This window comes from Eretmochelys imbricata, chromosome 16 (genome assembly GCF_965152235.1).
Source record: "Eretmochelys imbricata isolate rEreImb1 chromosome 16, rEreImb1.hap1, whole genome shotgun sequence".
NCBI lineage: Eukaryota > Metazoa > Chordata > Testudines > Cheloniidae > Eretmochelys > Eretmochelys imbricata.
The window spans coordinates 4,638,677-4,768,345 of NC_135587.1; the positions used below are offsets into that span (position 1 = coordinate 4,638,677).

At 51.9% G+C, this 129,669-nt stretch overlaps 4 protein-coding genes across 9 annotated transcripts; 1 reads left to right on the plus strand and 3 right to left on the minus strand.

The window, feature by feature from the left end:
• The first annotated feature begins 26,268 nt into the window (after nucleotides 1–26,268).
• On the plus strand, nucleotides 26,269–58,957 carry BSPRY (B-box and SPRY domain containing). The gene is made up of 6 exons (XM_077835962.1): nucleotides 26,269–26,499; nucleotides 28,354–28,452; nucleotides 29,920–30,150; nucleotides 47,617–47,642; nucleotides 49,757–49,881; nucleotides 57,850–58,957. Exons 1-6 carry the CDS (start codon nucleotides 26,299–26,301, stop codon nucleotides 58,374–58,376), a joined length of 1,209 nt encoding a protein of 402 aa, XP_077692088.1. The 5' UTR covers nucleotides 26,269–26,298; the 3' UTR covers nucleotides 58,377–58,957.
• On the minus strand, nucleotides 58,884–63,969 carry HDHD3 (haloacid dehalogenase like hydrolase domain containing 3). The gene has a single exon (XM_077835963.1). It carries the CDS (start codon nucleotides 63,904–63,906, stop codon nucleotides 63,184–63,186), a length of 723 nt encoding a protein of 240 aa, XP_077692089.1. The 5' UTR covers nucleotides 63,907–63,969; the 3' UTR covers nucleotides 58,884–63,183.
• A 6,694-nt stretch (nucleotides 63,970–70,663) lies between these two features.
• Nucleotides 70,664–98,544, minus strand: ALAD (aminolevulinate dehydratase). Of its 3 annotated transcripts, none has more exons than XM_077835857.1 (12): nucleotides 98,454–98,544; nucleotides 87,787–87,934; nucleotides 85,675–85,725; nucleotides 83,772–83,868; nucleotides 82,496–82,631; nucleotides 81,730–81,813; nucleotides 81,320–81,408; nucleotides 80,892–80,947; nucleotides 77,064–77,151; nucleotides 75,740–75,826; nucleotides 74,914–75,043; nucleotides 70,664–73,665 (listed from the first exon to the last, which is right to left on the minus strand). In XM_077835857.1, the coding sequence occupies exons 2-12, from the start codon at nucleotides 87,897–87,899 to the stop codon at nucleotides 73,598–73,600; spliced, it is 999 nt and encodes a 332-aa protein (XP_077691983.1). In that variant the 5' UTR covers nucleotides 87,900–87,934; nucleotides 98,454–98,544; the 3' UTR covers nucleotides 70,664–73,597. The 3 variants fall into 3 exon arrangements, with proteins under 3 accessions (XP_077691983.1, XP_077691984.1, XP_077691985.1); XM_077835858.1 differs by lacking the exon at nucleotides 98,454–98,544 and adding an exon at nucleotides 88,659–88,744; XM_077835859.1 differs by lacking the exons at nucleotides 85,675–85,725; nucleotides 87,787–87,934; nucleotides 98,454–98,544 and adding an exon at nucleotides 84,554–84,645.
• Nucleotides 98,545–105,746: 7,202 nt separating this feature from the next.
• Nucleotides 105,747–113,913, minus strand: POLE3 (DNA polymerase epsilon 3, accessory subunit). 4 transcript variants are annotated; one of them, XR_013348181.1, is made up of 6 exons: nucleotides 113,817–113,887; nucleotides 112,872–112,953; nucleotides 109,215–109,300; nucleotides 107,932–108,050; nucleotides 106,581–107,416; nucleotides 105,747–106,042 (listed from the first exon to the last, which is right to left on the minus strand). XR_013348181.1 is itself a non-coding variant. In XM_077835862.1 (5 exons), exons 2-5 carry the CDS (start codon nucleotides 112,935–112,937, stop codon nucleotides 107,256–107,258), a joined length of 432 nt encoding a protein of 143 aa, XP_077691988.1. In that variant the 5' UTR covers nucleotides 112,938–112,953; nucleotides 113,895–113,913; the 3' UTR covers nucleotides 105,747–107,255. The 4 variants fall into 4 exon arrangements, 3 of the variants coding, with proteins under 3 accessions (XP_077691988.1, XP_077691986.1, XP_077691987.1); XM_077835862.1 differs by lacking the exon at nucleotides 113,817–113,887 and adding an exon at nucleotides 113,895–113,913 and having other exon boundaries at nucleotides 105,747–107,416; XM_077835860.1 differs by having other exon boundaries at nucleotides 105,747–107,416.
• Nucleotides 113,914–129,669: the final 15,756 nt, after the last annotated feature.

Here is a 129,669-nt window from a genome sequence, read left to right on the forward strand (position 1 = left end):
TCCCTTGATATCTGCCCAAAGGTATCGTAATTCCTACAGCTGGAGTGCAGCTGGGACTGGACAGCTTCCTCCCCCAAACACTGATGAGGTCCAGCACCTCGCCATTGCTACACATTGGGGCTCGCCTGGCGTGTGGAGGCATGGTCACCTGGAAAGATTCGCTGAGAACACTCCACGCCCGGCTGAGCAAACAGGAATGGGATTTTCAAAATTCCCAGAGAATTTAAAGGGCGGGTCTGAGGTTGGTAACCTGAGGCCAGGGCAGTAGAGTTCAAAGTGATGACCAGAGTGGCTAGCACAGGCATTGTGGGACACTTCTGGAGGCTGATCAAAGCGCACTAACGGACCAGGGCGTCCACACTGGCATCGTGGCGCTCCAGCAGGGGTGCACCAAACGTTATTTCACTTGCCGAGGTGGAGTACCAGGAGCGGACCAGCCGCGGAGTCAGAGCACTCTACGTGCCTTGCCAGTGTGGACGGGTTGTGAGCTAGTGCGCCCGTGGCCCCTTTAATGCATTGTAACTCGAACCGTAGCCAAGCCCTGAGTTTGCAAACTATTTCAGTGTCCTAGGAATAGATGTGATTTTTTAAAAAAAAATTTTTTGGCGACAGGAAGAAGCTGGAAACTCAGTCTGTATTTTATTTAATAGAATTTAACTTTGATTATTTCCTTGGCTTTTAATTAAACTGATATTGCATATATTAAAATTAACTGCATGAAACAGTAAACTGGCAGAGAGAAAGCAAAATGACAAAAGTGCCTTTTCCTGGGGGTTTGCTTGCATCTGCAAAATGCTTTGAAGATGTGAAGAGACTGTCATTTACTATGTGTCTGTATAGTGCTTATTACAATGTGAGCCCCTGAGCTGGTGTAAAAAAGTAATAATGGTAACAGTGCTAAGTGTTATCAATAAAGAGTCTGGGAAGTCCAGCATATTTATAAGATTTGCTGTAACAAACCCTCTAGCAATCTACTAGTAACAGGTTTCAGAGTAACAGCCGTGTTAGTCTGTATTCGCAAAAAGAAAAGGAGGACTTGTGGCATCTTAGAGACTAACCCATTTATTAGAGCAGAAGCTTTCGTGAGCTACAGCTCACTTCATCAGATGCTGTAGTTCACGAAAACTTATGCTCTAATAAATTGGTTAGTGTCTAAGGTGCCACAAGTCCTCCTTTTCTTTCTACTAGTAACAGACATTCTTAGCCATTTTGCAGACAATGTTTCCAGACAATCAATGGTTAATTTTTCTTCGTGGCTAATTATTCCTCATTACATACAAGCAGCACAAGTTTTCCATTCATAAACACCTTCTGATTTTAGTTGCACTATAGAATCAAGGCAGATAGTTAGCACTGTGAGAAAAGAAGGATTCAAGGAATATAAATACAAATTGCATTTTGTATCTCGAGAATGCTTCCCTGCAACTGCTTAACTATAGCACAAATCTGCAAATCCCTCTGCAACTTTGAATGCTTAACAAGAATGCAAGCTTCCAGAGTCTTGTTGCATTTTGGGCAAGTCCTCTGGTACCCCAACATGTCATTACTTGGCAGACTTTCCAATGCAAATTTACCATCCTCCTGTATGTATGCCAGTCACGGTGGGTATGTCTACACTACGAAATTAGGTCGAATTTATAGAAGTCGATTTTTAGAAAGCAATTTTATACAGACGATTGTGTGTGTCCCCACTAAGCACATTAAGTCGGCGGAGTGCGTCCACAGTACCGAGGCTAGTGTTGACTTTCGGAGCGTTGCACTGCAAGTAGTTATCCCACAGTTCCTGCAGTCTCCGCCGCCCATTGGAATTCTGGGTTAAGCTCCCAATGCCTGATGGGGCAAAAACATTGTCACGGGTGGTTTTGGGTACATGTTGTCAGTCGCCCCTCCCTCCATGAGAGCAGACAATCATTTTGTGCCTTTTTTCCGTGTGGGCGCCATCCTGCTTTCAGCAGATGGTGCAGTAGGACTGCCAACCATCGTCATCGAACACCCGCTTCCGCTGCAACTCTGCTCTCCTGCTCTTGTCTCGATAGCGAATTTCTCCATGTTGGCTCTCATGGGCTCCCGCTTCCGCTGCAACTCTGCTCTCCTGTTCTCATGAATCCACTTTGCAGGTCGTCAGCCACAGCTTCCGCTGCCACTCTGCTCTCCTGCTCTCCCAGTGGTCTCGCAGGGCCGCTTCCGCTGCAACTCTGCTTGGCTGCTCTTGTCTTGCCATAACATGGCAAGCGTGCAGCCCACTCAGCTGTTGTGTCCTGGCAGCAGACGGTGCAGTAGGTCTGCAAACCATCATCATTAAACGACCACTTCCACTTCAGCTGCCACTCTGCTCTCCTGCAGACGCCATACCACGGCAAGCATGGAGCCCACTCAGATCACCGCAGCAATTATGAGCAGTGTAAACACCACACGCATTATCATGCAGTATGTGCAGAACCAGAACCTGCAAAAGCAGGTGAGGAGCTGATGGCAGCGCAGTGACAAGAGTGATGAGGACATGGACACAGACTTCTCTCAAAGTACGGGCCCCAGCAATTTGGACATCCTGGTGGTAATGGGGCAGGCTCATGCCATGGAATGCAGATTCTGGGCCCATGAAACAATCACAGACTGGTGGGACCGCATAGTGTTGCAGGTCTGGGATGATTCCCAGTGGCGCCGAAACTTTCGCATGAGTAAGTGCACTTTCATGGAACTTTGTGACTTGCTTTCTCCTTCCCTGAAGCGCAAGAATACCAAGATGAGAGCAGCCCTCACAGTTCACAAGCGAGTGGTGATAGCCCTCTGGAAGCTTGCAATGCCAGACAGCTACCGGTCAGTCGGGAATCAATTTGGAGTGAGCAAATCTACTGTGGGGGCTGCTGTGATCCAAGTAGCCCACGCAATCACTGAGCTACTGCTATCATAGAATCATAGACTATCAGGGTTGGAAGGGACCTCAGGAGGTCATCTAGTCCAACCCCCTGCTCAAAGCAGGACCAATTCCCAACTAAATCATCCCAAGATAAATCAAGAGAAGTGACTCTGGGAAATGTGCAGGTCATAGTGTATGGCTTTGCTCCAATGGGATTCCCTAACTGTGGTGGGGCTATAGATGGAACCCATATCCCTATCTTGGCACCAGACCACCAAGGCAGAGAGTACATAAACCGAAAGGGGTACTTTTCAATGGTGCTGCAAGCACTGGTGGATCACAAGGGACGTTTCACCAACATCAACGTGGGATGGCTGGGAAAAGCTCGCATCTTCAGGAACTCTGGTCTGTTTCAACAGCTGCGGCAAAGGACTTTCTTCCCAGACCAGAAAATAACCGTTGGAGATGTTGAAATGCCTACAGTTATCCTTGGGGACCCAGCCTACCCCTTGCTCCCATGGCTCATGAAGCCATATACAGGCAGCCTGGACAGTAGTCAGGAGCTGTTGAACTATAGGCTGAGCAAGTTCAGAATGGTGGTAGAATGTGCATTTGGAAGTTTAAAAGCACGCTGGCGCAGTTTACTGACTCAGTTAGACCTCAGTGAAACCAATATTCCTAGTGTTATTACTGCTTGCTGTGTGCTCCACAATATCTGTGAGAGTAAGGGGAAGATGTTTATGGTGGGGTGGGAAATTGAGGCAAATCACCTGGCCACTGATTATGCACAGCCAGACACCAGGGCGGTTAGAAGAGTACAGGAGGGCGTGGTGCGCATCAGAGAAGCTTTGAAAATCAGTTTCATGCCTGACCAGGCTACGGTGTGACAGTTCTGTTTGTTTCTCCTTAATGAAAACCTGCCCCCTTGGTTCACTGTACTTCCCTGTAAGCGAACCGCCCTCCCCTCCCCCCATCGATCACCACTTGCAGAGGCAATAAAGTGATTGTTGTTTCAAATTCATGCATTCTTTATTAATTCGTCACACAAATAGGGGGATAACTGCCAAGGTAGCCTGGGTGGGGTGAGGGAAGAGGGAAGGACAAGGCCACACTGCACTTCAAAACTTATTGAATGCCAACTTTCTGTTGCTTGGGAAGTCCTTGGGGTGGAGTGGTTGGGTGCCAGGGGGCTGCCCCCTGCATTCATGGGCGTCTGGGTGAAGAAGCTATGGAACTTGGAGAGGAGGGTGGGTGGTTACACAGGGGCTGCAGTGGCTGTCTGTGCCTTTCAAGCACCTCAACCATACGCCAGAGCATATCAGTTTGATCCTCCAGTAGCCTCAGCATTGCATCCTGCATCCTTTCATCATGCTACTGCCACCTCTCCTATTGCTCCAGCCATCTGTTCGCGCATTCATTTTGTGCTTTCCTGGAGTCTGCCATTGTCTGCCTCCATGCATTCTGCTGGGCTCTTTCAGTTTGGGTGGACTGCATGAGCTCAGAGAACATGTAATCGTGAGTGCGTTTTTTTCGCCTTCTTATCTGCACTAGCCTCTGGGACGGAGATGCTAGTCACAACGTTGAAACATTTGCAGCTGTGGGAGGAAAAAAAGCGAGATTAAAATTGAAAAAAACATATTGGCCATTTAAAAGGAGGGGCTGATGTTTTTGGGTTAACGTGCAGCACAAATCCAGCTAACCCCTTTCCCCCACACACACACCCAATTCTCTGGGATGATGGCTTCACCCCTCCCCCCACCACATGGCTAACAGCAGGGATGTTTTCTTTTCAGCCACAGGCAAACAGCCCAGCAGGAACGGCCACCTCTGAATGTCCCCTGAACAAAATTCCCCTATTTCAACCAGGTGACCATGAATTATATCACTCTCCTGAGGATAACACAGAGAGATAAAGAATGGATGTTGCTTGAATGCCAACAAACACCGGGACCACATGCTGCCATGCTTTCTTATGCAATGATTCCAGACTATGTGCTACTGGCCTGCCGTGGTAAAGTGTCCTACCATGGAGGACGCAATAAGGCTGCCCTCCCCAGAAACCTTTTGCAAAGGATTTGGGAGTACCTCCAGGACAACTTCACTGAGATGTCCCTGGAGGATTTCCGCCCCATCCCCAGACACATTAACAGACTTTTCCGGTAGCTGTACTGGCCGCGAATGCATCCCAAGTCTTCAGGGCAAATTAATCATTAAACACGCTTGCTTTTAAACTGTGTATTATGTTTACAAAGGTACACTCACTAGAAGTGCCTTCTCCACCTTCAGGGTCCAGGAGCCAGGGTTGGGAGGGTATTGGATCCAGGGTGATAAACAGTTCCTGGCTGTCGGGGAGAATGGTTTCTCTGCTTGCCTGGTGTGCGCTATCTTCAACCTCCCCCTCCTCATCATCTTCCTCGTCCCCAAAATCCTCATCCCTGTTGTGTGAGACTTCCCCCTTGCAGGAGTCCATGGACAGGGGTGGGGCAGTGGTAGGGGCACCCCGTAGAATTGCATGCAGTTCATCATAGAAGCAGCATGTCTGGGGCTCTGACTCCGAGCAGGCATTTGCCTCTTGGGTCTTTTGGTAGGCTCCTTAAATTTCACTCTGCACTGCTGCGGGTCCCTGTGATAGCCTCTGTCCTTCATGCCCTTGGGGATTTTTTCAAATATTTTGGCATTTCGTCTTTTGGAACGGAGTTCTGATAGCATGGATTCATCTCCCCATACAGGGATCAGATCCACTACCTCCTGTTCGGTCCATGCTGGAGCTCTTTTGTGATTCTGGGACTCCATGGTCACCACTGCTGATGGGCTCACCACACTGGCCAAACAGAAAATGAAATTCAAAAGTTCATGGGGATTTTCCTGTCTACCTGGCCAGTGCATCCGAGTTCAGAGTGCTGTCCAGAGCGGTCACAATGGAGAACTGTGGGATAGCTCCCGGAGGCCAATACCATTGAATTTCGTCCACACTAACCCAAATTCAACCCAGCGATGTCGATTTCAGCGCTAATCCCCTTGTCGGGGAGGAGTACAGAAATCGATTTTAAGAGCCCATTAAGTTGACAAAAATGGCTTCGTTGTGTGGACAGGTGCAGGGTTAAATACATCTAACGTTGCTAAATTCGACCTAAACTCGTCGTGTAGACCAGGGCTATTGTGACAGTCTACTAGAATGAAGTTCTACTGTCAGGGCTCCCATGGTAATTGAATGACACCTAGGTATGCTTCAAAAAGAGTGCATTTCATCATAGGGATTTATTTTTTTTATGTGCATTGCTCTTTAGCAACCCGTTCCTGGCAGCAGAAAGTATTTGCATTTAAACAAGTTTTTATCTCCTCAGTCTATTGTGACACAGCAGTGAAATCTGCATGCTGGCTTTGGGAAGCAACAACAATATCCCAAATAGCAAACAGTCATCGTATAACACACAGATATGAAACTAAATAACAAGATCAGACCCCGACATTTGATTAGCCAGGTTCTTATCCTGCCATCATCATGGCAGCATTACAGCATCCTCCAGTCATGCACTGAGCAATGTGGCTAATATTTGTCACCTGTGGCTTGTTCTCGCTCTCATCCTCTCCCCAAGGAGAGCTGTACACACAGTGGAATGTTTTGATGGGTTTTTCTGGGGTTTTTTTTTTATATGTACACACTGATTGGAGCAGGCCACGAAAGAGAAGGTGATTGGCCAGGCAGATCTCTTTGGGGTTTATTTCCAAACACCGTTAATGGGACTTACATATGATTATGAAGGGGAGAATAAAGACAAAGTGAGAGTATACTGTACGTGATTGAAAGAAAACTACTCTATTAAAGCTAATCAGTACTATTTTGCTTTCCTCCCTCTATGCAGATGCAAAACACCCATTGCAGACCCAGCCTAACTCAGGACCGATAACTGTGCTGACTCAGGGCTGTGTCTCTCACTATCGCTGGCCAATATCTGTGTGGGAGGATGCATCAGGATAACATGACCAGTGCCCTAGGCTGCTCCTGACCTATACTGAACAACGGATACCAACCCAGGGCACCTTCTTCCCCACAGCCCAGCCTCATGGGTCTTCAGGAAGAGCACTGGTGAGCCCTGTTATTGCCCCGCAGGGCCGGCTCACCCAGGGACAGGAGGAGCCGGGTTCTATGCCCACCATTGCCCCATGGGGCTAGCCAACTAGGGTGTGGGGGGAGCAGGGCTCCATGCCCATCATCGCCCTGTAGGGCAGGCCTGGGGGAGTGGGGAAGAGCCGGGCTCCATGCCCACCATCACCCTGTGGGGCTAGCCCGGTCTCTCGCCAGCTCTGAGCTGCAGCCTGGGGGGTCGGAGCGCACCGTGCGGGGTACCAGGGGTGACAGGCAGCTGCCCTGAGCTCCGCGGGGCCTGGCCTGCCAGCACATTCCCAGCCCCACCCCGCACTCACCTGCCTGAGCCAGACCCAGCCCACCCTGCTCCTTAGTGACCAGTGCCAGAGTCAGGGGTGGGACCGTGCCAGGAGACAGCTCTGTTTCTGGACCCCATAGGACAGCACCGGCCTTGCCCCTCCCTCGAGTCCCTGCCTCCAATGCAGCTCCCCAGTGCCGCCCCCTGTGCACCCCCCACTGCCCCACCTCCGGGCACCCCTACTGCTCCTACCTCTGCCAGCCAGTACTGCCTCTGGGCACCCCCACTGTCCCTGCCCCCAGGACTGCTCCCCAGTATAGCCTCCCAGGCACCCTGTATTGCCTCCACCCCGACCCCCAGTACAGCCCCCAGTATTGCCAGCCAGGCACTCCCTGGTGCCCCCACAACTTCCCCCCCAACACAGCCCCTAGGCACTGCCCCCGGGCACCACGTGACCTCAGGACCATGCTGGCATTGCCCCACAACCCTATCGAGCAGCATGTTCCCAGCCTCCACTGCCTGCCACCATCACCCCATGCTGACTGCCCCGTCCACTGGCACTTTTCCCTGGGCACCCTCCCACGCTGACCATGCACTCCCAATAGATACTCAGTACTGCCCCCTGGGCATTTCGCCCTGCTTCTGGCCCCCAGTACAGCCTGCCCAGACTGCCCGTCAACATCCTTGCTGCTTTTAATCAGAGATGTGTTTTGAATCATGTGGTAACTCCACCAAGAGCTATGCTGATCCTGGCAGGTAACGATGCCATCCTGTAGGGCAGGTGGGCCACTGCCAGGGCTGAAGCTGGACAAGGCTGTTGGCCTGGTAGGTGTGCTGTGCTGCGTTCGCTTCCTTCCCCCTCCTGCAATAATGAACATGTGTTTCTGTTCCCTGCAGGCTGCACTCCAGGGAGCACTCGGAAATAAGAACCAGCCCCCTTATCTACATGCTATCCTGGCCTGGGGCCTACCAGGAACCATCCTCAAATCAATACAGACACGAAAGGGCACAAATGTTGCCTACTGCCCAGAGATTCATGGTGTGATGGGTTCGGTCACAAAGACCCCCTTGGGACTGTCACCTGACATGATGAAATTACCTCTAAGACCATTTTCCTTGTCAGCTTTGGACTCCAGAACCCTGGCTTGTTGAGCCAGACATGCTAGCCTGCTGCAACACAGACCAAGACTCCGGTCCATGCCCCCAAAGCCATAGACTTAACTGAAAACAGTTCAGCAGGTTACCTGCCTCCAGCACCCAGACACCCAGATTCCAATGGGATCCAAACCTCAAATAAATCCGTTTTACTCTGTATAAAGCTTATACAGGGTAAATTCATAAATTGTTCGCCCTCTATATGATAGAGAGATATGCACAGCTGTTTGCTCCCCCGGGTATTAATCACTTACTCTGGGTTAATTAATAAACAAAAGTGATTTTATGAAGTATAAAAAGTAGAATTTAAGTGGTTTAAAGTAATACCAGACAGAACAAAGTAAGGCCGTTTGCAACTGATTGTTTCTGGAGCACCCTTAATGGCCTTCACTTAATATGTTTACATCAGTGATACAAGTTTATATCTTATTCTCCTAACTCCAGACACAGAAATAACACATGCAAACAAATAGGATGAACACACTTAGTAGATTACAAGCTTTCTAATGACACCATACAAGGGGTATTTCACGAAAAGCATATTCCAGTTATGTCATATTCATAAGCGTATTTCCATAAAGCATATGGAGTACAACGTCACACACGGCCTCAGCTCCTTGTTATTCAGCAATGAAGGCTGTTGCCAGGAAGGATAAAAACACAGCCAGAGGGTTCTGAGCTCTGGCCACACGCAGTTCCCGGCAGAGACAGCATCATAAGGAAGCCAGACAAGGGTGAACGGAGCTAAGCCAAGGGCAACGTCCCGCAGAGTCTGCCTAATGCAGCAGTTCCCAAAGAAGGGCCATGCGCATGGGGGCCTGCCAGGCCTACATGGATAGGGACCTGGAGATGTGTGTTGTTGTACTTTCCGGAAAGGGGGCACAGCAGCTGTTTGGAAAAGGCAGGCTGACCTCATGGCAGAGTGCCAAAGGTATGTGGGCACATTGTGATGCAGATAGACGCACAGTGGAATTTTCAAAAGGCACCTATCTGCATCTTTAGGAGCCTAAATACCTTTGGAAATCTGTCCCTTAGGCACTTAGGAGCCTAAGTCTTGTTGAAAGTGCATAGGAATTAGGTTCCCAAGTGCCTAAATCACTTTTGAAAATGGGAATTGGACTCTGTTGTATTCATTTAGATGGAATATAGGGGCCCAAAGCTGTTCAACAACCCAGTCACTGTCCAGCATCCTGCACCTAGGGGCCACAGAGACGTGTCTCACTTCTGGGAGCTGCGTGGAGCCAGGGCAGTGTTAAACAAGGTTCGGGGTTTGGCATACAGAAACCTCAGCCTACTCACTATTGTGGTGAACGCACCATAACAACCCTTCAGAGCTTTTTATTAGAGATACAGGAAAGACGTTTGAAATGTATTACGTGTGGCTTTTATTTGAACAGCGTCCTTTGTTTCCCTTCCCTTTAGCTGCGGAGAGTTTTCGAAGGAGAAAACCCCCGGTTTGAGAGCCTGTTAAACGGGATCAAAGGCAGTCATAGCTGTCCCTTTTGGGAAAAAAAAGGGAAAGTTTGCTGAGCTGGCAGGCGCTGTTGTTGCTGTTGTTAAAGCCCAACCATAGGCGCCGACTTCCTCTCTACCTGGGGGGTGCTCAACGCCCCCTCTGCCCCAGGCCTGCCCCCACTCCACCCCTTGTCCCAAGGCCCCACCCCTGCCCTGCCTTTTCCCGCCCTCTCCTCCAAGTGCGCCCCGTCCTGCTCCTCCCCCTCCCTCCCAGTGTCTGCTGCGGAACAGCTGTTCCACGGCGTGCAGAAGGTGCTGGGAGGGAGGGGGAGGAGTTGCTCAGCAGAACTTGGCTGGGGGTGGGTGCTAAGCACCTGCTAATTTTTTTCCATGGGTACTTCAGCCCTGAAGCACCCACGGAGTCGGCGCTTATGAATCCAACCCTCTTTCATCTCAGGTAGTGGTTTGGATTTAGTGGGAACTGGGTGGCACCATTATCTGGGTCCCTCTCTCTTGAGCTTGGTCTGGTTAGGACATCTCAGAGTCAGGATGACAAAGGCCTGGGGTCCCAGGAAATGGGGAGTGCGGGGGGAATGACAGCCTGGATGCTAACGCTCGCTCCAGTAGCCTTCATCTGTTCTTCCAGATGTCCTTCTATCTTTCCCCCCATAGCTCTCTTTCTTTAAGGACACAAAAAAGGAGTGGCTGGTGGAAAAGCCCATCCTCTCATTATTTTGTCCACCAATTAGGCATAATATCTGACACACCAATTTTGGTTCATTAACTTCCCGTTCCATGTTTTCTGTTTTTACATGGTTTTAGTCATTGAATCAAATCAGCGGGGCCTTATTTGTTTGGACTAAATTAGTCTCTGTCTGGTTCTCTTGCATCTGTTCATAAAATTTATTACTGAAACCAACTTGGCCTACTTTTCATTAACATTTGTTATTATAGATTATTGTAACATTTTATGAGCTTTCATATACTTTTTATAATTGTGCTCACAATTACAGTAAATTTGTACTAATTACTTATGCGTTTTTTAAAATGTTACCCCTAGTCTATCTTCCAAGTTGCACTAGTTTAAATAAAGGTTGATTTTGATGTGAAATCTCTGAAATATTAAACTGATATAGCTAATCCCATGCAACCCCCCCAGTATGGACACTTAATTTGGTTGAAACTAGGCTTATATTGATCCTTTTCTGAATGAAGGTAAATTGCTATAAACCAGGTTTAAACCTAATTAATATTGTCCACAGTCTTTTGCACTAGTTTAACTGAACTGGTTTAAAATCACCCCTTTAGTTAACTGACACAGCTTTGAATATAGGCAAGGCCTAAATTCATGGTGTGATAAATAAAAGTCCAAAGAAAACCTGGATTTCTGAGGGAGGGGAAGATGTCATCTGCTCCAGCTCCACCAGCAGCCAAGAGGCTACACAGTGAAAGAGGACAAGAAGAATCACAATGGAAAGTCAAGAAGATCTGGCTAGGGAGCAGCAGAGGAGAGTTCATTAAGGGCATAACCCACAAGGAGAGGAATACATTAGAAAGGATAAAAATTAAGAGTTATTGGCTCAGGATAAGATTAAGTGCAGTAGCCACAGTTAGGGTTGCCAACTTTCTAATTGCACAAAACCGAATACCCCTGCCCCGCCCCACCCCTTCTCTGAGGCCCAGCCCCCACTCACACCAGCCCCCCTCCCTCCATTGTTCGCTATCCCCCATTGGGTGGGGCCGGGGATGAGGAATTTGGGGTGCAGGAGTGGGGTCCTGGCAGGTGCCAAGGGGTTTGCAGTGCAGGAGGGGGCTCCAGGCTGGGGCAGGGGGTTGGAGTGTGAGAGGGGGTGATGGCTCCAGCTGGGGGTGCAGGCTCTGGGGTGGGGCCAGATATGAGGGGTTCAGGGTGCAGGAGGGGGGTCCGGGCTGGGTCAGGGATTGGGGTGAAGGAGGGGGTGAGGGCTATGGCTGGGGATGCGGGCTCTAGGGTGGGGCCAGGGATGAGGGCTTTGGGGTGCTGGAGTTGGCTCCGGGCAGGGGCCGAGGAGTTTGGAGTGCAGGAGGGGGCTCAGGGCTGGGGCATGGGGTTGGGGTGCAGGACAGGGTTTGGGATGTGGGCTCCAGGAGGGAGTTTGGGTGCGGGAGGGGGTTCCATCTGGCCAGTGCTTATCTCAGGCGACTCCCTGCCTGCCCTGGCGCCGCATTGCTCCCGGAAGCAGCCAGCATGTCTGGCCCCTAGGCTCTGCGTGGTGCGTGCTGCCCGCCCCCACAGGCACCACCCCCCCAGCTCCTATTGGCTGTGGTTCCCAGCCAATGGGAGCTGTGGAGCCGGCGCTCAGGGCGGGGGCAGCACTTGGAGCCTCCCTGCACCTAAGGGCCACAGAGACGTGTCTCACTTCTGGGAGCTGCGTGGAGCCAGGGCAGGCAGGGAGTCTGCCTTAGCCCTGCTGCGCCGCCGACTGGACTTTTAAAGACCTGGTCAGCGGAGCGGACTGGAGCCACCAGGGGCCCTTTTTAACCGGGTGTCGGGTCAAAAACCGAACACCTGGCATCCCTTGCCATGGTGTTGGTCTGAGGCCTTTTTCTGTAGCCACATTAGGACAGCAGCAGTCATGAGCTAAAAGCAGAAAGTCACATCCTCACATTCCCTCCACTTTACATCAAAACACTGAACTATCAGGCTGTTAACGGCACCCACCACCACCAGATAAAGAAACAAATCTTAAGATGTTTAAAGAAAACTTTGTTTGATAAGTGGTTCCTTGCGAGACAGAATACTAACAACAGTTGTGATTGTGAAATCTCTACTTCTCTGTTGTTTTGCCTTTCTGGTCCCTACTTCTCTGTTGTTTATCTGTATGGTTTCTGTCTGGTTCTTTGATTGTCTATGTCTGTTGCATAACTGATTGTGCAAGATTTAAATCAACTAAGATGGTGTGGTATGACTGGATAAAGAATTGTTTTGCAACGTGTTAGGATTGGTTAGAGAATTTGTAATATTTTAATAAATGATTGGTTAAGGTAAGCAGGACTCAAGTTTCACTGTATAAACTGGGTCCAAGGAGGAGACCAGCTGGGAAAGAAAGGAAAAAGAAAAACAAAGAATAGGAAGGAAAGAAGAAGAAGAAGAACTCACCTCCAAGACACAGCCCAAGATCAGAGCTGCTAGAATCCTCCACATGACTGTGAGGTGCATCAACCAGAACCCAGATGAGACTGACCTTGCCTGGCCAACAGGGAAAGTCCTCCTGTGTGATCAGGATTGGTGAGCATAGCACTGTATGCTTAGGTGTGTAATCTTCTTGGTGATTGTTAATAAATAGAGGTTAAGGATATTACTGTGTAAGGCACTTTCACCAGGAACGGGCCCTGCAATCCACAGAAGGCTACACCCTGAGTCCTAGGAACTGGGTAAGGGTGGGGGTGCTTAAATTAACCAGGTTACAGTTTAAACCCATGAAGGGGTAAAGGTGGGGTGCCCTAGAGTGTGCAGGTAACAACAGAAGGTAACAGGAAAAAGGGATTAGCTAGTTAACTTGAGGAAGCAAAGGAGAAAGTTAGACAAGCCTTGTTGTAGGGGAATTTGTTCTTCTAGCGCTTGTTGACACACAGAAGTTGCATCGGTTTAAATGCAATCAGTTTAGTTAAACTGGTGCAAACCCATGTGAAGATACTTATATCCATTTAAAACTGCTTATCTTGGTTTAGCTTGCACCTCTATATTTACAGAGGTGAGCTAAACCGATGTAAACCAGGTTTCAAATGATGTAAGAATGTCCACACCCAAGGCTGCACGGCTTTCACTAACTCAGATTCAAATCACACCGTAGGTAACCTGCTGCAACTGTGTGTGCAGGGCAGGCCTGAGACCGCAAAGTCACCGCACAGAGTGAAAGGCAGCACAGCACAGGAAGGTGAAACCCCTCCTGCCCTTGCCTGTGCCTCGGCTTGCGACTCCATCGCTTGTGTCTACACTTAGACCTGCACTGAGGTCTGCCGCGGTCCCAGCCATGGCTGAGAGCTCAACACCGGCCAGGGCTGAGCTCTCAGTCCTCTCCTCCCGCCAGCCAGGGCTCCGACTGAGCTCTCAGCCCTCCCAGCCCGGGCCATGGGGGGGGGGGGGGGGGGCGTGGCTGAGAGCGGCAAGCAGGGACGTGGCCTCGGACAGAAGAGGCGGGGCATGGGGCTAGCCTCTCCAAGGGGAAGCTTCACCTGCCACCCATGATCAATGGTATTATCTACATCAGCTAAACTTCTAATCTCATTGCAAAGAAAAAGATATGAAGTTAGTTTGACAGGACCTATTTTCCGTGAATCCATGTTAATTTACATTAATTACCCTCCTTTACCAACTGAGTCCCATATCAGCCACTCTATTATCCCACCTAGGATTGATGTCAGACTGATAGGCCTATAACTACCCGCATCATCCTATTTACCCTTTTTAACGTGGTTAGAAAGGACTGAAAATTGTTTTCATCAGACGGTGGCTTGTAGGAACCAGATCTGGTGGGTCTCAGTCCAGATCCCAGTAGACAGGTGTCCCCATCACAAAGCCACCCACTGGCACGAGTTGGCAGCCTCAGCAGAGAGACTAATGGCTGAATGAGCCCAGGAGAGTGAGCCCCACGCTCTGCCCTAGAGCAGAGTTTGGTACATGCTGGCAGCACAGCGTGTGGAAGCTAATTTGGCTGCTCTCTGGGCTGTGTATCTCTGCCAAGGACTCCAGCCTCTGGAGAGAGAGATTCATTATGAAATCTAGAGAAATAATCTCAATCCCTAGTTGTTTATATTAAACTCCTAAAGGATCCATACATGTTGGGGCCGGGTTATCTCACTTGGCAAGCAGAACGGAGAAGAGAGCTTTGTGGCTGAATGCTCCGTGCAGATGTATTTACACGCCAGTCTACAGAGTCCATCCTGGGGGGATGCTTTCAGAAACAGGGCCAACGTCATGGGAATTCATATAAGTGTCATGCATTGTAATGAACTCGCCCGTAGGTGCTGCTGCTGAGACTGACAAATAAAGCCCCCGGTGGTTTTCACTCTGAGCATATTTTATTTGCCTTTCTTTTACCCCTTCTCCAAGATACACTGCACATATCCGGGGAGAATGCACATTCCTTCCATAGTTTAACCTCCATAACATTATATTAGCAATATTAAGGAGGCAGTTACCTGTGTCTGCAGGCGAATGATGCATGACTTGGTTGTGGATGAGCCTAGTACATAGCTAAGGACTGATCTAAATGAAAGGGTTTGTACTTGTAATATCTCTGAAAGGCTCCCTGTGCCCTTGGCTTAGAACAGTGGAACATTTTCTGGAAATATACATAGATAAATACAGTCACCGAGAAAAGAGTGAGTATTAACCCTGCACTACCGTCTTGCAAAGGAAGAATGATACTAACTGTCACAGACCCACAGAACAGAAATATTTATTGAACACAGCTGCCTTTTCCGCATCATTAACACCTTTGCTGTCTCCATCTAGGCCATTGCTAAGATTGCTTTTGTTCCTAATATACTTAAACTGCTTATTGTCTTTAGCTCTGCCAGCCACAGTTCAACACCACCAGCCCATCCCACCCATCAGTGCTAACTGGCCAAGCACAGAAGCTGTGCTCCACTGAATAAAGCTGCTCCAGATTTCTGCTCCCTGCAGAAATAATGACTTGATTTCCTCCTCCTCCACTCTTCAGAGACAAGCAGAGTGTCTCTCAAATGCAGCCCTGCCCCCCTCTGGAGAGACAAATGCTGGAGGAGCAGGCAGCCAGTGAGTTCCCCACCTTCCCAGAGGCAGTGGGGTCAGACTTCAGCCTTGGGGTGACAGGCTGCAGGCTCCAGCCCCTGGGCTCACCACCCTCACTTCCCATCGCCCCTGACCCCCACTGGCTCCCTGCCCACCTCCCCATACAGGGCTTAATTTGTCCCCAGAATTGCCAGGGCTGAGTAAATCTGCTGTGAAAAGAGATATTTGTATGTTTGTTAATATCACTTTTCATGTCAGACTTAGTAGCTAGCTGGGAGGCTATGAAAAGTGACATTAATATACAAGTATCACTTTTCACAGCAGACTTACTAACTCGCAGGTAAAAAAAATAGAAATCAAAAAAGCACAAGAAATAACAACAAAAAAGACAAGAACGTGCAAAGCACCTTATTTGTTTCTATTCTGTTTAGCTCCAGTAAAGAATGGAGACAATTGTACATTATTTTGATTATTCAGTCTAACAAAGCCCTACATAAATAAATGACAATTATTTGGACGTAGATATGTGCATATTTATGTGTTTTTACTAAAGTTAAGTATTTTAGGAAAAATTGTGAGTATGGCCACCAAAAAATTTGTCGTGAGAACCCCTAGCGCCCCTCAGCAAGTATTCGCAGGGACACCCCCAGGCCGCATTTTCAGAACAGAGGAGGATTTATTAGTCAGTTGGAATGCAACACTGGAAGTCCTTAGCAAAAAAGAAAAGAAGGTTAAAGCATAGTCCACTCTGGTCAAGCCACAACGCACAAGCCAAGCCATTCTTAGGCTCTGGCTCCATCTCCCTCTGACTTCCTTCCTTCAGCCCAGGTGAGAGCCCCAAGCTTCTTCCAGAACCCACATTTCTACTCTGCTGGACACGTCTGTCCTTTGTTCTCCAGGAAGAGCGATGCTGAGTTCACCACCTTGCTGGCCAGTTTCCCACTGTTGAGTGTCGCTTCAGGAGTCACTGGAGCTTGCGTTGATTGATCTAGGTTGGTTTCAGCCAGTTCTTTAACAACTCTATTTATGCCACCCAGTCAGTGAGGCCACACCCCTTATATCTCTGCCCTGAGAGCAAACTTAATCCTCCACCCCCTCGCCCCCGCAGCTGGGTAGCAGTGCAGGGTAACAAGCCTTGTGGATAGAGGAAGCAGTATAGAGCTCAACTTTTGTAAGGCTTTTGATAGTATGTCACATGTCCTCCTTATAAGGAAACTAGGGAAATACAGCCTGGACAAACCTGCTCTAAGGTGGATGCACAACTGGCTGGAAAAGCGTACTCAGCGTGAGCAGTAAGGTTAAGATGTCGTCACGGTGATGTCTAGTAAAAGCCACAGACAGGTCATGGACAACAGACAGAAATTCAAAGAAGCCCATGACCTGTCCGTGGCTTTTACTAAAGATAAAGGAGGGGGGTGACTGGGGGGACACTAACAGCTGCAGCCCCCATCCCCTGTGGCAATGGCTCAGAGCTCCAGGGCCACCGCTGCAGCTCAGAGCTCCGGGGTCGGCGTCTTGGCGCTCTGGGGTCCCCGCAGCGGCTGACAGCTTTTGTCCTGCCCCTCTAGGGCACAGGCAGAGCACGGAACGCAAGAGGAGCAGCACCTATGCAGTTAGAGACACCCAGAGAAGATCCCACAAGCCCTCCGGACCACGTGGAAGACCCCAGCACTTTCAGCCGGGTGCATTTTAAGCCTCTTGCACCAGTGTCCTCCCTGGCAGAGCAGCTCTGCGTTGCATCAGGGATGCATTGTGCCCTTTGTCTTCGTGTCACACCATGGATACAGGGACTGGCCTCATCCTGCTTCCCCAGTTCAAAATCCCTTAAGATCTCAGCTTTGCTAGAAACAATAAACTGTCCCAGCGTGTCTGAGCTCAGTCATTGACAGATGGGGCAGGGAGCTGGGGCCGTGCTGCTCTCCCTCACCAACAGAAGAATGATTGTGGTGAAAGAGGGTTCCCATCAGTACTGCCCATGGACTAATGTCTCAGTGATACTAGCTTTGCTGACCTGATATTTCAAGGAGTCCAAGGTCAGCCTGGAATACAGAGAAGAATTGACATGATCAGGCTGCAGTTTATGAAAGCAGATCAGCTTTCCCAGACAAATGGAGTCCTGGCCGGTGGCCCACGTGTCCAGAGCTGGGTCAGTAGGCCACTCCACCCCAATCTCAGGGAGGCTGCCAGACAAATCTCTCACCCCCGAGCAGTGACCCATCACCAGGAACATCCATCCCAAACATCCCTCAAAAACCGTTACACACGCATCACTCCTGTCTAATGCCAGACAAAATATCAGACCCACGCCAGTGTCCGTGGTGATGACACGCTCTGGAGACTGGAGGCCCATCAAGGGTATAAAACCTAGCACTCTTACAGTGATCAGGGGCTCTTTTCAGTTCAGCTGAGTGAACATGTGTTTCTGGAGACAAAATTGCAGCATTCTGCCCAGTGGCGGGGTGGGGGGGATGCACAGATTAATTTACTCCTGGGGGAATTCTGTGCCACTGCGCATGCGCAGAATTTATGTCTCCTACAGATTTCTTTGTTTCCCCACAGAAAAAGGACTTTCTGATGGGGAAGCAAAGGGAAGCCACGAGAGCAATCACGCGACTCTCCCCAGTGCTATGTTTTGGGTGCCCAGGGCAGCCGGCAGAGAGATAAATCACTGTGGGGTATGGGGTGGGATTGGGAAAGACAGGGCTGGTGGCTCCTACCCTGCACTGGGCTCAGCTGCTAGTCCCGGCTGGGCAAGATGGGATTTCCTCTTCCCCTGCACAGCATCTGGGACCGGGTCAGACACACCCCCAGATTTCTCCCCCAGCTATAGGAAACTCTGCAAACTCCCCCGCACCACACTTCCTGCACCCATTGCTCCTCAGCTGCAGGGGGGGAGAAATCACTGTACAGGGAGCTGCTCCAGCATCTGTCCAACCCCCGTGCATCCAGACCCTCCCGACAAGCCTTACCCCTCCTTGCACCCAGATTCCCCGCCTCCACAAGCCCCACTCCCCATGCACCAGGACCACCCTGACAAGTCACCCATATCTGGATCCCCCCTACCGAGCGCCAACCAGCTGCACTTGGATCCCAACCCCACTGAGCCTCATTTCCCCAGCATCTGGCTCCCCCCACTGAGCCCCCCACACCCAGACCCCCCCTGCTGAGCTCTATCCCACCTCACACACTCAGACCCCACCTGCTGAGCCCCAGCCATTTTCACCTGGACCCTCCCTGCAGAGTCCCATCACCATTACACCCAGAACGCCCCCAATAAGCCCCTGCACATCCAGATCCCCCTGCCCCCACTGAGCTGCCCACACCCAGATTGTGGCACACAGAACCCTCTCAACCCACACCCGCATTCCCCCCACACTAAGCCCATCCACACTTGGATCCTACCCTGCTGAGCCTGCCTGCCCACACCTGGTGCACCTGGCACAGGGGGCAGGGCTCTGGGGTGTTTCTGGGGCAGACCTGGTCCTTGCGCTGTGTCAAGGTTGGGTGCAGCCTCGCCGCTGAGTCTGTGTCCCAGAGTGGGAGCTGCACAGTGATCTCCCACCTCTGTGCAGCCCATGGCCTGTGCTCCCCAATGCCAGGCTGGAACCTCCACATTTATTTGATAAATAACACTTGCAGAATTGTGCAGAATTTTTAACTCTTTGGCACAGAATGCCCTCAGGAGTATTAATTACATTAACACACCCCAAATATTCAGTCCTACTGAGCTATGCACATGGACTATATAAGAATAAAAGACAAAGAGGAGCAGAGTCTGCACCTGCTGTATACTTCCTCGGGTCAGGGAATGGCTGGAGCTTTACAGAATCAAACCCTAACATTTTCAGACACTTTAATCCTTTGTCCCCCGCACCTTCCAGGGCAGTACCCGCTGGTAACTGTGGGAGCCTCTGGCGGTGTGTGAGCATGACAGGGCCAGCACAGTTCACAAGGAGGAGCCAACTGCGTCCTCAGCTCTTCAAGCTGCTGTTTAACAGATGCAAATCTCTTCCTCTTCCATGAGCTATGGTCAAGGTGAAACCCAGCCAGCTTTCCTTGCAATCATATGGCACCATGGGAACTTGGCTGCTTCTGGATCATCTCACATGGGGTCAGTTCATTCCAGATGGCCTGGAAGCAGTATCCTTTCCCAGGTAGTGCATGGGCAGATATGGAACGGGGGATGGCTCCACAAAGGGATAGAAGTGCTTCAGTCCAACAGGAAGGCACCACTCAGCTCCTCAAAGCCCCAGCTCAGCTGCCACCTAAGCCAGTAGGTGCGTAACAGCCCTACTCTGCCTGACTTAACCCACGTCTCCCCGCTGAGCCCTGACCAGCACAGTTTTGGGCATGCTCAGCTGAGGCTCTCTTAGTCTCACCTGTTATGCTGTTTTCCTTTGTATTAAATAATTAGCTATTCACTGGGCCAGACAGGCGCAGCGAGGATGGCTCGTAGCCCAGCGCTTGGGGCACTCAGCTGGGAGCTGAGAGACCCAGGTTCAAATCAGGCAGAGCAGGATTTGAAAATGTCTCCCACAGCCCAGCATGGTGCCATCACCACTGGACTCATCGCTGTTGTGAGTGCCCGCCGGCCTGCCACGAGGAAGGGCTGCCCTGGCTGAGGCACCGGACTCCAGCAGAGGCTGGGACGTCCACCTGGACGCCAGAGCCTCAGTTCCTTGGGGAGGTGGGGTTAGGCCACACCCTTTTCTTCAGCATCATTTCAGATGACTCCCGGCTCAGCTTGCTGGTTTCTGAGAATCCCTTTCCTACGCATCTCAGTCTAACTCTCCATGTATTGTATGGGGAGCCTGGACACTGCAGGGTGCCTAAAAGTTAAGCATTGCAATGTTCCTGGGTGGTATCCTCAACTAGCAATTCTCCCTGCAACAGCTCCATCCTGCTCCCTGCTCCATTCCACCCTGCTCCAGGGCTCAGTGACACAAGGAGACTCTGTCATCTCTTTTCCTAGGGAGAACATAACCTGGTGACGTTACACAGTAAATCTGCCTTCAATCTCCCAGGAGGGATTTTCCATCTAGGTCAATTTCTCTTCCTTCAAGCTAACAGTATCTGCCAAGGTCTCCATCTGTGGAGCGATGGTTCTTGACTTTGAGTGTGAATGGAGGCTCTTGGACCAAACTGCTCTCAGTTATGCCAGTTGAATCCAGAGTAGAGCCACAGAAGTCAAGGGAGTTACTCCAGATTTACACCAGTGCCAAATAGCAGAATGAGGCCCTCTTCTGTATTCAACATGCCTGTGGGATATAAATCACTTTCATATTAAGATTTGCTGATCACCCTGCAGATCTCTGTGGCAGTGGGTGCCTAAGCAGAGCCAGCATCTTTCCCTAGTGATCACTGCTTTCAAAACACCCCAGAAATTCAAGGTCATTTTTTAAACAAGGGGAGGGGTTCAGGCAGCCTCTTCACTGAAACAGGTTTATGGGCATCACTCAGTGCTGAGCAGAGAGAGGTTTTCTGGCACTCAGGACTGCCCAGACCAGGGCAAAGCAAAGATGGGATATACAAATCAATCAGCCATCTAGTTACAGAAACATGAAACATCCAAGATGACCAGTGTCAGGCAAACTTCCAAAGATTCAGATGTCAGTTTGATTCAGCCAAGTGACCACAGTCGCTGTGAACAACATTGGGTCTGCAAACCAGCCTAGAAATCTCAGTGAGACAGGTGCTCTCCCAACACTTCCAGTATGTTCCAGTTCCCATCCTGCCAGAGCAGACATTGCTGGGACATTCCTGCTCTGCCCATGTGTGCTGGAAACTCGCTGGCAGTGCAAAAGCACCTTGGATGCCAGGCCTGTCCACAGAGAGGGGTGTGAAAATGAGCGGTAATGGGGAGTTAGCTAGTGAAACATTCAGTCCTCACAGAGATTCATCTTGGCTCAGTTTTTGAGGTGAGGTGAGGGGGCCAATTTGCACTCGTGCCTAGAGAAGATGAAAAGGACTAAGGTGCATCCGAGTCTGGCCCCCTGCAGTCACAGTTCTCTGATCCCAAACAACCTCTGCCCAGGCCTTGCTCGCTGCTCTACACACTGGCACCCCATTCCCACTCCCATGCACTCAGGGGATAATGTGTTCCCTGCCCCAACACACCACCCACAAGAGGCAAAGGTGACTCCACAGGGAGCATGGCAGCACTGTGATCCCAGCATCGGGCAATCCCCCCACTCCCTGGGACAGGCATACCTCACACAGCTCAGCCCCCACACCAGCAGCATTGACAAGGCTTGTACGTTTGTTAACCAATAACCAACTTTCCATGCAAATGTGCCTTTTATCTGCTCACCCCCCTACCCACAGACACACGCAGACTCACCTTCACACCCACACACATGGGGCCTGACTTGCCATTGCCCTGTGCCTTGCACACTCATTCACAGCAGTGCAATGTGCTTTCAACACACACACTCGGCTCCTCCCAACACAAAGGCAAATGCCAGTCTGCTGTGTCTCCCTCTCTCACCCCCCGTTCACCACCACATTTATAGGGGTGGCGGGGAGCTCTCAGAGACAGGCTAGAGGAGAGGGGAAGCTGCTCAGAGGCCCCTGTCCTGGGGGAGTGCCTGTGCCCAGGGATTTGTTCCTGGCAAAGGCTGTGTGTAAAGATTAAGGGAGGGGGAATCTCTGAATATCAAAGATAGCTGCCAGTGAAACTGCAGCAGCCATGTGTGCGCACACAGGGCATGGGATGTGTATGAGTGCAGGGTGTAGTGTGTGTGTTAATGTGTGTGTGCATGCTAGATAGAGGTCTTCAAATCACCAGCGCCTGATGAAATACATCCTAGAATATTCAAGGAGCTGACGGAGGAGATATCTGAGCCATTAGCGATTATCTCTGAAAAGTCATAGAAGACGGGAGACATTCCAGAAGACTGGAAAAGGGCAAATATAGTGCCCATCTAGAAAACGGGAAATACAGACCAGCCAGCTTAACTTCTGTACCCGGAAAGGTAATGGAGCAAATAATTAAGCAATCAATTTGCAAACGCCTAGAAGAAAATAAGGTGATAAATAACAGTCAGCATGGATTTGTCAAGAACAAATCATGACAAACCAACCTGATAGCTTTCTTTGACAGGGTAACAAGCCTTGCAGGTAGGGGGAAGTGGTAGATGTGGTATATCTTGACTTTAGTAAGGCTTCTGATACTGTCTCACATGACCTCATAAACAAACTAGGGAAATACAACCTAGAATGAGCTACTATAAGGTGGGTGCAAAACTGGTTGGGAAATCGTTCCCAGAGAGTAGTTATCAGTGGTTCACAGTCATGCTGCAAGGGCACAATGAGTGGGGTCCCGCAGGGATCAGTTCTGAGTCCGGTTCTGTTCAATATCTTCATCAATGATTTAGACAATGGCATAGAGAGAGTACACTGATAAAGTTTGCAGGTGATACCAAGTGGGAGGGGTCGCAAGTGCTTTGGACAGATTAAAAATTCAAAATCACCTGGACAAACTGGAGAAGTGGTCTGAAGTAAATAGGATGAAATTCAATAAGGACAAATGCAAAGTACTCCACTTAGGAAGGAACAATCAGTTGCACACATACAAAATGGGAAATGACTGCCTACGAAGGCGTACTGCAGAAAGGGATCTGGGGGTCATAGTGGATCACAAGCTAAATATGAGTCAACAGTATAATGCTGTTGCAAAAAAAGCTAACATCATTCTGGGATGCATTAGCAGGAGTGTTGTAAGCAAGATACGAGAAGTAATTCTTCCGCTCTACTCTGCGCTGATTAGGCCTCAGCTGGAGTCTTGTGTCCAGTTCTGGGCACCACATTTCAGAAAAGATGTGGACAAATTGGAAAAAGACCAGAGAAGAGCAACCAAAATTATTAAAGGTCTAGAAAACATGACCTATGAGGGAAGATTGAAAAACTTGGGTTTGTTTAGCCTGGAGAAGAGAAGACAGAGGGGACCTGATAACAGTTTAAGTAAATAAAAGGTTGTGACAAGGAGGAACATTGTTCTTCTTAACCTCCGAGGACAGGACAAGAAGCAATGGGCTTAAATTGCAGCAAGGGCTGTTTAGGTTGGACATTAGGAAAAACTTCCTGTCAGGGTGATTAAGCACTGCAATAAATTGCCTAGGGAGGTTGTGGAATCTCCATCACTGGGGACTTTTAAGAGCAGGTTAGACAAACTCCTGTCAGGGATGGTCTAGATAATACTTAGTCCTACCTTGATTGCAGGGGACTGGACTAGACGACCTCTCGAGGTCCCTTACACTTCTGTGATTCCATGCGCATGGTGGTGTGTGTTCAGGGCGGTGAGGGTGTGTGCAGCAGTCGGTGCATGTTTTTGCATGTGCAAGACCATGTAAGTGTGTGCAGGAGTCAGTGTGCACAAAGTGCACAGGACTGTGTGCGTGTGTTTGCATGTGCAGGATGGTGTGTCTGTGTGCACATGTGCACCAGTGTGTGTGTGTGTGTGCACACAGGGCACTTTGTTGAGTGTCTGCATGTTCCGCAGTCAGTGTCCGTGGGGAGGGGTGTGTGTGCAGGGCTGTGTGTGTACAGCAGTCAGTGTCTCTGTGCGTGCCTGCAGCAGTCGGGGTGTGTATGGGCATGCGCAGGGGCTGTGTACGTGCAGGGCTCTGTGTGCCACAGTTGGGGGGTGTGTGCAGGGCTGTAAGTGTGTGTGTGTGCACGCGTGCAGGGCTCCATGTGTGCAGCAGTGGGGGGGTGCGCAGGGCTCTGGGTGTGTGTGCAGCAGTCAGGGTGTATGTGCAGTGCTAGGAGTGTGTGTGTGCAGGGCTGTGTGTGCTTGTGTGAGAGAGGGAGCGAGCAGGGCTGTGTGTTTGTAGCACTTGGGGTGTGTGAGCGAGCAGGGCTCTGTGTGTGTGTGAAAGAGAGAGAGAAGCAGGGCTGTGTGTGTGCAGCACTCAGCGGGTGAGAGCGAGTGAGCAGGGCTCTGTGTGTGTGTGTGGGTAGCACTTGGGGTGTGTGAACGAGCGAGCAGGGCTCTGTGTGTGTGTGAAAGAGAGAGAAGCAGGGCTGTGTGTGTGCAGCACTCAGCGGGTGAGAGCGAGTGAGCAGGGCTCTGTGGGTGTGTGTGTGAGAGAGCGTGAGAGTGAGCAGGACTGTGTGTGTGAGAGAGAGTACATGAGCAGGGCTGTGTGTGCAACACAGTGTGTGTGTGTGAGAGCATGAGCGAGCAGGGCTGTGTGTGTGTGAGAGAGCACATGAGCAGGGCTGTGTGTGTGCAACACACAGGGTGTGTGTGTGAGAGACAGAGAGCATGAGCGAGCAGGGCTGTGTGTGTGCAGCACTCGGGAGTGAGAGAGCAAACAGGGCTGTGTGTGTGTCTGGGTGGGGGTGGCTGGGTGTGCAGCACTAGGGGGGGTCAGAGAGCAAGCAGGGCTGGGGGGGTGGGGGGGTGTGTCTGGCTGGGGGGGCTGGGCGTGCAGCACTAGGGGGGTCAGAGAGCAAGCAGGGCTGGGGGGGTGGGGGGGTGTGTCTGGCTGGGGGGGCTGGGCGTGCAGCACTAGGGGGGTCAGAGAGCAAGCAGGGCTGGGGGGGTGGGGGGGGTGTCTGGCTGGGGGGACTGGGTGTGCAGCACTAGGGGGTCAGAGAGCAAGCAGGGCTGGGGGGGCTGGGTGTGCAGCACGAGGGGGGTCAGAGAGCAAGCAGGGCTGGGGGGGTGGGGGGGTGTGTCTGGCTGGGGGGGCTGGGCGTGCAGCACTAGGGGGGTCAGAGAGCAAGCAGGGCTGGGGGGGTGGGGGGGGTGTGTCTGGCTGGGGGGACTGGGTGTGCAGCACTAGGGGGTCAGAGAGCAAGCAGGGCTGGGGGGGCTGGGTGTGCAGCACGAGGGGGGTCAGAGAGCAAGCAGGGCTGGGGGGGTGGGTGGGTGTGTCTGGCTGGGGGGGCTGGACGTGCAGCACTAGGGGGGTCAGAGAGCAAGCAGGGCTGGGGGGGTGGGTGGGTGTGTGGGTGTGTCTGGCTGGAGGGGCTGGGCGTGCAGCACTAGGGGGGTCAGAGAGCAAGCAGGGCTGGGGGGCTGGGTGGCTGTGTCTGGCTGGGGGGGCTGGACGTGCAGCACTAGGGGGTCAGAGAGCAAGCAGGGCTGGGGGGGTGGGGGGGCTGGGTGTGCAGCACTAGGGGGGTCAGAGAGCAAGCAGGGCTGGGGGGGTGGGTGTGTCTGGCTGGGGGGCTGGGCGTGCAGCACTAGGGGGGTCAGAGAGCAAGCAGGGCTGGGGGGGTGGGTGTGTCTGGCTGGGGGGCTGAGCGTGCAGCACTAGGGGGGTCAGAGAGCAAGCAGGGCTGGGGGGGGTGGGGGGGGCTGGGTGTGCAGCACTAGGGGGGGTCAGAGAGCAAGCAGGGCTGGGGGGGTGGGTGTGTCTGGCTGGGGGGCTGGGCGTGCAGCACTAGGGGGGTCAGAGAGCAAGCGGGGGTGGGTGGGTGTGTCTGGCTGGGGGGACTGGGTGTGCAGCACTAGGGGGTCAGAGAGCAAGCAGGGCTGGGGGGGTGGGGGGGGCTGGGTGTGCAGCACTCGGGCTGTGCGCGCAGGGCGGGGCCGCCGTCACTTCGCGTCACTTCGCCCTGCAGCCCCGCCCGCCTGTCGCTTCCCCGCACCTGAGACAGGTGCCGCCCGCTCCCACGGCTCCCGCGTCCGCCCGGGAGCGGCTCCGGCTCCGGCTCCGGCGTGCAGCCAGCGCGGGCTGATGGCGCAGGAGGGGACGGGGCTACCGCCGCCCGTGGGCGCGGAGCCGGGCAGCCGGAGCCAGGCGGGGCCGGCCGCGGGGAGCTGCCCGGAGCCCAGGCGGGAGCTGGGCTGGTTCTGCGCCGCTCACCGCCGGCGGGTCTGCGCCCAGTGCGCCGGGCACCGCGTGTCGGCGCTGGAGGAGAAGGCTGCGGGCCTGCGGGTAAGCGCGGAGACGGGGCTGCTCGCCGCGGGGCCGGGCCGCCGGCTGCCTGGGGGCGCCCCACGCCCAGCGTCGCCCGCTGGCTCGGAGCCCCTCCGGGCGCCTCCCCTGCAGCAGCCCGGACGCGCCGTGCGGAGCAGCCGGAGCCCAGGGCAGGGCGGCTCCCAGGACGGCTGATGGGGAGAGTCCGGCGGTGGCGCCGCTCCCCAGCCCTGCGGCAGCCTTGGCGGGTGACGTCCCTCGGGGCTCCGGCTGCGTGTGACTATAGCGCGGAGACCCCAGGTGAGGGCAGGGCCGGGGTGTGCCAGGCGCTGCGCAGACATGTGCTGGGAGACAGGCCCCCAGGGAGCGCCCAGGCTGCACGGAGACGCCGGATCGCCCTTTGGCTCTGGGATGGGAGGGCTCAGAGCAGCCTGGGTCACTGTGAGCCCCCTGCCGAGGAGTTCAGCACGGGGAAGGGGGACAGCTCTGTGCGTAGATCGCGCCCCCCAACGCGCTGCATGAGCCGAGCCAGCGCGCAGAGACAAGCCGGCCGGCCCAGCACCTCCACCTCACTTGCTGAGCAGCTGCTGGGCACTCAGGCCAGGGATCTCACACACCGGAGTTACCTTCACCTCATTCGAGGCGGGGGCAGTAATTGTGAAGCCTGACAGCAGCCAGCACCAACCATTCTTCCTCTAGAAACTTTTCCTAGGAAGCGCCCCACACCACAATCTCCTGTTTAAAAAAGTTTCAGCCATCCAATCAGAGAGCAGAAACAATACAATGTGACTTAGGTGACCAATCACTCATCTTCACCAGTGAGCAATGGTAATAGGACAGCTTGTGAGCCACCCTAAGGCTGACCGGTTCATATCACCCATTGGCAGTGAGGAACAAGCAGGTGTGCAGGGATCAGGGATCTGGGCCATGATTCAGAGGGTGGGCTGGGCACTGTCTGTGGTACCCTGGGAATTTCAGTAAGGCTAGATCAAAATTACACCTCCTTGTTCCTGTCTGTTGGCTTTGGTTTTTAGATTTAAACCCAAATGACAGGTTTAGTTCTCAGCAATCACATAGGAATTGTCCTATTGCCAAGGGAAATGACAGTTTTCAAAGGCAAAACTATGGCTCAGAGCCTGTTCTGGCTAAATTGTGCTTGTTGCAGGAGAGGGCAAAGGCTGCTTTACACTCCATAGTTTGGACTGCTCATTCATGGCGTAAATTAGAGCAGCCCCAGGACTACTCCAGTTTATGTTTGGCTGTAACATCCCCCCAGAGTCATCCCGGTTGAGAACAGCAGGAGCTGGCCATGCCGCACTCTTGCACTCTTCCCTCGTGCAACTCTGCTGTGTGGAGAAAGCCCTTATGCCAGGGATAGTCACAGGCCATTTCCACTGAATTTCTGTCTCCTCACAATGCCAGAGTGATGTAAAGGAACCAGAACATGACAGAGAATCTGGCCTAGGTGATCTGCATGTAACAGTTTCTCCCTTCCCTCCACCTCTTTCTCTCACAGAGATACTATCACTGGTGATCGGGAGTCCAGGACAGGTCTTACCAAGGTGGATTGTCATATGATTAAAACCCGCTAACTTTTAGGGCTATTTTAGGCCCATCTGTGACTTTTTCAGGCAAGGATTGGGTTTTATTACAAATCTGGGATTTATTTCTTCATGTAAAGCTGGAGTGTGTTTGCAGCTGATTGCAATGGGGCTGAGAGCCGGACGCTCCCGGGGACCTCATGCAGCCCGTGCTCTAGTGAAGGGATGCTGTATGACTACACCACTTCTGAAAGCTGAGAGCTCACAGTGCCCGATGGGCAGAGGATGCTCCGAGTGGCTGTGAATCCATAGCTCTCATTCTGTATTTCAGAATAAAATTGTGGATCAGTGTGAGAAGCTCCAGCTGCAGAGTGCTGCGATCACCAAATACATGGCCGAGGTGCTGCCAGGGAAGAACCAAAGTGCTCTGGTAATTCGCTTTTCTTTCCATGGTATGGTAATGTGGACCTGAGCTTGCTATGTAGCCTGCATCTCACAGGTGAACATACCCCCACTCAGCAATGTTCCTGCTGGCTGCCCAGGGTTGCTGAGATGGCTTTACGCTTTGGTCACTGATTTGGTTTTGGCCTGTCTCCCTCTCCGACCACCCCCCATATTGAGCAGACAGGTTTGCGTAGTATTAACGCCGTGAGGCAGGCAGCTGAGTTCATGCACTACCCATTGCATTGCTTCCAGAGTGGTGTGAACACCCTCTCTGCTGCCCCACCCTCCTGTAGATGACCTTGGCCTGGGTTCTGGGGGTGGGCTCGGGAGTCAAACCCTGGAGTTTGCTCTTGAATTTGCTCATCTCGCAGTTCAGCTGGTGCAGCTTCCCATGCCTCCCTCAGGCAGCGCTTTCCTTGAAAGCGGCCGCGTCAGGCTAACGATACTAGGCCGATTTCGCCCTTACGCCGGGACATCGCTGGCAGCATCTGTTTCATCCTACACTGACTTTAAAGCTCGTTTACATGGCGAGAGCAGGGGAAAGTGGCCGTAGTAGAACTGAGAATCCGGCCAGCTATTTCTGTGTAAATGCTCTGTGGGTACGTCTATGCTTGTAACGCTGCAGTGTAGATGTTATTACCTATGCTTCTCCCATCGGCCTAGGTTATCCAGCTCCCCAAGAATTCTTCCGTCGACCTCGCACTGTCTACACGGGGACTTAGGTGGGCTTAACCATGCCACTTGGGATTGTGGGTTTTCCATATCTCTGAGTGATGTAGTTATGTCGACCTAATTTTCTAGAGTAGACCAGGCCTTTGTTAGCAATCATGGCTTTGAACACTTCAGTGACCCTAACTTCTCCCAGTTCCCTGCTGGTGCCTGTGCTTCAATAAAAGGCTAGTCAGTTTCAGTTTTGTCTCTAGTCAGTTCACTTCCAGGGTCCCCTGGCCTCCTGCAATGGCTAGGCTGCAAAGACTGCACAGACATACTTCAGTCCGAGCAGACCCGCTGTTGAGTGAATAGGAGTGGTGGGCGGGACAGCAGCTGTCAGGCCTAATCCTGAAAGTCCTTCCTAATTTGAGTTGAGCTCAGTGGGCCTGCTGCAGGGAACCAGAGCTGCTATCCTGCACCAGGGGTTGCAGGCTGGACCTTTGGCTAATCAGCATGAGATCATTTCCCTAATATTACATGGTGTAAATAAAGCTGAAATTTTGGGCCTTGCTGAGTGTCAAGTTAGCACTTAGTAGCCATGGCGATACCAGCTAGTGCCTTAGAAACACCATCGCTGGTAGGTAGAGTGGCCTGGTTCCGATCTCACACTGGTTGACACCACTTTAATCTCAGTGAGTTCAGGTGGATTAACTCAGTGTTAGGGCGCATAGAAAGCCAGCTCTGGTGGTAGCTTTCCTCCTTTTCGCCTGACACCTCTCCCTCCCTGTCCTTGTTGTGGCAGAGTGCGGCCAGCTGGGCCCGGGAAGTGGTGATCCAGAGGCTGATCTTTGTGAGAAATGTGTGTGAGAACGAAGAGCAGCGGCTGCTGGAGAAGGTGCATGCGGAGGAGGAGAGGACTCATCAGAGCATCCTGACCCAGCGAGCTCATTGGAGCGACTCTCTGCAGAAACTGGCTACCCTCCGCACCTACCTAGTGGACATGATCACCAACTTGGATGACCACGGCCTGGTGGTAAGTACCACAGTCCTGTACGGAGGAGCCAGTCTAGCTTGCAGCCAGGCTTCTCTCACTGTAGCTGATGACTCTTGAGCGCAGCAGTTTGGCAGCTTGTTGCACTGACAACAAGGAGGCCAGAGTTCAAGAGAGACTCGGGTTTGCATTCCTGGGAAGCAGCTGTGCCTACCTAGGGAGTCACCTGGCTGGAATCACCAGAGATATGTGGCTGCCCCGTAAGAGCTAGGAACAGGTGAGGGAGCTTCTGAAATGTTCCTGCTGGTCTCCCCTTTACTGCGGGTGATGGGAGAATATCAGAATTGTCTTCCAAGCTCGGGGACGCACCGCCCTTTGAATGCTGGGCTAGAGCAGCACTGACTGCTGCATTACTTCCTCCTTGCCTCTTCTCCCTTGCAAGCAGATGGGACCACAAGGGCCCAAGCAGGGCCTCAGTATCTGAGGATTGGACTCAAGGGTCAGAGAGGGCGAAGGCCGGTACATGATTTTCCATGGATTTTTCTAGTTCTTTGTTGATTTTAAACAGCTCCAGGCAGGTCTCCACTTAAAACACTGCGCTGGCTCAGCTGCACCGCTGTAGCGCTTTAATGAAGACAGGAGAGAGCGTCTCCTGTCGACTTAGTTAATAGGCCTCCGTGAGAGGCAGGAGCTATGTCGCTGGGAGGAGCTCGCCCTCCGCCATAGTGCTGTGTACACTGGCACTTAAGCTGGTATAACTGTGTCGCTTAGGAGTGCGGATCATCCAACCCCCCAGCCCCCGAGCGACGTGTTTATACTGAAGTGATTTTGTCGTGCAGAGCAGGGCTCGGTCTTTGGGGCCCCTGCCTTTCCCTGGAGAGATCTCCTGACATCTAACAAACCTCGGTGTGAGGGAACTTCTCCTACTCAGTCTGCACGTTCATTTGGCTGGTTCCTTCCCATTATTTATTAAATCACCCTTGGATCACCTTAAGAGTTCCTCTCCAGTCAGATGTTAGCAGGCAGTTATCCTGTTTCCCCGACCTTAAGCCATTGCTTAGGTTCGTTTAACTTTAAGTGAGTGGCAGAAGCTTTGCTCTGGGGATAGAACTTTCTAGGGATTCGAACAATGCTGGTTGGCTCGTGAAGTGAACCAGTGGGGATGGGAATAATAGTGAATCTCTTATTCCACCTTCTGGTATTGGCCAGTCAGACTTGTCCCACCAGAGAGACGGGAGGCTGGAGCACGAGATCTGTTAAATACCAGCCAGCAAGACAGTAGTGAAAAGGTCTGTCTGGCTCTTTGCCGCGTAGCGGTGGTGGTGGGTGAGGGCGGTGTGAGGCTTGTAAATGTTTCCAGCCTGGGTCAGAGGTTGGTCTCTGGCAGGAGCCGACACTTGATGTGTCAGAGGAAGGTGCTTGCAGTGATCTGCTCAGGAGCACACTGACCACACACTGTGCAAAGAAATCTGCTGAATTTACTTTGGCTAATTGGTGCAGGCTCCATAATGAGAAAGCTGATACAAATGAGAGGTTTGGCTGATAACAGGATGACGTCTGGTTTGGAAACAGTAACTCTCTGGAGCCATCATCACCCCCAGGTGATAGGCCTTTCCCCTAGGAGACGGGGACCTGGGACAGCCTGTGGGGGCATAGTACAATTGTAGCAAGCATCTGAAACGCCATGAGCCAGACAGCTGAGGGGGGGCTGTAGTGAGTGTGCTAAAGTGCTGCACTTCCTGTGGGTTGAAATGCACTGAGGTGTCACTGCTGTGTAGTTGCCAATATGTTAAACAATAGTTTTCTTAGTTAAAAAAAAATGGATACATTGAGGTTGTGCAAAAGGCACCCCGTGTTCTGGAGCTCCCGGCCTGTGCAAATGGCTGGGCTGGTCCATCTGCCCCACAGAAATGGATTTCCTGTTAATGGCGTCAGACTCTCCTCTTATCACGACTGCTCAGGCTGCCTTTGAGCGAGCACAGGATGGTCTTTCCGTGTGGAAGGTGGGGGAGAGAACACCACCGTGCTGGGCCTGCACTTGGTCTGAGCGCGCAGAGCCCTGATGGCACTGTGGGAAATGGAGCCCAAGAGGCACTGGAGGACGTGCCCCACCCCAGCCTGAGCCGGGAACAGGGAGATGGGCAGTGGAGCAACTCCCTGCCTCTGCGACAGCACGGGGTGGGGGATGGGGCTGCTCTCCCGCAGGGCCCAGGAAAGACAGTTGTGCTTCCTGCAACCCAGGCCAGCAGGAGAGAGGGGACACCTCTGAAGTGCTGCAGCAAAGCCTTCTGGGATGGATGTGGGGCTGGGGAGCTGGATGACTCCTGCTGCAGATGGCCTGACTTCAAGGAGTCTGCACTGAGGGGCCTTGGACACCATTGTGGGAGGCATGTTAGATAGCAGGCCATAGAGCAGCTGTTAGAACAAGCACCAGGGTGGGTCTTGGGCCTTGCAGTGAATGGTAGCGACAGAGTTACCGGGGACGGGGGATGGCGGGGGGGCGAGGGGGAAAAGAGAGAGGATCCTTGGCTACCTGTGTCAGGCGGATTTTCCTGCTGCATGAACTTGTTCAATACACCTGCTTCGGGCATCGCCAGCGGCACAAACTCAATCCCCAGGAGGCAGTTTTAGCCATTTTCAGGGAGGGTGAGGGGTTTGCTCTTCACTGTGACACTGTCTGCGCCGGGGCTCGGCAAGGGGGATGGAGGACTTGGGGAGACACCCAAACCCACTGAGACCTTGCGTAAGTCCCCAGGGAGGGATTTTATTGTGTGAGAACAATGATAATCAATGGCACCCGGTAATACCAGGGTACAAAACATATGGGAATGACAGGGTAAGTCACGCTGGTGGGGGAATCAACGCTCTATGGGAAAGCATAGAGCCAAATATAGTACAACTCTAAATGAATCAAACTACCATAGAATTGCTATGCATACAAATTGCATGCTTGAAGAATAAGAGTATATAGCTGCAGGAATATAGTACCGACTGCCTGACCAGGATGGTGATGGTGATTGTGAAATGCTCCACAAGATTAGAGAGGCTACAAAAATAGAAAACGCAATAATATGGGAGATTTCAACTGTCCCCATATTGACTGGGGACATGTCACCTCAGGACGGGATGCAGAGAGAAAGTTTCCAGACACCATCAATGACGGCTGCTTGGAGCAGCTAGTCCTGGAACCGACAAGGGAAGAGGCAATTCTTGATTTAGTCCTGAGTGGGGCACAGGATCTGGTCCCAGAGGTGCTGACCCATTCAGTAATAATGACCATAATGTAATTAAATTTAACATCCATGCAGGGGGGAAATACCAAAGAAACCCACCACAGGTGCATTTAACATCAAAGAAGGGGAACTACACAAAAATGAGGCTAGTCAAATGGAAATGAGAAGGAACAGTCACAAGAGTGAAATGCCTGCAACCTGCACGGAAACTATTTAAAAATACCATCATAGAGGCTCAAACTAAATATGTACCCCAAATCAAAACAAAACAATAAGACCAAAAAATGCTACCATGGTTAAACTGCGGAGTAAGAGGGGGTTAGAGGCAAAAAGGCAACATTTAAAAATTGGAAGTCAAATCCTAGGGGGGAAAATAGAAAGAAGCATGAACTCTGGCAAGTCAAGTGTAGAAGTATAATTAGGCAGGCCAAAAAAGAATTTGAAGAGCAACTAGCAAAAGACTGACAGCATTTTTTTAAAAGTACGTCAGAAACAGGAAGCCTGTCAAAGGCTATGACTACACGACTCAGTTTCGCTACCGCCATGCCGCTAAAAGATGCACAGTGTAGTTGCTGTTTGTCGGCAAGAGAGAGCTCTTCTGCTGACAAAAAACTTCCACCCCCCACGAGCGGCCGTGGCTTCGTCGGCAGGAGAGTGCTCCTGCTGACAAAGCGCTGTTCACACCGGTGCTTTTTGTCGGTAAAACTTTTGTCATTTGGGGGTGTGGTTTTTAACACCCCTGAACAACAAAAGTTTTGCTGACGAAGTGCCAGTGTAGACATTCTTAAATAGTCAGTGAGGTCTTTGGACGATTGAGGTGCTAAAGGAACACTCAAGCTAAATAAATTTTTTTCATTGGTCTTCATTTTAGAGGATGTGAGGGAGATTCCCACACCTCAGCCATTCTTTTTAGGTGACAAATCTGAGGAACTGTCCCAGATTGAGGTATCGTTAGAGGAGGTTTTGGAACAAATTGATAAATTAAACAGTAATAAGGCATCAGGACCAGATGGTATTCTGAGAGAACTCAAATATGAAATTACAGAACTACTAATTGTGGTACATGACCTATTGCTGAAATCAGCCTCCATGCCAAATAGAGGATAGGTAACGTAATGCCAATTTTTTTAAAAAAAGGCTCCAGAAGAGACACTGTAAGCCTAGCTTCAGTACTAGGCAAATTGGTTGAAACTAATAGAAAACAGAATTCTCAGACATATCAATGAACTTGATATGTTAGGAAAGAGTTAATTCAGCTTTTGTAAAGGGAAATCATGCCTCGCTAATCTATTAGAAATCTTTGAGGTTGTCAATAAGCATGTGGACAAGGGTGATCCAGTGGAAATAGTGTGCTTGGAGATTCAGAAAGTCTTGGACAAAGTCCATCACCAAAGACTCTTAAACAAAGTAACCAGTCATGTGATAAGAGGGAAGGTTTTCTGGTGGATCATTAATTCATTTAAAGATAGGGAACGAAGGGTAGGAATAAATGCTCAGTTTTCACAATGGAAAGTGGCAAATAGTGGTGTCCCCCCGGGATCTGTACTGGCACCAGTGCTGTTCAATATATTCTTAAATGATCTGGAAAAAGGGAACAGTGAGGTGGCAGTTTGCAGATAATAGAATCATAGAATATCAGGGTCGGAAGGGACCTCAGGAGATCATCAAGTCCAATCCCCTGCTCAAAGTAGGACCAACACCAACTGAATCATCCCAGCCAAGGCTTTGTCAAGCCGGGCCTTAAAAACCTCTAAGGAAGGAGATTCCACCACCTCCCTAGATAACCTATTCCAGTGTTTCACCACCCTCCTAGTGAAATAGTGTTTCCTAATATCCAACCTAGACCTCCCCCACTGCAACTTGAGACCATTACTCCTTGTTCTGTCATCTGCTACCACTGAGAACAGCCGAGCTCCATCCTCTTTGGAACCCCTCTTCAGGTAGTTGAATGCTGCTATCAAATCCCCCCTCACTCTTCTCTTCTGCAGACCAAATAACCCCAGTTCCTTCAGCCTCTCCTCGCAAGTCATGTGCCCAAGCCCCCTAATCATTTTTGTTGCCCTCCGCTGGACTCTCTCCAATTTGTCCACATATCTTCTGTAGTGGGGGGACCAAAACTGGATGCAGTACTCCAGGTGTGGCTTCACCAGTGCCGAATAGAGGGGAATAATCATGTCCCTCGATCTGCTGGTAATGCTCCTCCTAATACAGCCCAATATGCCGTTGGCCTTCTTGGCAATGAGGGTACACTGCTGCCTCATAACCAGCTCCTTATCAACTGTAATCCCCAGGGTCCTTTTCTGCAGAACTGCTGCTTAGGCAGTCGGTCCCCAGCCTGTAGCGGTGCATGGGATTCTTCCTTCCTAAATGCAGGGCTCTGCACTTGTCCTTGTTGAACCTCATCAGATTTCTTTTGGCCCAATCCTCCAATTTGTCTAGGTCACTCTGGACCCTATCCCCACCCTCCAGTGTATCTACCTCTCCCCCCAGCTTAGTGTCATGTGTGAACTTGCTGAGGGTGCAATTAATCCCATCATCCAGATCACTGATAAAGATGTTGAACAAAACCGGCCCCAGGACCGATCCCTGGGGCACGCTGCTGGATACCGGCTGCCAACTAGACATTGATCACTACCCGTTGAACCCGACAACCTAGCCAGCTTTCTATCCACTGTGGCAAATTGCTGGCACTACTATGACGGGTCTCATGCTCTCTTTTCTTGGCGGGGGGAGGTGGGTTCAGGGCACCATTTCTCGCCCCTGAACTGAGGTATTAACTGCCCCACTAGTGTCCTAGAGGACGGGAGTAGAGAGGAAGGGACCCGGGCCCACGCTCTACTCCGGGTCCCAGCCCAGGGGCCCTAGGGATAGCGGTAAACCACTAGAACTAGCAGTTCCTTCCCCTGGGCTACTTCCCTCTCCTGCCCTTCAGCTTGTGGGGCTTCCTGCCCTCCCTCTGCACAAACCAGGTGTCCCTTTATCAGGGGTGAAAGTAACTGAGGCCACTTACCGGTACGGGGCAGGGCGGCGTCCGGAGCCCCGGGCCCTTTTAAATCGCCGGCCCCAGAGCAGCTGTTCTCTTTGCCGCCCCCCACCCGTCGGTGGCCGGGGCGGCCCAAAGGAGCAGGAACGTTAAAGCGCTGCAGGGTCCTTTGCCGCGGCGCTGCCGACAGGGGGCGCAGCAACATTAAAGTGCGGCGGCGGCAAAGGACCATCCTTAAAGCGGTGCCGCGGCTTCGCTTTCCTGTCCCTGCCCTTTTCCTCCCGCGTCGGCGGCCCTGCCGGGACGGACCCTACCGGCAGGGCCGCCGACGGGGGGAAGGGGCCGCGGCAGTGCTTTAAGGGCAGTCCTTTGCCACGGCTGCTCTTTAATGTCGCTGCCCCTTCCCTCCCCCGTCGGCGGCCCTGCCGGGACGGACCCTACCAGCAGGGCCGCCGACGGGGGAGGCGAAAGGAGCAGGGAGGTGAAAGCGCTGCCGCGGCAACGCTTTACTGTGGGCTGGGTATGGGCCGGGGCGGGTTCTTACCGGTACGCGGTACCAGCCCCCTTTCACCCCTGCCCTTTACCTAGGGTCTTGGTCTTCTTAGCCCACCGCAGCACTTCTCCAAACTCTCCTCTGCTTCCCTCCAAACCGCTCTCTGCTCCAGCACCAATCTGCTCTGCTTCAACTCCTCCAAACCGCTCTCTGCTCCACCGCCAATCCGCTCTGCTTCAACTCCTCCAAACCGCTCTCTGCTCCGGCGCCAATCCGCTCTGCTTCAACTCCTCCAAACCGCTCTATGCTCCGGCACAAATCCGCTCTGCTTCAACTCCTCCAAACCGCTCTCTGCTCCGGCGCCAATCCGCTCTGCTTCAACTCCTCCAAACCGCTCTCTGCTCCACCGCCAAGCCGCTCTGCTTCAACTCCTCCAAACCGCTCTCTGCTCCACCGCCAAGCCGCTCTGCTTCAACTCCTCCAAACCGCTCTCTGCTCCACCGCCAAGCCGCTCTGCTTCAACTCCTCCAAACCGCTCTCTGCTCCACAGCCAAGCCGCTCTGCTTCAACTCCTCCAAACCGCTCTCTGCTCCACCGCCAAGCCGCTCTGCTTCAACTCCTCCAAACCGCTCTCTGCTCCACCGCCAAGCCGCTCTGCTTCAACTCCTCCAAACCGCTCTCTGCTCCACCGCCAAGCCGCTCTGCTTCAACTCCTCCAAACCGCTCTCTGCTCCACCGCCAAGCCGCTCTGCTTCAACTCCTCCAAACCGCTCTCTGCTCCACCGCCAAGCCGCTCTGCTTCAACTCCTCCAAACCGCTCTCTGCTCCGGTGCCAAGCCGCTCTGCTTCAACTCCTCCAAACCGCTCTCTGCTCCACCGCCAAGCCGCTCTGCTTCAACTCCTCCAAACCGCTCTCTGCTCCACCGCCAAGCCGCTCTGCTTCAACTCCTCCAAACCGCTCTCTGCTCCACCGCCAAGCCGCTCTGCTTCAACTCCTCCAAACCGCTCTCTGCTCCGGTGCCAATCCGCTCTGCTTCAACTCCTCCAAACCGCTCTCTGCTCCACCGCCAATCTGCTCTGCTTCAACTCCTCCAAACCGCTCTCTGCTCCACCGCCAATCTGCTCTGCTTCAACGGCTCCAAACCGCTCTCTGCTCCGGCGCCAATCCGCTCTGCTTCAACTCCTCCAAACCGCTCTCTGCTCCGGCACCAATCCACTCTGCTTCAACTCCTCCAAACCGCTCTCTGCTCCACCGCCAATCCGCTCTGCTTCAACTCCTCCAAACCACTCTCTGCTCCACCGCCAATCCGCTCTGCTTCAACTCCTCCAAACCGCTCTCTGCTCCGGCGCCAATCCGCTCTGCTTCAACTCCTCCAAACCGCTCTCTGCTCCGGCGCCAATCCGCTCTGCTTCAACTCTTCGAAACCGCTCTCTTCTCCGGCACCAATCCGCTTTGCTTCAACTCCTCCAAACTGCCCTCTACCCCAGCACCAATCCACTCTGCTTCAACTGCTTCCCCTGTCTGATTGAAGCAGGGGGGTTTTATCAGGTGACTGGCTTCAGGTACTTTAATTGGCTTCAGGTGCTTTAATTAATTTATAGCAAACTTCCTTCCCTCTACAGGGAAGAAGGCTCCCTTCTAACACTCACCTGCTGCCCTCTGGCCTGGGCTTTCCTTGCTTTTTGCCCTTGCTTTAGTTCCACCCCCCCGCGACCGGGCCAGACGCTTTTTCTTCGGTTTTTTTTTTTTTTTTTTCTGTTTTTTTTTTCTTTGCTGCCGTTCGAGTGCTGGTCGGCTGCCAGCTTGCCTGCCAGCCCCCCCACGCCTGCCCTCAGACGCTGCTATTGCTTCAGCTGCAACCCCCGGAGGAGGGGGGGAAAGACTGCCGACCCGCTCCCTGGAGGAGGGGAGTGGACGCCCCCAGACCCAACCATTTTGCTGTTCATTTGTGGACCCGCGATTACTTGTCTTCTTATCTTTGCTTGGCATTTTTGGAATGCTCCACAAAGACCGGGAGAGAAGATAGCTGACAGAGACATCGCCCAGGGAAGCTACAAATCATTGTGGAGGGGGCCGTAAGACTGAGTAACTTTTGAACTATACTCTCGTGTGGGGGGAGTTTGACTGTGTCTTAACTGCATTTTGTAGGGGCACAGGGGGTGTGGCACGGAGCTGCCCCCCGATCCATCGGTGCCCCCCCCAACACTACTACAACCGTCATGGTCCCCCCGCCGTCCGTCCCTGCTGGCAACCTGCCGTCTGCCTCTAGACTCAACTGCTTGCTTTGAATTCCATCATCCGGACCAGACACAACAGCCGACCAAACGAGACTCTTTGGATAAACATGAGTGGGTCCGCGTTCCCCCCACCCCCACCCCCGGACTGCCCACCCCGCAGTTTGCCCCTACTACCTGACCCCAACTCCTGTTTCCTTTCCCTGTCCAGTCCGACCCATTTGGCACCTCCCCCCCAGCCTGCAGCCCAACAGGGAGAAGTGGTTAATCTGTTTCCCCCTCCCCCATCCTCCTTCTGGTGTCTCCCCGTCTCTCCCTGCTCACGATGGCGGGGAATGGGAGGGGTGAGGCCCCTCTAACTACCTCAGCTGCCCCTCCCCCACCTACCCCCCGCCCAACCACCAAGCATCCCCCCGCACCACTGCTGCCAAAACACCTGCCACCGCCACCGCTGGGCATCGGCAGCCAGAGGCACCGGGGCAACTATTGCCCTTGCTACGCCAACCGCCCCCCCAGATTCTAGGAAAGCCCCCCGGTTAGCTGGAAAGGCCAGGGTGCGAAGAAGGGGAAGGACCCCGCCACAACCACCAAGCCCTCCATGGCAGAGGCTGCCCCCACCGCTGTGGCCTCGTCATCGACCATGGCGTCCCTCCCCGCTGTTCCCTCCACCAGCTCTGCGAGCGTCCCTCCCCCGGCCCCCAGAAACTATGCCCGGGCGGTGGCAGCCCCCGCCCCCCCTGCCTTCCGCCTCGTAATCTCGCCCACCCACCGCCTCCGCCACCATCAATAGTGGCCGGGCCCCCTTTCCCACCATGACCAGGAAGCACGGCGTCCGTTGCCTCCTGGTGCCCGCCTCACCCCACGTGGAGACCTACGTGCAGGCGTTGGCGAGGGTGGTAGGACCCACAGCTATTGTGGTGGCCTCCAAAATGTACGGGAAGGTTGTCTTTTTCTTAGCATCGGAGGCGTGACGGAGAGGCGCTCGAGGGGTCCTTCCTAGTCCCCTACCAGGGAGCCCGCTATCGGGTCTGTTTTTCCACAGGAGAGCCCCGGTGCTACCTCTGCTGATCAGTGGGGCATGTCCGAAGAGACTGCCCCTTGGCCCGGCAGGGAGGGGCACCCGAGACCCCCGAGACCCGGCAGGACATCGGCTCCATCGTTGCCGACGCCCCTGGCCGCCCGGCACCTGAAACCACCTCTCCTCCTGCTCGATCCACCGCTGCTCCTGCCCAGGCCCAAGAGACACCTCCCCTACAATGCCCAGACGAGCGAGGGAGCCCCGCCCTTGCTGTTAACAGAGCCTGTGGAGGAGGATGCAGCAAAGATATTACCGGGGATAGGATAGGGCCCGCCCCAAGGAGAACCACCCCCCTCATGCTGCCTCACCATTACTCCCCCGAGCCCCTGAACCGTCGCCTCTGCCCCCCGACACGACCCCTGCTAACCTGCCCTCAGACGATGCTATGGAGGGCTGGACCCTAGTCCAGGGGAAGCGAGGCAAGTGGAAGGCTCGAGCTCCGCTGCACCCATCCGATGCGGAGGCCTCCTGGAAGACCAGGAAGGGAGGCACTGAGCCTTCCGCTATGCCCACGAGTGAGATCCATCCGCCGGTGTCGGGAGGGGAAGACAAAATAGCACTGGAAGTAGACTCTCCCTTCCACGGGAGACCCTCCCCTCCAAGACCCCTGAGGAAGCCCCTTTTGCCCGAATATCATCCGAAACCCCGCAAACCCCAAAGCGACCGTCGTAGCAGGGTGCCAGAGGGGAGACCCCTGGGGTGGCAGAAGACGACCTCTCCTCCATGTATGAGGAGATCGAGGCCCTAGGTTTGACCCCGGTCACCCAGGGAGAGGATGACCTACTGCCGGCCGGCCTCGATCTGGGCAACCTCACTCCAGTCCCCCTTTCCCCATGCTCCCTCCCCGTAACCGCCTTCACTGGCGGGCACCCTACAGAAGGTGGTTCACCACCTGATGCCATGGCTGCCAAATCCACCACAGAGCCTGCGCCTGGCATCACTGGGAGCCCCCTCCCCACCCCCTTAACCCTCGAATCTGTTCAGGAGGCGTCATCTCTCAGCTACTTGCCTCCCAAAGCCCAGAGCCTCGCCTCTGCCCCCACCCCCACCCCCACCCCTGTCCCTGCCCAATCCACCGCCTCCTGCAATGCTATTGCCGCCCCTGGGGTTATTTCCTTCCCGTTTTTTGCGGATCCCCCGCAAGGAGCAGCCTTTGCATTTTCCTGCCATGACCCATTAGGAGCTGCAATTTTCCCTCCGCCATCCCCTTCTACCCCAAGGCTTGAGACGGACCTAATAACTTTAGCCTGTCAGACGCCCCGTCGGTGATCCGCACCCTGCCTGCCCGCCTCAGCGGACCACGAGGCTGCACCATGAGCCCCACCAGGGAATAACCCGGAAATCGCAGCCCCACCCACCCAAGAGCTGCGAAAAGCGTTGCAGGAGTTTTTAGAAGACATCCGTGGCTCCCACAACAGGGTACAGCTAGCTCTCCAGCGATGGGGGGACTTTGATCAACTCCTCCAGGCCACAAGGGCCCTTATAAAGGAGGATAGAGGGAAAGGAAGGCACGGTGCCGTGGCCTACGGGCGGGCCCGCAGCTTCTGTGACGATTTACTCACTTACGGGATGGGTCTCGGATTGTTGCGCAACCTGCCGGGGGCCGTGAACATCCCCGCCACTAAGGAACCCCCACGCCCCCAGCCCTCCGCATGACTCCCCTCATTATCACAACTTTGAACACCAGGGGCTGTAGGATGGGTCTCCGCAGGTCCCAGGTGCTCTCTTACCTTCGGGAAGGGGGGGTACTCTGTGGTTTTCCTGCAGGAGACCCATACGGATCTGACTGCCGAGGACAACTGGCGGCTGGAGTGTGGGGATGGGGTCTACTTTAGCCACGTCACGATTCGACAAGCTGGAGTGGCGACCCTGTTCTCCCCCAACCTACGGCCTGAGGTGCTAGGGGTCACTGAGGCCATGCTGGGCCACCTGCTGCATGTCCGAGTCCGTATGGAGGGGCTCGTGGTCAACCTCGTTAACATCTATGCCCCGACAACGAGCCCGAAGCGGCCGCAATTCTATCAGCGGGTGTCCGACTTCCTTGGCACCCTAGATTCTCACGAGTGCCTAGTCCTGGGAGGGGACTTTAACACCACCCTCGAGGAACAGGACCGCTCAGGGGCCGAGCTGAGCCCGGCCGCTGCGAACATTCTCCGAGAAATAGTTGAACATCACTCCCTAGTAGACGTCTGGCGTGACCACCACCCAGATGACACTTCCACGTTCACCTTTGTCCGGGTGGAGGCCCATCGGTCACACCACTCTCGGTTGGACCATATTTATTTATCCCGTTTCCATCTTTCACAGGCCCACTCCTCCAGCATTCGGTCGGCCCCATTTTCCGACCATCATCTAACCACCATAACAGCCTCCCTCAGTGCAGAGAGGCCGGGGCCAGCCTATTGGCACTTTAACAACAGCCTGTTGGAGGATGAGGGCTTCGTGACATCCTTCCAGGAGTTCTGGCTGGCCTGGCGAGAGCAGCGGCGTGCCTTTCCTTCGGCGCGGCGATGGTGGGATCTAGGGAAGGTGCGCGCCAAGCTCTTCTGCCGTGACTACACCCGGGGCACTAGCCGACGGAGAAATGCAGCGATAGAGCAGTTGGAACGGAAGGTCTTAGAGATGGAGAGGCGTCTGGCCACCAGGCCCGAGGACCCGTTCCTCTGCGGAGCATGCTGGGAGAAGCAGAGGAGCTCCTGGCCCTCAAGGACCATCGGGCCCGAGGTGCCTTTGTTTGATCCCGCATCCGCCTCCTTCAGGAGATGGATCGCGGCTCCCGTTTCTTCTATGCCCTGGAGAAAACCAGGGGGGCCAAGAAACACGTCACTTGCCTTCTAGCAGAAGACGGCACCCCCTCACGGATCCAGTGGAGATGTGTGGGAGGGCCCGTGACTTCTACACAAGCCTTTTCTCCCCAGATCCAACCAATCCGGGCGCTTGCAGGGTGCTCTGGGAGGAACTCCCCATGATCAGCGTGGGCGACCGAGACCAACTAGAGCTGCCTCTCACCCTGGCCGAGTTCTCGGAAGCCCTCCGTCGCATGCCCACCAATAAATCTCCGGGCATGGACGGGCTGACCGTGGAGCTCTACCGCGTGTTCTGGGACATCCTTGGTCCAGACCTAGCCACTGTCTGGGCTGAGTCTTTGCAGGGCAGGGTCCTCCCTCTTTCGTGCAGGCGAACGGTGCTCGCCTTGTTGCTGAAGAAGGGGGACCTTCGCGACTTACGAAACTGGCGTCCCGTCTCGCTCCTTAGCACGGACTACAAAATCGTAGGGAAAGCAATCTCGCTGCGGTTAGGGTCCATGCTGGCAGATGTGATCCACCCAGACCAGACCTATACTGTCCCGGGTTGCAGCATTTTTGACAACCTATTTCTAGTCCGAGACCTTTTGGAACTCGGGCGTAGAGACGGTCTGTCGTTCGCCCTCCTGTCTCTCGATCAGGAGAAGGCGTTCGATAGAGTGGACCATGGGTACCTCCTGGGCACTCTGCAGGCATTTGGATTCGGACCTCAGTTTGTGAGTTTTTTCCAGGTGCTGTATGCTTCCGCGGAGTGTCTGGTTAGGCTCAACTGGATCCTGACCGAACCAGTCAGCTTCGGACGAGGAGTACAGCAGGGGTGCCCCCTCTCGGGCCAGCTGTACGCTCTGGCGATCGAGCCCTTCCTCTGTCTCCTCCGCAGGAGACTGACAAGGTTGGTGCTGCGGGAGCCGGAGCTGCGGCTGGTCTTGTTGGCATACGCCGACGACGTGCTCCAGGACCCGGGGGACTTGGCGCGGGTGGAGGCTTGCCAGGACATCTATTTGGCAGCCTCCTCCACCCGGGTCAACTGGGTCAAGAGCTCTGGCTTGGCAGTGGGGGACTGGCAGAAGGTGAGCTCCCTCCCACCCGCGCTTCAGACCATCCGGTAGAGCGCGGGTCCACTGCTCTACCTAGGCGTTTACCTTTCTGCCACGCACCCTTCCCCACCGGAGAACTGGCAAAATTTAGAAGGTGGGGTGATAGAGCGGCTCCGGAAATGGACGAGGCTACTCCGATGTCTCTCCCTCCGAGGGAGAGCACTGGTGCTTAACCAACTAGTCCTGTCCACGCTCTGGTACTGCCTCAACACCCTGGTCCCGGCCCCGGGTTTCCTGACCGACCTCCGGATATCGATTCTAGAGTTCTTTTGGTCAGGAATGCACTGGGCCCCTGTTGGGGTTCTTCATTTACCCCTGAAGGAAGGAGGGCAGGGCCTGAAGTGTCTGAACACTCAGGTCCGTGTCTTCCACCTCCAGGCCCTGCAGAGGCTCCTCTATAGTGCAGGTAGTTCGACGTGGAGCATACTGGTGCATGCCTTCCTGAGCCGCTTCCAAGGGCTCCGATATGACCGGCAGCTCTTTCATCTCTGTCCGAGAGGTTTTCCGTGAGACCTCTCCAGGCTGCTGGTCTTTTACCAGGACCTCCTCCGGACCTGGAAACTGTTTTCAACGACCAGGTCCGTGGCGGCCACCGTGGGAGCGGATCTCCTCGCGGAGCCCCTGCTACACAACCCCCAGCTCCGTGTGCAGGTGGCGGAGTCCCGCTCGGTGCGCCAGAGTTTGGTCCTGGCGGAAGTCACGAGAGTCGGAGACCTCCTGGACTACGACTGGGGAAACTGGCTGGATCCCCTGACGCTCGCTGGGCGCATGGGGCTCTCCAGACCTCGTACCCCCCGGCGCGTACTTCAGGAGGTGAAGGCCGCCTTGACGCCCGCTGCTCGGGCTTATCTCAGCCGAGCCCTGCGCGAGGGCGCACCCCGCCCGCCCTCTACCCCAGGCCCACCGGACCTTTCAATTGGGCCCCTACCCCGTAGATCCCAATAAACCCCTCACCCTTTCACTGCGAGCCGGCTGCATGAACTGCAGCCGGTCAGCTTCCAAACCGCACTAAGGAAACATCTATATACACTCACGCTTCACACCCTTCACGCCCACACCCTGGTGTCCCACCGCGATACAAAGTGGCGGGACCTCCTGCCACCTTTGGAGGGTGAACAGCCCCGGTGGGCCAGCCTGTATTCCACCTTGGTCCCGAGGCCCGTCGGGGACATTAGTTGGCGGTTCCTTCACGGAGCTGTGAGCACGGGCGTGTTTTTGACACGGTTCACCCCCATCCCGGATACTTGCCCTTTTTGCAATGTGAGGGAAACCCTGGCGCACATATATTTAGAGTGTGCCAGGCTGCAGCCCCTTTTCCGGCTCCTCACGAATATTTTATTACACTTTTGGCTACACTTTTCCCCTCACCTTTTTATCTACACACTCCCCATCTGTGGCCCCACAAAGTCACGGGATCTCCTGGTTAACCTCCTCCTAGCCCTAGCTAAAACAGCCATTTATAAAATCAGAGAAGGGAGGTTGGCTAATGAAGCGTCCTGCGACTGTAGGGCCGTTTTCCGATCCTCAGTACATTCACGTATCCGGGCGGAGTTCCTCTGGGCGGCGTCCACCGATTCCCTTGACGCCTTCGAGGAGCGGTGGGTGCTGTCCGAGGTTCTCTGCTCGGTGACCCCATCCAGTTCCCTCCGTCTGACCCTTTGATTGAGGGGAAGAGCGAGAGCCCAGCCCCAGCCGTTGCCGCTGTGGATACCATCATCACTGTCACCTAGGAGGGGTCCTATCACACGTGGTGTGCGTCCCTCCCACCCCCAAACCGCCCACCCCGCAGCCATGCCATCTTGTCGGGCACTCTCAGGAGAGGAATAATCGGTGACACTGGGCATGGCACTAGGTAACTCGAGGGGGTGGAAGACCATGAGTGTTGAGGAAGCCCCCCCGCTCTAGGCCACCAGGTAACTCAGGAGGGTGGAAGACCACGAGTGTCGAGGAAGCCCCCCTGCTCTGGGCCCAGGCTAGCCTGAACACTTCTCCCTCCTGAAGGCTGCTGTGTTATACCTTGTGTTTGCTTTTGTTTTGTTGCATAGTTTTGCTTTATCCTTTTTGGTGATTTCTTGTAAGTGTTACATAAATAAAATTCTTTTCTGCTTTTTTTTTTTTTTTTTAAAACACTCTCCTGCTGCCCTCTGGCTATGCTGTATCACACCACCTTATAGTCCATTCATCCAATCCATACTTTTTTTATCTTGCTGGCAAGAATACTGTGGGAGACCGTATCAAAAGTTTTTCTAAAGTCAAGATGTATCACATCCACCGCTTTCCCCATATCCACATGCCCTTGGTGAATCCATGATGATACCAAATTATTCAATATAGTTTGGTCCAAAGCTGACTGCGAAGAATTACACAGAGATCTCATGAAACAGGATGACTGGGCAAGAAAACATTGATAAGTGCAAATTAATGCACATTGGAAAACGTAATACCAACTATACATACAAAATGATGGGATCTAAATTAGCTGTTATCACTCCAGAAAGAGATCTTAGAGTCATCGTGGATAGTCCTTTGAAAACATCTGCTCAATGTGCAGTGGTAGTCAAAAAAGCAAACAATATTAGGAACAATTAGGAAAGATATAGATAATAAGACAGAAAATATAATAATGTTTCTTTTTAAATCCATGGTACACAGAAACCTTCAATGCTGTGTGCAATTCTGGTTGCCCCATCTAAAAATAAATAGATTAGAATTGGAAAAGGTACAGAGAAGGGCAGCACAAATGATAAGGAGACTTCTGAGACTATTGATTGCAACAATCTCAGCTTTCATTAAAAAATACATTAGGTTCTAGCTTTAACGGTTGCAGAGAGAAGCTTTAAAATGGGACCAGAATGTGCCTTAAAAGCTCAGATGGCAATAAAATGAACACACTTTTGATTATTTTTAGGAATCATGTGATTTCTATGCTAATCTCCTGATTTGGAGGCTGAACTCACGAGTTCTGAGTCTTGGGATGGTGAGGCTGTCGCAGAAGTGATTCCAGGCCCTCAGGAAAATATGAGGAGAAAATAAAAAGACTGGGGCTGTTCAGCTTAGATAAGAGTCGACTAAGGCGGGGTCTGACAGAGCCTATAAAATCGTGACGGGGGAAGTGTTATTTACTCTTCACATAGCACAAGAACCAGGCGTCGCCCCATGAGATGAACAGGCAGCAGGTTTAAAACAAACATAAGGAAGCATTTCTTCACACAATGCACAGTTAACCTGTGGGACTCATTGCCAGGGGATGTTGTGAGGGCCAAAACTATAACCAGGTTAAAAAAAGAATTAAGTAAGTTCTTGGAGAGTAGGTCCACCAATGGCTATTAACAAAGATGGTCAAGGATGCAACCCCATGCTCTGGATATCCATATCTTCTGACTGCCAAAAGCTGGGACTGGGCAAGAGGGGATGGGTCATTCCGTGACTGCCTGTTTCGTTCATTCCCTCTGAAGCACCTGGCACTGGTCACTGTCAGCAGACAGGACACTGGGCTAGACGGACCATTGGTCGGACCCAGAATGGCCGTTCTGATGTTCTTATGAGAATTTCAGCTTTTATGATTGTCTCTCTCCTTGTCCCCAGCACGCGGAGCAGGAGATCTTCGAGAGGTGAGTAACCAAAGTTCACGGCCCCTCCTTACTTGCCCTCTCCATTCTATGAGCACAGCGGCTCAGCATAGAGCAGCGTGTCATTGCCAGGCATCCGGTGACACTGACCTTTTCCTGACTGGTGCTGCTTTTGGTCAGGGCATAGTGCCAGAGGGCTGAGAACTTGCATGCACATAAAATGCCCCTTGCCCAAAATGTCCCACTGTGGCTTTGCTTCACATGCTGCACTATGGCTCAGACATGGGGTCCTAAATTCTTACATTTGGCACCTAGAAATCCTGGTGGCCAGGACATACCCAATGGATCTAGAAGGAGTAATGCTGATTTACACACATGCCCGGGACATGCTCGCATGTGTGTGTTGCACACGTAGGCACACCTTTTTTCACTTTCGGTAGATATACCTGATTATTTGGGGCTTTATCTAGCTCCCTGTGGACAGGCCCAGTACAGCATTGCACAGAGGAGTAACAATTTACAGCTGTCTTCAGATTTCCTAGTTGCGGGCTCTGCATTCACGCAGCCTCCTTATTAAACAGACAAATGAGGTGCAGAGTGAGAGCCTGGCAGTGCTGCCCCTGGTACCAAGCACCCATCGCTCTGTGCATTTCACTGCTCTTGAGAAAGGGAACCTGACCTGAATTGCATTGTGGCCTAAGGCGATGATTTTACAACTAGGATTGAAATTGGGCTGTCCTTCGTTAGGTGGGCATTGGGTGCTTTGAGTGTCCCCTAAGGGTAGTTCTAATTATAGTACTTCTTAGCACTACCTGGAATCCTGATTATTACTCCTGAGGGCATTCTGTGTCAAAAAAATAAAAATTCCATGCACACTATTTTAAAATTCTGCAAATTTTATTTGTCAAATAAATGTGGAGGCTCCAGCAAGGCACTGGGGAGCACAGGCCACTGGCTGCACAGAGGTGGGAGATCGCTGTGCAGGTGCACCCCGGGATACGGATTCAGCAGTGAGGCTGCACCCAACCCTGATACAGCGCAAGGACTGGGCCTGCCCCAGAAATACACCAGGGCCCTTCCCCTCCATGCCAGGTGCATCAGGTGTGGGCAGGCAGGCTCAGCAAGGCAGGATCCAAGTGTGGAAGGGCTTCGTTTGGGGGAATCCAGGTGTGAGTTGAGAGGGTTCTGTGTGGGGCAATCTGGGTGTGGGCAGCTCAGTGGGGGATCTGGGTGAAGGGGGGATCTGTAAGGGAAGAGGAAGCCCCATCCTCTCCAGCCCAGCCAGGACTAGCAGCTGAGCCTGGTGCAGGGTAGGAGCCATCAGCTGTGTCTTCCCCAGTCCCGCCCCCTGCCTCACAGTAACTTACCTCTCTGCTGGCTGCCCTGGGTACCAGAAACGTACTGCTGGGGAGGGTTACATGACTGCTCTTGTAGCTTTCCTTTGTTTCGCTGTCAGAAAGTCAGTTTTCTGCGGGGAAGCAAAGAAATCTGCGGGGGACATAAATTCTGCACATTCGCAGAGGCGCAGAATTCCGCCAGGAGTAATTGTTGCACATTTCTGCCTTCTGCCTAGCTTTAAAGCCTGAGCAATAAAACATGGCAGGTGATTAGCAGCAAACTTCAGGGCCTCAGCCTTTCCTTACGAGCCCAATAAACACCATGTGTGTGCCACTTACTACATGGATTTGTCTCCTTTCCATGCTATGTCAGATCCTTCAGGAGTCTCAGCATGTTACTCTGCTGGCTGTCCCTACCCCACAGTCTATAGAAGGCCTTACGGGAAAATCTGATTGGCCCACCTTAGCACGTTCATTGTATATCTCCATTCTGTGGAGCTGTGTCAGACCGATTTGCTCTTTGTTGACTGGACATGTGGGAAGCTGAATGACTCATGGATATTGGGGTTTCATTTTAAAATGTCAATATCTGTTTGTAACTGCCTGGAGTCAAACCCCCCTGAAACCAGCACTGGGGATTCTAGATGAAGAGACACCTCGTCCCTGGTGTAACTTTGCTGCATTCAGTCGTACCCCAGGGATGAACTTGGCTCGGTATCGTTGAAGTAGTTCCTTGTGACTTTAGTTTGTATGTGTATCTTCCAGCACCTGACACTAAATCAATCCATTTCCTAATAAATCCTCTCTTTCATTTCCTAGGACAGAGGCAGCGGAGGGAATCCTGGAGCCGCAGGAGTCCGAGAAGTTAAACTTTAATCAGAAATGTGTTCAGAGTCCATTATTGCACCAGCTGTGGGCCTCTGCTGTTCTCAGCTGTGCCACAGGTCAGTGTCTCGCTCACAGCCGCGCATTCCTCTGGGAACTCCTGGCAAGTTGATTCATTCTGTGCCTAAGCAAACATCCTGGCTGCCTGACATTACTGCTCCCCAGGTTTGTGTGCGTGGCAGCAAGTGGGTGTTGAGAGTCAATCTGTAACTTCAAAGCATGCTTCAGATTCACTGTATGCACAAGTGCACTTTACGCCAGAGACATGTTTGTTAGTGGGAGTTCCTCCCCTGCCGGTCATGATTCTCTCAGCAGCAGCGATCACTAAAGAGAACAGAGCTGATCCTTGTTTGCTTCAGCAGGGAGAAGCTAAAGAGAAATGACCTGAAGTACAAACGTGAAGCCAGCTCCTTCGAGCAACACTGGCCCAGAGTGGAGGCCCCAGGCCTAGCTTTAAAAGACCTTATGTTACTAGCAGTGTTGCCAAATCTCACCACTTCATTGCAAGGCTTGTGGATAGCAGCTATTTTACTTACAAACCCAGCTCCTGGAGACTATTGATTATGTGAAAAATAAATGGTTGCAGAGAGAAGCTTAAAAATGTGACCAGAATGCTCCTTAAAAACTCAGAAAGCAAAGGCAATACAAAGAGCCTGCATTAGATTATGTTTAGGAATCATGCTGTTTTTTTTTAAGCTAATCTCCTGATTTGGAGGCCGAGCTCATGATTTCTGAACGTTTGGGGTTGGTGAGGCTGTAGCAGAAATGAGTGCATGGACTCAAGAACATATCTCCCTGAGCCTGAGCACGGTTTTGGAGGGATTTGTATGCATCCCGCCAGGATTTGCAGCCCAGATATTGCAGCCTTGGGGTAGTGGGTGAGAAGCAGAGAGGGAAACTGACTAAAAGCCTTGCGGGGCTGGGTACACTGAAGTGCAGAAAGGCAACAAACCTCAGAAACAAAACAAACCGGCCCGGCCCGCCAGGGGCTTTTCCTGCACAAGCAACGGAACAAATTTGGGAACCGCTGATGTAGAGAAACTGGAGAGGATCCAGATGCGAGCCACAAAGATGACAGAGGGATGGAACGCAAGCCATACGAGCAAAGGCTGAAGGAGCTGGGTAGGTTTAGTTTGGAGAAGAGGAGATTAAGGGGGGACATGATAGCAGTCTTCAAATGCTTGAAAGGCTGCCATAAAAAAGATGGAGAAAAGTTGTTTTCTCTTGCCACAGAGGGCAGGACAAGAGGCACTTGGTTCAAACTACACAGCAGATGTAGACGAAATCTCAGGAAAAATATCCTAACTGTAAGAACAGTTGGACAATGGCACAGATGCCTTGGGAGGTTGTGGAAGCTCCTTCACTGGAAGTTTTCAAAAGGAGGCCGGATAGCCATCTGCCTTGACTTGGATGGCTTAGTCACAATAAATTCTGCATCTGGGCAGGGGGTTAGACTAGATCAGTGGTTCTCAACCAGGGTCCGGGGTCCCTAGGGGGCTGCGAGCAGGTTTCAGGGGGTCCACCAAGTAGAGCCAGTGTTAGACTCTCTGGGTCCCAGGATAGGAAGCCAAAGTACCGCCACATGGGGCTGAAGCCCAGGGCCCTGAGTTCCGCTACCCGGAGCTGAAGCCAGTGCCTGAGCAACTTAGCTTTGCAGGGCCCCCTGTGGTGTGGGGCCTCGGGCAGTTGGCCTGCTTGCTACCCCTTAACGCTTGCCCTGGATTTTATATGCAGAAAACCAGTCAGTGTGGCACAGCTGCCATGTGGAGTTTTTATAGCCTGCTTGGGGGAGCTCAGAAAGAAGAAGGTTGAGGACCCCGGACTAGCTGACCCTTACGGTCCCTTCTCAGCCTGTAGTTCTATGATTCTATGTAGCGCAGATAGACTAAAGAGGCCTCCCAAAGCATAGCTCACAGATTCAGAGATTTTAAGGTTTTGGGGACCGTTAAATCATCTGATTTGATCTCCTGCACAACACAGGCCCTAGGATTTCATCATGACGCAGGGCTGCTCAGCATGGGGAAGTTTACCAGCACAATCATACCAGTATAATTTCAGCTGTAGTTTTACTGGTATAACTCCCTGGTATGATTCTGGAATAAGAGCGTCCACACAGGGAGTTACGTTATACCAGTATAAATAAATCCCCCTCCGCAGACAAGCTCTAAAGGAGAGGCCCCAGCATGCAATGCTGTGCTTGGATCCAGATGTGCCTGCTGGGAAGGGTAGTCTCTGGGAGCTGCCCCTCTGTATTAAAGATGAGAGAGCCTGCATTCTGCTCCACTTTGTGAAATGCAGTGCCAAACTACGTAAGAGGGTGTTAGTGATAAATTGTTCTCCTTATCCACTGAGGACAGGACAAGAAGCAATGGGAGCAAGGGATGTTTAGGTTGGACATTAGGAAAAACTTCCTAACTTCTCAGGGTGGCTAAGCAGTGGAACAAATGATCTAGGGAGGTTGTAAGATCTCTGTTATTCGAGGTGTTTAAGAATATGTTAGACAAACACCAGTCAGGAATGGACTAGTTATTATGTAGTCCTGCCTTTAGTGTAGGAGACTGGATTACATGACCTCTTGAGGTCCCTTCCAGTCCTATGATTCTAGTTTATCTGCTGCTAATTCACCCACCATTCCTGAGGGGGCTTGGAGACTACTCCTAGATTCATCCATCAATTCCAAGGCTAGAAGGGACTATCTAGTCTGACCTCCTCCATCACATAGGCCATAGAACTTCCCCAAAATAATCCATAGAGAAGATTTTTTTAGGAGATAATCCAGTCTTGATTTATAAACGGTCAGTGTTGGAGAACCCACCTTTGGTAAATTGACCTCGGTAAATTGTTCCAGTGGGTAATTACCCCCTGTTAAAAATATACAGCTTAATTTTCCAATTTGTCTAGCTTCAACTTCCAGCCATTGGCTCCTGTTAGACCTATGTCTGCTAGACTGAAGAGCTGTTCCCCACGTAGGTACTTATTGACTGTGATCAAGTCACCTCTTAATAGACTAAGCTTAATAGACTGAGATCCTTGAGCCTATCACTTTAAGGCAGGTTTTCTAACATAGAATCATAGAATATCAGGACTGGAAGGGACCTCAGGAGGTCATCTAGTCCAACCCCCTGCTCAAAGCAGGACCAATCCCCAACTAAATCATCCCAGCCAGGGCCTTGTCAAGCCTGACCTTAAAAACTTCAAAGGAAGGAGATTCCACCACCTCCCTAGGTAACGCATTCCAGTGTTCCACCATCCTCCTAGTGAAAAAGTTTTTCCTAATATCCAACCTAAACCTCCCCCACTACAACTTGAGACCATTATACCTTGTTCTGTCATCTGCTACCCCTGAGAACAGTCTAGATCCATCCTCTTTGGAACCCCCTTTCAGGTAGTTGAAAGCAGCTATCAAATTCCCCTTCCCTCTTCTCTTCCACAGACTAAACAATCCCAGTTCTCTCAGCCTTTCCTCATAAGTCATGTGTTCCAGTCTCCTAACCCTTTCTGTTCCTGCCCCCTCTGAAACCAAGGCAGCTGGCTCAGGTCATTAGACTGCCATGCTCTGGGTACCAGACACTGGTTTGTTTCCCAGGTCTTACAAAAGTGATCCTTCCAGGTGCAGAACATCAGTGCAGCTGAGGGTGCTCAGCACCTGGCAGGATTAGGCCCAAGGTGAGGTGAGCATGCTATTCCCCCTCCAGCCCCAGCCCCAGCTCAGCCCAGCCCTGCATGTCTACCTGGGAGGAGGTGACTCACCTGCTCTCGGCCTTGTCTTTATGATGATGTCTTAAGACACAAAGCAGTGAAATGGGGAAGGGCAAGGAGAGGCCCCAGCAGATAGAGTTGTCCGGCATGGAGGGAGCAGGACCAGGTGACTGAGCAGAGGAAGCTGCAGCCCCAGCTCTGTACTAGAGAATTTGAAAAGCAAATTGGCAGGGAATTGGGCAGTCGCACAAACATCAGCACCCGCCAGATCTGCTGAACCAAGTATCCCAGCTCAGCCCAGTCCAGCGCTGCATGTCTTCCTGGGAGGAGGTGACTCACTGGATCCCAGTGCAGATCAGATGAGGATGGGCTGCATGGAGAGAACATCCTGCACTGAAGCTGGGGGGAGGGATATGGCACCGTATACCCTAGGCAGGGCAGGATCATCAGCAAGGGCATTGGAGCCTTCCCAAAACAGGAAAGGCCAGGGGCCCCTGCCCCCCCAAGGCCTCTCCCCTTCCCCCCAAGGGCCCGCCCTGCCCCCCCTCGTCCCCTGGAGACTCCGCCCCCGGCCAAGCCAGAAGCAGAACGTGTCCCTCCCCATCCCAACCTGGGTGGGGTGGGGCCGAAAGCAGCCCCGTGCCCATGTCTCTGCCCCCCAGGCCTCCCACCATAGCACAGGGGGAGGGACCCAGGCTCACCACAGCTCCCTGCGTGGCTCTCCCCAACCTGGCTCTGGGCGGGGCCTAGGGTTGCCTGGTGTCTGGTTTTTTACCAGAATGCCCGGTTGAAAAGGGATCCTGGCGGCTCTGGTCAGCATCGCTGACTGGGCTGTTAAAAGTGTGATTGGCGGGGCTGGCAGGCTCCTTACCCGGCTCCCCGGAAGTGGCGACATATCCTTCAGCTCCTAGGCCGCGACTCTGCCTAGGAGCGGGCGGAACATGTCACTGCTTCCGGGGACCCCTCCGAGGTAAATGCTGCCTGGAGCCTGCACCCCAACCCCAACCTCCTGCCCCAGCCCTGATCCCCCTCCTGCACCCAAACTCCCACCCGGAGCTCGCATCCCTGCCCCAGCCCTGATCCCCCTCCTGCACCCAAACTCCCACCCGGAGCTCGCATCCCTGCCCCAGCCCTGATCCCCCTCCTGCACCCAAACTCCCTCACAGAGCATGCACTCCGCATCCCTTCCCACACCCCAACCTCCTGCCCCAGGCCTGAGCGCCCTCCTGCACCCCAAACCCCTCTTTCCCAGCCCCACCCTAGAGCCTGCACCTTGAGCTGGAGCCCTCACCCTCTCCTGCACCCCAACCCCCTGTTCCAGCCCTGATCCCCCTCCTGCACCCAAACTCCCTCACAGAGCATGCACTCCGCATCCCTTCCCACACCCCAACCTCCTGCCCCAGGCCTGAGCGCCCTCCTGCACCCCAAACCCCTCTTTCCCAGCCCCACCCTAGAGCCTGCACCTTGAGCTGGAGCCCTCACCCTCTCCTGCACCCCAACCCCCTGTTCCAGCCCTGAGCCCCCTCCTGCACCTAAACTCCTTCCCGGAGCCCACACCCCCCCTGCACCCCAACCCCTTGCCTCCTCCCACACCCTGAAGCCCTCATTTCTGGCCCCACCTTGGAGCCCATTTCCCCAGCCACAGCGCCTCGCACGCCAACCCCCTGATCCAGCCTGGTGAAAAGGAGTGAATGAGTGAGGGTGGGGGAGAGTCAGCGACAGGGATGGAGGACAGAGTGAGCTGGGGCAGGGACTCGGAAAAGGGGTGGGGCAGGGCAGGGGGCAGGGCAAGGGTGCTCGGTTTTGTGCGATTAGAAATTTGGTAACCTTAGTGGGGCCTCAGAGCTGCAGCCCAGCCATAAGAGCCGTGCGGGCAGCTGTGAAAGCCGCAGCAGACAATCCACCTGCCCGTGGTGCAGGGGGCCAGCCGAGAGCAGCCCCCGGCCTGTGTCTCCACCCCCCCGGATGCCTCAGCTAGGGCAGGGAAAGGGTCTGCGTGGCTCCCACAACTGCCCGGGCTCCCCAGCTGGGCTTCATGCTGGCCTGGCCGGGGAGTGGGGCCTCGGGCAGGAGAGGAGGGGAAGGAGGGGGGTGGGGTCTGCCCCAGCAAAAAGTGGACTGGCCAGGCCCATCCACTTTCAAAAAGTGGGGGGCTATGGCTGGGGGGCTATGGCCTGAGTTCCCTGTAAGCTGCGTGGCCGCACAATAGCCTATTAAGCGCTGTGCAGGCGTTCAGGGAACCCGCCCAGGCAGGACCTGCTGCGGCCACGGGAAGGGCGCCCCTATCCCACGGCCCCAGCCTGGGAGCTGCTGCAGCAGGGAGAGGCACCTCTCCCCCCCAGCGAGGTGCTGCTGCAGGGAGAGAGGGCTGGGGGGAGCCTGCACCCCAACCCCCTCATCCCCGGCCCCACCCCAGAGCCCACACCCCCAGCTGGAGCCCTCCCACCCCAACCCTCTGACCCAGCCCTGAGCCCCTCATATCTGGCCCCACCCCAGAGCCTGCACCCCCAGCTGGAGCCCTCACACCCCTGCACCCCAACTCTCTGCCCCCGTGGCAGGGATGGAAAACTGGCTATGGCCCCAGTAGCCCCCCTGCTTCCGGCGCCACTGATCATCAGCCGTGGTGAGAGGTAGAGAGATCCCAGGCAGAAGGGACCCAGGATCCTCTGCTCTGTGATGCTGGCTCCCTCTCAGAGCACGGGTCTAAACCACAAGCCTGTTGACTGCAATTCCTAGAGGTTTCATCCCCTCACAGCAGCCCTGCCTGGCCCACGGATTCTCGACCGCTAGCTCCAAAAGGATCGCTGAAAGGGCTTGGCCATGAAGTTTGTGCAGGAGGAATGTTCTGGTTTTGATTGGTAGCCATGGCTGGGCAAGGGAATGACAAACTGCAACGGGGTGAGTGCCCCATGCCAGTCCCGGATGGGTCACCTCGAGCACTAGGGTGGGGAGCGTGGCAGCACTTAGAAGCCCCAGGCATGGCCCATGCCAGGCTGGTGCTACTCCAAAAGCTGGTCCCTGTCCCACCGAGCCCCTTACCTCTTTGGGGAGGAGAGTCGTCTCTGGTGTCTCAGTCAAGCAGGGCAGCAGTGGGGGAGTTTACACCAGCAGGGGGTGGCTGGCTGGGCTATGGATGGGCTCCTGCGCACTGGGAGTGGGGCCAAAATCCTCTCCGTGTCCCTTGTCTCCCCACCCATCAGAGCTGAGTACTTGTCTGGTTTGCTAATCTTCCCGCCGCTGGGCCCAGATCAACCATTCAGCCCCCACTGCATTCTGAACAGTGAGCCAGGGCAGGGAACTGGGAGAGATGAGATGTGTCCTGTGCCTGCATCCGGATCTGCATCGAGCTGAAGCCAGCGCTTCCAGAGCTGGGTGGGAAAAGTGCATTCTCAGGGCCACGTGCAGCCCCTGCCTTCATCTTGGGGAGCCCAGTGGCCAGGTGCCTGGTCACAAGTGGGCCTGGGGGGAACCTTGGGTGTTGGATATGTTCTGCACCATATTATGCTTCTTGTTTGGAAGAGGAAGAAGCCTGCAGAGAGGCTGCCCTGGCACCAGCCCCAGCCAAGCCAGGAAGCCCACTCGAACAGCTGGATCTGGTGCATCAGGTTGGGCAGGGAATCAGATGGAAGCCAGGCAGTAGCTGTGGATGGGTGGTGGCCTGTGAATGCACCTGCCTCCTCCCTGCTTGGAAACAAGTTTGGCCAGCGCTGCCAGCCCTGTAGCCGTGCTGCCCTGGTGCCCACTGGTACTACCCCTAGGGCCGAGGCAGAGGTCTCTCGTGCCTTGCCTTGCCCCCACTCCAGCCGCAAGAGCTTGAGGCTTCCTGCTCACCAGCCACCCTCAGCACAGAGCCACTCTAACCCCTGGGCCAGCGTCTCCCTCCCCTGCTGTGTCCCAGCAGCAGGGTGGGCGGGCACTGTGGAGGGGAGATGGCTTATGATGGATGGAATGGAGGGAGCCAGTCGGGACCGACTGCAGGCTACAGCTGGGAGAACCCCAGGAGCCAGTGCCCAATGGGACTAGCTGGGGTATATTTAACTTGCGCAGGCAGAGTCCGGTCTGAGCTCAGCCCCTTCCCCAGTGTGCAGGGAGCACCCCTCTTCCCCCCAGGAGCTGGCCTGCAGGCCCTGGAAGATGGTGCTGCTGGGCGCCAGAGGAAGTCGCCATGGCCCCTGCACAGGGCTACTGCCTAGGAAGGCCTATAAAAAGGGGAAACGTGGACATGAACCCAGCTCCCTCCCTGTCCCAGCGCTTTGCTGGGGAGACAGGCTGATCCTGGACGAGGTCCCGCTGCTCAGCCTGTACTGATTGTTTGGCTTTCCTTGCAGGTTTGGAAGAGGTTCGCGTAGATGAGAAAACTGTCAGCCCCCTGCTGGCCCTGTCCGAAGACAAGAAAACCTTAGCATTCAGCCCCAAGAAGGCAAAGACCTATCCAGACTGCCCGGAGCGCTTCGATCACTGGCCCAACGCCTTGGGCACTAAGGCCTTCCACAAAGGGACCCATGCCTGGAGGATCAGCGTAGGCAAAAGCTGCGCGTACAAACTGGGCGTTTCTTATGGCTCCTTGGAGCGCAAAGGGCCTGGCAGCGCAGCCCGGCTGGGCTACAACCCCTTCTCCTGGGTGTTCTCGCGCTATGACAAGGAGTTCTGCTTCTCGCACAATGGCCATCATCAGGCGGTGGAGCTAGTCAAGTGCCCCATACAGGTGGGCGTGCTGGTCGACTTGGATGGCGGGGAAGTGCTGTTCTATGACCCTAGTGCCTGTGTCATCCTCCACTCGCACCGTGAAGCCTTTACTGCACCCATCTACCCCGTGTTTGCTGTGGCTGACCAGAGCATCTCCCTCATTCAGTGAATGAGGCCTGGCACAGGGGCAGCAGCTCACCCACCAGCTCTGTGGGGAAAAGGGGAAGCTTTCTGCAGAGACGCACAACTTGGCATGCCACCTGCTGGATCTTCAGTCACTCCAAGCAGCCAGGATGGGGCTGGCAGCCTGAATGCACTGATACCTTGTGTCCGGGGTCCCAGGGGAGCCACACTGAGATTGCTCAATCAGGGCAAACTGCAACGAATGGGGCAGACGATACCCCAAACTGGAGGTTATTTCTAATAATTAGATTCACCTATCCATGAACAAAACAGCTTCTATAATATCTTCCTGGTTACCCAGAAGCCACAAACACATCCAGCCCTGAGCTCCCACCCAGACAGCCCAGTCAAAGATGAGGATTACTGAAAATCATATTCATCATAAAAATAAGTTCTACCAAGCCCAAATGATTGGACACATTACCTGTCAGGTCAATGAATATTTCAGATCTTACCCAAATACATGCTTACAGCCAATTCTTATTAACTAAACTAAGATTTATTAAAAAAGAAAAGAGAGTATTGTATTATACATACAGATATAAATAAAATTCTTAGTTTCATAGTAGAGATGGTAAGCTTTAGAGTTGCAAAGAGTTCTTTCAGAATTATTTCCATAGGTTATAATTAAGGCTATGATTTAGTCATGGGTATTTTTTAATAAAAGTCACGGACAGGTCACGGGCAATAACCTGTGTTATTGTGACCTGTCTGTGACTTTTACTAAAAATACTCCGAACTAAATCTTAGGTGCTTAGGGGTGGCGCGCTCCAGCAGACATTGCTGCTCACGGGTGTGGGGGGGCCGCCCAGGCGTCAGCCGCACCAGCCACAGCAGCTGCAGAATTCATGGAGGTTCCGGAAAATCACGGAATCCGTGACTCCCGTGACCTCCGTGAAAGACTCGCAGCCTGAGTTATCATACAATGTCCAATGTCAGGGTGAGCCAAACTGGAGCTGGAGACCTTAGTCCTGTGACTCAGACTTCCCCTGATGAAGCTTAAGTGGAGCTGAGATACGGGATCAGGGCCCAAGAGTTCTTTTTATAGATCCCTGGCAGCTTTTTGTCAGCAGGTGTTCCTTGGGTGAACAATAGTGGCTTCGAAGTAAAACCTCCTATTTCCTAAGCACCACCGGTGATTAGTTGCATGGATTAACATAAGGCAACTGCCCATCTCCTGCCATTTGCAGGTAGTTCACTATATACACCACAGAGAAATAAAGACAATGATATTACTACAGTCATGGTTCATCTTGATGAAGTAACAGAGTACGGTGACAGACAGGAACTGTTTGGGTACATTTTGTCAACCTATAACAATATATATGTAAACACACATACAAAAATACAATCATTAGCTGCTAAGATGTCTCTACAGGTTGAATCTGGGTTAGTTAGCCTGCTAGTGCTAAACCCCTTCTGGCTCAGTGTCACATATGTAAATAGGCTCTGGCTTCAGCCCAGGTGCCTGCTCTGAGCTTGTTTCTTAACAGCAATAGCCCCCTAGAATTCTTTCTAGGCAATCTAGTTAAACTGGACTTGCCCTACAGGACTGGCTCACTGGCCCGTCTTGTTGCGTAGTCAATCTCTGGCTGGAGCCAAGCCCTGACGCGGAAACTGCACATAATGCATCTGGCCAACTGCACAACACTGCACTTAGCGGGGAATAATCCATCCTTCCTGACCCTTGCACAAAATCATCTTGTGCCTTGAAGCATGAGAGCTGATTACCCTAAGCTTAGCCTGCAAAACTGCAAACGTTTATTGGTCACAGAGTTATGCAGTTCTTTAACACTCCAGGATTTGCATCTTGTCCTGCTGTCTGAACTGCATCAAATTTTGCTTTGGCCTAAACCCTTTGACAACGCTCCATTGCCAGTGTTGTCAGTTGTTGGCTGTGTGTGTGTTCTCTCAGCGTGCTGCACCAGATCTGGCCAGGTAGCTGATACAGCAGACCTTGACTGAAGTGCCCACGACCACCACAGACTGTTTGGTGGCAAAGGCACTCGGTCAGGTTTATTGTTGACAAAGCACGGTTCTAGTGTCCAGTAGACTCTGAGGACACTAACTCGCATATGCCTGTTGTAATGGACTCAGCTCAGTGAGTGGTGGGACCTTCTGCTCCCCCGAGGCCAGATAAAACACTGCTCCTACAACCCCTCTTTTATACACTGATACAAACAAGTTACATATTGTCCCCCTGATGTAGTTAGTTACCACCCTTTACCTTGTACCTGCTGGTTCAAACAAAACATTTTCATCTGTCAGCCTAGGCCTGTCCTTGTTTCATGTGGGGTCGGTGTGTTCCTGTTTCATCTCCCAGCATTGTGTTTACATTAGGGGGTACCTGCATCGTCTGGAATGTGCACACATCAATACCCTGTGCCTAGCACTTCTTGGGCATGCCTGTGTGTTTTGCCAAGGTCGGGTTATCGGACAGTGACCCTGCAAACAGGCACCTGCTGTGTAACAGGGCCTGCCTTTCACACATAGTCTGACACTTGCTAACTTTGCTTTCTAGCAGCAGGGCCTGACTTTTGCTCACTTTAGTTAGGCTCTCTTGCTCTACTACATACAGCCGTTATCTCTACCGAGAGCCGAAGCCTTAGCTACAGTGCAGCTCCTGCAGCTAATGTGGCCATGGGGCTACAGGAACATGTCTACTTGGGGGGCTAGTTATGGCGGACAGAAAAGAGGTGCCCTGTACTGAAGCCTCAATTTCCACCACTAGCCTGGAGGGAGGAACTCAACACTGGCATGTACAGTCTGCTCAGCCTTGATGGGGACGTGCAGTTATTACAGCCCTAGCCTGAAATGTGGGCAAGCCGTGTGATTCCTGACTGTGCAACATGCTGGGATGAGTCCTGTAATAGCTCTGTGCCTCAATTCCCCCTCTGTAATGTGGGGTTGCCCTGCCAGACTTCAGAGTGGTGTTGCGAGGCTAAATTCATGGCTGTACGAGAGGTGCGCACATTCTACCAAGCTGAGCACCATAGAAAAGCCTGTTGATAAGACTATGTACAATCTGGTTCATTTGTTGGGGTGGGTTCAGTGACAAGGGGCTTTAGAAATGAGGCCGTGACCCAGGTTAGAAGTAGGGACCCTGGCCTGGGCTGGTTTCTCCCCTTTTTAAATGTAAGTATCTTGATTTTTAACCCCCTGAATGTTACATGTTCTGGGCTTGTCTAGACGACCACTTAGTTTGCAGCAAGCTGGGGGGTACGTTTAGTTTGCCACGCACCGAAGTGCACTTTGATCTGCTCCTGTTTCAAAGCAGCTCAGCAACAGGGTCTGTCTACATGGCCAAGTGGTGTGGGGTAAACTTACAGCCCAGCTTGCTGCACACTGTCTAGGCAAGCGCCTGGGCTGCTTTTCTCGGCACTTTGCTGGGGCTCTGCCACACAGCTGCAAGTCCAGCACTGGGAGCAGGGCGGCGATCGCTCTGCGCCGCGCTTGGAAAAGGCACCTGCTGAGGTTTGGGCAGGGAAAGGCCCATGGGCTAGTTTCTGTTGCCGTCAAGCTCCCATCAGCCTCTGGGAAGCAGTGACTGCCCGAGCACAGGGCTGCTCTAGTTTCCAGTGCTCCCCTCTGTGCTGCCCACCAGTGGCTCGGTAGGGGGTTCTACTAAAATCCTTACTTGAAGCAGAGTCATCAGCACCCCCAGGACCAGTCTTTGCACAATGGCAAAGGGGGAAATCCCATGGGATCCTCTGCCAGCATCGGGGCAGAGGCACTAACCGCCCCAAGTGATGTGCCAGCTTCTACAAGAGCAGACCCTGGCAGAGAGGTCCTATGCGGAGAGAGCCTGTGGTGAGAGGCTGCAGGGGTGGGCAATGGCTGCCTTACAGGCCAGAGCAAGAGCAACCCAAGAAGGGGGTGGTGCTGTCTGGGAAAAGGCTATTGTCAGGTCAAGGGGATCCACTGAAGTCAGCACACCACCAGTGTTCCTCGCCAGCAGAACCATGTGGTGCAGCTGGCCCAGGCTGGCAGGGAGTTAGGCCAGCCAGTTGTACCAATGCAGGGAATGAACCTGGCCCAGAGAAGGGATTTCTGCTTCTGCCTTTGTTCATTCAAGTGTGCAAGAAATGCTGTCTTTCCTCGCATGACGAGGGATTAATGCCTGGGCTTAGAGCTGCAATGGACAGGGGACAAGGTGGACACTCTGGAGATGCAGAGTGAGGGAGGGATAGCTTAGGGGGGAGGGATAGCTCATTGGTTTGAGCATTGGCCTGCTAAACCCAGGGTTGTGAGTTCAATCCTTGAGGGGGCCATTTAGGGATCTGGGGCAAAAATTGGGCATTGGTCCTGCTTTGAGCAGGGGGTAGGACTAGATGACCTCCTGAGGTCCCTTCCAACCCTGAGATTCTATGATACTAAGTTCTGGTCTCCACTCTGACGTGCAGGGTGATCTTAGCCATCATCCCTTGGTTCCCCCCTGTAAAATGACAATAATGGCACTAATCCTCTCTACTCTGTTAGATGCTTTGAGAGCTATGAAAGAAAGGGGAAGAGAAGTGCTGAGTATCTGTAGCAGTTTATTATATTGGATGACTAATGCGTGGTTGTGGATGGTGCTAGCAAGTACTTCTCACTGAGTTCAGAGGGGTTTGCTTTTGCCCCCTCTCTATAGGACATGCAGATACCCTTTAGAACCTGATTCCCTGGTGGAGAACCAAATCCTCTCCCCTCTCCTCCTCACCCCTGCAGCACAACTGATCCTTCTTTTTAGTGACATGGTGTAAGGAATCTGCTTTGTCCCTGGCGATCTCTGCAGAGAGGCGAGGGATTCACCCTTAACCCTTCTCGATAACAGACAGCAAGTGGGTAAGTGAAGGCAGGATGTGCTGCTTGGGTACCTCTAGCTCCCAAGGGTTTGCACGCCCAGCCCTCGTGAGCAGGAAGCTATGCATGCCCACATCTCTGGCTGCCCTATAATCCTTCACATAATTGTCCCCCACGTGAGCCGCCTGCTGGGGAGCTACCCCAGAGATGTGCAGCGCCTTCTGAAAGATCCGCTGGTCTGGCTTGGCAAAGCCAGCCTCCTCTGAGGTCAAGACAAATTCAAAATGGTGCCTGAGGTTGCAGTGAGACAGAATCTTCTCCAGCCTCTTGTCAAAGTTGGAGATTACAGCCATACGGATGCCCAGCTGATGGCACTGCCTCAGAGTCTCCCTGGCACCTGGTAACAACTCCCAGTTCTGTGCACTGCAGAACTCCTGATAGAGGCTTTCCGAAATGGTGGTGAGAAGCCTGTCTTCATGGACACCAGCGAGTCTGAAGGTCTGTTTGACAACATCCACCCACCACTGCTTGGAGCTTAGCCCCTGGCTCAGGCCATAGTTGGGGAAGTGCTTGCTCTGGGCTTTGTATGCCTGATGGAAAGACTTACTGAGAGCCTCAGGCTGCACATGGACTTTGTGAACTTGCGCCGCAGCAGAGTAATTCTCTCCTACTGGGTGCCGGAGCCGGAGCAGCGTGTCCTTCACGTCCCATGTTAACAGCCGGAGCCGAAGCATTGCTTCACTGAGGCTGAGGAGCAAAGAGAACCTAGAACACCAAATAAAAGGATAAGGATCAGACAAGCCACAGACCCAACCCTCTTATAGGCCGAAGAAATGCTCAGCATGGGGCAGCGAGTGACTCAAGTGATTGATAATGGCAATGGAGCTTTTCAACCTGGGATAGCTTCACCGCGCCCAGGGCTCATGGGTTCAAATTCCTCCCGGGCCTGCAGTGAATGAAAGTGGTTTCTATCTGAGGGCTGTTCTGTAGCTTGTTTGAAGTGAATTGCTGGGTCTCAGGCCAGTTCCTGACAGATTTGTATCCACGTCACATCCCCACCACTAGCACGGACTGGCCCCCTGCTCACAGGCTCAGCCCCATGTCCGTGGAGACTGACCTCCCCTCTCAGGCGCTGTGCAGCGGATACGGAGAGGCCCTCACTGCCACTGCAGTTAAGTCAGTACCGGCACCAGGACTTCAGTCACAAACACTAAGACTCACCCCTCACGTCTAAAGTGATTTATGTCTTTACATTACGACGTTAGGTACAGTTTGTCAGTAGATCCTAGAATGCAGGACTTTGCACCTCTCTGTTTGCAGCAGAAACTCAAACAGCTGATCTTGGACCATCTGTATTTGACTTGAATTTGTATTTCTTAACATGAAATGACAAGGCTGACCAGCATCCACAGACACTGGGTAGGGAAATTAAAGCAAGAGAAATAAATGGGGAGCAAGATAACCGATTTAAAACTACCAGCCTTCTGTAATGCATTAGAACTCTCTGCTCTTAAATAGGTTACAATTCAGTTTTACTCCTGGGGGAATTCTGTGCAAAAAAAAAAATGTCTTCACCAAAATTTAAAAATTCTGCACACAATATTTTAAAATTCTGCATATAATCTGCAATATAATCATGCCAGTTTCAATTATTTTGATAATTTATTTAAACTATAATACAATAGATGGAGAATGGGAGTGGGGAGCATTGGAGAAAATCCCCAACCCCCCTCTGTCTAATAGTAATGTAGCTAGTATTGACCCTTTACTTCTAGTTATTAGTCAACAAATATATGCAGCCATATGCTCAGTGTTACGCCATAGGCAACTGAAGAGCAAGTGAGGTCTGGGGACTCAAAGTCACAACTTATATTGGCTACTGACCATCTCCAGAAAGGTCAGTAGCAAACAGTTCATGGAGCACATTGTGATTGGAAAATTTTTCAGTCCAAAAATTTAGACCAGTTTTAATCACTAAATCACCATATGCATTTATAAGCCATACTGTCCTTTACAGAACTCTGGCCACGTAAAGGAGCCTTAAAACTTTTAAACCTGTTTAATACTCCTGGGGGTATTCACTAACGGCAATGGGAACAATTCACTAAGCAGGCAGGCTGCTACATTCTTCTCTGCCTGGACAGAGCCTGCCCCATGCCTACCTCCTCAGAAATACCTTGAAGCCCTGCCCTTCCTCGCTGGGTGGGCTGCAATAGCTAGTGAGAAGGTCAGAGTCTCTCTGTCTTGCACGCATGACCAGCCCCTCCACTGGCGGCTCCGGTCGCCCAAACTAAGGTTCCTGTGCTGCCGGGGAGGGGCGCGTGGTCACTCTTGCGGCTTTCCTTTGCTTCCCCCTCAGAATTCATTTTTCCATGGGGAAACAAAGAAATCTGTGAGGGACATAAATTCTGCACGTGCACAGTGGCACAGAATACCCCTAGAAGCAAAGTTTGTAATTTTGCAGTATAACAGAATGATATCATAAAACAATGGGTTTCTCTATAATGACATGAACTTTTGTGCAATTAGCTTGTATGTGAGGTGGCAGGATTATTCAGCACCAAAATAATATTCTGGAAGAAACAGCCAGACCAGTTTAGCAGGAAACTGAAATCAGAGTTAGTGGCTAGGAATTCTCTCAGCCTCAGACAAAATGCACACCCACACAGCAGCTGTCATGGAGAGAGTCTTGCAATCTCTGCACTGAAGCCTGTCTACAATTTAAGGGCAGAGTAACACACACTTGGGGTAAGGATCCATTTTCTTCTGCTGAATAAGTGAGCGGTCTCAGAGGAGGAGAATGCACTGACAACTCTGATGAAGTCCTCTTGGCATGAGGCAGGTACATGCAAAGGCAGCAGCAGTGAAAACTTCCACCATGCTGCCCTATTTAATATGCCTCACAGTGGGAGTTCAGTTCTGGTCTCTCTCCTGAGGCTAGTGCCTAAGCACTGTGTCCAGAGGTGCTGGAACACTTTGTACAATGGCGGTGCTGAGAGCCATTGAACCAAACTGGAAACCCTGGAAACCCCTTTGAGCCCCAGTACCTCTGGTTCCAGCACCTATGGCTGTGTCAAAAAACAGCCATACAGGGTCAGACCAAGGTCTATCTAGCCCAGTATCCTGTCTTCCGACAGTGGGCAGTGCCAGGTGCCCCAGAGGGAATGAACAGAACAGGTAATCATCAAGTGATCCATCCCGTTGCTCATTCCCAGCTTCTGGCAAACAGAGGCTCGGGACACCATCCCTGCCCATCCTGGCTAATAGCCATTGATGGAGCTATCCTCCATGAATGCATCGAGTTCTTTTTTGAAACTTGTTATAGTCATGGCCTTCACAACATCCTCGGGCAAGGAGTTCCACAGGTTGACTGTGTGTTGTGTGAAGAAATACTGCCTTTTGTTTGTTTTAACCCTGATGCCTATTAATACTATTTGGTGACTCCTAGTTCTTGTCTTATGAGAAGGAATAAATAACATTTCCTTATTTATTTTCTCCACATCATTCATGATTTTTGTAGACCCCTATCATATCCCCCCTTAATTGCCTCTTTTCCCAGATGAAAAGTCCCAGTTTTATTTATCTCTCCTCATATGGAAGCTCTTCCATGCTCTTAATAATTTGTGTTGCCCTTTTCTGAACCCTTTCCAATTCTAATAGATCTTTTTTGAGATGGGGCAACCACATCTGCACGCAGTATTCAAGATGTGGGAGTACCATGGATTTATATAGAGGCAACATGATATTTTCTGTCTATTATCTATCCCTTTCTTAATGATTCACAACATTCTGTTCGTTTTTTTGCCTGCCGCTGCACATTGAGTGGATGTTTTCAGAGAACTATCCACAACGACTCCAAGATCTCTTTCTTGAGTGGTAACAGCTATTTTTGACCCCATCATTTTATATGTATAGTTGGGATTATATTTTGCAATGTGCATTAATTTGCATTTATCAACATTGACTTTCATCTGTTATTTTGTTGCCCAGTCACCCCGTTTTGTGAGATCCTTGGGTTCTTTATGAATACTTAAACCCCTTTGTTTTCAGTTTAAACTGATTTTTACTGACAAATTCCTGAGTTCTACAAAAAATATTCATTTTTTTCTGATTTTCACCCTACTTTTGTAACATTCAAATATATAAAAAATAACTGATATTATTAGGAAAATACAATACATTGCATGAGATCTATGTATTATGATCATACATTAGTCTGTATATGCAAAGCTGCCTGTTGAAGTAAGGCTATGTATTAGTCTAGAGCAGGGGTGGCCAACCTGAGCCTGAGAAGGAGCCAGAATTTACTAACATACATTTCCAAAGAGCCACAGTAATGCATCTGCAGCCCTCCATGAGCTTCCCCACCCACTCCCAGCGCCTCCTGCCCACCAGCAGCCCTGCCAATCAGCACCTCTTCCTCCCTCCCTGCACCTCCTGATCAGCTGTTTTGTGGCATGCAGAAGGCTGGGGGAGGAGCGAGGGCATGACAGACTCAGGGGAGGGGGCGGGAAGGGGTGGAGTTGGGGGCAGGGCCTGTGGCAGAGCCAGGGGTTGAGCAGTGAGCACCCCCTGGCCCATTGGAAAGTTGGAGCCTGTAGCTCCAGCCCCGGAGTCGGTGCCTAGACAAGGAGCCGCATATTAGCTTCTGAAGAGCCGCATGGGGCTCCGGAGCCCCAGGTTGGCCACCCCTGGACTAGAGATACACACAATAAACCAACAGGCATGCACGCAAACTGTGAAGTGCATGTGCCTTTAAACGTACTAATGAATCTCACAGTGACCACATACACATTTCAAAACTTCGTAATAGCATGACCAACTTAAGAACCACGGTACAGATTGTCAAGAATGTCAATTCAGATGTCAAGAATTATAACATTCATAAACCAGTCGGAGAACACTTCAATCTCTCCGGTCACGCAATCACAGACATGAAGGTCGCTATCTTAAAACAAAAAAAACTTCAAATCCAGACTCCAGCGAGAAACTGCTGAATTGGAATTCATTTGCAAATTGGATACTATTAATTTAGGCTTAAATAGAGACTGGGAGTAGCTAAGTCATTATGCAAGGTAGCCTATTTCCTCTTGTTTTTTCCTACCCCCCCCCTCACAGATGTTCTGGTTTAACTTGGATTTAAACTTGGAGAATGGTCAGTTTGGATGAGCTATTACCAGCAGGAGAGTGAGTTTGTGTGTGTATGGGTGTGGGTTTTTGGAGGGGGGTGAGGGAGTGAGAGAACCTGGATTTGTGCAGGAAATGGCCTAACTTCATTATCATGCACATTGTGTAAAGAGTTGTCACTTTGGATGGGCTATCACCAGCAGGAGAGTGAATTTGTGTGGGGGGGTGGAGGGTGAGAAAACCTGGATTTGAAATGGCCTAACCTGACGATTACTTTAGATAAGCTATTACCAGCAGGACAGTGGGGTGGGAGGAGGTATTGTTTCATATTCTCTGTGTATATATAAAGTCTGCTGCAGTTTCCACGGTATGCATCTGATGAAGTGAGCTGTAGCTCACGAAAGCTCATGCTCAAATAAATTGGTTAGTCTCTAAGGTGCCACAAGTACTCCTTTTCTTTTTGTGAATACAGACTAACACGGCTGTTACTCTGAAACCGGTACAGATTAAAGTACTCAGCTATGTTACTAACGCCACATTGGACAGTTAGGGTAAAGTAATTCTAAAGTGTTAGCAGATAATGGTTTAAAGATTTGACACACTAAAATGGGAAGAAAGCAAAAATCTGTATCACAATAAGTTTCAGAACCCAAGGTAGCATTTGAAAGTTTAAAAAAAAACAAAAAACCAGGAGAAAAGGATGACCTTGAGTGTGTGCTGCAAATGGTGAGGCCCACTTATTAAATGTAACTACTGATAGGCTAAGTATCAGAGGGGGAGCCCTGTTAGCCTGGATCTGTAAAAGCGGCAAAGAGTCCTGTGGCACTTTATGGACTAACAGACGTATCGGAGCATGAGTTTTCGTGGGTGAATCCCCACTTCGTAGGATGCATGTGGTGGAAATTGCCAGAGGCAGGTATAAATATGCAAGACATATTTATAGCTATTATTTATAGCAAGCTATTTATAGGCTAATAATTCTAAGTCTACAACAGTAAACTGTTCATTCAAATTAAAAGTTTTATTTGGGGATTAGAGACATATTGTTTTCTTAAACTCAGAGGTGGCCTGTTTTGGTTTCTGTTTCAGTTCTGCAGCAATCCACACTGATGAAGTGAATTCAAAGCATTAATCTAGTAAATACTTTTCCCCCCTATTTCCGTCCACCAAAATAAACCCCGATATTTACCCCCAATTAGTATTAATAGTTTTTTGCCCTGATTTTCACCCGTTCTTGTCGTTGTGGTAATAAACACTGATAAATTCCCAGTAAAATCAAATCATATCCGAAAAGGAAGGGCCCTTCGCCCCTGTAGCTAGAGGCGCGGGCCGGCTGGCAGCGGGGAGTTTGTGGGGAGCGGCCCCGTCTCCCAGCCCCGTCCGAGGGCACCGAACCGCCCTCCGCGGGCCCGGGCCTTGGCGCGTCCGCTCCTGACCCGGTTTAGATCTGTCGGGGCGCCGGGCCCACGCCCACGTATTTCCCCCTTTTTAAAACTCCTCCGGTTCCCGGGGCCAAGCCTCGCTCCGCGCCGCCGTCCGGGGGGCTCCGGGCTGCCGGCGCACAGCGCAGCCCGGGCCCCTGCCCCGCTGCCCAGAACCGGGCCCGCCGCGCCCCGGCGCCGGGGACAGGGCCGAGCCCGGCTGCGCAGCGCCCTGCGGGGAGCCGGGGGCAGCCGCTGGGCCTGGCCGGAGCAGGGATCCACGCGGCCAGGCGAGCGGGGGCCGCGGGAGGGGCGGCCCGAGCCCCGCCACAGGACGCGGCTCCGTGCCCGGATCGCTCCGGAGGAGTCGCCGGCCGCAGCCAGGCCGGCCCCGCCCGCGACTTACCGAGTGCGGCGCGGCGCTGAGACCCGCCGGGAGCGGCGAACAGCTCGGCCCGCCGCCCCACCCCCCTCGGCCATGGGGTGCAGCCCCCCCACCCTGATCCCCACCAGGGTGGGGTGCAGCCCCCCACCCCCCTCGGCCATGGGGTACAGCCCCCCCACCCTGAACCCCACCAGCTGTGAGGTGCAGTCCCCCACCCCCCTGGGCCATGGGGTACAGCCCCCCCACCCTGATCCCCACCAGCGTGGGGTGCAGCCCCCCACCCCCCTCGGCCATGCGGTACAGCCCCCCCACCCTGATTCCCACCAGCTGTGAGGTGCAGTCCCCCACCCCCATCGGCCATGGGGTGCAGCCCCCCCACCCTGATCCCCACCAGCTGTGAGGTACAGCCCCCCTCCATTCTGACCTCCCACCAGCGGTAGGGTACAACCCCACTCCCCCCTGCTCCCAACACCCCCTCTTCCCCATGGATTGATATACACTTACTCCGCTGATGGGTCTAACTCTCTATTAAGGCAAAAAGAAAAGGAGGACTTGTGGCACCTTAAAGACTAACCAATTTATCTGAGCATGAGCTTTTGTGAGCTACAGCTCACTTCATCGGCTGCATACTGTGGAAAATACAGAAGAACTTTTTATACACACAGACCATGAAAAAATGGGTGTTTATCAACTACAAAAGGTTTTCTCTCCCCCCACCCCACTCTCCTGCTGGTAATAGCTTATCTAAAATGACCGCTCCTTACAATGTGTATGATATATTAAGGCAAAACACTCAGCAAGCAGTGAGCTGTTGAGAGGGCTGCCGGTCCAGACAGTCTCATCGGTCACCTCCAGCACTACAGCGTTAACCTTTAACCTCCCTTTGTTACACAAAAGTACCTGTAACTTTGTGTTACCGGCTCTCATACCAATGGATTAGTCTCCCATTGCCAGGTTAGCTCTCCTCCAGCCACTACAGCTGTAGCAGGATTTCAAACCCATCTCTTCCAGCTTTTTAGTGGCATTTATTTTTCTCAGACATGGTGATTCCATGGCGTTGTATACGCCCCCCACCCCTTCTGCTAAACACGATCAGAACAGACCCCTAAAATTCACAGGATTCTATCAGGTCTAAATATGAATTAATCCCACAAACCCCAGCATACAGTCCCCCCACCCCCCAAGCCATGAGGTAGAGCTCTCTCCCCCTCACACACCCAGACAAGCTGTGGGGCACTGGGCAGGTTGGCCTGCAGCAGCGAAAGTAGCAGACTACCACAATCCCTTAGAAAGTGTAATCCCCTAAATGACCAATCTGTAGGGCTCCCCCATAGCAACTGAGCATCTCACCCACACCAGTGAATTCACCCTTGCAACACTGGAGCGCTCAACTCTGAAACAGGAATGGCAGCTTCTTTCCCAGGACTCTACTTTCTATCCTTGAACAAGTTCCCTTCCCCTCCAGAGGGCATCGCTGCTCTGCTTTCCCCAGTTTCCCCCCTTCCTATCATTACAGAGAGGGTTGGCCTTGTCTTCCTCTAGTTGCTCAGTTGTGCAAACCATCAAGGGGAAGAGAGGCTTGTAAGGTAAACTACACCCAATCTGTCAGCAACACCCTGTTTCTTGGTAGTCTGTAAACTCAGCTGAGGAGGGGCTTGTCCTTTTCTTGGAAAGGATACAACCTGTCAAGATAACAGGCTGAGAGGCTGACAGACCTGCTCCATGAGTCAGAGGAACAGGGAATGCCCGTTGGTGTGACTGTACCTCCAGGGAAGATCACAGATCTGCGCATACTAGTACAGCTTCTTCTACAGAAGAGTCAGGACATTTTCAGCTCTTCCCCACCCCAAAAATTATGGCAATGCAGATTAAAACTAAATCCCTCTGTTACCCAGAGGAGAGTGCTAGCCACTTCAAGAAGTTGCAGTGGAGTTCCCTCCACCTTGTTCCAACAACATCAGTTGCCCTGGTTGTAGACTTCGTTTTTTTAATTTTCAGCTGAACTCACTCCAGGCATTGAATATCAGACACTGCTGCTAGAGACTAACAAAGCAGAGTAGCTCTAGCAATTAATCTAAAACATCTAGACTTCATAATAGTACGACCAACTTAAGAACCACGGTACAAATTAAAGTACTCAGCTGTGTTACTAATGCCACATTGGACAGTTAGGGTAAAGTCATTTTAAAGTGTGCATTGGACAGCAGAGCCAGTAGGGCGACTTTCACTGCCTGGTTCTGCCTGCTGCAGGGCTGAGTTTGAAACAGGGCACAGGAACAAGCGGCGGGTTAAAACAATTATTTTCATTGGAATTTTTAAAATAGGGAAACATTTCTAGTGCTCTTGGTTTTTAGAGAAATATTATTTTGACAATACTTCTGGATAAGGTGACAGCATTTAGGGAATCAAAGGCCAGAGCTGAACCGCGAGTTGACAGAGCCAATGTGAGTGCTAGGAGCTGGTCTTCTGGGTGCTCAGGGCTAAGAGAACCCCTAGTAATGTTAGACAGAACGTGCAATGGCCCATTAGCAACATTATACTTCTGAGGCCCTTGAGGTCACTTCCTAGCCCCACATGCCCTGTTGCCCTCAAGACAGCAGGGCCACAGCTCAGAACGAGGTCAACATTCCCTATTCCACGCAATGACAACAGGTTTAAGGCACGAGCATGTGGGGGGGGGGAACCCCCTCCTCCCTAAGGGCTCTGAAGCATCTTGGGGTATTTCTCCATATTAAGAAGTTTGAAACAGCGCGTTCACCAGAGGAGCGTGTTAGAGTGTCAGTGGAGCGTCTGGCTGACCAGCACTGCCTCCGGCCATTCATTGCTGCTTCCATGGTTGTGAACCAGACAGTGTTTCGGTGCACAAAGCCCAAGCAGGTGAGAGCAAAGCTCTGCTGTGGGCTGCAGAAAAGGAATTATTTCACTAGTGTACTGCAGGGAGAACACCTGCAGTGAACACTTGAGACACCCCCAATGAACTAGCACTCCTGTGACCAACGTGCAGGTGAACTGCCCCACATCAGCCTTCTCTGTGTTACCAACACCCAGGCTACACCGAGGAGGACACTGGGGTAGAGCAGCGGTCAGGAATGGGCACTTCCTTTACAAAGAATCTCAAAAATTGCCCATCTGGTGTCACACAGCGACACATTAAAATAAACAATCACGTTAAGAAGGTGCCTCTCCAAGGTGGGTCCCTGGGGAGATCAGTTCTGGTCCTAAGGCATTTTGCTGCTAGGGGAGGGTCTCAGCATTAAGCCCAGTTCTAAAATAAAACTTTTAAAAAATTGCTTTCCTTTTCCTTCTTTGGGCTAAAGTCAGCTTTAGTGTAGGCAGGTGCAGCACCCCTGCTGCCAGTGATGCTGGACCAGCTTACGCTGGGGCTGGATTCAGCCTTGTATCTCTAAGGCCCCATAAAAATCCTCATTTTGCATTTCAGTCCTTTCCGGTCCTCGCAGGTTTCCTTCTGCGTGTTGTCTTCACTCAGGCACTTCACGCCTGTTCCTCCTTCAGCCACTTCAGGAGCTGGGGCACATAGTAGGTAATGATGATATCAGCTCCTGGAATGCAGCAGCAAGGAACGCGTGAGGAGCTGCTAGACACAGTATCAGGCCAGCATTCCCATGCTCCACAAAGGGAGATAGTCCCACTCCATGCCAAGGAGCTGCATCTCTCCCTCCCACCAGCCAGCCCCCAGGGACTCCAACATACAGCCTGCAGGGTTGGGTCAGACCCCAGTACTGTGGGTGTGGCCCACATGACATTCAGCTTCTCCAGAATCTCAGCTCTCTGGGTTCCTACACCCCACTGCTGCTGAGAGAACCTTCTAACCATGCCTGGGGATGAACAAAGCAGGGAGATATGCCTGAGCCTGCAGACAGCCTAGAACAATGATTCTGAGGTACAACTCCCATGGCCTCGCATCACCGTGGGCTTACAGTTCTGAATGTATACCTCAACCCATGGACCAACATTCCAGTCAAGAACTCGCCCCTCTCCTCTGAGGGTTTTGGACACCTACTCTGACATATTTCTTAACAACAAGCACCAGCCAGTGGGGAATTCCCATAGGAGCCAGCTCCAAGAGGGGAGCCTGGTCTCATGATCAGATCACAGGAATGCAGCTGGGAGGACGGGGGATTCCACAGAGTCACAGCGGGACTGGAGCTGGGTTCGTTGTGTCTCAGCTAAAGGAGCTGGAGCCTGGGCTCTAAATCAGGAATCAGGCAAAAGGCTGCTGAGCTTGGGCTGTTTTCTCCCAGGAAGATACATTCAGAAATAAGCCCCAGTGAATAGATTCCTGTACAGCCCCTTTCATCCAGTGGGCTCCCTGCAGCCTGGGGAAGGCAGAAACCCCTTTGCTAGATGAGGAGCCAAGAGGTGCAACAACTCGCCAGGTCACCCAGGAGGTGGCCGGGCTGGAGTAGAACCCAGGAGTCCGGGCTCTCAGGCCCCCTATATAACCGCACTTCGTGTCTCCTAAGAAGCCAGAGAGAACTCTACTTGGATTGCTACCAAGCTGGTTGGAAAAGCACAGGCCGTGTGGGGCAGTGCTACGGTGTTTTAGAAATCGGCTTTTGTTAAAGGATTGAGGAGTTCGGAGTTCCACTGGGCCTGGCTCTGCATTCCAGGGTCAGCCTCCAGCACAGTCATGACTGTGACTGGTCCCATAGTCTTGGGGGATTCCCAGGGTTCAGGCTGCCCCACCACCGCAGTGGCCCAGAGGGGAAGAGAATCCAGGGCCCCAGTTCCTCCAGCAGCTTGGGGCCTTGCTAGTCATAACGCTGACCCTGCCCAGCCTCACTCACCTGCTCGCCTGAACCCGGTCATCACTTCCATGACAGCAGCCTTTAGGCTAAAGGCCCCTGCCTGTGCTCCGTGCCACAGCATGGCAAACTCCCCCGACACGTGGTAAACAGCCAGCGGGTGGGCTGGATGCTGAAAACAGCAGCAGGAAGATCAGTGAGACAACCCTGACCCCCAAGCTGCATGACCCAGCCCTGCCGAGTCCTGCAGTGCTGGCAGCAAAGCAGGGGCTCAAGGCAGGTTGTTCTGTAGCCACCGACTCTCAAGGCCTTGGGAGTTAGAGGGAGCAGTGTCTGCAGTGTGCCCTTAGCAACCCCACCCACAAGATCAGGATCTTCGGGGGGATGGCAGGTGCCACCACTTCACGGGCCGGTTGTCAGTGTTTGAATGGCTAGGGTTAGAAACACACAGCTCCAGTAACTGGGAGGATTCAGGGCAGAGCTTCCAAGCAGCAAGGCTTCCCATCCCAGATGGGCACGTTAACAAACCTCCGGGGTCTAAGCAGCCTACCATTATCCCGGCCAGAGCAAGATGCTCCCTCTCCCCCAACTCACTCTATTGGTGGGAGCTACAGCAACATGCCCATGGGGAGCACGGTGCCGAGGAGCCTCCCCCTAGGGTAAATCGATTGGAAGGTGCTCCAGGGTCTAGGACTGTGCTGCAGCTTGTACACTGCTGCACTCCCGGCTCAGGGCCTTTTCTGCCCTCTGCTAGGCCCAGGGGATTGTTCCCTCTGGCTTTAGTCTCTTGGTCGAGCCCAATGCCCACTCTACAGCCACCCACTCTGTGCCCCATCTCCAGAGACAGTCCCTGCCAAACAGGGCTCACTTTGGCCTTGACATCTCTCACGAGGTCGAGGTAGGGCATCCCCGGCTTCACCATCAGCATGTCTGCTCCCTCCCGCACATCCCGGTCCTGCAAGGAGAGAACAGGTCAGGGCGGGGGCCTGTGAGAACAGCACAGGGACTGCGGGGTGGGGGGACCAGCGAGTCAGCCTGATGGCTGCAGCCCAGGTCCTGGCCCCAGTGGTAGGGGAGAGCCCCTTCCAGGGGACAGTCCGGTCTTCCTAGCACCCTTTGTGCTCCACATGGCACCAGCAACAAACAGAGCACAGCTAAGGGCAGGCCAGCAGGAGCCATCCTGCAGTCAGCCCCACTCCCACGCAGGAAGGGAGACGATCCCCTAGGCTGTGTGATATGAAAGGGATGACAGCGGGTCTGCGTTTCAAGGAGGAAGACCATGAGGGGAACGGTGCGCTTGCCCAGGCCAGCCGCCAGAGGCTGAGGCTCCTTCATGTTAGACCCAAACACAACACCCCCTCCCCTGCCCCCAGAGCTGGTGTTGGCTCAGCCCACTCACTGCTCTGTGTGGCTGACAAATGTGAGCCATTGCAAGCTGGGTCAGAGGGGCTGAGCTGGGCTCATGGCCTCTGCAGACCCTAGGATCTCTGGGCAAGCAGGGGCTGGAGCAGGAGAAGGGGAAGCCTACTCAGCTCTTTGCTAGAGGATGGGTTTGGCCGAAAATGGCGGATGTGCATGGAGATTGTGGTTGTGACAAAAAGAACAGCAGTAACATGCATAAGGCCAACGTGACAGCTACCAACAGCATCCTCTGCTGAGCTGAATCCTCAGGTCCACATGCCAAGTGAAGCCAGGAGAGGCCCAGCTGCTTGGCATTGCTAAGCTGGACAACCCCAGGAGTTAGCAGTCCCGCAGGTCACTGCAGGAGATCCTCAGCTGTTCCAGGCCAGAGCCACTCCTGGCTGCTCCCACCTCACAGCACCATGGGACTGCTTCCCTGGGCCCTGACTGGGCCCACCCTCCAGGTGAGGTGGGGTCTAATCGGTGGGACAGGCTTGCCCTGCTGCTGCCCAGGTTGTCCCAGGGCAGGTACAACAGGCCAGGGGTCCCGAGGATCTGCCACACCGTGACGCCCATTCCTGTCATGGAAAGAAGTCAGGTCTTGGAGGGGAGCGGAGACCCACCTCCACACTCAGCCCACGGATCAGCCTGCAGGAGAGGGCAGCTCTTGGCACCTAGCCATGCTGGGATTCACTCTGCTGCAGGACATTACTATGACACCAACACCTACTGCCTAGGGCAGCTGGGCTGTGGGCCCATGGGTGGTGCCCCCTGTGGGCAGGCTCACTCACCACAGCTCGCAGGGCCAGGCCCCGGGCGCCTGGGGGAAGCTGGTAACATCGTCGGTCTCCGAATGCAGGTTTGGACAGCGCAGCATCTCTGGGAACACGAAGGAGACACCAGGCAGTAAAACAGCAGTCTGGCTTCAGAGAACTCCCAGGAACCAGCACCCCCCTCCCAGGAGAGCCTAGGCACCAGGCGACCTGCCCGTAGCGACCCCCTTGCTGGGGCGGAGCAAAGCCGGGGAAAGAGGTACCTTAGTAGCATCCCATCCCTCTCCCAATCCAGGAGGCAGCGGCTTGCTTAGCCACCCTGAAATCCCACCAGAGAGAACTCTGCCCTCCAGTGAGGCCTGGCGGCCTGTGACAAAGTGGGAATTTTTGTAATATTTTTATGAAGCCTGTGTGTGCATCAGTTTCCTTCATATTTTGCAAGGCTGCCCAGTTGAGGAGGGTGGGGAGCAGTTTGCTCTCAGGGCAGGTTAAGAGATGTAGGCGTGAATATTGCCTGGCTGTCTGAGGCTCTGCCTATACTACAGCTTATGTCGGCAAAACTTATGTCACTCAGGGATGTGAATAAACCACCCCACAGAGCAACATAAGTTACACCGACAGACGCGCCGGTGTGGACAGAGCTATGTTGGTCGAGAGCTTCTCTTGCCGACAGGCTCCAGCTGCTTGCAGGGCTGGAGTAGTTAAGCCGAGAGGAAAGTTCTCCCCCGTAGATTGAGAGCAGCTACATTAAAGAGCGTACAGTGGTGCAGCTGCACTGCTGTAAACTCTCAGGCCATGTCTACACTAGCGCTTATGTAGGCAAAACTTCTGTTGTTCAGGGGTGTGGAAAAAGCATCCCCCTGAGCGACGTAAGTTTTGCGGGCATAAGCACTGGTGTGCACAGTGCTGTAGGTGGGAAAGCCTCTCCTGACAACATAGTGGGACCGCCACTCATTGACCTGGTTTTATGATGTCGACAGGAGAGCTCTCGCCCATCGGCATAACGCGGCTACTGGAGTGATCTTACAGCAGCACAATTTGTAAGTGTACACATGGCCTCAGTGTAGCCGTGCCCTAAGCCGGGATGGGTCATTAAAAATGACTGGCCCGAGGACAATGGCAAATCCAATCAACATGACTGACACCTAGTAGGGAGGTAGATTCCCCCCTCTCAGCTGGAGAACAAAGGACTGGGAGGTGTGAGGTGGAGGATAAGAGTTGGCTGCTGGAAGGAGTCTGGGCTCTCACCTGGGAACTGACCAAGGAAGTTGGATGGACACACACAGAGCTTCAGCAGTGGGGTTGACTACAGCTTGGCTGGGCTCTGGGCTGACCAGAATGGTCTGTACTTTAACCTTCAATTCTCTCTGCCAACCTAAGGACTTCCTATGCTGTGTTCCAGCTGACTAATAAACCCAACTGATTTGACAGTGCTGCTTGAGGTCTGGTCTACACTACAGATCTATATCGGTATAACTGAAAAATCCATCCTCTGAGCGACATAATACCACCAACGTAACTCCCCGTGTAGCCAGCGCTATGTCGGCAGGAGAACTTCTCCTGGAGACAAAGCTATTGCCTCTAGGGGAGGTGGATTAACTAAGCCAATGGGAAATCTCTCTTCATTAAAACACTACAGCAGCGCAGCTGTGCCAATGTAGCATTTTCAGTGTAGACGTGCCGAGTGTTACTGCAAACGCTCGCGGAGGTGCGTTAATCCCTGCAGAGCATACAAGTCTGCCACGAGTCTGTCTCAGGTGGACTTGCTGGACAGAGCTCCCGCCGTGCAGCAGGGGAGCTGATGGCCCAGAGGTCCAGTCTAAGGAAGTGGGGAGGCCATGTAGCTTACTTTGGAGGAAGAGTGAGACCCGAGCAGGTCTGGCACACTGCAGGGGTTCCTCCTAGAGACTGTTCCAAAGCTGGAGCATAGCACTGATCCCATAGATCTGTGACCCAGCCCCGCCCCAGCAAGCGCACAGGCTGCAATAACACAGTCCATCACCCCCAGCTCCCCTAGGGCAGTGGTTCCCAGACTTTTTACCTCATACTCCCCAGGGCTGGAAGCGGGGTCACAGATGGGGTAAGGGAGCCTTGGCCTGGGGCTGAGGCTGGCAATGGGGGCTGGGGCCAGAAGTGGAGCTGGATGGCACGCCCCCCCCACTGAATGTTCCTCCATGCCCCCCTAGGGGGCGCATGTCCCACAGTTTGAGGACCTCTGCTCTAGGGTCTGGAATGAGTTAGTTCAGACCCCACTGTGACGTTGCACTCCACATGTTTTATGGAAATATGATAATGAGCGTGGCTATGATGTAACTGGAACATGCTTTATGCAAAAGGTCCCTTGTAAGGTATCATTACAAAACTTGTGATCTACTGAGTGTGCTCATCCTATTTGTATGAATGTATCATTCTTGGATCTGAAGCTAGGAATATGCAGCACAACTCTGAGGTCCTACTGTAATTATGCAAATCTCGCAGGACATGTGACCAAGTCACATAATACTGGAATTCATCTTAAACCTGGTGCTTTTGCATTTAGAAGGAGGGGTGGGAACCCAGAGAGAGATACAAAGGATTCCTGCCTTGCGTCAAACTATAGAAGGGGATGGAGGAGAACAAAGGGAGCTGCAGTCATTAGTATTCCCCTAGTTACAAGGAGAACTAACAAGGATTGTACCGGCGGAAAGGACTGGGCCCAGACTAGGAAGGATTCCAGTCTGTGAAAGAAGCTTATTGGAACATCTCTAAAGGTGAGATTTACCTGTATTCAGTTTCTTAATGTATTAGGCTTAGACTTGTGTGTTCTGTTTTATTTTGCTTAGTAACTTACTTTGTTCTCTCTGTTATTACTTGGAACCACTTAAATCCTACTTTTTATACTTAAAATCACTTTTGTTTATTAATTAACCCAGAGTAAGTGATTAATACCTGGGGGAGCAAACAGCTGTGCATTTCTCTCTATCAGTGTTATAGAGAGCGGACAATTTATGAGTTTACTCTGTATAAGCTTTATACAGAGTAAAATGGATTTATTTGGGGTTTGGATCCTATTGGGAACTGGGTGTCTGGAGATAGGTGACCTGCTAAGCAGTTTTTGGTTAAAGTTTGCAGCTTTGGGGGCATGGACCAGACCTGGGTCTGTGTTGCAGCAGGTTTGCGTGTCTGGCTCAACAAGGCAGGGTTCTGGAGTCCCAAGCTGACAGGAAAAATGGGCTCAGAGGTAGTCTCAGCACATCAGGTGATAGTCCCAAGGGGGTCTCTGCGACCGAACCCGTCACACCCACCTCTCCCCACTTTTCTGAGCCAGAGCTCAGCCCTCAATGGACCTGCTAGCCCAGCAAGTTGGGACCATCCCCAACATTCCCTCTCTGGGGTGAGATGGGCTCTGTGCAGTTCTGCAGCAGTTCCAGTTGAGTCCACTCTCCCCCTCCTGCCCCAGGTATCCCTACTTGAGAAGCAGCTCGCAGGGCTGAGAGCGCTGACAAGAAACAGAGCTGAAGCCAGGTGGCAGGAGAAGTCATCTCCAGGCTTGGCAGGAGGAAGAGTGAATCTCTGCAGAGCTATACTCTGAGGGACAGATGAAAATCCCTATGTGGGAGCAAATACTAGTCTGCCCTCCCCATCCCTTTCCTGGAGAAGGAGATACATTCCCCACTTTACACATGGGGAAACTGAGACACAAAGCTCAGCGCAAGTTAGTGTGAGTCCCAGACCCAGAGCTCGGGGCTCCGGAGTCCTACGTTCAAATTGCTTGGATCTGCAGGCCAAGCACAAACCCTTTGGGGTTAGACACGGAGCCCGGCCAACACGCGGCTCACACTCACCCCTGCCCTTGGAGACACTCACCTGAAAGGGCCATAGAAACAGGAAGCAAACTTGGCGCTGTAGCTCATCACAGAGACCTGCAGGGGGCAGGAGAGACATGGCAGGGACACCACAGTTGCCTCCCAGCCCAGCGTGGAGCTGGAGGTGGGGGAGAAAGTCTCTGCTGCAATTCTCTTGTACTGTTTTCCAACCCCCCAGGCAGGAGCCCTGGCATCACCCCTCCTCCTCATCCACAGGCATGCCCTTCCCATCCACTGGAAGCCCCTCCCTGTGGCCCCATGGAAGCTACCACCGGACGCCCCGGCCTACCACTGTGGAAAGCAGGGAGCGCCCTTCTCCACAGGCCCTGTTCCGTACCATCTCCCCTGCACTACGCACACAGGTCCAGCTGTGACATCGCTCCATACTGAGCCCGGACCGACCCCGGCGTGCGCACTGCCCCTGCCCACCTTGTTGCCCATGTTATTGGAGATCAGAGCCTCTTTCATGGCTGCGATGCGTCCGTCCATCATGTCCGAGGGGGCCACGATGTGGCATCCTGCAGGGAGAGAGCACGGGCACTGAAGAACTGCAAGGAGCAGTCCCTGCTCCAGGAGCCATTCCTGGCCATGGCGGGGAACTCAAAATTGATGTCCCAGCAGCCAGGACCTGCTGGAGGAGAGCAACTGGTTCAGACACCCCAGTGCCCAGGAGCTGCAGGTGGAGTCGAGGGGAGATAGGATGGGCTCACAGCCCTCAAGGAGAGGCCAGCGGCTGCTACCCCCCTCAGCACTGCTCAGGTATGTTCCTGGTAGGGCCAACAAGCAGGGTGAAGCCAGGCAGCCAGCAAGAACCCACTGCTGCTGGGAACCCCTCTCACCTGCCTTAGCATAGGCTAGTGACACCTCTGCCAGCCGCTGGCAGCTGGCTTCGTTCTGGATGGTGCCATCCTTCCGCAGGATCCCTGCAAGACAAGCCCAGGGTTAGACGGGGAGCACAGAGCATCAGCCAGAACTGCCAGGAGCCCTCTGCACAGGAGCCACTGGAGAGGGGAGAGAGCCCCACGCCACACCCAGCTCTGCAGGACTGCAGGGTGTGACTGGGCGGGGGGAGCAGGTTCCTGGAGACGGCTGAAATCTGGTGCGGGGTTTGGCACAGCCTGGGGTGAGGCCAAGGAAGCCAACTAGAAGACCAAGGCCCTGCCGGCTGGAGGTGGTGTGTCCATCCCAACTGCTGAGGGAGCAGGGTTAGGACAAGGGAGGGGGGGGCCGCAGTGGTCATGCTGGGGAGGGAGGGCCCTGGCAGGCAGAGCCCAGAGAACTAACTCTCACACCTGGCTGCGGGACCACGTGTGAGGAGAACGGAGTGGCCGGCCGTGCATCGTTCAGTCACTGCAGCCTTTGATCTAATTCTGCCTACCCCCCCCAGGGTCCCCTGGCCTCCATGCTCAGTGCCCTGGCATAGCCAGCACATTGCACCACGAAGTCATGTGCGGACAGGGGGCAGGGCGCATCCCCAGCAAAGAGCCCACTAGCTGAGCACACACCAGCGAGGCCCTTCCTCCCCTCCCAGCCGGCAGCCTGGCTCATCTCGTGGCCATCGATCCATGCAGAGGAGGGTGCGTGGGTGGCTGCCCTGGTGCTCACCGCAGTGCCCGTGAGAGGTATAGGGGCACAGGCAGACGTCACAGGCAATCAGCAGCTCTGGGAAAGAGGAACAGATCTTCTTTATGGCCTGGATGGCTGGGGTGTTCTCAACGTCGGCAGCCGAGCCCCTTTCATCCTGCAGGGGGAAGAGATGCTCCCCTGTAAATCCACAGGGCCAAAGGCCTCACCTCTCTGCTGGGTCCCCTTGCCCCACACAGAAACACAGACCCCGCATGGGCATGAAGGTGCAGCTGCTCTGCACACAGCTGAGGGTGTAGGAAGGAGGGTCCCACATCCTGCTGGAACTGGAGCCTGGAAAGGGCCCAGGGAGTTTTTGGAACAGCAAGGGATCAGATGTGGATTTACATCTCATCCCAACGCCAGCAGCTCCCCCAGTGACTGATGGAGAGCGTGCTCCCTATTGAGCCATCCACCCTGTTCCCACAGCACAGTACTGCCCCCTAGCACCACCCAGGTGTCAACACTACAGGTGAGCGCCCCCTACTGAGTCATCTGCACCTCTCCCTGCAGCGCCGCACCCCTAGCGCACACTGGGTGGCACTGGGGTCAGCACGGACGAGGACAGCATACTCCACAGCCACCCATATCACTTGGGATGCACCGTCCCATCCAAGTGCTGTCCTCTCTCTACCCTGCTTAGCCTACACGATCTGACAAGCCAGAGCCCAAGATCTCAGAGAACAAGTGAAAATGCAACTGAAGGACAAAGCCAGTGACTATGAACCTCCCAGCTGATCTGCCCCCAATCCCTCAGTTCTACCTGTGCCCCTGCATTAAACACCCCATAACCCTTCACCCCCAATCCCTCAGTTCTACCTGTGCCCCTGCATTAAACACCCCATAACCCTTCACCCCCAATCCCTCAGTTCTACCTGTGCCCCTGCATTAAACACCCCATAACCCTTCACCCCCAATCCCTCAGTTCTACCTGTGCCCCTGCATTCAACACCCCATAACCCTTCACCCCCAATCCCTCAGTTCTACCTGTGCCCCTGCATTCAACACCCCATAACCCTTCACCCCCAATCCCTCAGTTCTACCTGTGCCCTTGCATTAAACACCCCATAACCCTTCACCCCCAATCCCTCAGTTCTACCTGTGCCCCTGCATTAAACACCCCATAATTCTTCACCCCCAATCCCTCAGTTCTACCTGTGCCCCTGCATTAAACACCCCATAACCCTTCACCCCCAATCCCTCAGTTCTACCTCTGCCCCTGCATTAAACACCCCTGTGACCCTTCACCCCCACCAACCTTGGGGACTTTAGTGGGGACGCCAAAGATCAACACGCACTTCAGCCCCTCGTCCACTAGGGGGCGGAGCATCCCCTCCAGCTTGTTGACTCCATACCTAGAAGAACACAGGTGTGGGGGTGGTGCTGGAGGGCCACCCCAGTGCTCCTCCCACCCACAAATCAGCCGGGGCTCTGAGCTAGGTTAGTGCACACAGCCCCTCGGCAGGCCAGGCACTGCTGGGCAGGCTGCTACCCACAGGCAGCCCGGGTGCCAGACCAGTGTCCCCGAGCAGGGCCATTCCCAGGGCAGCGCACCTCTCAAACAACAAGGATCCCCAAGAAGCAGCCCCCACACAGCCCAAAGGGCTGCGACTAGCCGGGCATGGCCCTGCCCATCATTAACCCTCCTCAGTGCCAAGGCCAAGTTCCCTCTCTTCCGGGGAGGCCTGTGTAGCCAGCCCTCAGGCACTGCAGGGGACTGGGCCTCTCACCATGCCACCCAACAGGGAACTCCTGGCACCCACTGCCAGGCTGGCCTTGCCCCCAGCATAGGGAGAGCTGCATGTGTCTCCCACTCTGCCCACAGAGGGTCGTGCAGGCAGCTCAGTGCCGACTCTCCCATTCTCCTCCCCCATCCCTGAGGGGTTTTTCACGGCCATTCCTGCCCTGCCAGTGCTGTTGCGTGGAGGTGCCTGGATTGGGGGGGGGGTGGTCCTGGTGAACACTCCATGCTCTCCCCCTCCCCACCTTCCCCCGCACCGGCCTGGCCAGGGGACAAGGCCAACACTCAGTGACTTTTACCCTGTCCTTGCTTCCTGAACGGGGACAGGGCAGGTTTCAGTCCCACTTAGTGAAGAGCTTTGCAGGCAGCTGAGCATTCAGCAAGAGCAGATGCCTCTGGAGATCTTGGGAGCAGCTGTGGGAGGAGCAGCCTGGAGCCTTATCTGGGGTTCCCAAGGGGCAGGGGCAGTGGCAAGGCTGGCTGGTGTTCTATCTGCTGCCTGGGGACGAGCCCAGGGCGAGGGCTCTGCCCTGGGACGCTCCATTATCTCCCCGTTCATTACAAGGCCCTGCCCAGCCTCACACTTGCGGCTCAGCTCTACACGACTTCGGCTCTGGAGGTAGGACCAGCAGTACCAGGAAATGCATGGAGGGCGTCTGTGGGAGCCACCAGCCCACTGTGGGGGGGGAGGGGGAGAGGTCTCAGAGGGTTGCCCTCCGTCCTGACAGTGAGCGGGACCAATTCCCCAAGCCCAGCGCAGAAAGGCCCAGGGCATGACAGGGCAGAAGGCACTGCCCTTGTTCAGCCCCAGCTCCTGCCACCAAGGTCCCCCAGACTTAAACGGGCAGGGATTTTATTCTAAAAACCCCAGCCCCCAGCTCCCACCTTGCCACTGCCCACTTCTCAAGCATGACATCCCCCTCCACAAGTGTCAGGGGAGCCAGGCCAGAGCCCTGCTGACAACAATGGCAGCCTCCAAGCATGGCTGCCAGGAGCCTGGTAAGATCCATGGCTCGGCCAGGGCCAATGCGCTCTACGGGAAGAGCAGCCTTAAAAGGGAACACCTGCTGCTACTGGAATTAACTGGTGCATTATGGGAATTCCCATAGTGCCCCAGTGAGTGCTCACAGTTGGAGGTGTATTCTCAGTTCATCCTCCCCTGTGTCCTTGTGCAGCTCCCAGAATCCCTCCGGCTGCTGGGTGCCATGCGCATCCCCAACATGGAGGCAGTGGGGGCTCCGTTGTCCTTGGCTAGACCCAGATGGAGGACACAGAATGGCCAATAAAAGCCCCCAACCCTGACCCCTGCAGCCTGGAGCTGGGCAGTCTCAGGCCCCGTCCCTTGAGATAAGGTACACGGCAGGGAGCACTGTCCGGATTGCAGAACAGCCCTAACACAAGGATCTCCGCAGACTCCTACCTGGCCTGTCCGGGGAGGCTGGCGATTGGCTCCACTGCGTCGGGGCTGTCACTGCGGAGTCAAACAGGACAAACAGCCAGTGAGAGCTGGGCTCTCCACAAAGTGAAGCTGCAAGCAGGGAGAGCCCCGTGACCGGATATGTCGGCTGTGTATAAAGTCGGGCAGCTGAGCGAGCGAGTCAGAGATTGGGCTCAGCCATTCCCTGCACCAGCTGCTCAGTTTCCAGAAACACAGCGTCCGGGGCCCAATGCCAGGCAGCTTCCTTCTCCCTGTGGGCCTGGGAGTGCTGGAGAGCAGCAGGAACAGGCATCCCACCCCCTTGCCATTCCAGTCCCAGAGCAGGAGCTCTGCAATGAGCCGAAGCATCATCCACCTGGGGACCAGCAGCTTAGACCTCGACACTGCAGTGCAGAGCCACCAGGAGCTCACCAGAGAGCAGAACAAGGCCATGCAGCAGCAGGGCCAAGGCAGGTTACAAAGGGAGCTCTCCGGCTCTCTAGGGGTTACAGTCTCAACTTCCTGAGCCTGATCCGCAGGGTCTCATGCTGCTCTTGGGGGGACGGAAGCGGGGAGAAGAGAGGAGGAAGCCCCGACCCCAGCCGCACACGCTGCATTTCCCTTGCAGCTGGGAGGGCCAGCAAGCTTCGTCCCAAGTGCCACCTTAAGAGTCACCGCAGCGGGCAGAGACCAGCACTTGGCCAGTTCTGCCTCCAGTGCTAGCTACAGAGGATCATCTGCATGGGCTCTTCCCAGCACAGGCAGAGAACGTCACTGCCCAGGAGAGCCCAGCCCTGAGAGCAACCAGGCCAGGTTTACCCCGAGCCCCAGAGGCTGTGGCAGGTGCCACTCAGGGAGGGGCTCACAATGAAGCAAATTCACAGCCTGGTGAACCGTCCAAGAGACCAGATGTCATGGCGTCACCAGGCAATGCTCTGGAACTACTCCCTATGAAGCCAGTCAGGACTCTGGGGGAGCCTCCTCTCAGTGAGCAGACTGTCTCCAGGGCAAGAAGCTGACACAGCTTCGATGTTTCTGGGTCTGACCTCAGAGCATTCAGCTGTGCAGCCATAGAGAGGGCTCTTAAAAGGCTGGAGCCGGATCTATTTGGGCGGCGCTTCATTGTGTACATGGACCACGCACCCTGGCGTGGCTGCACCAGATGAGGACTTGCTGTGGGAAGCCAGAGGGCCCTGCACCCTGACTCTCAGCCAGCTGGTAAAACAGAAGCTTTATGAGTCGATAGGAACACAACGTAGGACAGGAACTTGTTAGCACAGAAATCAGTGACTTTCAGCCAAGTCCATCTTGGGGGGAGGGGAGCCCAGAGCCAGGGCTCTGGTTCTCCCTCTGTGCAGCATCTGTGCAGGAGCAACCCCCACAAAAGTCACACACCCTTATTCCCACCACCTAGATACTGGTGCAATACACTGAGGGGAAACTGAGGCACACACAGCATTCATACAAAACAGTAACGCTCACATAACAAGGGAAAATCCCCACTTTGTCACACCAGATTCCACAGGGGTCATGGCCTCATTCAAACACAGCATGCTGAGGAGGGGATGTACAGCTCCAAGCCTGCCAGCGTCCCATAGACCACATCAGAAACTGCCCCCACTGGGCAGCGCATGCAGACAGGCTCTGCCGCCCCAGGACAGACATCTCAGCTCAGCAGCCCTGGCATTTCTGGGAGGGTTAAAAAACCGCCCCAGGGGAGGTGCCAGGCCGGTCACAGATGACAAGCTGATTCAGGTCCAGGGAAGGGTGGCAGTGAGCAGTTTCCCCTCGGAGACAGAGGTTACTATGGGGTGACATGCCCATGGCCACTTCCGCAGCGAAGGGAATTCAGAGCAGCTGCCCTGCCCCTCCCATTGCACACTCAGCCAAAGGCAGGATGCTGGTGTAGAGGGACCACGGCTCTGCTCAGGATGGCAGCTCTCACGTCCCTAGGTGGGTGGCTTGCAGACTCAGGGGTTGTACACTAGCCGGGAGCTGCTGCCCCTTTGTGTGACCTCCTCTGAAGCAAGGAAGCTGCTCCACGGGCTCTGTCTGTCCCCAAGAGATCTCCTCTCGCCTTCCCAGCTGGGAGCACAGGCTCCAGCCCTCACTTACGTGACAAAGATGGGGTAGATGAGGTTAGAGGCATCGAAGGCTGTGGCCGAGGTCTGCCAGGAGCGCAGCACAGGGTGGAAGTAGCCACTGTGGAGCACAGACTGGGCCTGCATCCTGGAAACTCAGCAACGGGCTGTGAAAGGAGAGCCTGAAACACACAAGGAGAAACAGCAGTTTAGAGGCTGCACCCCAGGGAGAATCACTGAAGCAAGTGCCTCAAGCCCTCAAGGCTCCAGGCAGCCTCTGACAGGCTGTGCCCCGTGGGAACACACGAGCACTATATGCGGGCTAAGCAAAGGGCTTCCACTGCTTCCCTCGGGAGACAACTCCACAGTTCAGTCAACAGCAACTGATACTCAAGCCAAGCTTTCCTGTGATTTGCCATGTGGACAGGGCACTGGGCTGGGAGCCAGGAGACCTGGGTTCCAGAGAGACTCTGTGCCTCGGTCTCCCATCTGTAAAACATGGATGATACCCACCCGCCTCTGCAAAGAGCTCAAAGATCTCTGGGTGAAAAGGTGAATTATTCAATCCATCCACATCTGTCACCACCAACCACCCCTGGCTGGCTGTCAGAGCAACACCACACCGTGTCTCCACTCCTTGAACTCTGCAGAAGGCACTTGGTGACACCTCCCGCTTGAAAAGCCCGTCTGAGTCTGGAGAAGCTGGGTCAAAGAATCCAGCTGTGATGGTCTAGCTCAAACATACGTAACCCTTCAGGGACTGCTGATGCTGCAGGAACATCTCCCCAGACCAGCACCATTCATGCACCAGTGACGCTAATTCCTGTATCCGTTAGTTACCCAGTCCCAGGTAACAGGGACAAAAAGGAACTGAACTGCCGGCTCACAGGACCAAGACCCACGTACTGCTCCGGAGGTATCCGCACACCAGTCCCACCACATGCTTTCAGCTCTGGTTAGTATGGCGATTTAGGTCACGCAGATCACGTTCTTCCCATGGCCACCTGGCTTCTCTCCTACAGCAATCACAACAGGGCTTCAGCAGCTGATCTGCCACAGACTGCTAGAGCTGCAGGAGGCAGAACACAGTCACTTCTAGCTCTACATGTTCTTGAGAGCGTGGCTGACAACATCAATTGATGACTGAAGGAGGAAGTAAAGAGCATGAGAATCTGATCAGCAGCATTATGGTCCGATATCTGGCAAGCCACTACAGCTAGACAGCAACCTCCCCAGGAATCCCCTTCCGAAGGTTCTCAGGCAGATAAACCATCGCTACCAGCCCTGCCGTCCAACCTTCACACGGTCACTGGTCCCTTGGCCTAGCAGTGCTTCCTGGCCTGAGTCCAGGGCTGGACACTGCCCATCCCAGAGCCCCTCCTGCGTGGTTATCAGTGCCAGACCCTTCTGCAAAGGCTGTATTTGCGTCAGGGAGGAAAAGCAGAGGCACCCCCTCAAGCAGACATGTGGATACTGCAGCCCGGATATTCCTGTGAGAAGAGGAGGCTCTCACGGGCGGGGGTCCCCGAAGGAGCCAGGAGAGGCAGGCTGAGTGCAGTGACTGCCGCACACAAGACGCCTGGACAACGAACGCTGGTTTGCTCAGCGTGGTGGTGGAGGCAGCTGCCGGCTCTGAATAGCTATCCAACAGGCAGGCTCCGAAGCTGCCAGTGCTGGTGAGCTGCAATGGGCCAGGCTGACACGACATCCCGTCTCCTCCCGTCAGTGCCATGGTGGGAACTCCCCACTCCACGTCCATTAATGCAGCACCGGACACTGAGCCGCACAGCTCCAGGGAGAGGCTACATCCCTCACAACCCTCGGCCCCAAGAGAACCCCGAGATGCAGCAAGAATGAGGCTGCCAGCGTCCAGCTGTGCACAAGCCAGCCCCTCAAGATCCAGGGGGACCTGCCCAAGCCCCCTCAATCCTCCACTTCCCGCATAGCCACAGAGGGCAGCTGTGCACAAAGGGCCTTCTGCTGCCAGTCAAAGTGACCTTGGCTAGTCCTAGAGGTCACACTGCCTCCAGCACCCAGGGCAAAACAGAGCCTTGGGTAAGTGCCAAGAGCAGAATGACTGAGCTTGTGTTAGAGAATCTGGAGCCCAGCCAGTAAGAGAAAGAAGCAGATGTGAAAACCAGAGACCAGGCACTGACAGTGAAATCTATCTATTTTTACCCTCCCACCCATGAAGATAGTATCCAAGACCCTTCCTTGTAAGATCGACAGCAACTGCATAGTCCCCTGCGGACCTCCAGGATTTCATTTTCAGGGTTGAAACTCTGCTTGGGGTAGAGATTTTGTTTCTGAAATAAGAATTAGAAAAGACTGACCCAGTCAGCATGGCCATGCCAGGCCCACGCAGGATCGTGCCCTACACCAAGCACTTGGTCCCTTCCAACAGCATGGCCCAGACCACTTCTTTGACAAGCAATCCCACAGATCTTTCCCCATGCTCAGATTAAGCTCTCGCGTAAAGATGAGCAGGAGCCAACTAGCCCCTATCTGCTAAGGGCTCTGTTTGGGAGGTTGAGTTCTAGTCTATGCCAGCCTCTTGATTACCTTGTGCTCCACCCACCATCTGTCGTCTCCAGCTTTGTCTGGACTATGATTTAGTGTCGTGTGGCTGGATTGTCGTCTCTTCTAGAATTCTAGTCCAGACAAAGCAATTGTACTCTAGCACATGCTGAACCAGCTAAGTCACAGCCTAGCCTGCCAGCTCCTAGGCACAGTGCTGAGAGCATACAGCACCCAGCGCAGTGGGCTCCAATCCCGGGGTGGGCCTGTGGGCACACCCAACACGAACACAGCTGTGGGGTTCCCGCCTTTGCTGTCAGCAGCAAAGCACTGAATAGCCATGACGAACCCGGCAGCGAAGCGCTCCAGGTAAGGACCTGACAAGCCAATCCCCAAAGAGTTGTGCTGCGTGTGGAGTCACCGGGAGAGGAGAACAGACGCTCCCTGGAGCGGCTCTCACAGCCACAGGTCCTGCCCTCGCTGCGGGCAGCCAGACAGTCAGTAACTCTCAGCGACGTTACCAACTTACTGCTGGAGGAAGCAGCCCCGGCAGATCGACTCATCCACAGAAGGCGGGAGGATAGTAGGGAAGCCTGGAACCTGCAGCTACGTTGCATTCCAGTTCTGCCTCATAAGGGAGGGGATATGGGACGCAGAAGCTCAGCTCATTTGGAGAATGACGGTGCAACGGGGCTTTAAGAATTCACCCCTTGGCTGTAAAGAGGAGCCAGAGAGACAAGAGGGGGCAGAGCCTCTGGAAAAACTAGACTGAGCAGCTGCTCAAAGGTCTTTGCTCAGTAAAATAACTGTGCCTAGAGCAGGTGGCCCCAAAAGGGGATGTGCGGAGGCTTGCAAGGGAGAGGGAGGAGTAGGGACTGTCTGGGTGCTATCGTCATGTCTGTATTTAGGCCTTGTCAAGGACAGTTCATAGCCAGGCTCAGCTGCATGGGAAATCACTCCCAGAGGAGGTCACCTGCAACTCTTAGCCCAGCCGAACGGAGCTGGCCAGGTGGGTGCATTCGGCCAGGCCGAGCTATGACAACGAAGTCAGTCATGTGAAGCAGGCCCCCAGGCGCATGGTGGCAGGGGAAGATGGGGGTTTGAGCAGTCAGATACCAGATTCCCACATGCTTTGCAGCGAGCAATCCAGCTCCACTGTGTGCGTCTCTGCAGAAGGAAGATACAGTCCTGTTACGGGGACTGCCTGGCAACCTGGGCTGCAATTCCCTGCTGGAGCCGTGCGAGGCAGGGACAGCGAGAGCCCCCTGTACAGGAGGAGCAGAGAGGCCCTGCCACGGGCAGCATGACACAGAGCAGAGGTATGCTGGGGGAAGCAGCGCTGAGCAGAGCACACGCTGTAAGGCAGAGCCCAGACCCAGCACCTGGGGATTATTCCGGGGTCCAAGTCCATGGAGCTCAAAGACACCACGACATTAAATGGCCTTGGGGGGGTAGCGTCCTGGACGATGGCCACCAGACAGGAGGGTTAACACTGGGAGCTACATGGGGCTTTCTGGGGTATCAGACTCTTCCCTGAATTCTCAGCAGCAGCATGACATCCCCTTCTCCCCAGGGCTAGAGCTGGCAGACAGCTTCCTTCACCACCCTCTGAACCTCCCCCAAACCTCGAGCCAGAGCACTGGCTCCAACCCCCTCGAGGGCTTTGGGGAGGGTTAGGTCCATGTCTGCCCTCTGATTCCACCACCCTCCCTCTCTCCACGGGCCCTTCTCAGAGATCGGCTCTAGCTCGGTCACAAGACATGGGCCGGATGCAGGCACCACTGGGGGACCCTCTCCCCTGCGTTGTATAGGAAGTCAGACTAGACTATCCAAAGCTCCCTTCTGGTCTTAAAATGTCTGGATCTAAATGGGCCAAAGGGACCAGCCCAAATCCAAGCAACCCCCATTCAAGCTCCGGCACTCAGGTCTCTATTTTTGGCCAAAAATGCGTCAAAAGTGCAGCCAAGGCACATGGCCAGATCTCCCACTAGCAGCAGCCCACATCAAGGCAAACAGCTCCTTCAGTTCGTGTGGTAGGGGCCTGTATGCTCGGTGCAGAAGGGCTTAGGGTCTGTCCTGCTCTGTGTCCAACAGGACTCACTGTGACACCTCTGCAAAGCTCTCTGGAGAGCGTGTGGTTGATCTGAGACATTGCTGGGGGCGTCTCACTCAGTCTCACTTCAAGAACAGCCATTCCACCTCCGCTTCAGGGTGAGACCGTCACACCCCAGAGGCAGATTCCAGCCCAGGATCCTGCCTGCAGTCCCCAGGGCCAGTCCTAGCTCCAGTGCATGCAGAGGTGAAGCTAACCTGACTGTGACACCACATCAGCCAAACGAGAGACCAGCAGGGAAGGGAAGCGACCTGGCTCCCCTTTTACTTCAACACACGTTTTCAAGAACAGCCAGGTTCGGACACAAACCTCAGGAAAGCCTCCTGTGGGGCGAGCCTGGGAAGTGACCAGGGCAGATATTCCAGTCTCGGGGAAAGCTGCCTCTTCACCAAACCTGACTTCCACAGGCAGGGGCATGGTAATAACTGGGCCTATTTACCCAATTTTATTACCAATTTACCCTAATTGTAAATTCAGCTGGGAGAAGCCTCTGATTGCCAGACCTGGGAGCGGACGACAGGGCATGGATCACACAGTGATCCACACAGTGACTGACTGTTCTGTTCATTCCCTCTGGAGCATCTAGCACTGGCCACTGTCAGCAGCAGGACACTGGGCTAGACGGACCATTGGTCGGACCCAGAATGGCCGTTCTTATAAAAGTTCATAAAGTCTCACAATAACCCATAACAACAAATGCTGATGGGAAAAGGTACAAAAGTGAGACAAAGATTGAATTAGTCCAAACACAAAGGCCGACTGATGTAACTCAAGGACTGTGCTGAGATCATGTCTGGTAAACAAATGAAGTGTGGGACTGGAAATCAATGGACCAAAATTGGTGCGTTGAAAATTAGGTCTAATTGGTGACCACATAATAAGGGGATAGACTATTCCACCCATTGCTCCCCTTGGGGGTCATTAAAAAGACCCTTTTTTGGGGAAAATGAAGAAAAAGAAAACTCAACAACTGCTGAGAGCAGGGGAAGGGAGTGAGTTTTACCATCATGGCTGCCAGACGCACAGTCTCCTGGGACCCTCCAGAACGCTGCTAGGCCTTTGTCGTCCTAATCCCGAGAAAAGTCCTGATCAGATCAGGCCAGAAAAAAGGGACCAAGGTGATACCGTCAATTCCCCTGCTCTGGCTAAATGCCAAACACTACGTGGGAGGTGAGACTGTGTGTCCCCATCCCGCCATGTGTCCTTTCCTTTCTCCACCTTATTTCATCTCTTTCCTAGTCCTCTCCTATTTCCTTTTGTCTAAAAGTCTGGCGTAGCAAACCAAGATTGCCCATTTGTGCCCAGAAAGGCAAATTAAAGCAATCCCCTAAGCAGCCTGATGCTATTGCAATGTTCCAGTTCTGACAATGGCTAGTGAGACCATGGGCCATGCCTGTGTTTTTCCAGCAGGGAGGTTGCAAACAAAGGAAAGTCAACACCAGTGACATCTTTAAAACTCTGCTGTTCTTTTCTCTTCCCTCTCTTGTGGCCCAGGGTGTGGCAGGGAGTGGCTGATTTAGCAGGTCATGTTCTTCCCTTGTCAGTACCAAGCAGCATGGGGCTAGGTGGTGGTGTGCAGAGCGGATCTGTCAGAGGAGATATAAATCTAGCACCCTGTCCCTTTGGAGTAGGTAGAGATCCCATGGTATTTTAGTTGTACGGGCAACATTAGGGACACTGGCCAGGACCCCAGTCGTTAATTTCAGCCCAGATCATTATATTCTGTCCCAGTTTCAAATGGAAAGAGAAGGGGCAGAAAGCTACTAGGGAAGAGGCTGTTCTAGATTTAATTTGGCAGATAGGGAGGAATTGGTTGAGAATTTGAAAGTGGAGGGAAACTTGAGTGAAAGTGATCATGAAATGAGAGAGTTCATGATTCTAAGGAATAGGAGGGAAAACAGTACAATAAAGCTAATGGAAGTCCAGAAGGCAGACTTTAGCAAACACAGGGAGTTGGTAGGTAAGATCCCATGGGAAGCAAGTCTAAGGGGAAAAACAGTTCAAGAGAGTTGACAGTTTTTCAAAGAGACATTATTAAGGGCATAAGAGCAAACTATCTCACTGCGTAGGAATGATAGGAACTATGGCAAGAGACCACCTTGGCTTAACCAGGAGATCTTCAATTATCTGAAACTCAAAAAGAGAGTCCTACAAAAAGTAGAAAGTAGGCCAAATTACAAAGGATGAATATAATAAACAAACAATACAAGTATGTAGGGATAAACAGGAGAAATGCTTTGAAGTAAATAGGATGAAATTCAATAAGGGCAAATGCAAAGTACTCCACTTAGGAAGGAACAATCAGTTGCACACATACAAAATGGGAAATGACTGCCTTAAAAGGGACCTGGGGGTTATAGTGGATCACAAGCTAAATATGAGCCAACAGTGTAACGCTGCTGCAAAAAAAAAAAAAAAAAAAAGCAAACATCATTCTGGGATGTATTAGCAGGAGTGTTGTAAACAAGACACAAGTAGTAATTCTTCCGCTCTACTCAGCACTGATTAGGCCTTAACTGGAGTATTGTGTCCAGTTCTGGGCGCCACATTTCAGGAAAGATGAGGACAAATTGGTGAAAGTCCAGAGAAGAGCTACAAAAATGATTAAAGGTCTAGAAAACATGACCTATGAGGGAAGATTAAAAAAAAATGGGTTTATTTAGTCTGGAGAAGAGAAGACTGAGAGGAGACATGATAAAACAGTTTTCAAGTACATAAAAGGTTGTTACAAGGAGGAGGGAGAAAAATTGTTCTCCTTAACCTCCGAGGACAGGACAAGAAGCCATGGGCTTAAATTGCAGCAAGGGAGGTCTAGGCTGGACATTAGGAAAAACTTCCTAACTGTCAGAGTGGTTAAGCACTGGAATAAATTGCCTAGGGAGGTTGTGGAATCTCCATCATTGGAGATTTTTAAGAGCAGATTAGACAAACACCTGTCAGGGATGGTCTAGACCAGTAGTTCTCAAACTTTTGAACTGGTGACCCCTTTCACATAGCAAGTCTCTGAATGCAACCCCCCTTATAAATTAAAACCACTTTTTAATATATTTAACACCATTATAAATGCTGGAGGCAAAGCAGGGTTTGGAGTGGAGACTGACAGCTCGCGATCCCCCATGTAATAACCTCACAACCCCATGAGGGGTCCCCACCCCCCAGTTTGAGAACCCCGGTCTAGATCAGGGGTGGGCAAACTTTTTGGCTTGAGGGCCACATCTGGGAATAAAAATTGTACGGCAGACCATGAATGCTCACAAAATTGGGGTTGGGGTGAGGCTGGAGATGAATAGTTTGGGGTGTAGGAGGGTGCTCTGGGCTGGGACCAAGGGGTTCGGAGGACGGGAGGGGTATCAGGGCTGGGGCAGGGGGTTGGAGCATGGGGAGAGGCTCAGGGGTGCAGGCTCCAAGTGGCACTTACCTCAAGCGGCTCCCGGAAGCAGTGGCATGTCCCTTCTCTGGCTCCTAAGCAGAGGAGCGGCCAGCTGGCTCTGCACGCTGCCCCATCCACAGGCACATTTGCATTTGCCTGGCAGCTTACCTACTGGAATGCTGGAGGGAGCCATAGGAGCCAGACTGGGGCCACGCGGCTGCTTCCGGGAGCTGCATGGTGCGGCCCCTGACCCTGCATCTCACTAGAGCGGGGCCATGGTACGGCCCCTGACCCAGCGCCCCTGCTGGAGCACTGGAGCAGGGCCAAGCCACATAGTGCGGCCCCCAACCCAGCACCCCGGCTGGAGTGGGGCTGAGTCTTGTGGTGCGGCCCCCAACCCAGTGCCCCGACTGGAGTGCCAGAGCAGGGCAAGCCCCAGACCCCGCTCCCCAGCAGGAGCTCACAGACCATAGTTTGCCCACCCCTGGTCTAAATAATATTTAGTCCTGCCATAAGTGCACGGGACGGGACTAGATGACCTCTAGTCAAGCAGGAGTCTGTTCTTCTGGTGAAATGTTTACGATCTATGGTGTTTCTAAGGCACCGGGAACTGTGGTACAAAAGCACTGCAGTAAATGTATAGGTAGGCCATAAACCTGTCTTTCAGATCATCTGTGGGGAGCGGTTTCTACTGAACCCATTGTAAAGATTAGGAATAGTGAATGAGCCTGTTCTTTAAAGTCACCCTAAGGTCACGACCTTCAGACTGTTACAGGATAATTATGAGGAATCATTAACTGGGGAGAGACTGGTCAGTCCACAATAGCATGCTACTCTGTTAGGCAAGATACCACTTTTCTCTGGGTAATCTATGCAAAGAGGTGTGGTGATAGTGCAAACACATTTAACCATCCCCTACAGATAATCATCCCCCATCCCACACACTTGTGGTGGTAGAAGTCAGATGGAGGCAACTGGCTGGGCAATCATCACGAGAACAGATGTCTTTATCTGCCCTAGAGATACCAACTCCAACTGCCCAAGACATCAGGTTAGTCAAGAAGCAACAAATTCCCCTGGGCCACGAGGTAGCTGTTGGTGCCCTCAAAGGAAGAGGTTAAATGCTGGAATGTTGTAATCTCCTTACCCACTGATGTAAAAGTGATTTAATGTTTATGCCCACTGAGCACCCAGCATACCATAGGGCATCACATCACCCCACCCATCCGTGCAGAGTGAACAGTGTCTGTTCACAGATAATGACTGTCAAAAGTCCTGCAAGCGCAAAACCAGCAGCTCATTCCCAGTTATTCTAGGCCCACAGGATAAGGAAAAGGGGGTGGGGGAAGCTTGACCAGGAGGAGGAGGAGGGTGGGGGTTGGGAAGTGGATAGGACCAAAGTCAGGAGACCATGGCTTGTTTCAGCTGAACTGAATCACGGAGATCCGCTTATAGTTGAAAATGCTACATAAATATAAAGCCAGGCTGGGGGCGAGGGTTTCCCAGCACCCTCACGCACAGTAGCAGGATTAGCAGTACCCAAGTATGTTAATTGCTTGGGAGAAAAATCTGCTGTTTTTCTAAACTCAAAAACCCACTGGCTTTGTCCAATACACTCCTGCCCCTCTGCCTGCTGGTAGCCCTGAGGCTTGCATGAGATGACCCCCTCTAGCTGATGGTTATTTCATATCACCGCCAGTGCCTTCAGCTCTGGGAACTGACAATGCCTAGACAGTGCTTGTGCAGGACACAGCAGTCCTTATCTATACGCCCTGCACACAGGCTAGGGATGTGTGAGATGTCACAGGCCAACACACAGCACCTGCAGTGGTTCTCACACCGAACAGCCGGCCGTGCCCCTGAGGAAGTAGCCTGCTGGAGTGCCCATTTGAAAACTGCAATGTGTGTGTTTTAAATGGGGAAATGCCAACAGTTAAATCACCAGGACAGCAGATCACACAGGGGGGCAAGGGGGAGACTCTGGACTTGGTTTCATGCTCCTCATGATTCAGGCACCCGCAGGTCTGACAGTCCCCTGCCCACGAAGCCATCTGACCCGCGGCTGAGGTGGTGAATAGCTAGAAGGGAACATCCAGAAAGAACAAGCTTTGCCTCACAGCGACCGTCTCCTCCTGCTCGGACGGCGTGTACAGCCCCAGGCGCAGCGCCTACTCCAGGCAGAGAGCAGCCTCTGGCGGGGGCGGGACACCACCAAGCAACCCCGGGTCCCCTGCCCTCCCGGAGCAGTGGTCTCTGAGGAGGGCACCGCAAGGTTGCAGCGGCTCAGGGCCCGCACTGCTCCCGCCGCTCCCGGGGGCAGAAGGCCCAGCGGCTCTTGCAGAGGGACGGGAGCCGGGCCCAAGGGCTGCGGGCGGCCAGAGGGACCTCGGGGGTCTCCTGGGCCCAGCAGAGCCGGGGCACGGGCCGAATCAGGAAGGAGCCGCCCCACAGATGCACCGCACCCAGCAGCCTCCCGCGCTTCGGGCACGCCGCGGGGGGCTGCAGGCTGGGAGCGGGACAGCCCGGCAGGGCCCGGCCCAGTCGGAGGGGCGAGCTCCGGGGAAAGGCGGCGAGCTCCAAGCCGAGCCCCGGAACTAGTCCGGGGCGGGCTCGGCGCGCTGCCCGCCACCTCGTGCAAAGGGGCCCAGGACCCGCCGGAGCAGCGGCCTGAAGGGCGGTGCGGGGCCCGGGCCGGGCTTACCTGGGCCTCGCCGCTGCTGCTGCTGCCGCCGCCGCGCGCTGTCCCGGCTCCGCTGCGCTGCGCCGCGCTCCGCACCGCTCCGCGTGGGGGCCCCGCCCCCCGGAACCAGCCGGGCCCCGCCCCGCACAGCCCGACTCCGCCCCTCCGCCAGCTGGGCGCAGCGCCCCCGTGCGGCAGCCGGCGGGATTGTAGCGCCCCGCGCCCGGCTCCTGCGCGGGACCCCCACAGCCCCACCCCCACCCCAGCTCCCGCCAGGGACCCTGCACCCCACAGGGCCCCTCCTACCCGGGACTCTGCGCCCCCCAGCGCCCTCCCGCTCCTGCTCCAGACCCTGCACCCCACAAGACCATTCCTCCACCCCCCAAAAATGTTTAAGGACAGGCCAGGGTCTGGGTTTTCAGATCCGGATTTTCCTGCATCTCCCCCTTTCCCCAGCCATGGACTCCCGTGCTTTGCCTGGGTGCTGAGCTATCCCCCGCGGTGCAGCCCAGCCCAGCCATTAGGAGCAGGGTGACTCGAGCTAGGGGAGCCCTCCCAGGGGATCCCACAGCAAACACAGCCCTGGGCAGACAGCTGGGCCTGTGGGGAAGCAGCTCAGCCCGGGTCCTAGCTACAGGGGGCCCTCAGACAAGTGAAGGGGACTGAACCAATTACCAAAGGAATGATGTTAGAGTCGCTAACCCTGCGGGGACGTTCTCATTCAGGAGGAAAGTGATCTTAGTTTGCTTCAGCTCAGAAGTTCTCAAACTGTGGAGGCCTGCGAGCTCCATTCAGGCACCTGGGTGGCCGCACACGAGAGAACGAAGGGCCACCCCTCTAATTAGTGGAGCCGCGCAGGCGTGGCTCCACTAATTGGGCACCCGGCCCCTAGAGAAGATGCACATGTAAGGTGAGGTGGTGGCCTTGGCGGAACTGGACTGCTGTTGTCGCTCACTGGAAATTCACCAGTCACCATCCCGCCCTGTGTCATGGTTGAGGGCTAGCTGCACCTCTGCCTATTCTGCGGTCTCTCTCTGAGTGCACCCCTCCGGGTCTTAGGCCTCGAGGCTTCACCCCCTGGGACAGAATCTTGTGATTTTCCCTGTGCAGACTGGGTCTCAGCTGCCACCCCATGCACCAATCATGATTGCTCAGCAGGCCTGGTTGGGTATGGTGCCTGCAATTCTTTCTACTAGGAATAGTGACCAATGGAGAACAAAAAACACCCTTTCTAAAACAAAGTACTGTTTACTCTTAACAGCAGAAACAAAGCATAGAGTCAAAGGGCTTTAAACACAATAACACAATCTACAGGTATATCTGTCTCATCTGAAGGCTTAGGCAGGCCTGTCTTAACCCCAGGAACCCCACTTTCAGTCTGGGTTCATCTCCGTTCCAAACTCTGTCTCCCCTGTTTAGGGAGTGTGACCCTTTATTGGACAGGCCATGTCTTGTGTCTGCCTTAAGCCAGTTTATGGAGCCCATGAGGGGGACAGAGTTAGACTATCCCAGTGAATAGTCCTGGGTGGTTGCTGTGGAGATTGTACCTGGGCTATTGTCTATCCTCATGCGTATATTTCCCAACCAACCAGCTATTGAATTAATCCAGTATGAATAAACACCTTTACAATATTCAGACAAACAAATACAGCACATTGTATTCATAGATTACAGGCAGCTTCAAATCCATCAGAGGCTACTTCATTTCTATCTACCTGCCGAGGATCACAATTAGGATCTGACTCCTAATCCCTTCCCATGTGTCCACTTCAGGGGCTAAGGCACCCTATGTATGTGGCTGGAGTAATAAGCAACAGCAAGTTTTGCTCACTGCATTGCAGAGATGGGCACCCTGCTATGCAAAGCCCTGCTGGGCACTGAGCAGCCTAGAAATGGGGATATGTCTCAGGCCTAGCTAGAGAATTGGTGATGATGCACTTAGCAGCTGCAAATGAAACTTCAATAATTTATTGACAGTGAAAAGGGGATTGTAGATTTAGTTCTGTGCTACTTCTGAAGCATAAAGGAAGCCTTGGAGTGAGACCATGCTGTCTTAGCATGCAGTATTCTCCACCTTCACGCACTGTAAGTGAAGGGCAAGGCCCTTTTCTATTGCTGCTAGAAGTCTGCCCTGTGTAACCCTTACCTTTCAGGTGTTGGGTTTAGGGGCAGAGCTACTTATGCTGGAATAAGTCTTCTCTTCACATTTACACCCTTCAGCCCCTCCGTTTGTATTAAATCCAAATTTACCCCACACCCTCAGAGTGTGCTAACGGTTAGAGACCCAGAGGCCATTTACCAACTCACTAAAGTCAAGAGCTGGAGAATTTCATGGGGATTGCAGCAACGGCCAAAGGCCCCACTCACAGTCTGGGCCCCACTGTACAAAGTACTGTAGCAATGCAGCTGGAGAGATTGCTGCCTTCCACACACCAATGTATTTGTAGTCTTTTTTTCTCCTCAAATTCTACTCTCAGCAGGAATGGGAAACCAGTGCAGGGGAGGAGCCAGTATTTACCTCTCCATCATATGGAACTCCAGCACAGAACGTGTTTGGACCAAAGAAGTGAGTTAAAGATCCAGCTGACAGGGCCACTAAAAGTCCGGTTGGCCGCAGCGGGGAAGGCAGGCTCTGTCCCTGGATCCCGGGAAGTGGCTGGCATGTCTCTCCGGCTCCTAGGCGGAGGGGTGGCCACAGGGGCTCCAAGTGCTGTCCCCCCACCTGCAAGTGCTGCCCTGGGAACTACAGCCAATGGGAGCTGTGGGGGCAGCATCTGCAGGGGAGGAGATGTGCGCAGACCCCCTGGGCATCCCTCTGCCTAGGAGATTGAAGGACATGCCAGCTGCTTTCCAGGAACTGCTTGAGGTCAGCACCGCTTGGAGCCATCACCCCGAACCCACTTCCACACCCCAACCCCCTGCCCCAAGCCTGAGTCCCCTTCTGCACCCAAACTCCCTCCTAGGGCCCGCAACTCACATCCCCTCCCACACCCCAACCCCCTGCCCCAGCCCTGAGTCCCCTCCCGCACTCTGAATGCCCCAGGCCAGAGCCTGCACCCCCAGCTGTAGCTCTCACCCTCCTCCTGCACCCAAAACCCTCATCCCTGTCCCCACCCTAGGCCCACACCCTCTCACACACCCCAACCCCCTGCTCCAGCCCAGAGCCCCTTCCCATCAAACCCCTCGGCCCCACCCCCCAGCCCAGAGGGAATCCCCTTCTGCACCCCAAACCCCTTATCCTTGGCCCTGCTCCAGAGAGCCCTCATGCACCCCAACCTCCTGTCCCAGCCCGGTGAAAATGAGCAAGTGAACAAGGGTGGGGGAGGGCGACAGAGAGTGAGTGACAGAGGGAGGGGGGGATAGAGTGAGTAGGGGTGGGGCCTTAGAGAAGGGGTGGGCCTCATGGAAAGGGCAAGGCAGGGCAAAGGTGTTCAGTTTTCTGTAATTAGAAAGTTGGCAATGCTAATCAGACAGAGGCTGTCCTTTTGCAGTAGTTCCCTGGTGGCCCTTATATCAGAAGTTAAATTGATGACCTACCTGAGCCAGAAGGGCAAACGCAGTTTGTACAGCGAATTGAAAGCAAGGCATAGGAGAGGGCTTTTCATAAGAGCCTCCTTTGGTGGGGGGGAAGGAGAACTTCAAAGAAAGTTAGCATCTCTCAGTAACTGGGTTGTAAGTGATTACCACTCTGGAATGCTGCAAAGATGATTATACTCAGCTACTAAGACTGCGACTAGGGTGACCAGATGTCCTGATAAAATCAGGACTGTCCTGATATTTAACCCTTTGTCCTGGGTCCTCGATCAGGACACCATTTTTCCTGTTATCCAGGTAAAATTTAAAACTTGGTACAGTAGAACCTCAGAGTTATGGACATCTTAGGAACGGAGATTGTCCATAACTCTGAAATGTCCATAAATCTGAACAAGACATTACAGACTTCAGCTACTGGGGGGGATTAGGGCTGCAGCCATGGGGAGCGGGTCAGGGCAGAGGTGGGGTAGGGCTCTGGGCTTCTGATCCTCAGGAGCGCTAGAGCTCAGGGCTTTAGATCTGAGGGAAGCCCTGGGGCTCAGGGCTTCAGCCCCATAAAACACTCCCAGTTTCAGCCTAATTGGGTGTGCCAGGGCTTGGGGCTTCAGAAGCCCTGTAGCTCTGTTCCTGGCTTCAGCCCTGTGGGGGGCACCGGGGCTTTACTTTGAGGGGCCCACTGAAAGCAGGAGCAGAGCCATGAGGAGCCCCAAGCTCTGCTTCAGTCCCATAGCTCCATTCCCAGCTTCTGCTGGGGGAGGGGCATCTCACAGCTCTGCTCCCGGTTTCAGCAGTGGGAACAGTAAATCACTCCCCCCCCCCCCCCCCGTTCTGATATTTTACTGTTACGATCTGGTCACCTACCTGTGACTGTACTGGGCCAGCCCCAAATGCAACCATTAACTCAAAGAGTCCCTTGAGGGTGAGGATATATTAAGTGTGATATAACACATATTCTACCAGAGTGCTCAGGCCTGCAAAGGGAAGGATGAGCATTTCAAACACTACAGACAAAGTAGGTTGGTCAGAACATGATGGGTCGTAAAGCAAGGGACTCCCACTTGATCATTAGCTTTCTGATTTATCTCATCTTGAAGATGAGAGCAACTTTTGCCACTGCCTTAGCCAGCCAGCCACACATCACACCAGCTCCCAGCACATGCTGCCAGCTAACCTGCCTTGCAAGGGTGCCCTGTTGCCATTTCTCAATCCACCCCTTAGGATCAGGTGATGCTAGTTTGATCACGTTCCTGTCCCAGATCTCTGCATGGTAAGACCCTCTGCAGTGGCCAAGCCAGATCAGGGTTCCTGCACAACTTCAACTTCTAAAGATTCAGGAACTTCCCAGGGTGGGCTTCAGAGAAGTGTTACGCAGTGACTCCTGAGACAGACAGACACCCCTTTCCCCAAAGGGAGATTGAGCCAACACCATCCTTGTTAGAACTCCACCAGGTCAATGGAGTTTTGCACAAGGGATGAATTTGGCGTATTCATTTTAACTAGTTAATTCTTTGCCTCCTAGCCACCCTTTTGTTCTGTGATACCCATTCTCTGGCTGGAGAGCGACTCTATGCGGAGGGGCAGAGGCCAGCTGTAGTCGAGGCTAGCTGTTAGTGATGTGTTTGGAACTTAAATTACATGGGTGCAAATTAACAGCAACCTGAAGCAACTGATCAATATCACCCTGGAGCTCCAGCAATCAGAGGAGAGAAGTTTGGTTGAACAGCTGAATGGCTTCCCGCACCAGGTGGCTAAGGAAGGAGTTTGGGCATGGAGGAGCAGGAGGAAGGCTGCTTAGGCAATGCACAAACCAAACAAGAATTCTTTCTACTTTGGTATAGAAAATCAATCAGTGAAATGAAGCCCAGCTAGGAAGGCTGATGTATACAGTAGATCTACATTCTAGTCAGGATTGCTGGAAAGGCAGAAACTCTCTAACACACACGGGAGAATCCAGCTCCTGGTTGCAATACTGCGGGACCGTCCCCGGAGCCGTGAACTGCCTGCTTTAAGGGGGCTGAGCATCATCTGCTGACAAGTCCAGGAACAGTATGAATAAGCTGAGGGATAGTCCTTTTCCTACTGGTCTTACTAAAGGAACAGCCTAACAACTGTCTAGACTCCGATGCCAAAGCAAGGAAGTGAATTCCTGAAACAGAGTTGGTGATGACTTGAGTCATCTGAGGGAGTTTGCACCCCCTTTGTTCCCCATTGAGGGGTTCTGTTGGACCCTTGGCTGCTTCAGGATTCCCAGACAGCAGGAGCTGTAGCTCTTCTGCAGCTGGGAAGCAGGTTGCAACCTTTCTCTCAGCCCTCACTGCCATGATCCACCCCTTGGTCACCCCCAGAGTGGATTCCTGCTAGGCACTCTCCAGGGGGTTCCCTATGAGGAAGTCTTGGAAATAGCATCTGCACTTGGACTGGAAAGGTTCTGCATAGATCTTGACTCAGAGAAGGCCCCCCTCTCCTGCCAAGACAAGTTTCACCCTCATGGTAGCATTGTGCCAATGGATCAGAGTTGGTGGGAGCACTCATGGTCCCAGAGCATGACACAATTTCTTTAGATATCCAGAACCATATCATTAAATGTTTTGAAAATAAGGACCAAGACCTTGAATGTGATGCAGTATTCTATGGGAAGCCAGCATAGCAAGCAAAGGACAAGGATGATGTACTCCTAATGCACTGTGTTGCTGAGGAGACACGGGCACCCGTTGTGCCAGCCAGAGTTCATACTTTCAAGCCCACAAACCTGTATTGCTGTAATCCAGCTGGGAGGCAGCAGCTTGTATGCTATTGAGGCTAGGTCAGTACCTATAACGTTGGCCAGAAGACTGCACCCCAACCAGAGAATTAATTTGTTGCAGATGTGGATACGAGGGCTCTCAGCAATAGCAGAGTGTTGTAGTACTTCTGGCCAGCAGGCTGACTGGATAAATTGTGAGCAAGTATCTTGGACTGGTATAAACAACATTGAAGCTACTAGCTCTTTGAAACCTCACATTCTCCCAGCAAGCACCACCTCAGCCTTAGTAGGGGACTCAGTAAGCAAAGCAGTCTGGTGAGAGATCCAGCCAGGTGAATGAAGAGTGAAGGGCCACCCTCTACCTAACATCCCTTCACTTCTTTGCTTTAGTTCTATGGTTTGACTGAACCCAGATTGTGAAAGGTCTAGGACAGCTTTTCTCAATGACCTATCCATGGAGCAGCACCCTGACAAGCCGGTCTCTGGTCTCAAAAAGGTTGAGAAACACTGCTCTAGGATATTTGCATGGACTAGATTTTCTGTACAAGCTCAGTAAGATGACAGGCCTCTCAAATGAGTGCCCTATCCACTGCACTGTGGGATATTCTGATGAGAGACTCACTCACTCTTGTTGAAGCTATTCCACTTTAATAATCAATTGGGCCAAAACCAGAGTCATTCTATAGTTTAGAGCACTCACCTGAGAGGTAGGTGATCCTTGTTCAAATCCCTTTGCATCAGGCAGAGAAGGGAATTGAACTGGGGTCTCCTACATCTGGGAGGAGTTCCCTGGTTACATGGAGTCTTCTTCCTCCTGATTTACTCCTTGCAACACACACATCCCTTTATGGATCCAAGCTGCCATGACTGGCTCACAGCAGAAATCTGATGAAGTGCCCAGTTAAAACCACTCCTATCATCTACTCCTTTAGCAACTTTATGTGAGGCTGGCACCTGTCTTTGGCTACATGGGCAGTTCGTGGTTGTGTAACTGAAAATAGCTTATTACTGGCTGGAGGAAGTAAGCACTGGACCCATTTCTGTAGAGAACTTGGCTTTTATTTAAATAAAATATTGTTCCTTCTCAAGAGGAGATGGAACTCAAGTATGTATTACAAGAGAAAAACAGAGATGCGAGAATGATCTGCTTGCATAACTGAACATCTTTACAGAGCCAGTCACAACTTAAATTGTTTTAAATGTGTAGTCCTGCAGCAGCTGAACACCAGATCTTTGGTGATTGTCAGACAGTGACTTCCTCCATCTGGGATCCTCATGTAGGCGTTATCACAGCTGTAGCAACGGGAGGGCAGCACAGCTCCTACAATGTTTGCTGTGTATGTGTTGGTCCAGCAGAAGCGAAAAACAAAGTTGTGCTGTTTCATACAAGCACTCATTCATGTTTTAACTGGTATATTAACAGAACTGGTGAATTTTTAACAATTTTAAACTTATTTCAAATTTTTCCAACTTTCCTTTGTCAGACTTAAGTTTAGCTCAAATAGCAGGGTTAAATTCTTCTTTAAAGACTACACAGAACTGGGTTACTATTAAAGGATGAGCTCCTCACAGTAAGTACCTTCTCCACGTGTAAAAGGGGAAGGTGTTCAGGAGCAAGACCTCAAGAACAGAGACCAAAACTACTACTACTGGGAAAAACAATTAGATTGGGATGACGCTTCCTTTAAACTTCCATAGGCCCGATCCACCTTACCTTGGGAAAACAGTTTGCCAGCAACTCAATCCAAACCTTCCCCCAGTGTCACACTTGGGACACAGTTAAGCTTTCTTAGCAGTTTCTTTTCTTTCAGATATTTTTATAAAACCTTGTCAGGCTCTCAGTATTTTTTAAAACAAAAATAAGCACTTACGGTATTAAGTTATGTTACAGAAGCACAGTACAGTCCTTTGAATTTGACTGTTTCTGGGCAGAAGAGTCAGTCCTGTGGAGAGCTGATCCTTGTACAGTAGTATTGCCTACTGGGTCTCTCAGTCACTTTGGAAAGAGAAGGCACGATCAGAATGAAAGGATCCAGCTAAGACAACCTCAATCCCCCCCTTATACAAAATCCTCATGTGTGCAGCATTCTAAACCATTATGGCACCGCTCTAACATATTATGTACAACCTAAATGCAACAGGCCTGAGGCCTATTAAATTCAAACTCAGATCTAGGTAGCAAAAACAAAGTTATTCAACACTTTTCTGCAGATTCTCCTGCACAGCTTCCTCTGTGAGAATCTTGGAAATTCCATTTTGCATCACAGAACAAACCCAGTATTAAAGACCAGTCATTGATATCAATGGCTTTTCAGAATCTGGAGAGAGTGTGCCAAGTGCCCCATGCAATGGGGAAGACGTGACCTTTCCACTATAGCTGGAAGTCTCATCAGGGTGTCCACCTACTTCTGAGAATTAAAGCCAGGAGGTATGGGCCTCAGAGGAACAACATGGAGCTTTGCTGGACACCGGAAAACAAGAGGACACAACAAGATTGATTTACAGTATTTATATCCCTAGGAAGAGGGCCCGTCTCTCCAGAAAGCTCAGTTATCCACCTCTTCATCATCATTTTGTTCCTCCTCCTCCATCCGTTCATCATCCTCATCATTCTCCTCCTCCCTGCTCTTGTCTTGTTCCTCAGAGTCTGCCTTCTTGTCTTTGTCTTTCCTTGCTTCTTTCTTTCCTTTTTGCTCACGCCTGTAAACTAACAGACCAAGAGAACTACAATTGGATACACATATGTCATTATATCCATTGTAGGGACAATCTACAGGTGGCTCCCATCTCTGTGACCCAGGGTCTCCCCTTGCTCTCCAGGCTTACAACAAATGGAGCACTGAACCTCTTGATAGCTGCTACCCATCCTGTTACTTGAGTTGTGGTGATAGACTTTACAGGAAGTTATGTTAAGTGTTGTTCAACAGAAAGATAGCGAGAAGGATACAGGAGCTCATATTCATTACGCAGAACACGTGACTTCCTCTACACAGAAGTGATGGGGGAGACAGATTAAATGAGTCACCTTTGTGAAATTACATCATATCAGTTCTATTAAACTACATGTTCATATGTCCCCATAAAAACTGCAATGGGAATGTCTGGCTTTAAAATAAATAAATAGATGATTCAGGGAACATAAGAGTTGGATGCCCAACTTCTGGGTAAATGGGACTCAGTGTCATTAGGACTAATTTAATCTACAGTTAGAGAACATGTTACCTTCCAATGATTCCTTTAAAGGGGCTATGAATCTCTGGAACTCCATTTCCTCCATGGCTGAGAGGACATCTCCAGCATTCAGTGTTTTCCTCTTCCCCTTCACTGCAAAGTTATTTGCACTAAAGAGGGAGAAGAATGAATATCAAAGAGTAAATCAACCCCAACTACTGGCTGTTTAAAAGGACAGAGCCAACTTAAAAAACAATCACAGCTCTCAGAAATGTTTAATCACTATTATAAGCAATACCCAGGATGACTGACCAAGAATCTAATTATAACAGATTAAAGAAAAAAAACACCTTTGTTTACATTGTGCATTTATGTGTATATAGTCAGTTTCATTGTTTCCCTGTATAGTCAGGGAGTTTTCCATTTATGTGGGTTTTTCCACACATGTAACAAGAAAGAAAATACATATTTAAATGTGGTTGTAAAACTATTAAGTGGCAGGGCGATTCAAGGACACTGTAACAAATATGTAGTTACTACAAGTTTAGTTTAATTCATTTTTAAAAAGTTGACTAATATTCAATTTAATGGTATACCTTTTAATTTTATTATTACGTTTTAAAGATGTTTGAATTTCAACTGTTATAGATTTAAACAGAGAATTTAGATGCAGGAGGAAGCTAAACCCTTTAAACCTGAATGAGTAATTTAACATACACTATGAAACATGCCTAGTTAGTTCCTACACTACTTAGGTTAACACTCAGAAGGAAAGTCATAAAGCTACAATGGGTTCACATAACCCAAGAACAAGGAGCCCTTATGTAAATTAATGTTTGCTCTAAAAAGGCTCTATAATTTTGTGATCAGTGTTTTCTGAAAAATGATAAAGTGTAGTGATAAAGGTAAATCAAATGTGACAGTTCAGGACACGAGGTGATCACTTAAGGCGACAGGAAGTAATCCACCATCACCTCTGTAGGCCCCCAGGATGTATATATTGGGCAAGTAACTGAGGGCATTATGAGGCAGCAAATACTGGCTACTGAAAGAGAAGCAAAGCATTTGCCCTGTTGATTTATCACTTGCCCCTCTTAGAAAGTTCGCATGGCAGCATGCTACTTAATCAAGAAACTAATTTTGAACATAAGATTATCTTACACAAAGGTCACATTACAAACTAAAACCAGATGAAGCTTTATAATGCCTCATGTACATGAATGATAAACATGCCTTTCATTACAGCTACTGCAAAAATTCTCTCCAAGAGAACCAACAAAAAGGCTAGCTACAGATCAAATGGTCCATTGGATCAGGTCACCAGTGATGCTTACCATGATGTTGCATACAACACAAACACACTTGCAGCTCGAGATATTGCACTACGAGCTTCCTTGGAAATGTTTACTCCATCAGGAAGCTGGGGAAAAAGAAATGTCATTTTATCAGATGAAATTCAAGTCATATGGATCTGGAGGCTAACAAGTCCTGTCCGGTTCAGTCAAGCCATTCAGAGTGTTTGCAGTGAACAATAAATGTGAGAAAATGAATTTTCTATAGTATTTTAATTAATCCTAACGTGTGCCTCAGTTTCTCTCTTCACTTTGCCCTGTTACCCAGTGGAGGAAAAAGTATTAAGTTGGGGCAGTGCAGAAGATCAGATGTGGGAGTCACCTTCTTTGGGCTACAGTGAATAGGGTCATAAGGAACTGTCTGGACCCTGCTGAAGGCGATTCTGTAACAATGCAGAATCCCAAAGAGACGATGGAAAAGCCCCAATGACCAAAACAATGACACCTAGGAAACAGCAACAAAGAGAAAGAGGTTTCCCCTGCACCTCTCAGCAGGGAAGCTGAGCAGAGACCCCAGATCTAGAACAAAGGACTGACACATGACCAGCAGAGAATAAGGGTGGACTTCTGGTTCTGAAAGAGGCTGGCCGCTCTCTCTTGGGTATCACTAAGGAGTTAGAGGGAGACAGAACTTGAAATGCAGTTCACTGCACTTTGGCTGGTGAATTACTCTGGTTTGATCAGAATGGACTATGCTTTAACCTTTTACTCGGTTTTGAAAATGCTGCCTGTGTGTTAATGCAAATACTGGGTGAGATGCATTAGTTCCTGAAGACTGTACAAGTCTCTAACCAGGAGTCTGTGTCAGCTGGACTTGCTGGGCAGAGCTCACGGTGTGAAGCAAGGGTGCTGGAGCAGACACTCAGACTAGGAGGTGGTGAGGCTGCATGACTTACCCTGAAGGACAAGCGAGACACCTTGGAGTCTGACACATTAAAGGGGTTCCCTCAAGAGCCTGTTTAAAAGCTGGAGCACAGCACAGACCCATGACATAAGGCTAGAAGAATGCTGCTGCATAGATAATTGTCCTAACCCATTGCTCTGACTATATCACCCAACTCTTTGCATCCTTCAACTGGCTCCCCCTTCCCTAGTGTTTCAATCATAAGATACTTATCTTCACTTTAAAGGCCATTAACAATCCCAACCCTACCCATCATTTCTTATTCACTGCTGAGATGCTAACTCTCACCTCTGGTTGGCCCATGATACCAGCCTCCAATATACACTTCTCCCTACTGCCCCTCATGCCTGGGAGGAGCTCCCTGCTAAATATCTGCAAAGCCACTTCATTATCCTCCTACAAGCCCTCCTCAAAACTCTTCTTTGCCAGGATGCCTACAAAAACCTTAACAATGAGTGAACCTGTCACGATACCCAATATTATCCTATTGTTTCCTTGTACTCCTCCATCTGCCTATATCCACCTGTTACCTCTTGTCTCAGGTTGTGAACTCTTTGGGACAAGGACCTTCTTTTTATTCTGTGTTTGTACAGCAACTAGCACAATGGGATCCTGGCCCATGACTTGGGCTCCTAGGCACTACAAATAAATAATAAATAATAATAATAATAAAAATTCCAGATACATCTAACATCTAAGTACAACAAGAAGCTGGTTAACTGTGAATGGGCTTAGCCAGGTCAAGAACATAGACAGAAGGAAAGTAACTTTTGTAGTAGCAGTGGACTTGGCCTCTGCCTCAATCTTAGTCCATTTAATCCAGAGGTCGGCAAACTACGGGCTGCGGGCCACATCCAGCCTGCGGGACCCTCTTGCTCAGCCCCGAGCTCCTGGCCCAGGAGGCTAGTCCCCGGCCCTTCCCCTGCTGTTCCCCCTCCCCGCAGCCTCAGCACGCCAAGTCGCTGGCATAACACTATGGGCGACCGGGCAGCGCAGTTGCAGAGTTGTGGCCTGACCCAGGGCTCTGGGCGGTGCGACTGTGGTGCCCCCAGCCGCCGGTGCTCCAGGCAGCGAGCTAAGGGGGCAGGGGGCATTGGATAGAGGGCAGGGGAGTTGGGGGAGGTGGTCAGGGGTCGGGGGTGTGGATAGGGGTCGGGGCGGTCAGAGGGCGGGGAACAGAGGGGTTGGATGGGGCTGGGGTCCCGGGGGGCAAGTCAGGAATGAGAGGGGGGGTTGGATGGGGACAGTCAGGGGAGGTGGGTCTGGGGGTGGTTAGGGAGCAGGGGGTGGTGAATGGGGTAGGAGTCCTGGGGGGACCTTCAGGGGACAGGGGATTGGATGGGGCAGGAGTCCCGGGGTAGCTGTCAGGGGGCGAGAAGCAGAGGGGTCGGATAGGCTGTGGGGGTCGGGCCACGCTTGGCTGTTTTGGGGGAGACAGCTTCCCCTAACCAGCCCTCCATACAATTTTGGAAACCCGATGTGGCCCTCAGGCCAAAAAGTGTGCCCAGCCCTGATTTAATTGTTGCCAAATTCTTAACCTAGAAGGATATTCTCATAACGTGCAGCATCCATCCATTAATCCTTCTTGGTCTTTTGGCTAAGATCATGCCTAGCATCAATTTAATGACTGAGACATATTGTATCTCATTTGCTGGCAAGGAACTGGACTTCATCTAGTAGCTACTTTCCTTCTGTACTCTGCTCTTATTTTGGGAGCTGGTTCAGGGATATATAATTTACAGAGCACTGACAATATTGTAAGAAATTTACAACTATCTATCTTAGGGTTTTCTATGGTTTCCCATTACCTCAGTATGTGGCTATGCAGAATCCAAATGTTTTCCAGCAGCGTGAATTATTTCAGATTCATGGTAAATGGGGCAATGGATGAAATATTAGATACTGGGGAAAGGGGGAAAAAAGAAAGGAGGGAGGAAAGCACTTTCTGCAGCATGGGGGATAAGTATGGAAAAATCCTTTTGTCCAGTACAATTTCTCTGTCAGAAAACAGTGTCTCTTCAATTTCAATAGAAAGTCAACCTTTTCTTTTGACAGCTCAGATAAAGTTTGCTTGGCATTAAATAGAACACGTATCTTTAATTTAAATACAAAAAGATTTTATGGCAGATTATTTAAAAAAGTAGAACCACTGCAACCCAACAAGTGACATATCTCACACACCAGATAAAACGGAAAACGAAATGCAAGATTTTGCACTTGAAATAGTTGGAAACAACCCAGAATTTGCTGCTTTGAGCCCCTTATTAAACTACAACTTTAAAAAATCAATCATATTTCCACCTGAAAATGTTTTACCTACAACTCTAAAAAATAATACATAAAAGAAAGATTACAGAAAATTATTTCTCTATTTTTCCCAATCTACCATGAGCATTTGACAGTACTAGGCATAAAGAATTTCATTTTACCATGAATAGTCAGATTTCCCTGTTTGAGTAGGTCTCTCTCAAACCAACAAGGGGCAGAAATAATGCTAAAAAGAAAAGGTGACTGTAAAACCACAAAAATTGTCAGGGCTTTTTTTACTAAATGATTAGATTTCAAGTTGACAACTTTCCTGTTAAACTGTTTTATCATCTACAACACAAAAGGAGATTAAAAAATTACACAGCATACGGCCCATTTTCTGTACAACAGGCACATTTTACTCCTTTGAGGTTTTCAGTCTTCACTTCAATCTTCTTGCACTTTTTTATATCTCTGCTAATACTCACTGCTTCTTTAATTATTCGAGTGATGACAGCATTGGGCAAGTTCAAGTCCTCTGGTCTTTCCGCCATCTCTGAATACCTAGAACTGAAATGAGGATTATTCATCAGATATTTTTTCTGCTGAGCAGCTCTGCTTATAAAACACTTGTCTCACTATTACAGTAGTTACAGGTAGTTCTGCTATGTAAAGTGACCATATAAAAACGGCACCATCTCACTCAGCAGCTCTGCCCCTGTGTTTAGCCTGGCGTCTGCTTATCAACGAGAAAATGTCTGTACCACTCTTTATTCCTGTTATCTCTACAGAACAAAGAGAACATTGACTCCCTGGATTTCTTTGTCTTTGTCCTGTGCATTGTCAACAGAGATATTAAACCAATTTCAATCACTTACACCTGAGTAAAACCCGCCACAACAGTGGGGCTACTCAGCTGCCAGAGCGCAGAGCTGCAGGATCTGTACGGCTGGTGACGATGAAAAGGCAGGAAGGAGCCCGGCTTGGTTCTCAGACCCCGGAGGGACGTTGCGGGGCTGGCAGTTAGCCAGGCCGCCTGCTGACTTGTCAGCGGAGCAGACCTGGAACCTCAGCGCGCCAGCGCCCGCGAACAGCCCCTCTCACCGCAGAGCCGCGCTTTAGGGCGGGCGTTACAGGGAAATCTGCTGCCAGAGCCCCTCCGGACCTAGGGGAGCGGCCCCCTCAGCCCAGCCAGCTGCCGTTGGGCACTGGGGGCAGCGCGAGGCTCACCCGCCGCCAGCCTAGGGCGGCGGGGGGATCAGGGGGAGTCCCAGCCCAGCCCCCGCCCGCATCGACACCGCCGGGACGGGGCGGCAGGTGCGGGACGGGAGGCCGAACGGCGGCAGGGTCGCTCGCTCCGGGAGCGGACTGGCGGCGGCCCGGGGGGGCGAGGGGGTCCCGCCGGTGCCCGCTCCCTCGCGCCCCACACTCACGGGGCAGGGCGGCCGCCGGCCGCGTGCAGACACAAGGCCCCGCCAACCGAACCGCGCGCCCAGCCCTTGACCTCTCACCTCTAACCCCTCCCAGCATGCAGTGCGCGGGCGACAGACTTCCCCCTTCCCGGCGTGCGCTGCGGTCGCTTCCTTCTCCTCCCCTTTCCGAGCGTGCGCTGTTGCCTGGTAACGTGGGGTAGTGGGGCCCGGCGTGGGCGGCGGCGGGCAGGTGAGAGGCGGCCCCGGTCGGAGCGCAGCGCAGCGGGCTGTACGGGCAGGGTCCGGGGTGGGGGGAAGGAGCGGGGCAAGGAGGGGCAGGGGTCGGGTCCGGCGGAAGGGGGAGGTGACTGGGAGGGGGAGCGGAAGATGGCTGGGCCGTGGGGAGGAGGGAAGGGGGGGGGGAAGTGATTGGGCGGGGGGAGGAGGAGCGGGAGGTGACCGCACAGAGGGGCAGGGTGGGAGCAGGGGTAGAGTGGCTGGGGGGGGGAGTTCTTCAGTGCTGTCATGTTTTCTGGTTCCTCAGTTTCCCAGCCGTGCGTCCGCGTTGCTGCCCCTCCCCTCTACGTGCCCAGGAGTTGGTGGTGGGAGGGTGGAGGCTGGTGGAGAATATGGCTCTAATGCACAGGTGGGCAAACTACGGCGCGCGGGACCCTCCTGCCCGGCCCCTGAGCTCCCGGCCCGGGAGGTTAGTCCCGGGCCTCCCGACCCCCCGCAGCCTCAGCGAGCCGACGGGCAACGCTCTGGGCGGCCGGTCAGCGCACTTGAAGAGCCGTGGCCTGACCCAGTGTTCTGGGCGGCGCGGTAAGGGGGCGGGGAGCAGGGGGGTTGGATTGAAGGCAGGGGGGTTGGGGGAGGTGGTTGGGGGCAGGGGTGTGCATAGGGGTCGGGGCGGTCAGAGGGTGGGGAACAGGGGGGTTGGATGGGGCAGGGGTCCCAATGGGTCATCAGGAATGACAGGGGGGTTGAATGGGGCGACAGGGGGGTTGAATGGGGCGACAGGGAGGAGTCCAGGGGTGGTTGGGGATAGGGAGCAGGGGGTGGTGGATGGGGTAGGAATCTCGGGGGGGGGGCGTCAGGGGACAGGGGGTTTGGATGGGGCAGGAATCCCTGGGGAGCCGTCGGGGGCGAGAAGCGGGGGGGGTCAGATAGGAGGTGGGGGTCAGATAGGAGGTGGGGGCTGGGCCATGCCTGGCTGTTTGGGGAGACACAGCCTCCCCTAACCAGCCCTCCATACAATTTTGGAAACCTGATGTGACCCTCAAGCCAAAAAGTTTGCCCCCATCTGTTTTTACTCAGCGAGATGATCCAGTGCCATTACACCCCATCCCATGTGCTTTTTTGCATAATCATCTCTGGAATCCCCATCACATGGCAGTTTAAGAGCTGGGTGGTGTGATGCTGCTGCACTGGAAGCTCTTTATTCCTGAACAGAACTAAGGACCTCTCCCATTATTTTGTCTACTGACCTGCGAGAAGCAGGCCACAGTGAGGGCTGAATTTTCGTACTTTGCATGTGGCTAGACCTCACTAATCAGCAAAAAATGAACAGAACATCAGCACCTCTCCAAAGACCCCAACCCCCATACGTTTCAGTCTCCTCAGCAAGACACAGCAAATTTATGGATGACTTTTAATTAAAGACTAAACTAAATTGTACTGAAAACCCTAGTTTGAAGTGGCTGCGTAAACATTGAGATTGTCTTCTGGTCGTTAGTGCAGGTCCTGCTACAGCAGAAAAACTTCAGCTCCCTCCCTTGTGAGGGTCTTTTAAAGGATGCTTAATGAACAGAACTGCAGATGGAAAAAACTTGTTAGGATACATGTAGTCCATGCCCTGAATGCTTTGTCCACATTCATTTTTTTAATTATTCAAATGACAGAGCCTCCACCGTATCCTGTGTGAGATTGTGCTGTGGCCAAATAGAAGCTACTAACAAGTAATTACTGTTGATATCTAGTCTAAATTTTCCTTCATTTAATTTCATCCCACTAGTTTACACCCATTTCAGTCACCCTAAACAAAGCAAGTAAACTCGGATTGAGAGCGTGGGCTGGAGGAAGTATTTTGTTCCTTTAGTTCTTTTTGTCAAAGGAGACATTTAGAGGTGGGTAAACTGTCACTAGAGCTTTTCTCCATAGAAATCTGGCTGTTTTCAATATTATTGACATTTGCAGCACTTTTATGAATATTGTTGGCACAATACTGTGGGGACATTTACTGTTGAGAAGACTGAAAATGTTGTAGCAAATTTTACATTCCTTTTTTTTGAATTTTGAGCTGAGTTGGTGGTTTTTGACTGATTCCAAGGTGTTGATTCTAATTCCATCCTACGTGGTCAAGAGGATTAAGCAGAAGTCATTTTGATTGATTTATTTTCTCAGAGGGAAAGGCTGCATTCTGTGTGATCATTCTCTGCTCATCTGAATAAAAAGCAGGAAGCTGCTATATATTACTCTCTGGTGCAGGGGGTCAGACTGGGAGTAGAAACGGTAGTGGTACTGTCTCAGACTGTAACCGCAACCCAAACTCCACCAACTCATGACACCATTACTAGACATCTCTCACAACAGATTGTGGAGATCTTCATACCATAATTGTATCTGTTCTTTCTTACATGCTTTGATCAGCAGTGAAATAGTTAACCGAGGTCCTGTCTGGAAGGTGAAAAAAGATGATTGGTTTTTGTTTGTTTTATTTTTAAATAAAAGTGCAAGCTAACAGCATTTGAAATGCCCTAGAGCCAGTTAATAAATTTTAAAAGTGGGAATCTGTGCCCTCATGAGGTGCATCCCTGAGCTGCTGTTTCAGGCTGTTGGCTTGTCCATACTGGGTGTATCTTGCACCGGTGTAGCTACACCTATATAGGTGCAGATTCACGGCACCAGTGTAAAAAGTGGCTTACCCTGTATTGACTAATTGAAGTCACTTCTTATGCTGGTGTGTTACACTTAAACTAGGGTTTTGCACATGTGCAGCTACAGCAGTGTGGATACACTGGTGGAAAAACCCCATGGTAGACCAGGCCTAAAGCAGTGGTCTCCATATTGGGTACACCAGTGGTTCTCAAACTGGGGGGCATGAGGTTATTACATGGGGGCTCATGAGCTGTCAGCCTCTACCCCCAAATCCCGCTTCATCTCCAGCATTTATAATAGTGTTAAATTAAAAACATTTTTTTTAATATTTATAAGGGAGGTTGCACTCAGAAGCTTGCTGTGTGAAAAGGGTCACTAGTACAAAAGTTTGAGAACCACTGTCTTACACTCTGTTCCCATTTGTAAACTTACCTTCATAACCAGAAGGAGCACAACATGCAGTTACTCAGGTGAAGTGGCAGGTCACTGTGATGTTTTGCCCAGGACACCCAGAACTATAAGCCACTATGTTGCCCCTCAGCCTTAGCAAGAGTGAGCTTTGCTGGACAATTAGACTGTGTGTCAGCTTCCTGGCACACCAGTCTGTCTGCTTCACCAGCAAACTCCTCAAGATTCTGTTCGTTGTAATCGTGCCTTGCAGGTAACAATCAGTTGATCTAAGTTGCGCAGCTGCATATTAAGTGTTGCGCAGGTGCTCAGGGCTGCAGTGAGGAGACAGGCCTCTCCCCAAGCCCCTGACCTGCCACGACGCCCCTCCCCCGGCCCTGACCCAACCCAGTCCTGAACATGCTGCTGCCAGGGGACAGGCTCCCCTCCCCCGGCCCAGAACCTGCTGCAGCCAGGGGACAGGTGCCCCTCCTGTTACTAGCTTTGACCGTTACTTTGGGGTATGCTCATTTATTAGGGTTCCTCTTTGGGTGGGGGGGGAAGGTTTCTGTATGTCTATCAATGTACTGCTTCTGTCACTTGTGTTCTCATATTGTGTTCTCTACTTCTCCCTGCTGCAAGTTCCCTCCCAAAGGAGCTATCTTGCAGGATCTAAGTTCCCCAGGGCTGGGTTCTTCCAGCCCCAGAATCAGGCGCACGCACCCCCCCGCCCGTGCATCTGAGAGGTCCGGGTTAATCAGCACTCCCAACCTGAGCCCTTACATGTCCCTGGACTCCCCAGGCTGGGTCCAACAGCACCTCTAAGCTGCCACCTTCCTATGCTATGAGCACGGCGCCAGAACACAGTACGCCTGAGCAGTCTGGGTCGAGCAGCACTTTCAAGCTGCCACCCTCATATGTCCCTGGTTCAGCACATCTCTACCCCCATTTCCACATTACAATTGTTCTGGTCGTAACCCATAGGATGAGCAAACCCCACAGGATTTTTTGGCGCTGCAGGGATTTTTAGCTTAGGTACAAGGAGCATTGCTGCAGAGCAAATGAGGAAACCAAAAAACATCCGTGAGGGGGAAGAGAGAGAGAGAAGCAACCAGCTTAATCATGAAAGTTATTTATTGCCAGGTAATAAACATAGGGGAGCCAAACAAACAAAACAGTTATTATAATAAATCTAACTTAAACTTGATTATAAAAGTCAGGTTTAGAAAACTATAACTGATCACGCAAATTAGGGTCAGAAGGCTATATCTAGAGAGAGAGAGAGCTGGGTTCTCACCACTCCGTGAAGCCGGAATTGATCAGGGGTCCCAGGTGGTGGTGGTAGCTGAGGGACAGGCAGAGCCCCCAGCATGATCAGTCAGGAGAAGTTGAAGTCCCAATGGACCTGATGCAGATTTTGGATCCAGGCATCAGAGCACTTACTTGAGTATGAGTCGGGGTTTTTGTAGAGAAACAACAGTGGTTCAAGGGAGAACACTAGATTTGTTTGTGTAAACTGATGGCTCAAGGGAGTATCCCAAAGTTGTTTTGTTCAGGCTAGACAATGGGAGCTGATCATTCCTGGCTATGGTCGGTGAGCTCCCTCCAAGGAACACAGTGCAATTAGGGAGCTTCACTATTTTGGATACTAATAAAGGATTTCTTACTAGAATTCGTCTGATAACTATTGAGCTGGGTGTGTGCAGGCATAGGTTCATTAACATCTGGAGCAGAGATCCCGCACCATGCAGTGCTTCCCTGCTTTTCTGGTCCCAGAGTTCGGTGTGGTTCTTGCCTTGGAATCTTAAACACAAAAAAGAATGGACAAATGACCAGGGAAGAGTATAAAAATATTGCTCGGGCATGCAGGAGTGAAATCAGGAAGGCCAAGTCACACCTGGAGTTGCAGCTAGCAAGAGATGTTAAGAGTAACAAGAAGGGTTTCTTCAGGTATGTTAGCAAGAAGAAGAAAGTCAAGGAAAGTGTGGGCCCCTTACTGAATGAGGGAGGCAACCTAGTGACAGAGGACGTGGAAAAAGCTAATGTACTCAATGCTTTTTTTGCCTCTGTCTTCACGAACAAGGTCAGCTCCCAGACTACTGCACTGGGCAGCACAGCATGGGGAGGAGGTGACCAGCCCTCTATGGAGAAAGAAGTGGTTTGGGACTATTTAGAAAAGCTGGACGTGCACAAGTCCATGGGGCCGGATGCGCTGCATCCGAGAGTGCTAAAGGAGTTGGCGGATGTGATTGCAGAGCAATTGGCCATTATCTTTGAAAACTCATGGCGATCGGGGGAAGTCCCGGACGACTGGAAAAAGGCTAATGTAGTGCCAAACTTTTAAAAAGGGAAGAGGGAGGATCCTGGGAACTACAGGCCAGTCAGCCTCACCTCAGTCCCTTGAAAAATCATGGAGCAGGTCCTGAAGGAATCAATTCTGAAGCACTTAGAGGAGAGGAAAGTGATCAGGAACAGTCAGCATGGATTCACCAAGGGCAAGTCATGCCTGAGTAATATAATTGCCTTCTATGACGAGATAACTGGCTCTGTGGATGAGGGAAAAGCAGTGGACGTGTTGTTCCTTGACTTTAGCAAAGCTTTTGACACTGTCTCCCACAGTATTCTTGCCAGCAAGTTCAAGAAGTCTGGGCTGGATGAATGGACTATAAGGTGGATAGAAAGTTGGCTAGATTGTCGGCTCAGTGGGTAGTGATCAATGGCTCCATGTCTAGTTGGCAGCCGGTATCAAGTGGAGTGGCCCAAGGGTCGGTCCTTGAGCTGGTTTTGTTCAATATTTTCATAAATGATCTGGAGGATGGTGTGGATTGCACCCTCAGCAAGTTTGCAGATGACACTAAACTGGGAGGAGAGGTAGATATGCTGGAGGGTAGGGATGGGATACAGAGGGACGTAGACAAATTAGAGGATTGGGCCAAAAGAAATCTGATGAGGTTCAACAAGGACAAGTGCAGAGTCCTGCACTTAGGACGGAAGAATTCCATGCACTGCTACAGACTAGGGACCGAATGGCTCGGCAGCAGTTCTGCAGAAAAGGACCTAGGGGTTACAGTGGACGAGAAGCTGGATATGAGTCAACAGTGTGCCCTTGTTGCCAAGAAGGCCAATGGCATTTTGGGATGTATACGTAGGGGCATTGCCAGCAGATCGAGGGACGTGATCGTTCCCCTCTATTCGACATTGGTGAGGCCTCATCTGGAGTACTGTGTCACTACAAGAAGGATGTGGAAAAATTGGAAAGAGTCCAGCGGAGGGCAACAGAAATGATTAGGGACTGGAACACATGACTTCTGAGGAGAGGCTGAGGGAACTGGGATTGTTTAGTGTGCGGAAGAGAAGAATGAGGGGGGATTAGATAGCTGCTTTCAACTACCTGAAAGGGGGTTCCAAAGAGGATGGATCTAGACTGTTCTCAGTGGTAGCTGATGACAGAACAAGGAGTAATGGTCTCAAGTTGCAGTTGGGGAGGTTTAGGTTGGATATTAGGAAAAACTTTTTCACTAGGAGGGTGGTGAAACACTGGAATGATTACCTAGGGAGGTGGTGGAATCTCCTTCCTTAGATATTTTTAAGGTGAGGCTTGACAAAGCCCTTGCTGGGATGATTTAGTTGGGGATTGGTCCTGCTTTGAGCAGGGGGTGGGACTAGATGACCTCCTGAGGTCCCTTCCAACCCTGATATTCTATGATCTCTGTTCTTTATGCTAATGGCGATTCCTCCTTGTCCCATTTTCCATGCAAATGAGGCTAGGGGAATTTCCTTAATCCTGTCACTCTTTATCCCAGGGGTTTAGGTGTGTCTCCCACTGCCTTTTCATTGCTTTTTATAAGTCTTTTTCTAATCAGTTTTGGTTCAAGCAGAGGCTGGGGGCGGGGGGAAGGTCTTTCATGAGTCAGACTGGCTGGGTACTGCGCCCTTGTTCCCCAAGAACACAGAGCTTCTAGGTAACACTTCCCTGATCCAGCCCCGACCCTGCTGTGGCTGGGGGACAGGCACCCCGGCCCCAACCCAGCCCAGCCCCGAACTTGCTGCGGCTGGGAGACAGGTGCCCCCTTCCCCAGCCCCGACCCAGCCCAACCTTGAACCTGCCGTGGCCGGGGAAGAGGCCCTCCTGCCCCGACCCAGCCTGGCCTGGACCTGCCACAGCCAGAGAAGAGGTTCCTCTCCCCCCCAGCACTGGTGCTGCTGCTGGGAGAGAGAGCTGTTGGGGGGAGTCCTCTCTCCTCATTGTAACCCCAGGGTGCCCCACTGCACCCTAAACTCCTCAATCCCAGCCCCACCCCAGAATTCGGAACCCTAGCCAGAGCCCTCACCCCCTGCAACCTAACCCTCTGCCCCAGCCCCGAGCCCCTCATCCCTGGCCCTACCCCAAAGCCCATGTGATATCACACATCACCACCATATTGGTGTACATAACAAAATTCATTCCGCACATGGGTGGGAAAAATTAGAGAGAACACCGTCAGTGATCCTGAGTTCCCCAGAGATGTCTCTCTGTAGTGTTCAGTCCCTTTCACAGGACACTCATAGAAACTATTAAATATGCTGCCTCCAAAGAGACAGTGCCCACACCAGTCTGTAAGGCTAGCTGAGGACTCCCTCTATATTTCAATATAATAACACTGTGATGGTTTATAGTAAAACTAAGAATAAGTTTAACAACAAAGACCAGAGATTGAAGTGATACAAAGGAAGAGGAAAAGAGACAGGTATGGTTACAAACAAAACAAAACAGGCTTGCTAGTGGCTACAATTTAATTTTAGCATGTTACAATCTTTGCCCAAGTAGGTTTCTCACTTACATCAAACTAGTAGCAACTCCAGCCATTCAGATAGGAGCATCCACTTTTCAGAGGCTCAGAAGGTGAAGTTCCCCATGTCCCCTCAGTGATGGATAACTAAAATGCCTTTTTGCTCCCCTTTGTAGTAGGAAGAGAGCCTGAGATATAAGTACTTGTATCAGAAGCCTGGTATGAGGCAATCCTGCTCACAGAATTTGGCAGAAACAGGGCTGATATTGCAAAAATACACATTCTGAAGAAGTGCTAGTCACAGAGTGCTCACACAAACACATCCCAATATCAAGTGGTACCAAAACATCCCAATATCAAGGATGGTACAAAAACATTTCCCAAGGATAACAGGAACACAGTGACCCCCTCCTAAAAAATTAGGTCAGAATAACAATGTGTAATAGAGATGTTTTGATCAAACCAACATGTACAAGATGATGGGTAATAATTAGCAATGTCCGGGGGCAGTGACTAATTATGTTAAAGGGGCAGTACTAACTTGTTCATATCGGGGTATAAAAATGTATTTTAGAGGGAGTATCTTTGTCTAGCCTTAGAGAGGAACAGAAAGTCCCACTGTTTGCTGAGCTGGTCCATTGCTACAGGCATATGTATTAGTGGTCCAGTAGAGTCTGCGGGATACTAGTACCATGCTTTGTTGACAATAAACCTAGCTGGGTACCTTTGTCCCTTAATGGATCTTGTGGTCATTGCGTGGTTCACTCAAGGTCTGCTATGCCAGCTGTCTGCTCAGGGCTGGAGCGGCACACATAGGGAACACACACACGCAGCAAAACATCTATCAACATCTAACCATACCCTTATAGTTCCCAAAGTTTATTGTCTCTATCTCAAGAGCAGCTTCCTGGGGTGCTGATTCTCTCTCCTGGTGTGATCATTAAATTGTCTCCTCCTCTGTTTGTTAGCTTGATGACTCTGTTTACTGTATATGTAAATATACTTTCATTGTCCTCTGCCTGTAATCAAGCTGCTCATACAGGTAAATGCATGTTCCTTTGTCTAGGGCAGGCTGAGTTTATGCACTACCTCCGAAGCATATTTTAATAACTTATTTCTAGCACAGTTATATAACGCTTTGTATGCAAACCATTCAGACATCATGCAGTGATGTTCAGGACCCGCATGTTACCAGTGTACATGTGATACCTTACACAATACCTTTTAGATATATATTATGACAACAGTGTGTTGGGAGTAATGAGTGTGTCAGACCTAATTTGAGTTATAGTCTGGTGAGCCCACTGCCAGAGGGTCTCCCAAGGTCACAGTCGCCAAACTATCCCAATCAGTCCCTAGATTGAGTGCATATGAAGACAACCCAGGATATAAGTGGGAAATTATGACCACTTCTTGTGCTTTTTTTTTATGGAAATGTAGATTATTCTTGTTCTTAACATTTCTCACTGTGCTCAATTCTTCTGTTTTTTCAGAGTATTCAGACATACAGTTATTGCCATTTTACTGCTATTCACTAATGCCTGGGTGGTTGCAAAGATGGTGACTGCAGATGACAGCCAGTGGGATGAAACCGTCTGTGACATGGCTGTTTGCCAACATCCACAGTGCTGGGACACTATAAGGAGGATTGAAGAGGGACATCCTCGGGTCCGTTTAAGAAACTTTGACTCACTCTGCAGGGCTTCTTCTTTGGAAAGCAAAGGTATAACCAGTGACATAGACGCTGTCTTTTCTAGGAGGAAAAAGATCTATTCTGAACTTAAGTTAGCCAACTTCAGGGACAATCCTAGCACATTCAAGGCAGTTTGTAGTTTTCACACAAGTTAGCAGGTCAAGTTAAAGACTATTCTGTGACATTGCACTGCATATGTTTAATAAAAATATGTTTATAAGTGTGGCTATGATGTAACTGGAATATGCTTTATGCAAAAGGTCTCTTGTAAGGTACCATTATAAAGCTTGTGATCTACTGAGTGTGCTCATCCTATTTGTATGTATGTATCATTCTTGTATCTAAAACTAGAAATATGAAGTATAACTATGAGGTCCTATTGTAATTATGCAAAGTGTGAGCCATTAATGGTGGTTTAGAATCTTGATGGCTCCCATTGTCTAGGACAATTGACTGTAGATGGCTCTGTTTACCTGAAAGTCTCCACTGCATGTGTGCAGGCCAGTCCTGAAGGAATGGAGAGGGGCTCACCAGATACGTGATCATGTTACCTGAACTGGAATCCATCTTAAATCCGGTGCTTTTCCATTTAGAAGGAGGGGTGGGAATCCAGAGGGAAACAAAGGATTCCCGCCTTGTGCCAAAGCTATAAAAGGGGGTGGAACAGAACAAAGGGGGCCAGTCATGAAGAAATCCCCTAGTTACCGCCTGAGCTGGAACTAACAAGGATTGTACCAGGGAAAGGATTGGGCCCAGACTAGGAAGAAGTCCAGTCTGTGAAAGAAGCTTATTGGAACATCTCTGAGGGTGAGATTTCATCTGTAATCAGTTTCTTAATGTATTAGGCTTAGACTTGTGTGTTTTGTTTTATTTTGCTTGGTAACTTACTTTGTTCTGTCTATTATTAATTGAAACCACTTAAATCCTACTTTTTATACTTAATAAAATCACTTTTGTTTATTAATTAACCCAGAGTAAGTGATTAATGCCTGGGGGAGCAAACAGCTGTGCATATTTCTCTATCAGTGTTATAGAGCATAAACAATTTATGAGTTTACCCTGTATAAGCTTTATACAGAGTAAAACAGATGTACTTGGGGTTTGGATCCCATTAGGAACTGGGTGTCTGGGTGCTGGAGATAGGTGACCTGCTGAGCAATTTTTGGTTAAAGTCTGCAGATTTGTGGATGTGGTTCAGACCTTGGGTCTGTGTTGAAGCAGGTTAGTGTATCTGGCTCAACAAGACAGGATTATGAAGTCCCAAGCTGGCAGGGAAAATGGGCTCAGAGGTAGTCTCAACACATCACATGACAGTCTCAAGGGGGTCTCTGTGACCGAACCATTCATAGTTTGGTTTTTTTAAAGCTAGAAAGGACCATTGTATCATCTACTGTGTCCTCCTTCATAACACTTGCCAGAAAATTTCACTGTCACCCTTATGTTGAACCCAATAATTTGTGTTTGACTAAAGCATATTTTCCAGAAGGGCATTTAAGTCTTGATTTGAAGACCTCAAGATACAGAGATAGAGAATCCATGACTTCTCTTGGTATTTTGTTCCGATCACCCTCAATGTTAAATGTGTGCGCCTGATTTCTGATTTGAATTTGTCTGATTTAAATTTACAGCCATTGGTTCTTGTTATGCCTTTGTCTGCTAGATTAAAGAATCCTTTAGTACAGAAAGAACAGGAGTACTTGTGGCACCTTAGAGACTAACAAATTTATTAGAGCATAAGCTTGCGTGGGCTACAGCCCACTTCATCGGATGCATAGAATGGAACATATAGTAAAACTGTGAGAGGCTAATTAGTTAAGATGAGCTGTTATCAGCAGGAGAAAAAAACTTCTGTAGTGATAATCAAGATGGCCCATTTAGACAGTTGACAAGAAGGTGTGAGGATACTTAAGGGAATAGATTCAATATGTGTAATAACCCAGTCACTCCCAGTCTCCATTCAAACGCAAGTTAATGGTATCTAGTTTGCATATTAATTCAAGCTCAGCAGTTTCTCGTTGGACACCTTCTTGTCAACTGTCTAAATGGGCCATCTTGATTATCACTACAAAAGTTTTTTTTCTCCTTCTGATAATAGCTCATCTTAACTAATTAGCCTCTCACAGTTTGTATGGCACCTTCCAACTTATCTGTGTGTGTGTGTGTGTGTGTGTGTGTATGTATGTGTGTATATATATATCTTCTTACTATATGTTCCATTCTATGCATCCAATGAAGTGGGCTATAGCCCACGAAAGCTTATGCTCTAATAAATTTGTTATTCTCTAAGGTGCCACAAATCCTCCTGTTCTTTTTGCGGATACAGACTAACACGGCTGCTACTCTGAAACCTGTCTTTAGTACAGAGGTCCCCAAACTGAGGGGCATGTCCCCCTAGGGGGTCTGTGGAGGAACGTTAGGGGGACCTCCGGGGTGAATACAGATAAGGGTGAGCACGACCATGAAAAGTTTGGGGACCGCTGCTTTAGTACGTGGTATTTTCTGTCTATGAAGGCACTTATACACTGTAATCAAGTCACCTCTCAATCTTCTTCTTGGCAAACTAAACAGATTGAGCTCAGTAAGTTTCCCACTGCAAGACATTTTTTCCAGCTCTCAGATTATTTTTGTGGCTGTTTTCTGCACAGCAGTTTTTCAGCATCCTTTTAAAATTGTGGATTCCAGAACTGGACAAAGTATTCCAGTATTGGTGTCTTCAGTGCTGTGTACAGAGGTAAAATCACCTCCCTACTCCTACTCCCGTTTATACATCTGAGGATCGCATTAGCCCTTTTTTTGCCACAGCATCACACTAGGCGGTTATGTTGAGGTTTTTGTCCACGCTGACCCGTAAATCCTTTTCAGAGTCTTTCCTTTTCAGAATCACTCCTATCCAGTTCTGTAGGTATGGCCTGCATTCTTCTTACATGTATGACTGTGTTAAAATATACTTTGTTTGAATGAGCCCATCTTACTAAGCGATCCAGATTGCTCTGTATGACTGCCCTGTTCTCCTTATATTTATCATTTTGCCAATATTTTGTGTCATCTGCATATTTTACAGGGGGAGCTCAGTCTTTAAGTCCACCTGCTAACTCATGTACAAACTACAAACTGCCTTCTCGTCACTAGGATTTCACCTTATGTTAGCTAGTGAGTTAAGAATATACTTTTTTCCTAATGAAGGCACATTCCAAGAGACTCAGGCTATCAGCTCAGAAGGAAAACCCTTCAGCTCTTCTACCTTTCCTTGCATTGCCTGCCAGTTTTAAATATGTATATGAAATACATTTATACTTAGAATATATTATGAATATACTCAAGTTACTGATCTTGCTCATGGTTCACATGTATAACTCACTTATTGTCCCTGTACCACTGCCCGCCCCATCCTGGAACTGACCTCCACTAGCTACACCAGAGGTGGGCAAACTACGGCTCGTGGACCACATCTGGCCTGCGGGACCCTCCTGCCTGGCCCCTGAGCTCCTAGCCCGGGAGGTTAGTCCCTGGCTTCTCCCCTGCTGTTCCCCCTTCCCGCAGTTGCAGAGCCGCAGCCTGACGCTGTGCTCTGGGCGGTGTGACTGTAGCGTCGCCAGCCACTGGTGCTCCAGACAGCATGGTAAAGGGGCAGGGGGGGTTGGGGGGGGTGGTCGGGGGCGGGGGTGTGGCTAGGGGTCGGGGTGGTCAGAGGGCGGGGAACAGAGGGGTTAGATGGGGCAGGGGTACCAGGGGGCAAGTCAGGAATAAGAGCGGGGGTTGGATGGGGCGGCAGGGGAGCAGTCGGGGAGGGAGGTCCAGGGGTGGTCAGGGGACAGGGAGCAGGGTGTGGTGGATGAGGTAGGAGTCCCTAGGGGGCCGTCAGGAGACGGGGTGGGGTTGGTTGGGGCAGCAGTCTCGGGGGAGCCATCAGGGGGCAAGAAGCAGGGGGGTCGGATAGGAGGTTGGGGCTGCAACCGGCCCTCCATACAATTTTGGAAACTCGATATGGTTCTCAGGCCAAAAAGTTTGCCGTCCCCTGAGCTACACTGAGGTAAAAACTACCTCCATTTTGTCTCTGCTAGGATTTTACATCAGGGCAGCTATCTTGATGCAAAAACACACATTGTTTTTGCAATGAAGACAAAGCCACTAAGGCCGAAATCGTGTTTAACAGCATTTTAGTTAAAATGTGTTAGTTAACATGTTTTCTAACAGATTGCATGCATGTTCCCAATTAGACAAGACTGGGTAAGAGACATCTAAAGCTTCAGGTGCAGCAGGAAGTGCTGTTGGATTCAGTGTTGGCATTTTCCCCTTAGAGTCAGTACTGAACCAGTGCCCCACTATGGTTTTTGGGATTTCTATAATAATGTCTTTCACATGAGAGGTAAAACTGAGGTCTTGACCACTTGTGCTTATTAAAGATCCTCTGACTCTTTCTTTGTAAGGAGGAGATATTAAACTTGGCGTCTCGGCCAAATTCCAACGAGGCAATGAAATTCAATATCCCTAAAAGTTCCCCCTGCAATTAGATTTGTATTATTCTTCATATCCTCTCAAACTGTCGTGTAGTATTGCTCTGCACTGTTAAATAGCTGCAGAGGTTGCTGCACTTGGGTGGTGGCTTAAGTGAGCCTGACATGTTCCTTATCTTTCTGGTCTGGGAGTTGGTGGGGTTGTGAAGCTTAATTAACTATTGTTTGTAATGTATTTTGAGATCCTCTGATGAAAGGCACTAGGGAAGGCAGAGGATTAATTATATTATAATTAGTTACTAATAAACTGGGCTAACAGGACACCAACAAGGCTGTAATAATATCTAAAATGGACAAGATGTATTTTGAGCTAAATGGTTCCTCTAACTGTAGAATTCTGTAACATCAGGTCCTCAGTGTTCACAGTGTCTTTGCTTTTAATTTTTAGATGAATTACCAACACTGAAGATAATAAACTTCCCCAGCAATTGCTCTCCTCGAGGAAGGATCAGATGTTCCAATTGTAACAGAACTATTTCCACCTTCGCTGCACTTGAGACCTCTTTCTCTCCTTCTTCTCTGTATGATACTTCAGTCTATGACTTCTCTGACCGAAATTCTGAAGTCAGGTGAATTGTTGCTGAGCTCCAATCTCTGGATGACTTTTGAAGGTTGTCAGTATTCCCAGGACTAAGAGTCTGTAGCAGAATGATGGCACCCTTGTTTTTCTGATAGAGGCTGAGAAGAATATTAATGTTTTAGAGATTGGAATTGCCATGGGACATGGAGCATGTCACCATCTGTGTTTTATACATTGCAGAGCAAACTGTTAGCACTTATGGCCCCGATTCTGCAAATAATTACACATATGCTGAACTTTACTCATGTGAGTGGACCCACTGATTTCAATATTAAGCGCATGCATTAGTTTGTACGATCAGGGCTTAAAAAATAAATGTATTTAAAAGATTGCTCTTCTAGAATATAGAATACATTATTAAATATTCATATTGTTCATACCAGTGCCAGGTCCCCATTGTGCTAGGCACTGCACGAATCCACAGAAAAACAGTCCCTAACACAAAGAGCTTACAACGTAGACCAAAAAACCAAACAAACAAATTGAGAGGTGTGGAAAAGGGATACACATACAATCCAAGCCCTTGATCTGTACATGCTAAGCTTTATGTACTGAGAGTAGTTCCCATTGACTTCAATGGGACTACTTGACTGTGTAAAGTTAAGCATGTGGGTAACTACTCACAGGACCAATGCCCAAGACCCGGTTCTGTCACCTTTCCTCATGATGAGTAGTACCTTACTCCACCATGAGTAGCAGTGGAGTAAGGTATCACTTTACACCCATTTCTGCTATCTCTGTTCATGTTAAGTGATTGTGGGCATGTGTCTCGTTAGTTCCATGTTGTGTCTGTACGATGATGCCCCTTGGAAGATTGTTGGCAGCAGGGTCAAACCTCTTGATCTAAAAGTCTGAGTCTCTGATGTGTGAGCTAAAGAGCCAGTTTTGCTAGTTCAAAGCCAGTGGCAAACTCCTAAAACCCTATGAGCGACCTAGCCACTTGAGAGGAACAGAGCTATTCTGTGTAAGTGTGGGTTACCTGCTGTTCATGATTTGTTAGTGGTATTTTTAAAAAAAAAATACAGTAAAGCCTCATCCTTGCCCCTCTGCTCTG

Bases quoted from the DNA above. Each gene is read 5' to 3' on its own strand.
- BSPRY (XM_077835962.1), top strand. From the start codon at position 26,299: ATGGCGCAGGAGGGGACGGGGCTACCGCCGCCCGTGGGCGCGGAGCCG. The intron at 26,500-28,353 runs GTAAGCGCGGAG...TCTGTATTTCAG, and splicing joins AGAAGGCTGCGGGCCTGCGG to AATAAAATTGTGGATCAGTG. The intron at 49,882-57,849 runs GTCAGTGTCTCG...CTTTCCTTGCAG, and splicing joins TGTTCTCAGCTGTGCCACAG to GTTTGGAAGAGGTTCGCGTA.
- HDHD3 (XM_077835963.1), bottom strand. From the start codon at position 63,906: ATGCTTCGGCTCCGGCTGTTAACATGGGACGTGAAGGACACGCTGCTC.
- ALAD (XM_077835857.1), bottom strand. From the start codon at position 87,899: ATGCAGGCCCAGTCTGTGCTCCACAGTGGCTACTTCCACCCTGTGCTG. The intron at 77,152-80,891 runs GTGAGTGTCTCC...TCGTGTTCCCAG, and splicing joins TGTTTCTATGGCCCTTTCAG to AGATGCTGCGCTGTCCAAAC. The intron at 73,666-74,913 runs GTGAGTGAGGCT...GCTGCATTCCAG, and splicing joins GACCGGGTTCAGGCGAGCAG to GAGCTGATATCATCATTACC.
- POLE3 (XM_077835862.1), bottom strand. From the start codon at position 112,937: ATGGCGGAAAGACCAGAGGACTTGAACTTGCCCAATGCTGTCATCACT. The intron at 108,051-109,214 runs GTAAGCATCACT...CTCCCTCTTTAG, and splicing joins GTGTTGTATGCAACATCATG to TGCAAATAACTTTGCAGTGA. The intron at 107,417-107,931 runs GTAACATGTTCT...TTGGTCTGTTAG, and splicing joins TTTAAAGGAATCATTGGAAG to TTTACAGGCGTGAGCAAAAA.